The sequence below is a fragment of the Cygnus atratus genome, chromosome 15 (genome assembly GCF_013377495.2).
Source record: "Cygnus atratus isolate AKBS03 ecotype Queensland, Australia chromosome 15, CAtr_DNAZoo_HiC_assembly, whole genome shotgun sequence".
Classification (NCBI taxonomy): domain Eukaryota; kingdom Metazoa; phylum Chordata; class Aves; order Anseriformes; family Anatidae; genus Cygnus; species Cygnus atratus.
Genome location: NC_066376.1, coordinates 4,764,062 through 4,908,240, shown reverse-complemented (window position 1 = coordinate 4,908,240; position 144,179 = coordinate 4,764,062). Strand labels below are relative to the sequence as shown.

The 144,179-nt window shown below is 41.9% G+C and overlaps 3 protein-coding genes across 4 annotated transcripts; 1 reads left to right on the top strand and 2 right to left on the bottom strand.

Moving 5' to 3' along the window:
- Window positions 1-3,014: 3,014 nt before the first annotated feature.
- On the top strand, window positions 3,015-18,776 carry AMZ1 (archaelysin family metallopeptidase 1). Its single transcript, XM_035549039.2, is given in 8 exon segments — window positions 3,015-3,093; window positions 10,107-10,440; window positions 11,409-11,576; window positions 12,445-12,573; window positions 12,910-13,073; window positions 14,379-14,555; window positions 18,069-18,584; window positions 18,586-18,776. Coding segments are annotated over 7 exon segments (1,512 nt in total). The 5' UTR covers window positions 3,015-3,093; window positions 10,107-10,136; the 3' UTR covers window positions 18,640-18,776.
- Window positions 18,777-23,747: 4,971 nt separating this feature from the next.
- Window positions 23,748-66,996, bottom strand: GNA12 (G protein subunit alpha 12). 2 transcript variants are annotated; one of them, XM_035548762.2, is made up of 4 exons: window positions 66,335-66,934; window positions 54,247-54,462; window positions 31,820-31,870; window positions 23,748-30,874 (listed from the first exon to the last, which is right to left on the bottom strand). In XM_035548762.2, exons 1-4 carry the CDS (start codon window positions 66,653-66,655, stop codon window positions 30,305-30,307), a joined length of 1,158 nt encoding a protein of 385 aa, XP_035404655.1. In that variant the 5' UTR covers window positions 66,656-66,934; the 3' UTR covers window positions 23,748-30,304. The 2 variants fall into 2 exon arrangements, with proteins under 2 accessions (XP_035404655.1, XP_050569799.1); XM_050713842.1 differs by lacking the exon at window positions 54,247-54,462 and having other exon boundaries at window positions 66,335-66,996.
- Window positions 66,997-87,240: 20,244 nt separating this feature from the next.
- CARD11 (caspase recruitment domain family member 11) lies at window positions 87,241-132,670 on the bottom strand. The gene is made up of 26 exons (XM_050713897.1): window positions 132,561-132,670; window positions 130,443-130,568; window positions 109,968-110,026; window positions 108,420-108,632; window positions 107,645-107,782; window positions 106,684-107,009; window positions 105,493-105,672; window positions 103,568-103,720; window positions 103,347-103,472; window positions 102,666-102,863; window positions 102,006-102,185; window positions 100,929-100,983; window positions 99,599-99,714; window positions 98,318-98,421; window positions 97,032-97,084; window positions 96,226-96,358; window positions 95,494-95,695; window positions 94,502-94,628; window positions 93,179-93,419; window positions 92,669-92,765; window positions 91,571-91,666; window positions 90,934-91,066; window positions 90,222-90,401; window positions 88,953-89,077; window positions 88,003-88,118; window positions 87,241-87,445 (listed from the first exon to the last, which is right to left on the bottom strand). Exons 1-26 carry the CDS (start codon window positions 132,668-132,670, stop codon window positions 87,241-87,243), a joined length of 3,792 nt encoding a protein of 1,263 aa, XP_050569854.1.
- Between the last annotated feature and the right edge of the window lie 11,509 nt (window positions 132,671-144,179).

Genomic DNA, 144,179 nt, shown 5'->3' with positions numbered 1-144,179 from the left:
TAGACTGATACTAATACCCAAACTTTCTTAAAGCTTGCTCGTGTGCACTCATGCTTTGTTGTGGTAGTACAGACTGATAATGAAAGTAATCCTGGCCTCTTCAGAACCGCCTGCAGATCACAAGAATACAGAAGTAACACTGACTTTTGAACAGCCCAAACGCCAGTAACAGGACTGTATTTCACACCTGCAGCGAGCAATTTGCTATCTGAAAAATACCTGCCCAGATATTCAGAGCACAGCCCTACCAGGAGAGCCTCTCGAGAAGCCCTGATCAAACTGAAATGCAAGAAAAGCTGAAGAAGGAAGCGGGAACACAGGGGGAAAGACACCCCATGGCAGCATAGGGAACTGTCCCTGCAGGCTGCTGAATCGCCTGTGGTCCCAGGGGACACGTAGGAGCTGCCTGCAGGGACCCAGGGCAGCACCACCGCAGCTGCCCGGGAGCGATTTAGGAACACTCCCCAGGAACACAATCTGCAAGTCATTTCTAAAGGACCAGATCGAACCACAAGATCACCTTTCCAAGCAGAGCAGAGCAGAAAGCACCACGTTTCATCCCATCCCTGCTGTGCCAAACCCAGTAACATGTGCTTGGCAGAAGCCCATCTTGCAGAAAGACATCTTATCCTGATTGGAAAACGCTAACATATGGAGAGACTTTCACTTTCCTCAGTGATTTGTTCCAGCAGCTAATCAGCTTCATTCTGAAAAAAATTAATGCCTATTTTCTCGTTTCAATTTGTCTGGCTTCAGCTTGCAGCTGTGAGTCTGGGCCACATCTCTTCTCCCTCACTTAAACAGCTCTTGGATACCTGGCCTTTCTCCTTGGGGCGATATTTGTATTCTGCTATACAATTTTCTTCAGATGAACGGTGCGGTTTCTTAAGTTCCAGTCCTAGGCACCGTTCTGGGGGTGTTTTCATTGCATCCCCCCTGAGGACGTGCTGCTGCACGAACTCCCCTGTGCTCACCCACCAAAGGCAGGCAGCTGTGTTACATCCCCCTGCTCGGAGGCAACGCATCACGGCTTGGCCAGGAAATACAACTCGGCACAAACACTTGAGTTTGGTGCAGAATAACGATGGCTGCTGCTCGCTGCAGATAAAGGCTGCTTGTGGTGAGCATCACATCTCCGCTGCCACCAGCCTTCATCGCAGCTGAGCTAAGGCTGAGTGCAACCACCCCGGTGCTGCTCTGGCCCTAAAACTCTTTCCTAAAACCCTTTCCGGCCTTAAAACTCTTTCCCTCTGATCCACTCCACATCCACCCTCTATAACTCCTGGCTCACTTCTCATCCGATTCCTGGCCACCTCCTCCTCCCTTTTCCCCTTCCTGTCACACTGATCTTCTCTTAATAGAACCACTCACCTCCTAAAAAGCCTCCTAGTGGACATGTGGCTGTTTCCCCACCCATCACTCTGTTCCTGATCCCAAACTCCCTCTCTGAGGGACTCCACAGCTCCCCCCCAAATCTGCCCAGGATCACTGCACCATCACAGGATCGTTACTCACAGCATTTATCCCGTTTTGTCGTATTTACCTATGCTGACCAGTCAGTGGGCTGGCAGCTAAGCCAAGTATTAAATATTGAGGTTAGATGTGATAGGTTTCTGAGCAAAAACAAACACGGCAAAAAGAGGCATTCCTGGGCACAGTGTCTGGAGAGTGTTTTTGTCTGGTTTAGCTCTTGGCTTCCTCAGGGCAGGAGCCGCCTGCTTGGGGTTGTATTGTTCTGAGCAGGCTGGTGGTGTGCAACAAGCAACTCACAAATAGATCATTTAAGTTAATTAATACAAATAAACTCTAATTATAAGCACTAACCAATTAAAACAGCACAGAGGGCATCTGCGCTTTGGCGGGCAGATGACGGGGATGCTGTTGCAAGGCCTTAGGACTTGGTCCTGCCCTCCCCGCCCGCTGCATCCCGAGGAGGTTTCCCACAAGGAGGCTGAAGCCGCCGCTACTCCTCTCGTCCTGATTAGGACAGCAGCAAATTAAGGCAGTTTTTCACCAGCAATGCTCTCAGTGCCCTAAGAGCAATGCAGAGCCCAGGGATGGCAGTCTGCAGCACATGGTGGTTTTCTTATTCAGTTCTTGCTCACCCCACAGCACAGCATGGGGCAATTTGTCCTCTTCTGTGGCCACTTTGGCTTGTGGGAAATTTCTGCTGGCCCCCCCCCAAAAGCCCTCGGCTGGGCTTGTAGCATGGGGGCTGCAAGGACCACTGCAGCTCCTGAGCCTGTAAACAAGTTTTATTCTTTACACCAGCTTGAGTCACTTGGGGACAAGTTCTGGTCCCAGCCAGGATGTTCCTTTGTCCTTCCTTGTAGGGATGGCAGAAACGAAGGATCAAAGCACCGAAAGGATCAAAACATGAAAGCCAGAATATATGAAGCAATGGGGCTGGAGATCCACTCCTCTAGGATAATTAACTTTCCCAAGAACAGATAATATTCCCAAATTAAAGGACAACCTGGGACCAGTCCTGAGAGGCGCATCAAGGCGAACACGAACGCCGCTCCCATGACGGAGATCTCATCAGGCTCCGGCGTAACCACATAACTACTGCTCTGGTCTCCAGACACCCACTCCTTCCTTCAGCTCTCATTAAGAAGGCAGATGAAAAGCCTCTCGCTCCTGGTGGCACTGTCACGCTGCTCACCCCCAGGCCCTTCCAGGAGCACCTTTTCCCAGAGGAGGGCTGACTTTGCTGCTCTCCCAGGCTCCAGCAAGCCCGGCAGGGACCTGCCACCACCACCAGCACCCTGAGCACCCCGAGCACTCCTCGGGGCACCCTTGCCACGGGCCCTTTTTGGGAGGGGGGGGGAAAAGGGGTGAGCACAGCGGGGCCACCCCCGGGGCTCCCCCTTCCCTTAGAAGCGGGGGCTGCGGGGCGGCTCTCCAAGCCCCCCTCCCGCGGCTTTTGCTCCCCCTTTTTCTTCCTCCTCCTCCTCCTCCTCCTCCTGCTGCTGCTGCTGCTGCTGCTCCTCCTGCCGCCGCTGCCCGGCTCCGCTCCGCCTCGCCAGCCCCGAGCGGGTGCCCCGGCCCTGCCGCACCTCCCCGGCCTCCGCAGCCCCGGCCCGGCGGGCGGTGAGTGCTGAGCCCCCCCTGCAGGCCCGGGGGGCGGCGGGGGGATGCGCGGGGGCCTCCTCGTCGCCGGAGGGAATCGGGGGGACGGGTGGTAACGGGGGGCTGAAGGGGCGCGGGGACCCTCACGTCGCCCCCACTTCGTCCCCTCCTGTCCCCCCCCGGGGGGTGCGGACTCGGGGCTCGGGGCTTCGCCCCCCGGGGGTCGGAGTCCGGCTTGGGGAATGTCCTGGGCTGGGAGGTGTGTTTGGGGGTGGTCCTCGTGTGTGTCCCCCCCTTCCTCGGGTGATGGGGGTCCTGCGGAGGGTATCCCCCTCCCCGCCCCGAGGTGGTGGGGGACGCCCTAAAGGCACCACCCGGAGTGCGGGGCTGTCCTTGGAGCAGCCCCCTGGGGGGTTTGGGGCTAAGCTGGGTGCATCCCACCCGGCTGGGCTCGGGGAGTCCTCCCAGGGTGCTGGGGGAGCGGCTACAGACACCCCCCCAGCCGCTGTCCCCCGCCCCATTTCCAAAGCATCAGGGCTTGGGGGGCTCGGGCATCTCAAGAGCAGGACCTGGGGGCTGCAGCACTTCCCGAAGCTGCCCCTCAGCCACCGACCTCCTGGCTGGCAGAGCGGCCCCCCCCCCCCCCCCCGCCCCCTTAGGGCACACCGAGACCTCGGGGATGGGGTCTGCCCACCACAGCCCTGACACCTCTGGGGCTCCTTGGTGGAGGTACCACCTCGGTGCCCCTGTAAAAGGAGCTTCTCCTGCCCTCCCAAAGCACTCGGTTTCTTGGGGAAAAAGACACGGCATTACAGTGCATTTATAGTGCATGAAGAACCACTTTCATAACGCCTGTGCCGGAGGGAACATCTAACCAGAGCCATACCTGTCTGGGCATTCATCTGTATGGAAACTCTGCAGCCTCTTCCCTGGCTAACACCGGGGTTGTCTTGCAGAAACCATTTAGTCTGTCTAGACAAGTGTGATGAAGAGCAAAGCGCCCAGAGCGGTGAATGATTAGAGCCTGGCTATCTCTGCAATGTTAGGTTCATTGTATAGCGCTGATAGGTGGTGTGCTCTGCTCCTGGGTGCCTTTGGGTCTTTGGTTATCAAATGCACAAGAAGTAACCAGATGACCATGCAGGTTTGTTGCATGCAAGAGCAAGGGAAGAAGAATGTAGCCAGCCCTCCATCACACGTGTGCATGGGAGAAACATCACAGAAAGTTTAACCGGATTAAATGAACAGAGAAAATCACAGACCACCAAAAATGAATAAATGGTGACGGGGGGGTGGGGAAGGGTGCGTACTTTTGTCTTTCCTTCTGGAGGGTAGCACGGATAAGTTCATTAATATTTGTGTGGCACTTAGAGATCCTTAAATAGAAAGTACTAAAAAAAAATGTAGCATTATGCATGAGCATAGAATAAGTAAGATCCTTAGGATAGGAGACAAACTGTGGATAACGCATGTCCTTAATACATATTCATGTGAAGTATAGTGTACTGAAGAGAACAGGCTTGACCATAAAACAAAATCAAGGGGAAAGCAGATGTGTAAATGTTCGTAAATACTCTGCAAGCATCCGTCTCCATCTTAGGTACTCGATGACCCTTACAAATCTAGTCTTTAATACTGCAAACCTCTCTGCATATGGGCTGTCCATCTGCCTTGCCCAACAGTCCAAGTAAATTCACAAGGCAGATTCAGATGAGGATGAACTTCCAGGGCTGAGCCTTGTGGCAATAACACATCCATCACAGTTACATGTCAGGTAGGCTCTCCTCCCAGTAAATGCACGTGTGAATCCCTAAAGGTTTCCACAGCTCCAGGAATGACTCATTTTCAGAGAGACCACACAAAGCATCTGTTTCAGAGTCACAAGCATATTCTAGAGACATGACACATAAATACTACTGGGAGCTGGCAGCACACGAGGCCAGAAGGTTTTTATCTAACCTTTATTCACGGGTGGGAACACCCAGAGATCTGATTAAAAGTTTCGTGACCATTGAATGCAAAGGGAACAGAAGATGCTGCAGTTCCTTGTGGGTACAAGTATGGGGCTGAGTCAGGCCCAGGGTGTATTTTCTCTGTGAGCAGAGGAGATGGATCCTGAGAAGTGCTGAGCGTCCCGCAATTCCCCCCAAGTCCCTTTTCAGGTCTGAACCTGACAATACAGATTTGTTCTGATTTCAGGAGCTGAGCTTACTCAGTATGCAATGCCGTGCTCTGTGCAAGGGACTGTGTTTAGGTCCTTGAGGAAGGAGCTGGAATACCAAGAACTTTATTTGCACCGGGGTTACAAGCTCGCATACCTCCATGTCTTCTTCATGGCATCGGACTTTGTAACCCACGGAGTGTTCAAGAAAAATCTCTTTCTATTACATATCAGCAAACAAATTGATAAAATTGCTTTCAGGCTGTCATCTGTGTTATACAGGGGAAGGAGAGAATGCTCGCGGAGTAGCAGTAGCAGATACTAATTGCAAATCTCAAGAAAAGAGCTATTAAGCAACTAGGGCATGTGTTGATAATTAGCTAACGCTTGTTCTGCTTGCTCTGGGCTTTACACTGCTGCTGACTGGCTATGAATTTTCTGCACTACCACTGCTTGTTTACAGTACAGCACCTAACTTAAGCAATTAATCAGTTTTAACAGACTCTGCTAATGTCCCTCTGACATCCGAAGAGCCCAGTTAAATGAGTCTGTCTCTAAATACTACTCAAGAGCCGAGAGGGGAAGAAAACAGAATGAGCACAGCCTGCAGAGATAGAAATGACTTACACTTACATTTATTGGAAAATAAATGACATTAGAATGACCAATTTTTATCCATATATAACATTTATATTTCTTTTTATAAATGAATAAATATAAAATACAATCTTTACAATGTTAGGATGAAATTTCATAAAATACCCAAAAAATCCATTTGGTACTGGAGGCCCTTTTCTGGACTGTGCAACACAGATTCTCCACACACAAGTCCATTTCTACTTTGTTGGACTATCCCACATGAACTCGCACTGTATGGTACTGCCTTGGCTTTTGAGAATTACGCTGTTGTTGTCAGCCCCACGCTTATCTATCCAAGAAAGCAATGTCAATATAATAGAGAATAAGTGACATATATGTGAATTACACAAAGAATAATTCATAGGTAATTTTCAATTACAGAGAATAATTTATAGGTGCCTGATTTGTAAAGGGAATAATTTATGAGTAAGCTGAATTGCACATAAAAAGCATTTACAGGTTAGTGTAACAAAGGGAATATATTGGCTGCACAGCTGTGTTAAGACTGGATTTAGGGGGCATTTCTTGTGCTAACACCCACCATTAAAAAAAACCCTCCACATTCCACAGTGAAAGGATTTGTGGAATATGCCCATCTGACCTGAAACCTCCCCAAGCTACCAAAAGCCACATGTACTGGTGAGCTGATGGGACTAGGACTAGCCAGCCTCCAGAGGGAGATTTATCGCCCTTGCACCAAGGCTGGCATGGTGCAGCACAGCGCCTGTGCCTGCTGTCTGTGTGGTCCCACTGCGCCAGGTTTAGTTTAGGATTCCTGGCAGAGGTTGGCTCCTTCTTGCCCTGTTAGGGACCCTGCAGGGTGCCAACAGGGCGTAGTCTCATGTTTCCTGCTACGTAGATGTGCATCGCTCCTCCCTGTGACCCAATAATGGGGTGCTCCTAATTCTGGAAAAAATGTAATGATAGCAAATGGCTGCAAGTAGGAATAATAAAATTCAGATTGGAAGTAGGATGCTTTTTTTTTCTGATGGTAAAAGTAGAGAATGATACATGAGTGGACACAGTGTGTGCCTCCACTTGCAGCAGATCTTTAAATTGTTATAATTTTGCTTGAAGGATTTCTTCAAGTGCAACTACAAGTTAATGGTCTTTTAAATAATAAGAATTGCTTTCTCCTCTTCAGGACTTGCTAATCAAGTCCTATGGTTTGTCATTGGCTAAGAGGTCAAATTACTTGCTTTTTGCTTTAAAGATGTAATGCCTTCTTCCTCCATACCTGAAGTGCATATGGATGTGTTGGTGCTTCCACTCCTTCATCGTCACCTTAGCATCCTAAAAACTGAAGAGAAAAAAATGCCCACCTACGCTAAAATGCCATTGCCTCCTGAAGCACTGCATCAGGGTGTCATGCAAGGCATCCTTGACACAAGAGCTAAAAATTGCAAAGCCCTTTCACACTACTTCAGTTAATGAAACAGTATATCCATGTATTACATCAAGCACAAATACTATCTACTACAGTTAATGTTGTAAAACAGTTTCTTTTCTTTTAAGCTGCTAAAGATATCCATAATTTTTTTCTGAAGCGCTGATTTTTTCCAGGGAATTATTTTGGAAAACCTTGTTAAATAGAAGTAATGGTGTTGGATGTGGCCAATACACTGTGTTGCTGCTGTTCTGTTGGGAGCAAAACCAGAGTGCCCAGAGGGAGGAGGCACACGCTGCTCCAGACTGTACATTGCTAGCAAATTCCTGCCCTTCAGCTTTCAAACCATTAAAGTGTAATCATGGACATCCTTAGGCATGTTGGATGCTCACAAAATGCCCATGCTCATAGCTGGGAGTGTCTGATGCAGGCTGAATATCCCCTTTTAGGAAGCCTTGGGAAACAACGTATGTCCCATATCTTTGGGCACACACTATAGTTCATGAGAGAGCCCGAGGGAACACATGCTAAAAGACTGTGTGCTCATTGTATTCATTGTTGCATACATTCACTCTTTGCTACTTCCCATTTAGAAAAGAAAAGAAGAAAAAAATTCCCTTCATTCTCTAACCAATTCCTCCTCCCGCATACCCATTTGCTCACCAGGAAGAGCTGATGAAAGCAGCTCCTGCTTCTCAGTGATCTTTGACAAGACCACTTGCAACCTGGACCAAGCACAAAGCCTCTGCTTGATTTCCTTGGGAGCAACATGCTCCCAAGTGGCTCACACATCCTCAGTGATTTTAACATTGTGAATAGATTCCTACTGTAAGTTCTGCATATGACCGGAAAAATGATGCTGGTATTTAAAGCTTGCACAGAACAAGTGAAATCTCGGCACTACTAAAGCCCCAGGCAACTTCCGGTGATTTCAGTGGAGTTAGAATCTCCCTCCACACTCTCAAATTTGGAAGCAAATCAGAAGTGTAGAGATTTTGGTGACAAAGTACAAAACAACCTCACGTGTATTCTTGTTGCTACTCATAAAAATCCAGCAGAAGCAACACGGACATTTTGAGGGCAATAAGAGGAGGTTGCTGAGAAAGCATTGCAGACTTTATTTCTAAACTTCCCTTGGATTAGGGCCCTTGTACTACTTCAAATCCCACTGTGCTGTCTGCCGTTGGGCTTTAATGCTAGTGAAACACAAAGCTTGCAAAAATAAAAGCAAACTGCTTACCTGAGCCCTCGCCTATACCCTTAGCTCCAAATACTCGCCCTTAGCTCCTATACTTGCCTATACCCTTAGCTCCAAAAGAGATCTTACAAAAAGAGTCTTTTTTAAGGACTGCTTATACTTACAAATATCTTCCCAAGGGTTAGATTTAAAGAAATTCAATATTAATTTTAATGGTTTGCCACTTTTCTCTTACGGTGAAATGACCAGAGCCATCTCTGCATAACCGAGGAAAGAATTTGGCTCGTGTTGGTGCTCTTAGTTAAATATTGAATTCACTGTCGTGTTGCTGTCCTCAGGGGCCACTGACTGGCACCTACCTGACAGAGCTGGGCTGTAGAGCTACTTAAATTACAGACTTAACCAGTTCCTCATAAAAATATTTCACCTTCTTTTTTCTTCTCTCATATGATTGCATAATGCTGTTACAACAGTGATGGTCAGCAGCTGATACATGGGCTTATCCACCCAGAAAGCTCGCCTGGTTTCTTCTAAACTGGTATTAACTTGCCTAATAGAAGATAATACTTCTTCCTAGAAACTTTGTGCTTTTGTGCATTTATACCTGTGTATTTTCATTCTGCTCTACACAGGTGGAGCACTTACCTGTAGCAGTCAGCTTTGCCCAAAGCACTGCTGCAAAATACTTGAGTTCTACTGGGCACACAAACATTTTCATTAAAATCCAGACGTAGAACAGCCACAGTGGTAGTACATTGTTTCCTCTTTTTCTTCTCTTTGAGATGTCCACTGGAATTTCCATTGATGCCTAGATTGCAATGGGAAATAGGTGCCTGGCTCCTGCTGCTGGCCTTAGAAAAGACCCTGAAAAGGATATTTCCCAGATGCCATGACTTGATTTCCTTCTGCTGCAGGCTTTCATTTGCTCTTTATTTATCCACTTCAACATCGCTACCTCATTTAGCATTCTTGATGTCACACAGTGTGACATGAGCTGTTCGTGAGGCGACTCAATGGCAGGGGGCCCACACAGATCTCTCTAGAGAGGCAAAGCAGCTGCACAAGTCTCATGCAGCACATCCCACCTGCGGATCGGGCCGAGTGAAATTCCTTGGGCAGGTGCCCCGGGTCAGTGCCTAGGAGCCAGGACTGAAAGCTGTTAGGGGAAATTGTCAACAGGAACAGCTGCTGTTATTGGTGCCCAGTAAGTCAGGAGTTCAGGCTTCTGATAGATAAAAAAAAAAAACAAGACCTGCCTCTTCTCTTTTCCTACCGTCGTGGCCTTTGAGAGCCCTAAGCAAAGAGGAGCACCACCTCAACAACGAGGAGCACCAAAAAATAATAATAATAAAAAAAAAACAAAACACAAACCATCTGATTTAATCCAGATGTGGTAGTAATAACGGGGCTATGCATTCTTGAGCACCATCTACTGGTACACTGTCCATAAACCAGAGGCACACATGCAGATGTAGAGCGCCCTGTCACAGCTGCGCTCACGTAAACGCGTAGGGCTCCTGGCCAGCACCAAGCATTTACAAGCTCCCAGCCAAGCCTTACAGCTGGGATCCTGGGGCAAACAGCTCTGAGAGCAAAGCTGGAGGAGTCTCGCAGGTCCCTGGTGCTGATGGTTGCCTCTGCTCCTGCAGGCAGTGCCACAGCCTGCAGGCCTCTCCGCAATGCTACAGTGCAAACATGCTCAGGAATTCAGCTTCGGGCCGCGGGCTCTGAAGGATGCGCTGATCTCAACCAACCCAGCCCTGCAGGAGCTCTATGCCAAAGCTTTCTCCAGGGCGGAGAAGCTGTTCCTCTCCGAAGCCTACAACCCACAGAGAACGCTCTTCTGCACGCTGCTCATCCGGACGGCTTTCGACTGGCTCCTCAGCCACCCCGATGCCCCCGAGGACTTTGAAACCTTCTATCACGCCATGCTGCAGAGGAAGCAGAGCTTCTGTCGGAAGCACATTTACCTGCAGCCTATAGGTAATGCGGGTGTCTCCTGGAAAACATTGGGAGGGAGGTGGTGCCAAATGCTACTAACCCATCAGCCTCTTCCAAGGACTAACCTGTGGATGGGAAGTTCAGTCGGTAGTACCTAAGGTTGTGCCATGCCCCGAGTCCAGAGTCACAAGTCCTGATGACACCCATCAGTATGGCTCCCTGGTAAATACCACAGAATCATAAAATCATTAAGGTTGGAAAAGCCCTCCAAGATCATCTGGTCCAACCATCACCCTGCTACCAATGTCACCCACTAACCCGTGTCCCTAAGCACCACGTCCAACCTTTCCTTGAACACCCCCAGGGACGGTGACTCCACCACCTCCCTGGGCAACCCATCCCAATACCTGACTGCTCTTTCTGAGAAGAAATGTCTCCTCGTTTCCAACCTGAACCTCCCCTAGTTGTAGAGAGCAGTAAGGTCTCTCCTGAGCCTCCTGTTCTCCAGACTAAATAATCCCAGTTCCCTCAGCTGCTCCTCACAGGACTTGTGTTCCTGGCCCTTCACTAGCCCTTCTCTAGACACAGCACCGTGTGTGCCCTTGGGTGAGATTTGCTAGGAATATATGCGTGCATATATACACATATATGTAAAACAATACTGGATAAAAGAGCATTTCTGGAACTCCATCCCTGCCAGTTAATAAAAAACAAACAGCTCCCTGTCCCCAGGCTAATCCCTCTGGGCTGCTTATCTCAGAGATAACCTTCTGAGCACATCTGCTTTGCTATGATAGACAACACCAGTTCTCAGGGTGACCTCTGAAAGAGCCCCTCTCCTCCATACATGTCCAGCCACCTGGCAGTGGCTGCCACATCCCAGAGTAAGCAATTAACTTCACAACGAGCCTGCCTTGTGCCCAGTCACTGTGGCCAGCCCCACAAAACCCCACCAGACCTGGTGGTTCACCCTGATGTTGGAGCACTGACACCATGGCTTCTCTTCTCAGACCTGATTGAAGGGCCAGCCGGGCTGTCGCTGCTGGATTCCCTGCAGAGCTGCGTTGAGTCCTTCTTCCTGGGGCTCCGTGTCAAGTGCCTTCCCTCCATTCCCATCTCTTCCATCCACTGCTGCTACCGCCACAGCCAGGACTCGGACAGAGTGCAGCTTCACGCAGGTAAGGACCCGGCAGCGTCCTGGCACCAGCCTGGCATGCTGGCACCATAGAAAATAGGAAATGCCTGAAATATCCCTTCATTGCCAACGCAGGGAGGGGACGAGGAAGGGAGTGAAAAGGGAGAAATCCTGTTCCCATGGAAAAGCCAGAACTCTGAGGCTGGAAACAGGAATAAAAAACAAAGTGACTTTCATCACATTTTCCTCTGCTGTTTGTATTTTTCAGCACTGTTTTGTTTAGATCCAGCTTGGATCAGCTCTGGGGGAAGGCACTGTAGATCTCATGTGGACTGAATTCTCCCATCTCCCGTCCAGAGCCAAAGTAAATCCATGGCCTGGGTGGTGCAGGTGGGGAATTCAGCAGCCTTTCATGTTCGGAAATCGGGGTTCAAGTGTCACACAGCTCCCCAGGGAAACGAGTCTGCCAGCTGCCAAACTCGCGCTGCACAAACGCCCATCTGAAGCGAGCTGCTCGCAGGTAGCAGGGGCAGCGTGTGCTTGTCCTGGCTCCTGTGCCGTGGCCATAGGTCTTCTCCAGCACAGCTCTGAAACACCCCTGGGGGAGTTCTGGTAGTTCCAGGTGCTTGTTTCCATGGGGCAGTGCTGAATTCATCTACACCTCTGCCCTCAGGTCTGCTTAGCCTTAACGCTGTGCTCAGCACCACTTGAAAAGCCAGGTCTGCTTGTGCTCCGATTTGAGAGGACGGGCTGCACAGCTGCGATTCTCTGTCCGAGACACTGGGTCCAGCAGCTCTGCCTCGCTGCAGCTTGGATTACGTGCTCCTTCCCGTTAGCAGGAGGAATTCTGGCTCTTGCGTGCCTTCCACGGATGCTTCGTTTTAATGACCATCTCTCTTGTGTTTGTCCAGATGGGATCCTGAACTTCCTGAAGAACAACAAGCCCATGGATGCTCTGTGTGTCCTTGGACTCACTCTCTTGGACCTTTACCCATGTGAGACCTGGAGCTTCACGTTCAGCAAATTCCTGCCAGGACAAGGTGGGATTGGTGTCCAATGATCTCCTAGCACAGGGCGTGAATAAGGCAGCAGTGTACCAAAAAGCCTTCCCTGGGAAACTAAAATACCCAAATTTTATCCTTTTTTTTTTTTTTTTTCCACTCCCTGATGATAGGAACTGTTTTTTCCCAGTTTAAAAGTGGGATCTCAGGGCTCCTGATCCAGGGCTACTATTTCAGGCAAAGGTAACCAAGGTGCTGCAGACCTTGGAAGTGTGTCTTACTACACTGCTAAACTGGACTGCGCTATCACAGCTTTCTTTTCGTGCTGCCTAAGCTGAGAGACAGTCACAAGCTTACACGCGCCTCTCTTTACAGAAGTGGGAGTCTGCAGCTTTGCCAGATTTTCTGGGGATTTCCCCCACGGTGGCTGTAGCAGCTTGAATCCGCTCGTGCAGAAGGAACGATTAGGCCAAGTCAGCAAAGAAAGCAGAGACCGGACCTTGCCGTTCAGTGCCCAAGAGATGGTCCAGTGCTGTAAGGTAGGACTGGAAAATTCCTGCACCCCGTATTTCTTGCAGTGTGGGGTTTAATACTTCAGGCCTGGGCATAATCCACCTGTCAGCCCAGTGAAGCCTGAGACTCTGCTCCTGCACTGGTCCATGCATTTACACAGTTCTAAGCAGTTTGTATCTCAGTGCACTGCGCAGATCTCTCTTACTCCCCTTGCCACTGGAGCAAACTGCAGCATCAGCTGCATAGCGAGGCGACAGGACTTACAGCACAGCAGCACTGGCACAACTGCCCAGCTCCCAGCCTCCTGCTTGGGACATCTGAGTCTTCTGCTTGCCAGGAGATGTGCAGGCAGTAGGACCTGTTAGCTGATGAAGTATTTGGAGATTAATTTGGTTAGCTAATGGTGTTTTGTGTCAGCTAGTAGTTAGCTGGGCAGGTGCATCTTTCTCAGACACAGGCATCCATCAGGGAAGAGGACCAGGCACTAACACTTGTCCAACCCGCTTACATGGACAGATGAGAAAAATATATTAGACAAGTTTGCACATATAGTTATATGCCTTAAGTCCCATCCGTCTCCAGCACATCATCTTCGTGAGTGCTCACCCCTCACCCTGTGCCCAGAGCTGCTGCTAGCGTTTCTCGCAGTGCTGGCCCAATGTTGGCACCTGCACCAACGCCTTCGGTGCCATTTCTCTCTGCCTCGCCTTGTGTTTGCTCAGGACATTCTAGTCTGGGGTCTCTTCCTGAAGTAATTTCAAAGGGAATGAGGTGGCAATGGGAGGGGGAGAACCTTCCATCCTTGGCCGTCCCGCAGCTGCCAGTTCCCCAGGCAGTCATGCTTGGCCGGCTGACTCCAGCTTAGCTTTTGCTTTGGCACAGACATTGTGCTTTGGAAGGACCCGGATCTGTTATTGCCAATAATTTCTTACAGATTTCTCATATGGACTGTGCTGCTCTTTTCCAACCCCACTGGGACTGATTTTCTCCTTTAAAAACAAACAAACAAACAAAAAACAAACAAACCAAAAACACAAACCACCACTGTGCTCTTGGGGAAGAGAGCTCAAGCAGCACTGCTGCACAGCTCTGAAACACCACCTATGGGGTCTTCCCACAGCTGCTTCCAAAACACACATGCCCCCTTTCTCCTCCCCCCCAAATCAGGATGCTGGGTACCTGGGAAGCAGGGAGCTGCGTTCCCCTTGGAAAAGCCAAGGCTGGAGGACGGCCACGCCAAGCGGTTAGACTGCCGAAGCGGTGACGGGAGAGGAGGGGGCCGAGCAAGCAGGAATGACCGCGTGCTGCTGTGATTTTTGCCTTTCTGACAGGTGACTTGCCACGAGATCTGCCACCTGATGGGCCTGGGGACGTGCCGCTGGCTGCAGTGCATCATGCAGGGCGCGCTGAGCCTGGACGAGGCCCTGCTGCGGCCGCTGGAGCCCTGCCCCATCTGCCTCCGCAAGCTGCAGTACGTCGTGGGCTTCAAGCTGGTCGAGCGCTACAGGGTGAGTGACAGAGCCCCAGGCCCTCCCTGGAGTAAGGGGCACAGCTGCCAGGCTGCTGACCCCAAACCACGGTGCTAAATGCACTATAGCAGCATGTTAAATGCAGACGCTGCTCTCAGGGCAAGTTTCTAAGCCCATAGATCTGCTAACACCACATATGGACACCACCAAGAACAGTGCTAACACTTCTATAGCTCTAGAAAGGGTTTTCTGCCTCTGTTGTCTAAAAAGCTGGATTCGGTAGCCAAACAGCTAGCGGAATATAAATAATCTCGCCATTCTCATTCTGTACCCTATCTTTTCCTTGCTTATTATTCCTGTCTGACAAGCATCATGTTCAGAGACAGGATTTTCCACGGCTGCCTGTTTTAAAGTCTGTGGGTTATATTTGTAACGAGATGCGTGCAGAATGAGAACGGGGATGCCTCTAGTTTCATTCAGCTCGCAATCAGATGCACAGAAGCATGTCAAAGCATGCGGGGGAAAATACGCTTGCGTGGTTTTGCTGCTCGCCTATGTGTCTGTGCAGTGTTAGACCCGTCTGGTGCTTGCTTCTGCCTGAGAGGTGCCCAAATCGCCCAGAACACCAGGGGAACATACTCTGGTTTATTTAAATGCCTGACCTGTCACCATCCAGCTATTGCTTTCTAGAAGAGAACTGCTGTCTGCATTAAGCTCTCCTAGAAATGCTTTTTCCTTTACACCTGCAGTAAATACTGTAATTGGCTCAACTTTCCCTGGCAGCAGCAAACACAAAGCTGAAGAAAGGCCTCACTTGCCAACCATCACATCTGCTTCCCTGAGAGTGGAAGCTCAGCGAGGTATAGTACACGCCTGTAGGAGACACTTGTGATAATCTCTGCAAGAGGCTTTGCTGCTGCCTTGAGAGAGGAGATAGGAACGTCAGAGATGAAGTCAGTAGTTAAGCAACTCTCTGCGAAGAGAGCACAGAGCATTTGAAGACAATATCAGATCAGATGACAGTTACTTGCAAAGAATATTTTGGGAGGTTGTGGCCAGCCAAGTACAAGTCTGAAGTCACATCTCCTTCTGGAGCATGAGCAACAATCCCCACCTGCCGCAGAGCAGCCCCAGACGTTCACAATAAATACAGGAAATGCCAGACACAAAGCCGTTCCTCCCCAGGAGCAGGTAGTGCTGCTAATGTCTGCGACCGAGACAAGATTACAGGCAGAAGAGCATGTGGGACAGGAAACCAGTCCTTATGTAGGAGGATGAGCCCTTCAATTTATTTATCTGAGCTGCATTCAGAAACATACTCCATTTTGTCATCGCAGCTGCTCATTCCGCGATGAATTGTCTTGAAAATTGAAAGCAACCCAATTCTCACTGCACTTCCCCAGCACAACCAACATTTCCACCTGCTGCTTCTGCAGCATCCCGGGCTGTTCTGCACGTAGGGCCTGTACCAGAATGCAGTGATTGCAACGGCCACGCTGAAAAACAAACCAAAACACAGAGCTCGCCAGTGCTCGAGCTGCCCTTAGAGTCTGGCTTAGCAGCACAGGACAGCCGTATCCTCGCCCTGGTGTTAACCACAGTTTCTGCAGCATTTGCAAGTTCACTAGTTAAGGTACAACTACCGGTTTAGCAAAGCTAAATCATGAATATTTGAGGACTGAAGCTTGGCTAAGGGCAAGGATAATGTTTTAAGTCTAGCTAACACTGCAGAGACCCGTGCCCTAGAGTACTGTTGTTTGTTCTCCATGGGCTGCATCAGCATGGCTTAGATCTGCTCGCAGGTGCAGTGTGACCGCCCTGCTGATGGGGCGTGGTGGCACTGCCATGGCACGGGGGCTTGAAAAACTTCCAGTGCCACCACTGGAGTCCCCTGAAGTGTCAGATCACAGATTTCATTCCTAGTGACTTCACGTGCACCTGCCTGCAGGTAAGCTAAGACTGTAAAGAAGGTGTCCAGTTCCAGTTATATATGAGAACATTAAAAAAAAAAAAAAAAAAAAAGAGGCTGCAGTCTTACAAACCCCACAAAGATGTGAACATCTTTGAGGCAATAAGTCACCCAGGTCACCCAGGGATGAGAGACAGGAAAGATTTTTGGGTTTTGGTAGTGATCTCGAGTCAATTATTCCTTCCATTAATAATAATCCAGATGTTCTCTGTTAACATCCTCATCTCAGCGGTTTCTTTTCCTCTTCTAGGGAATTGTGCTAAGTAGCAGTTGTGATTCTTTCCCAGATTCTCAGTCTTGGGTCTTGGAAGTTGAAAAAGACACAAAATCACGGGCTGTTGGCAGCTTCCAAACAGCTCTGCTATCCCCTTCCCCAGTCTGGCTGCTGTTGCAGCTTTTGGTGCATTCTTTGTTTTTTAAGCCCAGAGGGAGGGAAGGGCTGCTGGAGGTGGGATGAGGCAGGAGAAAAGTTGTCCCTTTGCATTTTGACTTGCCCCAGAGGGAGGGGGCAGGGCAGACTAACTTAGCTGAAAGAGTCCATTTTATTCTTGTACGAAATTCTTCCCTGAGGCTCCATGCGCAGACTGAAACGAGAAGCAGGGCCGATTTCTCCCACCCACTCAATTTGAGCTCTTTATCTTTTCTGTCACTTGCCTGAAGAATGAGCAATAGAGGAGGAGAGGGGGAAGGGAGAAGGGGGATGCTCCTACAGATGACAGCTCTGTAGCACTGCAAATTTCATGCCTACTTCTCAAACACGACAGCACCGGGCTCACTGCTGTGTATACGGACCCAGCACAGCGACCGGTGCACTGGGGCCACAACCCAAGTTAATGCTCTGTACCTGTCACCCCTGCCTTTTCCAAAGCAAGTGCAGTGCTTTGCAAAAGTACCAGCTGGGAGCTGCAGAGAGGAAAGCTGAGAAAATAGGCCTCAAGGGTGTGAAATAGCTGAAAAACAAACAAAAAATGCCAACAAGGCAGACAGGGAGATCACCTTTTATCCAGTGATGACTGGAGTGGTGATTCATCCCCCCAGAGCACAAGAAATAAATGTGCCAGAAGCAACCCGCTATATGCCACATTGTAGCATTTAATATTTAAAAAGGAAATTGTCTCAGACATTTTCCTTTCATTAATTCTTTCCTGGAGCCCGGCCTACCAACTTGTGCACTTCAGCTCGAGAGACGAGGAGATATTCTTAGGAATATAACACACATTGCCACAGGAGTCAACCACACGATGAAACAAAATTCTTCCCCGCTATCTCAGGAGCTTTTGTAGTGACACAGCCTCCTCTAGGGAGGCACTGGTTTAGCTCCAGCGGAAATCATGTGCAGAAATGGGGGAGAGGATTTGTGCCATTTTTCTCGACTGTCTTCAATAACAGGGCAAATTCTGCCCACATCTGGTGGGGCTGGCTCTGCCACGGCCACTGACTCCAGGAAGACAAGATAAAGCCCCTGCTCCTGGCAGGGAGCACCACAGCATCCTAAGACAGCTAGGTTTACCCAAAAACGCTGAGAAAGGCATACCTGTTTTCCCTCGATCTCTAAAATGCCACCTTTTCCCTTCTCATCACAGAAGCTCTACGCCTGGACGCAGACCGTGCTGTCCACGTGGCCGAGGCAAGAGTCGGCGGACCTGTCAGCCTCGGAGGACGTCCCCGCTGTCAGCTCGGACTCCGGGATGTGCTGTGAGAACGACTCGGAGGCGGTGACCTCCTTGTCGGAGCCGCTCACGCCGGACACGTGTAGCCAGGCCCTCTCCATCGGCCAGGAGCTGGAGCAGGACGAGCAGTCGGGCTCGCTGGCTGAGGCACACAGCCAGCCCCAGCTCGCCGGGCCCGCCAAGGCCACAGATATCGTTAAGGATTACGAGCTGTGGCTGGAGACCTGCATCACTGCCCTGGAGAGGAACGTCTCCGAGGAGGAGCTCGCTCAGGTGGACGAAGCTGTGGACGCGCTGGCCAAGTGGGAGATGTTCACAGGGCAGCTGCCCGCGATGAAGAAGGACCTGCCCTTTGCTAGGGACAGCACTGGGCTGCGGAAAGTTCTCGGAGACAAATTTTCCTCCTTGCGGAGGAAACTGAGTTCCAGAAAAACTGTCCAAAGGGGAATCGTCCCCTCATCGCTGGCGGTGGGAGGAGAACTAGCGAGGGTCTGCCTTGGGATGGGCCAGCTCTGCTCCCAAGGCTTTGGTTGCATTACTATCCTGCTTCTGAGCTGTCTCACCACGGGTTGTTGCTGTCAGAGGGAAACAGGAACTCCCCCCAGGAATAAAAGGTGTTTCTTTTTTCTGAGATTGCTAACATCGTTTTGACGTGATCAGATCTTTGGTAAGGGTTTTTCCTGTGCTGGTCTAAGCTCCAGCACGACTCTAAATTCCTGTCAAGTCCTATGTAGGCACTTTATTTTCATGCTGTATTTCATTTGGTCTGAAGTCAGCTGGGAAGAGGTCTATGCTAAACACTAAACACATTCACACAGAAGCTTGGGCCATCTGAACAAACAGATGCAAATTAACCAGGGCAGCTCTCTTCCCATACACAGAGCTCTCCTACTTAGCATTTCTGTCTGATGCACGGCTATTATTCCTCCCTCTCTCCCCCCCGCCAGACGCTCATCTCTATTCCGTTCACTGCCCCATCGACTGGAGGCTGAGCCCAACACAGGAGCACAAACGCTGCCGACAGACCACGGCTGCGGGTGGGGGGGAGAGATGGAGGCGGACGGGCATGGAGGCGGTGAGCGAAGCAGAAAGCTGCCAGGCAGCTCGTCCGTCCTAAAGAACAGAGTTTGTGTGACGGCTGTCTTTTGGCGGACACTCCAGGGGATCTCCAGAGCTGCTTCACTTCAAAGCCCGGCTTGGAGCTGTGAGCTAGAACTACTCACATCCTCTGCAGATTGGCACTGGAGAGAAAACCTTTGGGAAAAAAACAAGAAGAAAGCATTCACACACACATTGATTATTAACTTAAAAGGGGGAAGTACATATGCATTCCTCTCCCTGCCTCAAGAAGGCAAAGCCCCATTCTTTTTGCTCTTCTCTGCTCCATAAGTAACCCACCGAAGGGGAACGGGTGCTGTGCTGGCCCCGGGAGCTGCCTTCCCCTGCTGGGGGCACGCTGTTCCCCTCCAGCTATTTATAGATGGACCTCAAGAGGCTGATGGCTTTCAAGCCCTGTAATAGCAGCATGGGGAAGGCTGGCCCTCTCCACCCGCAGCTCACTCAGGCCACAGCACTGATAACGCTCCCTACAGCTCACAGGGCCACGGCCATGCTTCAGATTTCCCCCACCTAAAAATATCTTTGAATTAACAACTGCAAAGGACAGGAAAGCAGGTAAGTCCAGTTCAGCTGGGGGGTGAGAGAGGATATTTCCCTCAGAGGAGATAATAGTTTGGGCTTTCCACAGGGCTTGCCCTGTGCACTTTGAAGGCAAGAGGACCCAAAACCCTGCAACGCATTTTTGGGGTAGGTAGAGAGAGAATCAGAGGAACACATCCAAGAAAAGCTCGAGATTTACTTGTGAAAGTACAAAAGATTTTGCATGAATTCAGCCGGATTCAGGACACAAGCAAATCCACTTGAGCATGATGTAGGCAGAGAGAAAAAGGGAGTTTGACTTCAGGAGTGGCGATGGCAGCTCCTGGCAGCCCCCCTTCCAGGCTGCGCTCCCTGGCCTAGCACAGCAGGGCCGCTGCTGCCGCCCTCTCCTGGTGCCTCCGAGGGGCTCTCGGCCACGGCATCCTGCCCTGCAGCAGAAATTCCCCGACCAAATCCTACCGGAATTACAAATCCGCGTACCGCCCCACGCTTGCTCATGCGTTGCTGTAACAGATTTGCTATTTTAAGCAAGAGATTACTTTTTTGTTTGCTCTTACTTGATTCCGTAGTGAATCATGAGGCTGAACTTTCAAAAGTTTCCCAAAAGATACCATAAACTCAGGATGACAATATGGCCTGAGGGAGAGAGACAGACGGCTTTCTGTCATAAAGTCCAAAGGCAACACAGAACGGGAGGCACAAAACCAACTTGCACTGCTGCAGAAGTCACAGATGGGAAACTCCCTACGTGACACTCAGTTTACAGACTTGTGTTAGCTCTGTTGTGAGAGCACAAATGCGGGCTGAAGAGCTGTCACTTATCACTAAAAGATATTTTGATACTGCCAGTGACAGAACCACCACTTATCAGTTCAGCTTGTCCAGAAGAAAGAAGTAAACGAGCAGGGCCATTCACCTACCTGTGTGGCAGCTCAGCAGGGCCTGCAGGCTGGTCGCAGCCTTGCAGTGCCAGGCAGAAAGAAAATGGCTGTTACACGTCCAAGTCCTTTGGCAGGCGGAGGTGAGGAAGGGGTCTGAGTGCTGCTGGTCCCTGGGAATATAAAGGTTGGGGTGCTCAGGAGCGTCTGGTCAGGATCACAACACTGGCACACAGAGCTGTAGCAACTGTCCAGAGCCAGCAGCACTCAAGCACAGGGAGCGAAACACAGGGGAGTAATACTTCACCCTTGCTTACAAAGCCTACACCAGTGTGAGCAAGGACCCTCTCCTTTCTCCCCAGTGGGCAGCCTGGTTTGCAGAGGGGAACATGACTGGCTAGGGCTACACAGAAAAATGAAGGTGGTAACCAGGACTAAGGCGCAAAAGGGCTGTTCCTGTTCTTTCCTGCAGGTACTGGGGGTGTAGCAGGGCAGAAAACAGCTGACAGAAGAAAAAAATATATCAAAGGTAAGCCCCTAAATAAGATACCCTGCATTTTAAGCAGCACTCATACTATCAAATAAAGCAGGTTTCTGAGGAGATACTTCTACGTAGAACGGTGTGGGAACAGCAACGTAACTTGCAGCTAACAGGCTGCTGACTTGTGGGCCAGGAGCAGTTTCACCACAGGGTAGGCAGTGGGCAGGAGAACCTAGGCGTTAGGTTAAGCAGCCCCTCAGTTCATTGAGCCTCCTGCAGGAAGACGGGAAGAAAAAGGAGCAGGGCACTGGGACAGGGATGGATGCAGGTTGCTGGGAGCAGAAGGATCAGCAGCAGCCTCCCTTGCAGTCCCGGCATGGCAGTGCCTTCGGCCTGTGCCTCCTGACCCGAGGGCATCTTGCTGCCCTGATGGGATGATCTAGAAATGAACTCTGCACATTACCTTGCTGCTGCCATCAGGAGATGCCCAATTTATTTTGAAGCAACTTCTGAGGTCCATAATCCCAGACGGAGTAGAAAGCACAGCCTTTTAATAACTTTATGAGCTCATAAAGACAAATATCTTTTCTGAAGAATAAATTGGCAAAACATTCTGTTCTTACTCTTAAGAAGTTGCTGTAACTGAAGGGAGCGGGGATACAATGCATCTGCCATGGGGTAAAAAAAAAAAAAGCCAGGCTTTTTCCTGGTTACAGGTAAAATTGCTTGTAACTGACTGCAAAGGCAGGAGAGGAGAAGCCAGGGCCTTCTGCAGATGTCTCATCAGCAATGCCCAGCCCTTTGTGATTTAGCAGCAGATGTGACCACCTTCCTCTCCTAGTAATGGTGCTTTTAACTGAAGTTCATTTCTGCTGTGCAAAATTAAGGCTTTAAAGCTACTTCTTGTAAAAATTCCTGAATAGTCTTCCTAATAACTTCTTGCCTTAACAACGTGCAGTTTCACAGGATGCCAGTCAGTCTTGAGGAAGACGGAAAGAAATTTGCTAATTTTTGTTAGTAATTATATAAAACTTCTTCCCAAGTCTACAAGATAGTCAGACACAAGATTGGAGCTGGAAAGCACAGGAATTTAGTTTCTTTCCTCAGTCTCCCCTTCAAGAAACTGTAATGAATGCTCAGACACCAAGTACGTAAGGGGGCCTACAAGAAAGGTGGAGAGGGGCATTTACTGGGGAGTCGAGTGATAGGACAAGGTAGTGGTTTTAAGCTAAAAGTGGGTAGATGTAGTTCAGCTATTCAGAAGATACTCTTTACTGTGAGGGTGGTGAGGCACTGGCACAGGCTGCCCAGAGAAATTGTAGATGCCCCACCCCTGGAAGTGCTCAAGGCCAGGCTGGATAGGGCTTTGGGCAACCAGGTCTGGTGGGTGGGAGGTGTCCCTGACCACATCAGGGTGGTGGAATTAGATGATCCTTCATGTAACCTTCCAGCCCAAACTTCATCTGTCTTGTAGGGCTGTAATTCACTGGAGTACTTCTTCCCAGAAAAGGGACAATTTGCTTTCACAGAGCCGACAAAAGAGGTCACATGGAGCTATGCTGCTGCTGAGGGTCTCTCAAACTAGGAAGTATGAGATCACACTATGAGATCACACCTGGGAACCTCTTACAAGCTCATAACGAATCTGCCATTCACTTGCCCTCATTTTCAGGGATGCTGACTGCTGGCAAAACACATTGTCACCTGAAAGTGCTCGGCTCCTCCAGGGGAAAAAAGGCAGCCATTCCCAGAAGCCTGATGTAGCTGAGGACCCAACATTTCCAGTGATTAGTGAAAGGACAAACATTGCTCCATAGACTCTTTTAAATTGTGCACCTGCCAATGAAATTGATTGGGCATTAACAGTTCACACAAGAAACAATTAAGATTTGCCACAAAATTTGTCAGCTGTGACTTTTCAGAGTACAAGCATGAAAGGTTAACAGCATTCCTAAGAACTGGAGCTCAAATTCTGGCAGACTTAGCTGATGCCGTGACAGCAATCCTGTACAACAGGGATGCTGAGAACTCCTCAAAGGTCAATGGTTCTGCACCGTAGCACAAAGATACCACAGCACACAAGTAAGGAAGTCCAAGAGGGGACTGGCACCAGAAAAAGAAGCAAGGATAGTTCCTATGGCTATTATCAGATAGTACACAGCAGAAAAGAAATGTCTAGCAGGTGTTGCCAGCTCAAGCTTAGTTGTCTTCTCTTGCTGAGCTTAAAATACATAAGCACAAACTCAAGCTGTGTCTTCCCTTCCCCTTCCCATCAGTCCTAATGTCTAAAACATTTACTGAAATGTCACAGATGAATGAGTTGGAAGTTTTTTTTTATAGGTTAATGTTTCACCAGCCTTCAATTCCTGGACACATTCAGGAAGAATTATTCAGACCAGAACCGGAGAGGTGGGAGATGCATAAAGATTAGAGAACAAGGTTTTATTGCATGACAGCTGTAGTTTCATGCAGCCCGTGCTGTAATTTATTCAAAAAGCAGCTTTTTGCAGAAAATTTTTCAAAGCAAGTCATTCTCTAGACTCTGTTGAAAGATAAAAGCCATGAAAAACAGTGTAACAAGTCAAGTTTTAATAGATTTATAAAATTCATATATACAAAACAGTAAACTAAGTCACCAAAGCTATAAAATACACTTTTTACACATCACAATATAATTTTATCTAGTACACAGTTTTCATAAATTGAAACTATTACAGCAAGTAGCTGCTTCTATTGTGGATGCTGTTTTGGTGCTAGAAAGACACTTACGTGAGCAGTCTGGAACTGTGCTTTTAATTTATGCATTTTTTTTTTTTTACCTTCTTTAATTTGTCACTGTTTCTAAAGAACTTTCCTGTGATTGTTAGAAAATTAAGGCTAAACTCAGGCCTTTCTTGCCCAATGCAGTGAACTGGTTTAAACAAAAAAAAGATATTGCATAGTATGCGTATTACAATGCATAGGCACCACAGAGCAAGTAAATTGCAGAATAAAAAGATAACGTTAATTGGCTTCCTAGCTACATGATTGTGTCATGAGATAAGTTGGTGTTTTGTCAGTTTGCTTTCATACATATTGATTCCATAAACAAGACAACTCATCACAAGAGCAATAAATACTAGCCATTTTGTTAAGTGAAGTCTCCAGAAATACTGCTTAACATGGATCATCAACTCAAGCTCATTACACATCCCAGATAACTTAACCTGTACATCAGAAAAACGCTCATTATCCTAAAGACTGTTAATGGCTTCGGTGTGAGCGGGAGTTTGAACACGTTTTCAAACCTATAATCACCGAGCATGCTTTCCAAGTCTTGTGAACTATCAAAAAGATCATTCCTCTTCCACGTCCCCCTTCTCCCTGCTGTCTTCTGCCAGCTTTTGCCCCCAACCACCCACACATAAGCTCAGCACAAAAGACTGACGGAGGTACAAGCAGAGCAGCAGTGCCATTCAAAAATCTGTTCCTTCCCTCAGAAGAATCTCTCCCTTAGGTCCTACTTATGCAAAAAGTTTACTCTCCATCAATTGTAGTTTTTATTCCAATAACGGAAACAGTATCTTATCTAGCCATTCCCCTGAAATGCTTCTCGTGCTCTGGTATCTTGAAGAAAGGTTAAGTAGCTGTTAGGAGTAAGACGCACCATCTGGCCAGAGATCTGTATCCCATATTTTAGCAGGAACTGAGTTTTAGCACCCAGTTATGAGCAGATGAAGAGAGATTTACAGCGGAAGGGTGTGCAGCTGCAGCAGGGCCAGCCTTGCCAGCCTGCTGCTGTTAATTCACAGCCAATAGCTCTCTGGAGTCACTCAAACCTTTTGGGGTCAATGCAGATGGCATTTCTGTTCAACACAGTCAGTCTTCAAGCACCATCAGCTTTTGGGATCTGTTTAGGAAATAGCTCCTCTCTCCTGCTCCCTTCCAACATGCTTTGGCTTTTTACCAGAATGTCTACCTTGGAAGTCAGTGCTGCTCTTTTTTCCCCCCTCTCTGACCATGATTAATTTCACGGCGGACAGAAGACATGACCTTTGGGCATATGCCAAGAGCTAGGCTGCGATACTGTTTGTCAAGCCAGGCACAGAACCGCTAGCACTGACAACCTAATACCTCCACACTCCCCACCCAGTAAGACGACAAGCATATCAACACACAGACAAACTTCAATACTGCTTTCCAAACGCTGTTAGGAAGACAAAAACTTTAAGAATCACGCTAAATTGCCCAGGCACCAAGATGACTGAAGAGAGAGCATCACCTGGTCAGCACAACAGCAGTTTCAGCTCCGAACATCCTGGCTTTGGTCAATTCCATCTATGTAAATAAATTAGTGTCAAAACAAAGAAGTGCCCACTTCACAGCACAGAGATCACCCCAGCTAATTACAAAACAGGTAATATTAAGAAGCACTACGTTTTGTATTGTCTTGCCAATTACTTCCTCAGTAGCCTAGACAGTCCTCATCTAGAAGTGCGTGGAGTCGGTATTAATCCAGCCCAAATGTGGCCCAGGCGATGCCGGTTTTCACGATTCCTGAACACTGTTATAGGCTCGTTTACAAAAGTAGGCATAGATGTTTTATGGCTGCTGCTGAAACACCCTACCCACCACTTCCTGTGTTACAGAAGTAATGAAGAGCGTACTGAGGTAAAGCGTTTGCAGTGCTATATTAAATCCCTGACTACCCCATGTGTTTTATACTAGAAAAATGTTATAGAAAAGAGGCTACTACTGAACCCATAGGAACCCAAGAGAGGTCTCATGATGAGAGGTCTGGTTTGCAGGACAAGCTGCACTGTAGGGAGGTATTATTGCGTATCTCATTTTTGCCTCAAGCTGGCATACATCAAATTGTCCATCAACCCGAAAAGTACTCCTGAAAATTTGATAAGAAAAATCATGTGTTCAAACACACTGCTTGAAAAATCAAAGGAAGCTTGTACGGAATTCCTTGAGTTCTATCCAGCACAATAGGTTCTTCTGAACTGAAAAGGTACATTCACAGAAAAGGCTGCAAAACATGAAGTTATTATCCAGAATACAGCCACCTAAAGAAGGCAAAGGGCACGTTTTCTCAAGTGATCTTCTGGGGAAGGCTGCCAGTTTCTTCAGTGGTTCCATGTCTATTCTTTTAATTTCTTTTTTTTTTTTTTTTTTTTACACTAACCAGGACTACTGAATACCTGGGTAGCATTTCAAACAGAAAGTTTTTCATATCAAAATCTATTTCAAGTGTCCCAGGGGAATGAAATATTTAGTCTGTAGTGCCACATACAGATGAGCTCTTCCTACACCATTACTTTTTTTTTTTTTTTAATTAGTATACATTTCTCCACTCTGCTTGGTTCAGGCTTTAGTTAGCTCAGAAAGTCAAAATGGACGCCTTTAGGAGCTCCTTCATGCTTGTAACATGACTAGTTCTAGGTTTGATGCAGCAACATATTCAGTTTTTAAAAACACTATTATCACGTCAAATAATCTATGCTGCCATACCAAACAGAATAAGTTCAATTCTTCATATGAAACTCAAAGCATCTTTGAGTTGTAGTGTGAAGCTGAGTGGCCAGTAATTTCTGTAATCAACACTAGGAACTATTTAATTGCTTTAAAGTGATAACTGCCTATTAAATATGTCATTTATAGAAATTATTCCTACTCTTCCTTGTTAAATTCCAATTCACTGTCATCTGGTATTGCCATCTCAGAACTGTTCAGAAAATGACAGCACTGCAATTCGTTAGCTTAAAAATAAATACAAAGTACTGCTTGATGAAATACTCCCATTTAGTTAGTTTTTCTACTTAAACTGCACAATTACGTAAGTTTCTCCTGCAGGCACAAGCTGCAAGCACTTCCTCTCTTTGTCCTTGCAAGAGACAACCCATTTGCAACACTCCGTCACTGGTCACTGACCTGTAGCATCAGAGAATGGACAGCATTTTTTTTTTTTTTTTTAAAGTAGCTGTTCAAGGTCTCCATCTGATTATCATCCTGCTTGTGACCTATTTCCTGACTAGCCAAATGAACAATAACCCTATAAAGTTAACACAAAAAGATGTTCTCTCCAGCTGTGTTTACCTGCAAAGTTCTCCAGGATGTCACATAAATAAAGTTTTTTTTTATTTGTTTCTTGTGAAAGGACTATGCAACTGATCAAGCCTGTCCTGAGATGCTTGTACAACTTAAGCTACCTACATTCTGCTTTAGTAATTAACTGATTTACCATAACATGATTTTCTGGCTTTATTATACTACAACTTAGCTTGAAAAACAAAAACAAAATACCTCAGTTGTGCAAGAACTAGAGTCTATATTTAGCAAAGAAGTTTACCTGCCACCTGAAAAACAATCCTTTTCACTCACAGTCCAAATCCTTTGCAAGTTTGAGAAGGGCTTCACTTTTGCACGAAGAGTCTCCTGATCTTGGGTTCCTGGTATGAACCAACACTATCAAACCCAAGTTACACAGAAAAGAGCCTACAGAGCCAAACCACTGATTTTCATCTGCAGTCTAGAGCATCATGCTTAGGCCCATTTTGTCAACAGAAAGAAGAAAGGCAATAATGGGCCACAGGTGAGCAAACTGGTTCCCTAGAACTCTGATTTATTGTGCAAAACTGCTGCATTGTACAGAAAATCACTAGCAAGATTGACAGCTCCATATGAGATAACTCATGCTGTTTCTTTTCCAGGTGCAGATCAAGCTACTTAAAGTATATGTTGCATTATTAGCTCTGTTTAGAGTTTTAAACCCATACAGTGACTATGGACACAAAACCATGGATGACCATGGAAAGAAAAACAGAACAGGAAATTCCACACTATGCCTCCCAGGTAAAACTACAGTAGATTCAGACAAACCTGAGGTAATTCTTGAGAAAAAAAAATTAGAGTTGAAAGGGAATGCTTAACTCATTTGAGAAGACAAGCATCATATTAGCCCATCTAGAAAATTTAGTGAAAGAATAAAGTTCACAGCAAACTAGGAAATAAAATCAAGTCAACCTAGAAGTCGGGTCAGCCCACGACTGCCTCCTCTTTTCCCAGTGTCTCGTGTGAAGTGGAAACCACTATCAGGAACTCCAAGAAAAATTAAAAGCATTGGAATAATCTTCATCTTCAGTCAAACAAATGGGCTAGCTTAGACAAATAAACCTTATAAGATTAGTAAACTTATTTGCACCAATCAAGGTTACAGCATTTACCTTTTCAAATGTAATAAACTGAAGAGCTCTCCCATCTGACTACCAGTCATGTGACATTTTTCCCCTTCAAGGCTAAAAATGAATAAACATTTAAAAGACAGACTTGGTCCTGGCAAAAATAAGACTTGTTACAAGGAAGCTAATTCCTGTTTAAGTTTGCTTAAATTTAAATTGGATTTTCCTGTCTGTAACTTTTCACTGCTTCTTACCTCACGACTGCGTTATATAACTCCGACATAGCCACGTCTTTTCCACTCTGAAACTTGCACAAAAAAAAGACTGCTGCATTAGGAAGCTACACAAAAATACTAATACAACATCTGCAAGCTTCAGAGGGGAAGAAAGATTCCAGATTTTATCCAAATTAAAATCCTGTTCCGTTGTCCTTTCATGTTTTTGAGACCACATTTCCCATGGGATCACCAGCTGAAGTAAAACGTTGCTTGTTTTGACATGCCATTGCAGTCTCAGTGGGGATTAAGAACTCCAGAGAATCTGCTGCCTTTGTATGGGTACAAACAGCCCTTCAGGTTTTATTCTTGGATAAAAACCATGAAAAAAATTAAACAGTAAGCTACGTTTGAGAATTATCTAAAGAATAGCACTACAATGCTGAGATAAAAGGCAGGTTGTAAGTTTGTCCATGCACCCCACTGTAATAGAAAAGACCTGATATGTCTGTACACGAAAAAGGCACCTGATAGTTAGTTACACAGATTGAGAGAGCTAGGAAATTAACAGTTCATATCAACACTATTCATAGCCTCTTGCAATTTTACGCACAAACCGTTGCCCAAAAGGGGCAACTCCAACCTTGACTGTATTCAGAACTACATGTGCATTACTATAGGCTAGAGATCCCATTAAGACACAGATTAGGGGCTAATTTTACAGCAAGGTTTTGCTGCCCAAATCCATCAGTGCAGCTGTAAAACTGGGATCTCTAGGGTGTTTGGACTTCCTATACAGTCAACTGTTGGAAACTAATCAAGCAGCTGCTGTACTACCAAAGCCTTTGCGTAAGAGTTTAATCAGTTCCAAACTTCCGAATATAGATAAAGCTCTGCCATGTGAGATACCGAACCTTCACAAGTACTGCCAAACTGCAGGTGTGAGCACAGTGCTGAATTTCCACCAAGTACATCTCACTCAAGCACCCACTGTTCAGAGACAGGGTCAGGTGCTCTAGCACAGGCTGCTTCACCAAGGAAATCAGTTTCCCCATGATGTAATACCCTTTACACATAGTGCAAAATAAACCCTTCTCCAGCGAGGCCTCAACTTCCCATCCAATTTACTCCAACATGGGTTTCCTTATCCAGTTTCAGACTTTTGCTTCAGGATACTCATGCAAAACCTTCAGACAAGAGCTGTGCATCCACCTTAATTAGTGGATTCCAGACCCTTGGCAAAACTGAATATGCATACAAGATCTGGTTATATTCCTAGGGTTAAGAACGCAACTTCCATTAACATTCTCCAAGACAGCTACCAATCTCATTATGTTTAGGTTAGTTTGATCAATTCAGCACCTCCAAACTACAAAAAAGGCAGTTTGTATGACTGGTGTCTCTGAAAAATAAGCATATTCACTTAAAACATAGTGTCTTCCATACATGGTTTGTCAGAGATTTTGTTTTCTAGGAAGGCAGAAGGTGGTTGTGTTATTCAGCATTCCAAACTAGGTACAGAACCTACAACGGCCATGTTTCAGTAGTGTTTCTAGTCCAAATGATTCAGTAGCTACCATCGACATTTGATTCCTTCGGCCTATAGCTCCTCTGTTTGGACTGGCTAGTTTACAGCATTCCTGAGCCAAGTAAGTAGCATGGGTCCTACACCACATGCAAGGGCCATAAAGAAAGGATAAAAACTTTGATCTAACCCTCCAGCAAATTTTAACAAGACATGGACTGCTCTCCTTCACTGCAACATAATATCCTTCAGATTCTCTTGAAGGATCGTGTCCTTCACAGCATGAAACACAAAGCGGATGTTTTCAGTGTCTATGGCAGTGGTGAAGTGATGGAAGAGCGGCTTACTACGGTTTCTCCTCTTTCTGTCAAAGCACTGCACCAGATAACGTTGAACATCTTCTAGCCTGTGAGGGTCCCCTTTGAAGTCCGAGAAATACTTCTTAATGCTGACAGTCTTTACCTTCTCTACAAGAAGATCCATCTTGTTGAGGAATAGGATAATAGAAACGTTAAAGAAAAGCTTGTTATTGACTATTGTCTCAAAGATATTCATGGACTCCACAAGTCTATTTGTGCGCCTGTCTTCCATGAGAACCTGATCATATTCACTGGAGGAGACCATAAACAAAATTGAAGTTATTCCATCAAAGCACTGGAACCACTTCTGACGCTGAGATCTCTGTCCACCTACATCCACCATCTTGAAAGGTATTTTTTTAATGATGAAATCATGCTCTACTATCCCCTTGGTGGCTTTTCTAGCCAGCAAAATATCTTGTTTGCTGGGGAAATAATTCTGTAAAAGAAAGGAGAAGAGTGTCAAAAAATCCTTCAAAAATGCCGGTTAATGTCAAAATATAGAATGGGAGAAAAAAAATCAAGAGCCCTTTATTTTTTAATTATCAAGTGAAGAATGAATATTCAACTTAAAATAATGGACTGCCGACCATTTACCTCAACACATGGTTAAACAACTAACAGAAGATCCTGAGATGTACGAGAACAACAATTTAGGACCAACACTCTTGTTCTTGTACTCGCAGCATCACATTTTCAAGCTGAAGACTATTTCACCATTATGAAATTCTTAGCCACAGTGTTATCATTAGTTAGGTACTGTTCTGTAAAGCTGATCTCCAAAACGCCACTGCAAGGATTTTGTTTTTTGAAACTGAATTTTTCAGTTCTTTGCTCTCACAAAGGGTATCTTGCAAGTTTTAATGGAAATAATTCTCCCACGTTCACAGTCCCTGACCAGTGAGTAAAGCAACACATTCTATTGCAGGATGTGGCACAGCCCACCACTGTAGAGCAATTTGTTCTTCACACACTTATCACAGTTACTATTTTGGAAAAATCACCTCTTTTCTTTGTTCTCCAAATCTGACATTTTCATTACTCATTTTGAATCGTACAGTAGTAAATTTTTATTTGGTAGGGTTTCATTCTGCTACCTTTAGTAGTACCAGCAATCAGATAATCATGAAAGACAATGAGATCCAGAGGCTACACAGGATTGACAAAAAAAATGTGCATAAATGCAGCTTCCATAAATAATATTAATCTGTCAAAAAATATCGATTAAATACTAAGCTTCAGTTTCATAAAGCTAGAAGTCACTATTCCTAAAGGACTTTGATAAAGTTATTTAATGCTTTATTATTATTATGGCATTAATTATAACATATCAACGCTTTCATCCTTGAGCACTTTTGGTACAGAAAGAGAAGTTATGTCTTACCAGCTGACCGATCCGATCCAGGTTATCCAGGAAGTATTTCACTGATTCTCCCTAGAGAAAAAGAAAGAGATGGAAACTTAGTGTACTTCTAGGATAGAAAATCCAATGGAACTATTGCACTTCCACTTTCCAACATCGAGGTCTAACATAGCTATATCACAAATGGAAGTTTGGACTACATCCTGATATGCTTAAGGAGTTGCAACAACAGAAGTACCCCATTGCTTAACTCACGTAAACTGCTGATAATGAAGCAGAGCTGCTATAATTTGCTACTGACGTGTAGGTGAGCTAGTATTTATTCTAAACGGTTCTGTTACTAGTAGAAAAAACAAAGTTGTGTAGAATTTTGAAAAAGTGTTCAAAGTTACCTAGTAAGTCTTTACAATGAAAAGAAAGTGTTATTAAAGGCAGTTCTTTGCTTTGGATTAAAGGAGGTTTTTTCTCTTGTACAATCAAGGCAGTTAAATGACACTGGGTGGAAGTAAAAATAAACCCCTTCATTAGAAACCAATGTATTTTGCTTGAAATTCGTAACAGTGAACAAAAGCATATCCTAGACTGGTTGGCATATCTTTAGTAAAAGTGAAAGATTCAAGCCACCTACAATTCGTGATAATTCACAATCATGAAGGACATTCTCTTCTACAGACAGCTTCCCTTCTAGGCTCAAGGGTTTTAATAAGAGATTTGCTGATCTTGTACAAGACCCCTTAGCAGTTATATTGAAAAGAATAAGCAATGTTTATAAAGAAAATGTATTTTTATGTGAACTTATCTTTTTAAAAAGCTTGCCTGTTTATTACACTCAAATCAAGTGCTACTTTGCACTGACAACTGACAGTAGGTGCCTTCACCATGTTACTAATTTAGAACGAGAACATTCTCAAAATATCATCTCACAGATTCCAACAGCAATATAAATCCTTAAACTGAACATTCTCCTCCATACCATAGGCCTGAGACAGAGGAACAAAATTATTCCCCTCCAGTACGACTTCAAACAGATGCCAACACAACAGTTTATTTTGAAGAATCAGACTGGAGATCAGAGGATTCAGTGTACTGCACAAGGACATACTTTCAGCATCAGGCAAAGACAAAAAGGAGCTGCAACTTATTTCCTAACATTTAAAACTGGAAGCGTCTTCTCATAAAGGAGGGAAAACATACATATTTGCAAAAAGCTATATGTATCACAAAAGATATACAGTATTAAGGCATTAAAAAAGGACTTCTTCCAGGGGCGGGGGCAAGTTTGTAAAGAACAATTGCTCTAAGAGCTTCCTTACAATCATGAATTTTCATAAGGTGAAAGTAATTTCCTGTATTTTTTGGCACTCTTTGGGATCAGAAGAGATATCACAGACTGCATGAATACGAAAAAGGTCTTCCTGTACAGCATTAGTCATATTTAAGAGATGGGAGAGCCCAAACGGAAAAGGTCACTGAAGCTAAAAAAAAAAAAATCCTTCTCTATCTATTGTGTTTTGTCCTGCACAATGCTTGTAGATGTGCAACACGATGGCAAGCAGGCTGTCTCTGATGCGACTAGTTCCTTTTTTCTATCCAGTCACTTTAAGAGTCCTTGCCTTGCTCATACACCCTCCCACGCTGAGAACAGGAAACAGCTGTATGCACGTAAACTGCTGCGACACACAAGCAAATTTACCTGATTTATGGCTTGTGCCTCCCCTACTTCCTGCCTCACACACAGATCAATTTAACGTTTTGCACATTTATAAGAGAGAAAATCTAGTTATTGAAAAATACACATTTTTTATTCAGTGATTTAAGGAAACTAGACTTCGCTATTTTTCTATGAAGCTCTTCGTAATGTTGTAATTATGCCAAATAATTAATTCTGAGAAATTTTAAGCAGTAATTGCAAAATACTTGGATAGCTGGGTAACCGAGTCAGATTGTTGAACAGGTGTGCTCAACATATGATGGGACTGACAGCTCTGAAGAAGTCTGAATATTGTCTTCCAGCACAGAATTCAAAGATTCTCAGTACTTAAGTCAAAATATCTGTTTCCAGTCAAAACAACAAAATCCCCAAAAGCTCCAGAGGGTTCAGAGTTAAGAATAGCTCAGAACATTAAAGCACACAAACCTGAAAAGAAGAAAAAAGCTGAACAAAACACAAACACTGAGAACCCCCTACTCTCAAGATGATTCCTCGATTAAAGCCCTAACACAGGAACACAGCAGCATGGGGTCAGTTCCAGCTCCAAAGACTTCTTGGGTAACTTTTTTTTTTTTTTTTAAACATTTTATCCGATTCACAGAAAAGCTGGTTGCTTCTGAGGAGCTGGGGTATGGGGGGACACTTCAGTTCATCAGCCTGGCAGAGCAGAACAACTGCAGACAGCACCAACTTATTTGAGCAATAATACAGATTACTCAAATGAGGGAAACAGAGATACTCCATGTTTTATGACTGTTTTGTATTAATATTTTTCATTGTAACAATTGTATTAACTGAACAATCATTTAGCTTTTCATTTTTTTCATCATCCAGAGGAAATAGAAAGCAACGTTAATTGGATCTAAAAGTTAAAGTTATTTAGCTTCCTATCGAGCTGTACTTAAATGCAACTCTGAGTACCATCAATATTATGCAGAGTATGCTGACATGCTTTGGGTATTATATACATACATTTGTTAAGTGTGTGTATATTTATCAAGTACACAAATAGTTTAAGAATAGGTCATGAGGGCAGGTTTTGTATTCAGTACAAATTAATACAGAAACCAAAAAATACCATCTGCCCCTCGCACGTTGAACTATTTTTCTCTTGTGGCCACTGAAGAACAGCAACCTGTTCTGGCTTTTTCAGCACAAGTTCTTAGAGATTCTCCAAAGTCACCCAACCAGTCAACTGCACTCAAGAGCTGGCTCAGCACCTCCTTTTCCACATCGCAGCCAGTTATTTCTGCTTCACCAGCACAACTTGCCTTAGAAGCAGCAACAAATATAGCAGCTAATATTTGCAATTAACTCTGACATTAAAGACATCTTTATATAGATTGACTATTTTAACCTATTTTAATGGTTCAACTGAAGAAGCTGAATAGTTTTCCAGGCACTGTAATCTATTTTGAACTATGCTTGCAGGCAGCAAAACAGAAATCAAGCAATATAACCTTTATACTATTTATACTGTATTTAAATACCTAAGGAAACACACCCCATGATCTATCTTTTACAAAAATCACACAAATTAAGTCCAGGACAGCTCTAACAGGCCTCTAACAGGCTGGCTTGTCAAGAAAAACTGTAGCAGCTCAAGAAACTTCCTGAAGATCAACCACCTTCATACAAGTTTAAAGTTTTTCTAGCCTCTGGCTTTTCAAGGAAGACTCAAATCTTGTATTCCACTGTTGGAGTACTACTACCTTTGAAAGAAATAATTTAAGAATATTCATACATAATATTTTTGAAATCTGAAAGGCACTATTTCATTTCAGCTGACGTGGCATTATGTGTGTCAGTGAAGCATGTCAGTGCTGGGATTTTGTTATTTTTTAACCTTATGATCTATCAGAGCATTTCACATTTCAAAAGTTCTATCAACAAATCCTGAGATGTGTACCAACAGCAAAATAAATGATGGTCATCTGCTAGCTTTTTTTTCCCCCCTTGATAATTAATCAAGATGTCAAAATGCCGTCTTCCGTCTTCGCTCAGTACTGTCTGGGACGAACATGCTCTGCGTTATGAAACGTACATAATTCAGATACTCCTTTTTAGTACACAAGAGCGTAGACCGTAAGCCTTTCTTAACTTCTTGGTCACCACACAAGAGTTACCACAAATGTTCGGATGATTCATTCTCCCACTGCTAATCTCTTCTCCCTCTGCAACACATATCCTCTGAGTAACTGTTCTGCCAACTGGGACCAAGTGAAGGAATAAGGCTCCGTTCCCATTGTTCAGCAGGATGAGTCACTGCACATCTGGGAACTGGGGGAATCGAGAAACACAAACACAAGGCCTATAACGAGCCCACAAGCTCCACAATGTAGCATCACCATCGGACTTCATTTTTTTTCTATTTTTTTTTAAACTGCTTTATCTGCAGTATCAAGTTTGGTAAAGTTACAAAAATAGTACAATTTGCTTAAAAAGTGACTGGTGGAAGAGAAAGGGAGGAAAGGTAAAAATGAAAACATTTTTGCTTCCTGAAATAGCACTCTAAAGCTCTTTTTATATTCTAGATTACTATGAACATGGCAAGTAAAAATCTCAAGGGACAAAAGTCGCAATATTAAGAAATATCTATTGCATTTACTTCTATGTATTTTGCATTATATGAATATCGTCTTAACTCCAAATAATTACCATAGAAAATAACTAATTGAATTCAACTCCTCTGTCCCTTCAGGCTAGATTCATAACACACAGGAAATCTCCCCAAAGAAATACTAGAACAAAACTGGCATCACTTCCTTTGCTGCTCATGAGCCCTGTTACATCAAACAAGTAGAAAACACTTGGGCAGAGTTCCCAAATAGTTTGCATTTCATGAAAATAAATGCACAACAGATTATACGCAGATCACTTTAAAATACACACAGAAGCTCAGAAATAAGAAAAAATGTTCTGCAAGGCCAGAATTTATCAACTTGTCGCTAACCCTCAGCCAGTTATTCAAAGTAACATTGGTTAGATCATTAATAATGAAACATCCCATTGTCCAGTTCCCTAAAATATAGGCTCGTCTCAAACTTCTCCTTCTGAAAAGCAGTTCCTTTAAATCCTAAAAGACTTGAAAGCAGACCTTCTGTTCCAAATTGGCTTTTTTCCTTTCCTTGTCCCAAGGCCTTTTTGACATAATATTAATTTAGCCCTTCCTGATCATTCTGTCTCTAGCTGCTAAATTTAGAGCAGACAATTTAAGGTAGACCTGTCAGTCTTTGCTTGTTTCAGATGATGAATTAAACCACACAGGAAGGAAATGTTATACTTCAAGGAACACGTAATACAGATCTAACAGGACTCCCACAAATACACAGACACAGAGAAACTGATCCTGTAAGTAACTACCGCAAGCTGCATCTGAACCTGTGCGGTGGAAGCAATGGAGATCTGCCTAAAAGCACGGTGCTGTTTGCATCACGCGCTCCATTTAGACAGTGTAAGATGTTCCAGCAGCACAGAGGAAATCCAGGAGAGCCCAGAAGCAAGTCTGGAAATCTCCCAGCCTTTAACCCTGGAGATCTCAAAGACATGCCTATATGGTTTAACTCTTAGGTTGCCTTGTGTGGAGTCAGGAGTTGGAGTCGATGATCTTTGTGGGTCTCGTCCAACTCTGGATATTCTGTGATGCTGTGAATAGGATGGTCTTGAAGCACTGGTACATTATTTCATCCAAATTTGGCCTTTATATAAAGTACTGGCAAAGACACATACTACCAGAAAACGCAATGCTAATTTGCGGGTAATATCTTTGTTTCGCAGACAGATGCTGTAACCTCATTTTTCCACACTTCTTGGGGTTTCAATCACCTGTTGATTGTAAGGGGCCTGTTCTGTAAAAGCAATATATCCAAAGCAGATGCCCAAGGGAACAGCAAGGTTGCTAGCACAGAAGTAGAATAAAAGAACCATGAGACTAGCATTTGAGAATGTCAGAGACTGTTAGATCAGCCACTTCTCCGGTACCGAGATTAAAACCCAAAACCCCACCAGCAAAAAGAGATGCTGGAAGTGCTTTCCTTAGAGACACCTGCTGGACATAACAAGCAGGTTAACATCCTGTCACCATAATCCATACAACCTTTGCAAGTGAACATGCAGACAAAACTCCAGTTTACACAGCCTGGTTTGGTCCAAGGGAAAGAGACAAACCCTTTATAAACCCTTTGAAAACTCTCAGGAGGGTCAACTACAAACAAATAACCCTGCTCATTAACAAATGCCCTGCATGCTCTTTCAGCAGGTTACTTCTGAACCTGTCCTTCTGTTCAGCCTCACTAGTAACAGGGCATGGATTGACCACAGCCTAAACTGTTCCCTTCTCTACAACAACAGTTGATGAACTCTAAAGCGTTATTTTCCAAGGAGACAAGCATGCCTGTGCTTGTTCAGAACTCACTCAGAAGGATGTTGGAGTAACCTAAAATTGCCCTGCAATGCTGAAATGTTTATGCCCGTTCTTACCGTAATTCCCTTTTATAGATACTATCTACATCCTTTATGGGCACTGACCCTCACTGACGCAAGGCAAACAGCAATATTTCAATCAATCCCCAATTCCAAGGCAGAGACTAACCACTTCTCGCTATTTAAGCCGTACATAACAGCAATATCAAGTTTCTCTAACATTGCTTAACTTCCTCCTTAACAACAGCCTGAGCTACTGGCTCCCATCCAGCGACTCCAGAGCTTATCCAAGTTGCTGCTATCTGTACCCTACAAACATACCAGCTACAAAAAAGCACCGTTTGGTTCCAAGCTTTTAGAAAAAGCTACCTCTTCTTTCTGCTGCAGTCATACAGTGCGAGTATCAGATATTAGAAGTCTAAAAATATTTTTTAAATTCTTTATTTGTCAGCTCAGTACAAACAGGCAATGCAAAAATCTGCTCGCCTGTCCAAGTCAGGATGGCTTTCTATAAACTCATCCTGCTCTGAGATATGACACGCCGGCCAAGCTGTATGCTTCACAGCCCATGAAAAAAAATCATGATCAAATACTTATTTCATTCCTCCCCAAAAATCCAGGTTAATCTAAGCTCCCACATCATCGATAAGAACTGTGGGCCCCTGTGAGGGAAGTTTTAGAAGCACCCTTCACCACAAGAACTCCTCAACTCCTACATTCGTTTGCTTTTAGCAGCAATTGAGTACAGCACCTGTTTCTGGAAATGCAAGGAAAAAAAAACCATTTTTTTTCCCCTGAAACTCTAGGTGTTTCTGCCGCAGCAGGATGTAGAGGAGATAAATTACTCTTGATAGTATGTTAACAATTCTGTCCATTTGTCTCAAATATGCGCACTAGTAAAAGTGCCTCAAGGACGAAAGGAATTTTCTCTCAGACTAAGACAGGCTCATCCCACACTCTAAGCTTCAGGAGACATTAGCACAAATCCCTGTCATTCTGATTTTATTTCTACTACCACCTCCTCTTCACCGCTATCCCTGCTTCACAGACTTGCATTGACAGGAAGAAAAGCAGGTGTGGACAGCAAAGAAATAGTACTGGCCACCCACAAAACTAAGACACAAACTAAGGCGCACAGGTGCAAAATAACAGAGTTAAGTTATTGCTTTTTTCTTTTATTATTTTTTTTTAAATTCTAGAGAAATCCTTATCCAGACTTGCACATTAGTGATTTAGCACTTTGTAGCCTTCACTGACTAGCAGCTAGCAAGATTCAGGGAACAGATATAAGGAGACATATACCTAATTCATGTGGAATAAACATAGTTATATTTAAACACCAATAAAAGCCTGACTGCTGTATCCAACATCAGCTGTGTGCCCAGCTCACACACTCACCCTGGCACAAGCAGATGACAGACCTAGTCCCCAGCATCCCATGAAAGGATTCCTTCCTGTTTCCCTGCCAACTGTCCAAGCGACTACATTGTCTAGAGTTGCTGCAAGAACCCTTTCATCTCCAACACCGGAGGTTCTCCGTGAAGTTGAACTAATGCATGCCAACTCAACTTTTCATTCCAAGCACAGTTGACTGAAATGCATAAGGGAAGGCAACTGAAAGCAGCTAAAAGAAAATCCTGAGCTGTAGCTGGACAGATAGATCCAAATTCCTGGTCAATCACTGGCAAATTATCCCATTTATTCTCAGTGGGCAGCTGCCATGCAAAAATGTGTATTTCCAACAAATGCATAATATAAAGGGAACTGGATGTTTCTACAAACCATCAGGAGCGACGCACAATCCCATTAAGTGACCTTAGTCCCATGCTTTGTTTTCAGCAGCTCAGTATGCAGACTTGAACCTGCTTTGTTTACGGAAGACATCTGCAGAACTAGAAAAAACGCTGACAGAAAAGCCTTAACTTACTAATTAATCTGGTCAGCAGTGCTGAGTATCTGATCAAGACTAAATCACAAGTTTACCAGTGAGTTTCCCTTTCAAACCTTATCAGATAAAGGGATGGGAAATAAATATCTCAGATCTTGTAGGCTGAAAAAAACAGCTAACACCAGCCATGAGAGAATGTTGAGCTTGGACTTTTCCATGGCAGGCAGCCAGCTGGAAAGCTAAGCAACTTGAATGCATTTACAATAGGCATAACCTTGAGTATCGCACAGACCGATGCTTCCTACAACATTTCTACACCAAAGCATTTGTTGCAAGGTGCCCTAATGCTCCACTTCCCGTAAAAACATCACCTCAGACATGTTTTACTGAATTTTTCTATAATTTGTTGTCAAGGTAATTACAAGGATTGGAAAGAGTCATTTACCCCACACATTTATTTAAAAAAAAGCTTTAAAAATGTTTTCTCATTTTTTATGTATGCAACTAGGACATTTTTAGATACAGTGCAGATTCAAACGATGATCTTGCAAGACTGAGAAAGCTGCTCATTATTTGAAAGTTACTTCAGTCTGATTTTCACCAAAAACGTAAAATGTAAGTTAAGTCTTAGTTACACTTCAGTGTGCTATTTAACAGTTTCCCTTAAAAGCAACTGTGCAGACAGTAAACTGCAGCAAAAACACACTCCACTGTGCTTACATGATTTTCAAGTTTTACACCACGTCCACTACCTCAGCTCTCAGCAGGCTCAACTACACAGAACACAGGACTTACAAGTCTTTGGGGGATTCCTCTCTAACCACTTTCTGTTTCTGTATTTTCAGAAAAATTTTCATTTACCCTGGAAACAAATAACCTCACTTTTTTCAGTAACAGCTTGATTTTTGTTAATTCTAAGAGACTGACTAACATTTAGCTACAAAATTCACCTTTTTTGCTTGCTTGCTTTGCTAGTGACTACACAAATCAGTGGAATTTCTCTCAGTACTGAGAAGCCACTCAGCATCTCAGTTCACCCACTTAATAGTGAGATGGGAATTCAGCAAGTGACTGCCTTCCCTATAACCCCATCTCTCCTGCTCCAGTGCCAGTCACAACAGTGCATGATCCCTGAAAATGAGGGATCGTGAACTTCTCTGCCTCTGATGATCTGAAACAGACTTCAGTTTCTATTCACAATCTCAAGTTTTCTCTGTGATCTGATTTACAGTCGTTACCTCACTACAGTATTTACTTACATCCAGTCATGATATATCCATTCTTACAAATATATTCCTCCTAAATGAAGGTTGTCACGGTGGGAGAAGGAGATGTTTTTCTAAATATGCAGTTAAACCTCAGCACCACTGATATTTTAGTAAGAGGATTTCAAGTAGCTTAAATTTATTACTTAATTTCAGAACTTGTTCTCTTTCAAAATATTAAGGATTGCTTTTCCTGCATTTTCGACTTCATCCAACTGCACAAACTCACACTATTAATTTCACTTATTAAGCCAAAATTGGAATGAACTTACCTGAGCTGAAATCTACAGGTACTCAGGTACTGACTCACTAAAGGATCAAACATCCTTGAGCGAACACTCACGAGATGATGTGGGATTGGTAACCGCATGAACAATAGCTGTATTGTTGACAAATCCATCCAATTTTCATGTGCACTTACATCTTAGCTCTTTGACGCAGCCCTTAATCATTAAAAGCTACTATCATGAAGTTCAGGCTTTTAGAAACCACTTGAGGGCTTTTTTCCTCCATGGAAAGTAATATTGAAGACCTGTATCAGATGGAAAGCTCTATTCTTATTCACCCTGAAGTGTATAAATTCATTTGCCTTATAAAAATCAAGTACTATAAGCATATTAAAACAAATCTAAAGTAAATTACTAATAATTGAAATAAGTGACTTGGAATAAGCAACTTACCTTCCACTCTTAAGGCCTGATTTACATGTGCAAATTAACGAAACCACAGCGGGAACTGAAAAAGGTTTGATAAACTTCTACAAGCTGCTGAGCAGACTAGACTATTGAAAAAAAAATCCGGACTAAAGCCCTGGTCACATCCTACTGAAGCGCAGACGGGGAATCTGCCCAGCCATGTGCATAGCCACCTGAACTCCTTGCAACCTAGAACGTATGTGCTGGACCAGGAGGATGATGACAGAAAAAGAGGACACAGTAAGTTATTCTCTCGCCTCCTGCCCAATAAATCCACACATAACATCATTATTAATTCAATACTGTACTCTGACCAAACTGAAAATAGATGGATCAAAGTCTTAAATTCACACAAATCAGAGACAGAATTAAATGTGAAAGAGTTTCATCAATAAACCACCATTTGTTTCAGCCAGATATTTTACTGAATTTTCCCAACTAGAATTAAGTGAGTATCATGGAAAGCAAGTCAAATTAAGAGGCTTTGGGGGTGGGGTGAAGAGCAGACCTTCTAAGGACAAACACCAACAGTTTGTTCAGGAGTAAAGCCAAGTGAAGCACAAGTCTGCCACAGTCTGAACTGCAGGAATCTGTGTTGTATACAGAGGAGACATTTGAAAGGTGTCAATAAATTACTTCTCAGAGCAACATGTTTTCCACTTTCTCAAGCAGAAAATCTTGCATGATGTTTCCAAGAAGTTTTCTTCCCCTCCCTCAAATACTAAGTCAATAATAGAGCAAATTATGTTTACTCCACAGAGCTGCTTTAAGTAGGGCTGCAAACTAGTGAGAAGAAATGAGGCTGCCTTCTGCCTTTGTAATAGAAAGCTTTCCCAGATAGTGCAGGTTCAGAAAAGGGGAAGAGTATTGAACTAAAACTTACTCTTCCTCCTTTGAGGAGGCTACAGCTCTGCTCCTTCCATAGGTGTTCAATTGGCAGCCGGTCAGTTTGTGGCACTATGGAACCCCAAGAGATTTTCTGGAGCATTATCACATTCAGATGCATCCTTAAGTCACTTAAGGTATGAAAACCCTCCACTGCTGCACAACTATAATTTCACAGACAAAAAAAAATTACAACTCAGATACTATGTCTCCTCCTTCCCTCTGCTTACCTCCTTCTCTATGTTCAATACATGTGAAACTGAGCCTTGTCTTTGAACGTTACACAAACACTTGTGATACACTGATAACCTGGAGCACAAACATTTGAAAAAAATAAACAGCATCCTTGTGGAACTAACATCCTATTTTGGCATCAGGAAGGTTTTACGAAGGAAAGGAGCAATTGCCTGGAGGAAGTGCCAGCAGAGAAAGACCTTGCCCTCGTTCCCTGGCAGGCCTGACATTAAGGTGACTTGTGCTCACATGCGACACCAGCTACTTGGTCCATCCTCAATGCCCCAGCATGTCACTGCCTCAGCTGCTCTAACAATCAGCCCTACAGCTGCACCCTACCTCAGATCAACCTCCCAGATTACAGCACAGCTTCCAAAAGCAACTTATGCCAACAGAAACAAGAACACAGTGCAGGGCAGAACTCCCTAAACCACGATTTCCTATCACTCACCATGACTGCTCTGTCACAGAACTACAGCCTAAGTTGAGCTCAAGCCTTGCAGACACGCTGAGTGCAACACTCCATGTTATAACGCACAGCAGGCCTGGGAGGGAGGGAGTAGGAAGAGGGGAAGATAACAGAAGAACAGTAGATTGAAGAAAGTTGCTCTTTACAAGAAGTTGTTGCAAAAAGATCAAGGTTTGGATAGCTGGATGAACACAAAACAGCAAGTTATCGCTACGTGATTATCCTACCTGCATTTTCCTTTTCAGCATTCTAGCAGGTCCCATCTTTTAAAATAAATAGGCTTATTAAATGTAACATGTCACACTGACAGTGAATTAAGAACAACTTCAAATATGTTCTCTTTTTACAAACATATAAAAACCCAGGAAATATGACAGTGAGACTTCCTAGTTTTCAATGTTTCACTTATTTGTTCATCTGTGCTTGGTACTTGTTACCATAAGCTATGTGGAATCAAGAAACCAGGAAAGCTTTAAAGCACTCAATAACCCTTATTCTACCAAATTCAGTGGCCCCTTCAAAAAATCCAAGCCTTAACAACCTCTTTTTTTTTTTTTTTCCTCCTCTCAAGGGAATATCTCAGAGCATTTGAAAAGCACTAAAGTCACCCTTGCTCTCAGCCCTGAATTTAGGCAGAGAACGAGGTCCAGAACTAGTATGAAAAAGCAGACCACCCCTCTTCTGAGTGCACACTGAGCCAAACCAGGGAGAAGGGTGTACAGAAAACTATTCACCACTCCTTTTGCAGCGCCCCCCAACTCCCCAAACCAGCTGTGGGGGCAGAACAGCACTAATAGAGCACACAAGAAGCAGCAGGAGCCCTCTTTCCCTTTTTTCTTTTACAGAGCTATGCTGGTTCTTGCTGGATCTTGAAGAACTGTATGTACCTTTAATACACCAAAACCTCTGAAAACCTGTGTCATAGGAACATGAATTCAGTCTCCACTTCAGCTAGATTTTCAAGATTAAAGGACTGAATCCCATCTGACAAGTGGAACCCTTCCATCAGAAACAGTATTCTGTAATTGTTTTTAGACTCCAGTGTAAACGATTAAATATTAACATACGCTGCTGTATTATGCCTGTATTTTGTTGTGACTAGAAGAAAAGTCACTGTCCCCATGCACTGCCGTGGTTTTACCCTGCTGTATTTGATGGGAGTCCTCTCTAGCTTCCACCAAATTTCAGTGGGAACTGTTTATTAGTCTCTTTTAGTCACATAAAGAGCACACCTTTAAACACTCCTAACTTGTTCAGACTTCTGGAATACATTCTCATTACTGGGAACCTCCACGGAGCCACTCGTTGCCAATTTTGAAGTCTCCTGAATTACTGAGCTCCATTAGAAACCTTCTGAAGGTGGAAACTAAAGGGTACCATTGAAAGCTCAAGTCTGCTCCCTGAGCTGAATTTCTCTGCTCAGATCTTTCCTGGGCACTAGAAAGGGATAAAAAGATTGCTCCCGTGGTTTTTAGCTGCAGTTGGGTACTGGCTCAGACAGCCTGAACCGAAAATTTCCTTCCTTGTTTCTCACAGCATGTGCCAGCATTTCTTGATGGGAATGCAAAGATTAATTACAGCTGTACTTGCTCTGAACAAATCCTTATATTCAATACAGTCCCACAAGATTTAGAGTAGCACTAATTAGGACTTAGAACAACAATTCTGCAAAGACAGACAGAAGTATTTTTTAGAATTATTTTATGCATAGTAAAATGAAAGCTTCTTTCCCAAAGCAGGGTGGCATTTACTCTCAAGAATTGGGAGCCAAAAGGACTTTTCCACTCTCAGAATATCAGATTTTGTGTTTCAGTGCTATTGCTGAAGGTAAGACATCAAATTATAACCACTACCACACACAGGCAAGGATGAGTACAGTACTTATTCTGTAAATCTTTTGGGACACCCAGGCAGTTCCCAACTTGGCTCAAGCAGTAAGAGGTAAAAACAAAAGTTTGTCCTTAATCAAATACACATGAGTAAAGAGAAACTTTTTGACCACAAAAATAGCAAATGATAATGCAAGATACAAACTATAGTAAAGCATTTTCAACAAGGGAGCTGTATCTATGAAGTTGTTTCTCTCATTCAGCTTAACCACACCAAAAATACAGTCAAGTTTAACTAGCATCCATGGGCCAAAAGCAAAAGCTCCTACAGACAGGCTTACACAGTGCCATAAAAACACAAGGCTTTTTAATCCACCTCCAAGAACCTAAAAAAGTAAAAAGCAGGACCACACGAAGTGTAAAATTTCAACCGTTTGGTATCCAGACAGCAGTGCAGTAATGAAGTGTACGAACACACTGCACATTTTACAGACTTCAGAGGTGATTTTGCTCTAAGTTTTCAGCCTTTGAAAGGGGAAAAAAAAAGATGGAAGAATCGTAGTGGCAGGAATTCGCTGAGTACCCGAACAGTCAGTAGCACAGGTCTTTCTCTATTAAATTTTATTCAGTATCTGTCTCTGTTCCCATATGGTAGGCGTATCAATTTCTTGTTATCCATTCTTATTTATTATGTATCATCTGCTTGTTACTTTGCAAATTATCCTCCCAGTTCCCTGCAAACTACATTTCATCCAGCTGTTGCATGCTGTCATAACCTAAGGCTGGGGACAATTAGTGGCAGGAATCTTTTTATTTTTCCGCAGAGCATTCAGTACAGAGGGCTTTAATCCTTGCTTGAGACTTCTGGTAGGTAATGTAATAAACTGCTATTTTCTAACGCTTTTCCATTTGCACTGCTTTGAAAAGGTCACAATTCATGACCTTTCTGGTTCTTGTTATTTCTCTCCAATAGCAGAAACTATTAAAAAACAGCTAATAACTGCTTTACCCATCATACAGCTTCCTGTGGGTGGTTCTACTTGTGACAAAGGCTTCTCTCATTAAGAACAGATACCGTACAAGCGGACTTTCCTAGAATTCAAAGTATAAAATTATTTATGACCTTTCCTTCCAGCCTACTTTAAATGTAAGTTCTTCTCACCTCTTGCTCAGTGCCACTTATGCCAAAATTGACATTATCAAGTGAAGCTTTCCTTGGTTTAGGTGACAGACAATACGTTATGAAGGCATCCTCAACTCTGGCTCTTACTCCAGCTTAGTCCTTAATTTGAGTCTCCAGGACTGTCCAGACTCGCTAGCGCTGGTACAGCCAAACAGCACGCTGCTCAAGGAGCTCTGCTGGTGGCAGCAGGCCTGCTAGCATCTCATTTTAACATTTATTTTTAGATTAGTGCAAATATAATAGCAGAGTGAGCATTTAACCCCTGTAGATGCAAACTGACAAACTATACAGTATTAGCCAATATCCACACAATCTTGTGCAAAGGCTTCCAGCTGCATTTTGCTTTATGTTCTCTCAAATTTTAATACAGCCCAAGCTATAACAACTCACTCTCACCTCCTTTAACAAAATGCCACTTCTATTTTACAGTTCTTATTTAAGACTTTGATCTGATTTTTTTTTTCCTATTTGGTTTTAGAGACAGGATTAGAAGCCAGGGACTCCAACAGCTAATCCCTCCTACTACAGGCCAGCCACAATGCTTTGCAGTATTGTGCTTAAACAAGCAATTAACTTCTTTTGCTGTACAAAGATGAGTCAAACTACATAACATGACCATGAACAATTGAGGTCTTGCGATTAGAGGACAGAACTAGAACTAAGAATTTAAATCTGGACCTCTGGCATTTAATTGCCACATTACAGGCATGAAGTCTTGCTTCGATATTTAACTGAAGGGAAACATCTCCATAATTGACCCAGCTATGAATTCAAAACAGGATATTATGCAAGTTGCAGAGATAAAGTCAGCGAGTTAATGATCCTTTAAGTCATCGAGACATCTTATGTCAGATTAAACCTGTTTCAGAATTCTAACATAACAGAAACTTACTGTTGTTTTTATAACAACAAAAATGTGGCTAATTTAAGTGAAAACTTAGAGCACTATCACTCCTTAAGAGCAATAGCTATATTGAAACTGGCCTCTATACCAACCTCAGCTTCACAATCAGCTTTGTCAAAAAAATAGTTTAACCTAACATTGTTAAATACAGATGTAATTGACTTCGAGCACTAACACTGGAATTAAAAAAATATCAAGGCTCAATAACGGCAAAAGAGTTTCTAGTTTGTTGTGCTCCTGCCAGTCCATTGGTATTTTACGATTTTCTGGTTCTGAGTGACTATGTTCCATCCAGATGTAGAAAAAAAATCTGTAGACCTTCCTCAGCAATAATTTAGTTTCACAGGAATTCCGCAAACTAGAAGTACCCACAAGTTCACAAGTAACTTGCAAAGAGTTATTGCTTAGTCCTAATTACATGCATTAAAGGGTAACAAGATTTCCCACGCTGACACTTTGAACAGCACGACTATTTCCTTCGTACATCTCACCAACATTGGTCAAGCCCCAGTAAGTCTCACTGATGAAATATGCAAGTTTCATGGCTCTGAAAAAAAAAAAACAACAAAAAATCCTTACACAATAAGGAACATTCATAACCTCCTGCGTAAGCTTATACTCAAGGAATCACAGAATAGCTGAGGTCAGAAGGGACCTCTGGAGGCCAGCTGGTCCATCCCCCTGCTCAAGCTGGGCCACCTAGAGCAGGGTCCCCAGGACCATGCCCCCAGATGCCTTTCGAGTCTCTCTAAGAAGGGAGACTCACAACCTCCCCAGGAAACCTGTGCTCAGTCACCCTCACTGCAAAGAAACGCTTCCAGATGTTCAGATGGAACCGCCTGTGCTTCAGTTTGTGCCCACTGGATTTTGTCCTGTTGCTGAGGACCACTGTTGCCTGGCTGTCATCTTTGCATCCTCCCTTCGGGTGTTTAAGTACATGGGTAAGACTCCTCCTGAGCCTTCACTCCTCTCCTTCTTTTCTCATGGGAGAGGTGCTCCAAACTCTTCATCATCTTCACAGCTCTTCATCAGACTCTCTGCAGTAGCCCCGAGCATCTTTCATACTAGGGAGCACTGAACTGGACCCAGCACTCCAGGTGTGGCCTCACCAGTGCTGGATACAGGGGAAAAAATCACTTCCTTGACCTGTTGGCAGTGCTTTGCCCAATGCCACCCAGGATACCGTTAGCCTTCAATGCTGCAAGGGCACACTTTTGGCTCACATTCAACTTGGACCACAGGGTACCTCCTCACAGAGTTGCTTTCCAGCTGGGTGGCCCTCAGCATATATTTTTGCATGGGGTTGTTCCTCCCCAGGCGCAGAACTGCGCTTAATCTTCATGAGGTTCCTGCCAGCGTAACAGTGATTTGCAAAACAAATAGCTTACGTTTGTATTATGGTCAATTGTACAAGCTGAAGCTGATTTAACGCTCGGTATTTATTTCCCAATGAGTTCTTAGTAAGTGCATTAAGTCAATACCAGATGCAAGTTCTGCATTTCAGTGCTGCAGCATGCATGTTGAATGAACAACAAAATGTTTAGAAACACTTTTAAAGCCCATTGAACTCTTCCCTTGCATCTTAAAGATAGATGATCAGTAGGAAATGTTTAAATTAAGGATTCAAGGAATCTCCACTGAAGTATTTGAACAAACCAGAGACCTCTCTCACAGATTTCATTTAGCACGTCACCTTAGAAGTCACTGAATTCCCATGTCAAGCAAGTACTGTTTCACTGCCCAACCTTTCAGTTCGCTTGGCTTATGGAAGCAGCCAAAGGCTCCCACAACCCCCGTATGCTGGTATACAGCCCAACTCCTGATCACCTTGCATTACTGCAATGCCCAGAATGTCTGTGCCAAAAGTAGGCCATTTAGGGAGCAGTTTGTCTGCTTTGCATCAAGAACTAATGTGAGAGACCAGTTCCTCACCTCCATACTGCCCAAAACACACAGCTGGCTGCCTACAAGGCTTCGAAGCCATCAGATCCTTACAAAATTTGAACACAGCTATACTAATGCAAGGGGCAGGCTGATCACTGTGTAACATTTCCAACATGATATCTGTTCTGCCAGGCATAATTTAGCTACCTCCATTTATTTCAAGGATCTGCTTGAAGAAAAAAACAGTTAACTCATAGGGGAGTGACTCACACCCCATTATAAATATTCCCCCCCCCAAAAACCCACACCCCAAAACACCCAAAAAACAGAGAATCAATAAAGAAAGGGTCTTTAAAGCATTTTCCAGAGTCTTCCCACATCCAAGGCTTCAGAGGCTCCTAGCATTTGAAGTATTACTGGAAGTGTTCCATACAATTCCCTGAGCAGAGATCTAAAAATAACTACGGACACAGTAGTAAGTTTTCATCTATATTTGCAAGCCCCTTACATCCCTCTCAGGAACCACTACTTCCCATTTATGCTGACTTTTAAAAGGACCTACTAAACGTTAGAAATTGTTTCACAAGTGTAGAGAACATCAATAATTATTAAATTTAAATTGATACTATAGCGATGGATCATCTATATATCCTGCATTTTAAGGATAACTGCATTAAACCAGATGTCTTTCACAGCAAGGCCATGCGCTCTGTTCTGCATGAAGGATGGGTATCTCTAAACTCCAGTCAGAAACGAGTCTGGCAACATGTGAATAAATGGGCACAGTCACCTTGACAGGCAAATGGTCTTTGAAGTTCAGAGTAAGTAGTCCTATCAACCCTGGAGAGATACGTTGTAAAACAGGAGAAGTTCAAGAACTCCTCAAATATATAGTAACAGGCTAGAAAGACTTGGTATTTTGAAAGGAGAGAGCAAGAATAATTGAAATAAAGATCCTGCTTTGACTTCCAGTGTTTGGGATGTACATAAACAGCTGGTGTTTTTTTAAACACGCATATCTGCTAAAAGAATGTCAATTTTACTTTAACAAATCAACGAAGGGCAGATGATTGTCTTTTCAAATCTGCTCATAGTTGTCATGAGCTCTGTAATAGTGCTCGCACACAACATGCTGCTATTTTTGACCATGACGAAAGTATCACTTTCTTGCACGACAAGTCCTATTTAGCCCATCTTTATCCATACTGACAGAAAGTACGCAGTGTCACAAGCAGTCCTAAAAGTAGCTGACCTCCCGTCAGTTTTTATGCTTGTTCTGGACACGTTAAAACAAAAGTGAATGGCTTCTCACGTTCTCCCACTGAAGTCCTGGGAAGGGAAAAACAAAACAAAACAAAACCCGACTGACCAAAGAGATTCCTATGTTGGCCTTTGTCTTCACATTTTACTGCTAGAAGGAACTTGCATTGTTTAGGGGTGTAAGAAAGCTTTCAGTTTATTTTAATACATGCACCTGGACACCTATGTATACCCAAATACTGGTTATTAGGCTCAAAGTGAAGAAACTCCCTCCCTTTCAGCTAAAACATAATCGTAATCTCAAGCCCCTTCCTATTAGGGAACCACTCAAAATAGAATTTGTCTCCACCTGCTGGCAAGGAAGAACTGACACCCAGTTGCCCAAACCACCACCGGCAACCTCAAAAGAGCAAATGTTACAGGACATTTTCAGACACATGATAAATGTATTCCTTTCTAACATACAGACAGAAAATGGGGTAGGATAATGAAGGCGAGGGAGAAGAGAGAAGAATCACACACTGATTACAAAGGAATTCCTATTCTAGTAGTTAAAAACAGAGGACAGAGACGTGACAATGTAACCAACCATACAATGAAGCTTTTGTCCCCGAACTACTTGGCTTGCATACAAGGAACAGAGGAACTTGGGGCGGTGGGGACAGGCTGGGGCAGGGGGGAAGCATGAGAGGCTGATGTTTGTGAAAAGAAAGTGAAATTGGTTAGTCTGCTTTAAGAAAGACAGTGAAGGGAAAAAAAAAGCAGAAAAGCACCCTGCTATTGTAGAATCCACCCACTCATTTCTGAAAGGCTCAAAGACCCAGACAGGGATTTACAGCCAGCACTTCTAGGCACTGGATATGAAGCAGAAAACACTCAAATGCCCAGAGGCAGCTTCTGCAATCCCAGAGAAGAAGCTTTCAGATTGTACGACGTTCTGGTCAGAGCCATTTTCTTTCAACAGGTTTTCTCCTGCTGAGTCAGTCATTACGCTCAGCGTTACAGACCATAGGAGGACACCTGTACGCCCCAGTTCTCAGCTGTAGTTAACCAACCATGTTTTATTTTTAAGCAAAGTTACGCAACTTCCTGGAAAAAGAGTTCAAAAGCAGACCAACGTAATCCTCTGGCTTAGAAGTCAGGGCAGCATTGACTGGAGGAGGAACTACTGAAGGCAAAGTATTAACAAAAATAAAACAGGCTGGTGCTCAGTTGACTGTAAGACATGGGAGAAGAAAACACGAGTGCTGAGCAAGGTCGTGACTGCAAACATCATCCAGAAACATCCAGAAAAATTACAGCAATTTAAAGCTTTAAACTTGAGTTTATTTTAAAACTAGGATAAGGATAATAAACTCAGTTCAAACCAAGCATATTCCATTCGGTAGCTTACTCTAAATAAGAAAGGGAGTGCTGATACAGAGATTCTCTTTAGCCTTAGTTAAAATCAGTTCAGAATAGAATGATTTTCTCTGAGTCGACTAAATCTGGCTTCTATTTATTTACACGAGTCGGTATCCAGGGAGGGCTTAAACTAAATTAAGGTATGGGTTTATACATACTATATGCAATTATAAATATGGCAGCTCCTTAAACTATCTGCTTTCTGTAAAAAGTTTGGTAGTTTTCAGCTTTTTATTTATTTATTTTTTTTTTTTTAAGAAACTGTACCGCTTCTAATCCTCGTGTACTTGGGCAATTGGACTTCTGCTGAAACTAGAAGGAATAGAAACAGGTTCAAGTTATTAAGGTCTCAAGAATTTGTTTAGGGAGCAATCTAAAACTGGCACTTGTATCCTTGATAACAATTACATTTACCAAACTTTACTGCAATAAGCATCTTTTTTTTTTTTTTAACCCAACAGGACTGGGTTATGAACAGCATTTTTGGTAGCACACTATCTCTGCATTATTGACAAGTTAGCAGTGCGGGTGCTGCAGCAGTTTCAGTCGCACTAGTAGCATTAAGCAGGTTACCTGAATGCTGTCCAAAGAGAGACACGTTAGAATTATACCGTGATGCTGAAGATGACAGCACGTTAAATGATCACTTCCATGCCTGTATGCTTTGTTTTTGTGGGGCATTTTTATTTTTAGATATTTCCTGTTCAATTCTGCTCTCAACGCAAGAGAATGCAAAGGTAGGCCTACTAGACAGGGAATGCTATTTATTCAGCAAACTGGACCCCCCTCCGCCCCCACAGTTTGATGTAATTTTATTTTGAACTGGCATAGGGACGAACCTCCCACATGATCCTAATCTGCATTTCCCCTTAAAAACGGAACCCTTGCTTGATCACAGCGTTTCCAAGAAAAAGTAAGATTTTTAATAGGCTGCTGATGCAACTACTGCTCATTATACTGGATTCTCTTAGTAGTTGTCTCATGTTAAATGCAAGTCCCCCGTGGCACGAACCATCTTTTTATTCCACATTTGAACAGTGCAGAATAGCAAAGGCTTAGTCTGTTTCTACAGATGCTAGGAATTATGAAACAATCTATCCTTCCCCCATTCCCAGTGCTGTAACATGCAATTTGTTAACATTTTTAGCCTAAGGAAATGAAATTTTTACTACCATACTGTGACAATTTTACCTAGTCATTTTATTTATTCTTTAGCTATTCTCAAGATACTTCAGACAGATATCAAAGATACGCAACAGCAAGACTCAAACAGGCATCTTAGTAGCAGAGACAGATGACTATCTAAGCTCTGTAGCATGAGTTTAACTACCCTATTAAACACTACAAAATCCGTGTAAAGTAGTAGCATGAAAAAACAGACTTTCACTGGGAGTTTCTCACGGAAATATCCACGGTTACATCCAGTTCCTTTGTAAGAGTCTAAGTCTAAGTCTATAACAATTCAGGTTTCTAACCCAACTCTTCTAATTAAACATTCATAACATATTCAGGTATGAAGAATTTCACCTTCAGCTGTTTTTAAGCATAGCTAAATTCAGTCTGTGGTCAGAATACCTGAAACAAAGAATTCTACCTGCAGATTAAACCATAATCAATATTCTAGAATCACAAATCATTTATTTGAAAAATTAGGAAATCATCCCGTCATCTTCTAAGAACTAGTTACAGGGATAGTAAGTTGCACGGATCCGTACCTTGCTTCACTGAACAAGGAAGTGGAAAACAAGAAAAAACATTTCCAACTCGCACAGAGAAAGAAAAAAGAGTGCATTATGAACAGCTGCTAGAAACATATTCCACACCAGAAGTGCAGTTAGTCTGGTACTGGAGCACGAAAATCTAGTAACAAGAAAGCAAGGAAGATAGCACATTTTTAAAGCTCACTGTCATCTTCCAGTTGCTTATCCAAATTTCACTTGCAGACGTCAGGATGAAAAGAAACAGCCAAATAGCAGCAGCCGGAATGGGTGTTGCATTCACTTCAAAAGATCTGCATGCAGGAATAGTTTGCCAGTATCAATATAGTGCAAGCTGGCAGGACTGGAAAGTTACAAATTAAGTGTGCCTTCATCAGTGACCTACTATGAACAGAACTACTGAGCTGCTAAAATATTTTTAGTTCAACCAATTCCTGCCTTTTTTGGTTCCTCTTGCTCGTCCAGTTTATCCAGTCGTGCACTTTTCCACTCCCTCTTACTGCCATGTAGTTTTTCAAGTTTGGCTCCAATTACCACTTGTTCCTGCTGCTGAAGTGTTCACATTTACAGCATAACTACAAACGGCTCATATGATGGCTAAATCTTGCACGTAGCGAGTGATCTTTCAACTGAAGAGATATTTATACAGCAGGGAACATTTTTTCCCCCCTCCCACCACAAAAACGGTGGTACTCACCAGCTGATACTCGCTCCGACGGCTGAAGGCTTCCTTGATTCCCGAATCCCTCCACAGGGCGCCCAGTGCAGGTACGTACAGCTGGAACGTGGCAGGCTCTATGGGCATTCCAGCTTTGTTTTCAAAAGCCATCAAAAACATCCCATGCTTCTCATTCTCCGTGTACTGCCAAGGGATCCCCAGTTTGTCCCGTGCATCAACCAGAACCCTGCAGCCCTAAAGAAAGGGTCAGATAAAGTCGGTGAAAAAGAGATTGAAGTGTATAAAAGAACAAGGACTCAGAGGTGCTTGAAATTGTTTTTTTTTTTTTTTTTTTTTTTTTTAAAAAGACGTTACTCTGGTGAGCCTGAACTCAGGATGGAATCAAACATCGTTTATTGGAACATCTCCACCAGAAATAAGACAGAAAGAGCTTGCTGGTATAAGCAGCCTAGCCACAACGTACTTCTTCAGGTGGGAAAAAATATTAGCAGCAGAACAAAGGCTATTACCAACAGATTAAAAATAAAAGCAAGCACCAAATGCACAAAAAAAGTGCCTGGGAACTAACTTATGATCCTCACTAACATGGTTTTGAACACTTACAGAAACAGAGCACCATACCAAGCTAGCAAGATCCTAGAAGCACGTTGCTGTAAAGCATGGTTTTGACACAATCTACTTGAATGCTATAAAACACAAGAAAATACGTCTATCCAACTTGACAGACTTATTGAAAATTTACTGTAAATAAGCATCTTCTGTTGAGAAACCTTCATCCAAGCAGCTCCTTCCAGTAGGAAAGCCTAGCGGCAAGGAAGCTGGAGACTCTGGAGGGGTTTCAAGCTGCTAGGCTGAGTAAAGCAGCAGCAGTTTTCCATCAGCACCAGCTAACTTTTCCAGCTTGCCACACGTTTGATAAGTCATGACAGATACATTTTGATATCCCAATTCTGAGGGGGGGAAAATAAAAAAATTGAAGGAAGGTGACCCAGTTCTCAAATTTAACTCAGGATTAGGGAGACCACTCAATTGCACGTTTTGCCATTTTTACAGAAACTTAACTTCTTATTCATGGCAATGGGCCCAACACACGAGGTTAAATAACTTTGAAACTTCAGCCTCGAATCTAACCACACCTGCGCTTATTGGCTTCAGATGGGCGATGCTTATTTCTCAACAGTAAGAATCGCTTTAAAACTGGATAAATCTGTTAATGCCTTCGCATCTCAAGCACTATCTAATTCACAAGTAAGATCTGCGTGTTGTACTAAACAACTGCTTACTGTGCTGATCTTTTGGTTTAACAGTTTATGAAAACAAAAATAAAAACTAAAACTGAAGCTTTGTTTCCACAGCTATGCACACAAACCTCTGCATCATGGGACCGCTTCTTTTTTGTATACTTTAAGCTACCAAGATGGCAAGTATGTTTTGTCAACACTTGAACCTTTCATGTCTCCAGTCCTTTAACAGCCCCACACAACACGAACAGTAACTTCTCCAATGGAAATTAAGATTGGAAAGGGAAGTGAGAAGCAACTTAAGTTTGAGTGTCACAGAACAAGAACACAAAATGAAGCATCTTGCTTGTCACTGTGCAAGTGTTCGTGAAGTGCAGTCTCCCAAAAATGTAAATATTTGGTTCTCTAGTGATTGTTACTTTCTTTTTATAAAGTAGAGAACAGATCTTGACAATACCATGAAAAGACTAAAATTGAACGTATTTACAAGCTGCCGGTTTAAGTTCCAGACATAAGTAACTATTTAGTAACTCTGCTGGACAGACCAAAAGCCCACTCTCATTCCTAGTTAGAGTTTATCACTTTATTAGCACAAGTCCTGAGATTTGCTTTATTTGAACAGTGTCAACAACCGCAAGCCAGAAGGAAAATGCACCACTTGCAAGGTTCCCTTTGAACTGCAGATGCCCGCACTCCATCTCACGACTTGAGATGCTTTTGCAAACCGATCACTTGCACTGAGCTCCGTCCGGGTGCAGTCCCCCTCTGCCCTCAGATGAGAATTTCACAAGGAATTTTTTCCAAAACTTTGTGGTTAGCAGGGCTGATGGCACACTGCTATTTCTAGATGCTTAATGCCACGTTTGTTTCTGTGCCAGAAGTCATGTTCATGGACAGAAACAGTTAACTGAGGCTCCGTCCACATGCAGGGCTCAGCCGGCTCCGACCTTTCACCTGCCCCGGCTCCAGCTCCCGCAGCCACCGCCCGGCTCAGCAGCAGCTTTTCCATCTTCCAGCATCCAGATGGATTTAACTCTTCACCATCTCACGGCTACTGCAGTCCCCTAAAAGCATCTCAAGCGAGAGACGGCAGGATCACTGAGTTCCCACTACGATGAAGCAGCATTTGGACTTGAGACTCGACGCCTTTCCCCATACTGTCGCTTTGCATTTTACTGCTCCCACCGGGGATGTGCAGGATCGCGAGAGGCTGTTGTTAAGGAAAGTTTCATCATTTGTTTAGAGAAAACCACAGAGCAGAATTTCAATCAAGGATGTAGAGACTGCGCTGGTCCCAGAATAGTCACTTATCTGCTGGCTGCAGCTCCTTGGCAATGCAGGTTTGAATCTCCCTGGGGCAGGAGAAGGAACTAAACCTGGATCCCACAGACCCTATGCTGTGCATAAACCACACGGTTACCCACGAGGGCATTCAGCATCTTCCTCCGACTGTTTTAGAGGGGGGAACGATTGCCACTGAGTCATGTACAGGGACAGAGCTGGGACCAACTGGCAGCCAGAGGCAGAGCCATCAGCACTGACAAACAGACGCCTACAGAAACACACAGAAGGACGATCTTAAACACTGAGTGAAGAGCATCAAAAATAGGAAATGGGGTAGGAGGAATGCTGTGGATATCCACAGGAAAGCACCTCTCAAAATCAGAATTTACAGAACACATCAGCTTTGACATTTATACCTAAAATGCATCACAAGCAGAAGCTTGACGTAAGAAGAACGGCCAGGGTTTCTTCCCCCCAACTCTTAGCAGTTGAAAACGTGACTCAAAGTGCCCCAGTACAGCAAGTCTAAACCAAGTGGTTCCGCATCCTCACAAAATGAGGAATGCTACAAGCAGATGTCACAAAAACGAGGACAAACAAGTCTCCAAAATTAGATCTCATACAGCTATTCTCTCATTTCAGAGTAACACTGCTCTTTTGCTGCCACACCAAGCACTGGATAATCCTTGCCCCGGTAATCCACAGCACAAGTTGCCATAGGACATGCTCCCTGCTTCTGGAAAGATTTCTATACCTCTTTCCTCAAAAAAAAAAACCACGCTCATGGGAGCCAGCCAGCCACTCTTCTCTAGATAAAACTGCTGAACGGCTTATACATGCTGGTGATGCCTACAAGTAAACATTTCGTTTAGAAAACGGAATTTACTTAAAATACCTAGATTTTGTATCTATCTTAAAATAGCATAATACATTATTAAAGTATGTTTGTCAAAACTCAATTTGGACTCATCAGTAAAAATTAAAAATAGCAAGTCTCATTGCATGTGCAACCCTTCCTCCCGAGTTCTGGCCATAAAGGTAACACCCTTTAACTGCAGTAACCATTTCACAGTAAGGCTTCCCAACACCGAACATTTTCCTCATTTTCTACTCTTTAAGAAATTAACAATTCACTTTTTCATTCAGAAGACTGAATATTGCCTGTTTCTGTAATATTTTTCTAAACTGGCATACAGAAAAAAAGCAGCAAACTCTTGATATGAAAAAAACTTCTGAAGAGCTCAGCTGATCTAGAGCTTTTGTGCTGCAAAGCAGGACACAGACGAAGCACAGGTGCAAAGAATACAAATTCACAGGTGAGGATACTGTCAAGCATTAAAAAAGGCAAAACAGCTGCACACCGGAAACACCAGGTAAGAAATAGCAAAGTTCTCTGTCCTACGCCTCTCCTAGTGATTTTTAACATGTACAAGTCACTGTACAAACCCCAGCACACACATAACCTGAACGGAGAGAGGGTGGAACCAAAAAAGTGCAACAGAAGTGTGCTGTGATCTGTGTCATGAATTATCTTACATTGAAGGAGACACTAAACAGATATAGAAACCTACAGCTTTGAAAGAAAAGATAACTAAGGTATGACACATCAGAAATCTACAGAAATTGCAAACTACTTAGAGAAAGGGAATATAGAAGATTATCCCACCACCCCCCAGTACACAAGTACTCCTGGCACAGCAGCACTGCTAGGTTCGGCTACAAGAAGGGTTTTCTCCTACCTAGCCCAGAGTGAGACTAACACAGTTACAGAGGGTGCTGGCCAAAAGAACACATGGACTCAGAAAGCAACCAAGACAAATTGACAGAAGAGAGCTCCAAGAAGGACTACTCAGTTACATTCCAGATGCGACTCCTGGCTCAAGAAGTTTCCGAAACCCAAGGCTGCCAGTAACTGGAAGAGCACACCAAAATATCACATTGCCCTGTTCTTGTACCCATTCTTTTCCCCTTTCACAGAGACAAAGCGCTGGATCCTTGGCCTGACGGAGCACAGCTGTCAGGCGCTCAGCAGAACATTTGCTCCTCACCAGCACGAAGGTTTTATGAGCATTTCCACAAATGCTCGTTATTAGGACTGGTTAAAATATATTTTGCCTCCTTCACTTCTGAAAGTGCTTTGAAAAAAAAATCAGGGTTGTTTTGCATTTTTCAACAATAATTCAACTACTTTGGGGGAGTTATTAGAGAAGTTATCACTGGCTAACTTCACTTGAAGCCAGTGATGCTTGCCAATGCTTGAAAAGAAGCACTGCAGTATTTGAGAAGCAGCTGGATTTAAGAATATCTTATCTCACTAGTTATTACTTCTTAAAACACAAATGCTGTGTTTTAGGTTATTCACCTGTTCCAGCACTTGAAAGCTCCCTAGGAATCCCCCACCTGCTGCCAGAGGGGCCAACCCACAGGCTAAGTGAGCACAAGCTGTGGGCTTGGGGGCACTCGTAAGCAAGGGCAGGTTGGTCCGTGCCCAAAGCGACAGTGAAGTGACTCAAGAGAACTGGGTATTGTAGTCAAGGGTCTAGACATAACATACAAAAATAGCCAGAAGAGCCTTCTACACGGAGTTGTCCCCAAATCCCCGTATCGAACTACAGCTGTGTATGAGCTGACACACAGCACAGAACTGTTACACACAAAATCCTGCAGCAGATGCTTGTTTTCAAGCTTTTCTTTTCTTTTTTTTTTTTTTTACACTGTCCAACCTCACACCAAAGCCCCAGATGCCCAGCAACTATATCACTTACAGAAATGGTTGTCACAGGAGAAACGCTGATCATCGCCTAGTGCTTTATCAGGAGACTCCAAATCACAGCTAGCAGGCAGCGCTGTCTTCCTACGGCTTTAGCACTGCAGGCAACAGGGAGATTGAAACGTGTTTCCTGCTGCGTGTTTTTCCTCGTTGTTGACAAGAAACTGGCAATGTTTGGGGATCACAACTCACAGAGACCAATATAGAGCTGAGCTAACGCCGAAGGGAGCGCTCCCACCTTGGTAAGATATTTCTGCTGTGCCCTGGTGCCAGGGGAACGGCACGACACGATGCAGCTGGGTGAGCCGGGGCCAGCTGGACTGGAAGGCAGGACCAAAAAACTGCAACGGCTTCGGGACCGCTGGTGCCAGCACGAGAGAAGAAGGCTCAGCCTCGCAGCCCTAGATGGGGCTGGCTTTTTCAGCAGCAGCAGCTCTTACTGGCAAACAGAGACGATAAAATGTAGCCTGTGTGCGTTTTTAGAAAATAATTCTTTACGTTCTAAAAGAAGACATTTTCAAATACAAGTTTGAACAACACAAGTGTCAGTGTTCCCAAATATACTCACACGCACTTTTTTTTAATGCCGCCTGGAACACAGGGAGGAAGGAGATCTACTGCTAACAAAGTTAACTGCAAGACAATCAGATTCATACAGCATGCTATCATGAAGGCATTAATGGTGTGTTTATTTGATCTACGCCCTTGGAGCTTGATATCCAAGCAGCAGCAAAGAACCCAGTGCCCTTCAGGATGAGGCGCTGTATCACTGAGCAGCCCCCCCCAACAACTAGGTACCACCAGGAGGGGCATCCCTCCTGGCAGCATGGCTCCACCCTCTCCTGTTTGATGGCTTTGTCATTTTTTGGAGCCCACAAACCAAACACCAACTAAAGCCTCATCACAGACACAAGGCAGGGGAGGAAGCAGCACCAGTTGGCCAGCAGAAGGCTCAGCAGTTGCGTGTGCTTTTTCAGCGTTCCCATATCCCAACCCCACCCTGGTGAGAGCAGGGTAGGCAGCGAAGGTGACCCACCTTCCAGCCCAACACACAAATAAAAACCTGGACAAAGGGAAGGAGTCATTTACTCGGTCCACGGGAACGCAAACATTAAGAAGCATTTGGATTAGCCACTGAATCTCTGACCTGGGAGCAGCAGCGATGTCTGCTCGTCTGGTAGCTCTGAAAAGAGTCCTTGTCTTCCAGTAAATCCAGCAAAATGACGATAAATGCAGAAGAAAAAAAAAAAAGTCCTCTTGATGCAAGCTTTACTTGCAGCTAGGCACCAAGTAGTGAGACAATTTACCTCGGAGGTGATGACTAATGCAGGACCTTGAAAAAAGTTCCAAGTTAGTGCTCCCAGAGTTACATTACCGGGTTGCTCCTTTTCCTGAGACTATCAGCCTTGTACCTAGCTCATGCCTTCAGTGGGGCTGAAGCAGCACCTGCAGCTCCAGGGGTCTCCACCTAGGACAGGATCCGTTGTCCCCAGCCCCACGATGAGGCAAAGACACACACAAGTGAAGGAAACTCATTTGGCAACCCTGCAGCCCATGGCTTATGCTCATGGCTTTTCCTCTTTCTGTGATTTGCATTGAACTTCTTAAAATAATGTCTGCTAGTTTGCTTTTGCTCTGAAATTTTCTTGTACACACTCCTAGTAGCAGAATCTGGTGATTTCTTTGCCAATACTGTTTCCAAGCGGATTATAAAAATATATCTGTACCGAAACAACTGAATGTAATGCACGCTCCCAGATTTAGTCACTCAAGTGACTAAAGTTTTGTCTGGAAAACATCAAAGTACGTGTCTCCAGTCTCCAGGGACTAACTCATGTTCTGCGAGACTAATGACTACATCACAAGAGCACTGCAGGCTCTGTTTTGGAGCAACAATTAATATTTATCACTTACTACTGACCATTATCCCTCTTCCACTGTCCACCATGGGGAAGAGATTGCTCTCTCCTAGCCCAACCAAGAGACACCCTTAAAACACGAAGAGACCACCAGATGTGAGGGAATCTAGATTTAAGACAACATCCACATCAAGTGGAAATTACCAAGTGTTTCATTGATCAAATGAAACTGGAACAAAAAGACCAAGACGACTCAGAAGTTTGGCGTGTTTATTTTCCCTCATGTTTTTGTGAGTATTGTTTTTCGTATTAAAATAACCACCAAAGAGTCAAAGCACAGAGCATAGATAATCAGATTTAAATACCAGTTCTAACACGGAGCTTTAGCACTTGTACGTTAGATTTAACAGAAAAGCTCCTGATTAGCCACAGCTCCTCCCGAGCGTTCTCCTTCACATTCCTCTCAAAGGAAGCCGTCCCAGTGGAAATTTGACAGACGCCGACCTGTGACAAACGGCTAAAGTGTAGGCAGGCTCCAACCAACAGACTGCGTGTCATTAGCACCTAACAGGTTACCAAATCCATTTCAACAGAAACCCAGAGAAATTTGGAGTCAATTCAGCGGGTAGCAAGAACTCACGTAACAGAAAGACCTCGGTCCCCTGCGTCTGCAGGCTGTTAGAAGAACCAGGTTTGCATTGTAAGTGACTAGGTAATTTGGTCACCCACAGTGCAGCTCATCTAAATTTGGGAATACTCCTCCCACTTCCCAGAACGTGTACTCGACTGAAACCAGCAAGTTGCCAACCAGCTATTATATGTGGTAACTCATTAAAAGTTTACTTCTGCTTAGACCCGACGAACACAACAGAAGCCCATTCAAGGCAGAGGGTACCTGAAACAACGGAGCAGCAGCAGTCTGGGTTTCAGTACCCGCTCAGACGTCCAAAGTTCTTGAAATGGACTTCAGCACAGGCTATGCGTTTTGCCAGCTTTATTGTTACTCAGAGACACTCAAACCATTGGGGAGAAATGCTCTCAGGTATGCCCACGTGTATTGTAACTACATCCAAAAGTCCCGAAGATATATCCTCAGGGAGTGTGCATGTTTGAGACCTTTGGTTGTTCCTCCCCCCCGTCAGAGCCCACAAGCAGTTACACATCACTTCCTGAGCAGTCCTTCCCTCTGCAAGGCCAGGCTCCCAGCTCTGCAGTCAGCCGGCCCAACTCAGGCCACAGACACCAAGAAAACGCTCATAGATGTACTGAAACTTTGAGCTGGCCGTTGCAATCTCAACATAGAAAATACTGCTACCAAAAATATCAACAGATCATACTTGAGGCTTTTAAAAACCAATTTTTTTTCCTCCCTTCAGATTGAGATCTCCCAAACATGCTGCTGCAAGCACCACTCTGGTGCTTGTAGATTAATTATTTTCTTACGCAGCTAAGCTGGGTTTCTTCAAGCAGCATGCTATTCTCATACTTGAAACAAAAAAAACATTTAGACAAGGAACATCAGAGCCATGATTCATCAAGTCCCTAAGCTCTTTAATTGTTATCAGAGGAAGCAAATAGAGCAGAGCAAGGCCACCCTTCTATTTTGAAAGGTATCAAGAGATCACCCCTCCAGTTACAGCTAGAAGGTGTCAAAACGCTCACGTAACGCCACCAGACGTTGCTTAGACTTGGAGTTAAGGTACACAAAGGTTTTCCAGGTTTCTCCGTTCCCCCAAGAGCTGTCCTGAAGCTCACGCTGCAGCACAGCCCTGTCCTACCCGCCTGCCTCTTCCAGGTGGGTGTGCTGAAGCCACGAAGCCTGTGTACTCATACCAGGACATTAACACTGCTGCTTTTCACTTCAATCACCAAGAAGTTCCAAAAAGTTACTTTGAAACTTAGCCTCGATTAACAAGCAAAACCCTAGTTAACCAATGACTATTTACCTTAAACCAAAGCAAAACTAATGTGTTTGAAGACTGCCCCACAAACGCCAGAAAAAGCTAGCGAGGCCCTGAACTATCACCTGTACTGAAGGGAAAAGTAAATTCTGTACCAGGGATTGACTCTGTTTTAGCAGTTTGTTTCTAACTAGGGTTTCCCAAGGTGGGGGGGAAGAGAAACGGAGAGAACAGGGCAAGGAAAGCCGAAAACTCAAAGTCGAAGCTGACACTAACGTCAATTCACACTTAGCACCATTATTTCCAGAGAGGTTTCGGGTTCTGTTCGCTCAATCAGTTCCTTCAATTTCCAAGAGCTGTGTAGACTGCTGAAATACTACTGCAATAAGCACTTTAGAAATACCAAGTACTGCTGAGAGACTAGTAATCCTCTCTCCTTCAGACGGAGGTTTAGTCATGGTTGGAAAACGAAAATTGACCGTTTAATCCCAGAGATTTACACTGCATTTCTATCTCAGATCTCAGCGTTGTAGGAGCTTAACAGAACCATTACTTGACGACGCTGAGAACTGAATGGAACAAGGGGTAAGGTTGCTGCAGCTGTACTCCACAACGTCCAACAGATTTATATGCTATTCTACACGATCATTTACATTTTGTGTTGTCCACGCATCGTGTTATAAAAATTGATCTTAAACCCTTTCTTGTAAGTTAGCTACACAGTGATCTCTGCTCCACTTAGTGTTAAGTGATGATCATTCGAGTCTGAACTTCCTGAAACACGGGAAATAACTTGTAGTCTAAACACTGCTATAGAAAGAACAGCAATCAGATTCACTTGACAATTTACATTGTCCGAGAAGCAAAATTAGTTTACTTGAAACATTTTATGGTTTTCCACAGAACTGTAATGCAAGAAAGTGTTACACTAAACTAAATTTCCCCGACAACATCACTGTTTTAAGAGTCCCCTAAGTCTGTCTTGGTACTTGACTTCTTCCTGATGATTACAGCAGAATTTCAAGGTGTTATCAGGTTTCTTTCCAATGGGCAAGAAGCAAACAGAACATCTACTGCCTTCTCCCAGCTCCAGTCTCAGACCTTCCCATCAGAAAACATTTCGTTTCCTCTATTTGCTCTTTCCTTCTGCGTGCTCCTTCCGTAGCAGCTATTCCCGAGCCATTCCCCAAAACTGTGGGTGAAATATAAACTGTATTCTTACACAAGAGCCATCCGTCATCCAGAGAAACAAAAAAGGAGAAGTTCAACGGACACTGTACCTGTACCTACAAGGGTACCATACCCTAACACTCCCAAATTACAATCTGCAAGGCCAAAAGGGCGTTCATTAAACCCTATTATCTCCCTTCAATAATACTTCCATGTTTTACTTTGATGATTGGGAGGCTTAAAAAAGGTGTTCAGCTGACAACGCTCCATTAAGTGCTGTAACTACTGGTCTTGAAATCAGAACACCAGCCAGCTACCTCGAGGACCTGGATTCCATAGATTTGCCCAAAGCCATCCAGCAGACAAGTGCTTCAAGTGTGTAACTCAGCTTCCCCAAGATGGAGACGCTTTCCTGTCTTAAGCATAGTAAGTTCTACTGCTGAAAGCTCTATACCTTCTTTATACATAAAATATTACAATATTTTAACCATAACTAGTATTGCTTCTGTAACCTAAAGAATAAAGTCTCATCAAGTTGTTGTTTCTACAAATCTCTTCCTTAAAAGCTTCTGTTACTACTTTAAAATAGCAGTACCACTAAATATACCACTGACAGTGCCAAAATAAGCATCGTCCCCTAAGATAAGAATCCTTGCTTCTAGGTATACAAATAAAAAATTTGTAACGACCCTTTTTTTTGGCCTAAATTAAATGAAAGAAAAGCTTCTCAACTTCAACTTCCTTGCAGTTAATGGGCCTGTAACACATGTAACGTGCTCATGTAATAAACAGCATGCTCTAAAAATGGACTAAAAAAGTAAAGGAAAAGAAAATTAGCCAACAATGTCATGGTTCACTAACAGAAGTTAAAGGTTCTTGACAGAATACTGGAATTCTTAAAAACCAAGAATCACTGCGTGTGCATGCACTTATTAAGGGTATATAAGCTTCGATTCAAAACAAATCTGAAAATTCAGAAGTAACTCTTGTTATCCTTAACTTACACAGCTCCCTTCACTCAAGTTTTCTATGAGGTATCACAGAGCCTCACAAATCCTTGTCCTTATAAGAATGGAGCCAGTTCTACAGAAAAACATCAGCAGGAAAGTAGCTGTCTCTAATCTTTTAGAGAGATTACGACGATTAAGAGAGCCATATTCATAAGCAATGTATTCGCGCATCTTCAATGATATTCTGAAACACAACCACTTCTTCCTGAACCGGGCATCAAAGTTTGTTCCCCAGAAGGAAACAGTAGTTGTCAGGGATAATTTTCCTTCATTGTCTGAAGACCAAGGGCTCAACTTGCAAGCTCTACCAGTAGCCTTTACGTTCCCCAGTCACTAAAGAAACGTACTGCCAGCACCAGGAGCCTGCACAAGTGCCGAACAACAACCTTTTTGCAAAGGCACCAGAACTAAGTTATTTCAATGTCTGAGCTATGCTCGATAGCATCCCGCAGCACCCAGCTTTAATGACCTACGTTCCCCAACGCCTAAAGACGGACCACAGCCACTTTTAGCCGCAGCACACGCACGGGGACCATTTCTCGTCTCACCCCGGGGTGCACAGCCTCAGGGTGCACAGCACAGAAACCCCTCCTCGCTCCTCCAAATCCTGAAGCTCCTCCAGCTCCTGGAGGATGCTCTCCTAATGCGCTTTCCAGAAGGCAGGCCACACCTATCTCCTCTTTCCCCCGCGTTCCCACAAAGCTTCTCCCGCTCCCCGTTCGCAGCCAAACTTTTCCCCCGACTCCTTTTCGGCGAGACCCGGGGAGGGCGAGCCCGGAGCCGCTCCCCGCGGGCACACAAAGGGCACCGCCTCGCCAGGCACCTGCCCCCGGGCACGCGGCGGGCCCCGGCTCCCCGCCAAGCCCCTCACCTTGAGGATGTTCTCGTAGATGGTGGCCCGGAACTCGAGCAGCGCCTTCTGGTCGAACTCGCGGCCGTGGATGATCCGCATCTGCTTGAGGAAGGTGGACTTGCCGCTCTCGCCGGCCCCCAGCAGCAGGATCTTGACGAGGCGCCTCACCGCCCGCCTCTCGCGGGCCAGCATCGCGTCGATCTCCCGGCTCCGCCGCCTCGCCTCCCGCTCCGCATCGCGGCTCCGCTCCTTGCCCTCCCTCCGCGCCTGCTCCGGGCCTCGGCCCGGGGCCTCGGCGGGCAGCAGGCAGCGGCTGAGGGTGCGCACCACGCCGGACATGGCGGCGGTGGCGGCGGGGGACGAAGGAGGGGAGGGAGCCGCCTCACGGCGCCGCGCCGAGCCCCGGCTGCGCGGCCAGCATCGGGCGGAGGCCGCCGAGACGACGACGACGAGGAGGAGGAGGAGGAGGAGGAGGAGGAGGAGGAAGGGGGGCGGTGGCGGCGGGGCGCGGCCCGCAGGCCCGAGGAGGGGGCTCCGCCGGCCCGCTCCGAGCCGTGGGGGCACCCAGGGGCCCGGGCAGCCGCCCCCCGAGCGCCGCGGCCCGGCCTCAGCCCCGCGGCCGCTGAGGGGTCAGGGGGTGCCTGGAGGGGGGGGCGGTGTCGGGGAGCCCCCGGTGCCTTCAGGCGGCCGCCGGAGGGAGGGGCTCCGCCCCGCCAACGCCGCGCCTCGTTGGGCGGGGGAAGTGTCGCTCAAGGGGTTCTCGGTTCTGATTGGATAAAAGCGCCGTGAGGGGACGGGGGTGCGAGGGGGAGAGGGCGGGGGAGGGAGGGGCAGGGCGGGGGAGGGGGAGGAGCCTCGAGGCGGGAGGCGGGCCAATGCGAGGGAGGGCCAATCACGGGCGGGGGGCCGAGCGCGGTGATGGAGGAGGGGGCGTGGCCTGCGCCTGGCTGGGGGGGAGAAGGCCGGTCGGCCGAAGGGGGCGTGACGTCAGATCGTGATGCCAGAATGTGACGTCAAATCGTGACGTCACGTTGCAGCACTGGCGGCCATGCCGTGAGGGGCCCCTCAGCCTCTTTCAGGCGGGGCTCCTGCTGCTGCCAGGCCCTGGGGCCGCGGCTCCTCCCGCTGTGCTGAGGCAGGGGTTGAAGTACCCAAGCACATGCCTGACACTTTAAAGACTCCTCTGTCCCCCGGTTAGGTACCCGAGGAAATAAACTACTTTATAAAGCGGGCAGTGTGCAGTCACCTAGCAGCGGCTGGCAGCCCATACCTGCTGCCCACACAACAAAATCATAAGTGGCCGGCACTTTCCCCAGCTCCACGAGACGACGTGGCCTTTCCTGTGTTTATTCCTTTGTTTCTGCTTCTGATAGTTTATGTCATAAATACCTAATCAGTCCAGCTTCAGCTGTTTTTTCCTGCCCCAGGCCTGTACCAAGCACTGGGGCAAGCCTATGCAAGCACGCACTGGGGCACGCGACACAAATACAGCTGAGGGAAAATCCTGAAGTGGCAGGGATTTCATAGAAAGCCAAGGCTGTCAGGAAGCCTTAACACGACCAAAAAGATCAGGGACTCACAGATTTAGAACAAAACAAGACAAAAATAAACAAAACCCTTCCTGGAAGTGACCGCTCAGTTGACTGTTAATCACACTGAGGTGCTGTTGTCAACTTCCCCAAAGAGCAAATCTCCTTACCGAGAGAGGGAACTGAAAAACACCTTTAGGCATTACAGTAATCAGGAGAACAACACAAAGTCACGAGCCATTCAGTACAGCACAGAACATGTCTTGAAAAAGCTGTTTTCTCTTGCAGGATTTTACTCTCTAACTGCAGTTCGAGACAGCACAGCTCATTCCACGTATAAAATACTGCTGTAATTCACGAGATTGCCCGCTGGAGGTCGTCATTGCCCCAGAAGAAGCCAGTCAGAGCAGGACGACGCAAACAAACCAACCCTCAAATCCCCCATGCTCTTAGGCCTGATTTTGAGAGCAGCTGAGTACTCAGGACTCCCGCTGGAATCCACAGAGTCTAAGCTGCCTGAAAATCAGACCCTATGTAACTATGAAGTGCCCAGATTGGTATTTTCTGATTAGCTCCGTTACTTCTGCCCCACTAGCTTTGTCTGCACCCTGCTTGAGGTCCTCTTCAGACTTCTGAGCTTCTGAAGGTATTTGGCAGAGAATTCAAACAACTGTGAAGTGCAACTCCCGTGATAGGCCTGCCTCGTCTGTAAGTGAGAGCGAAATTATGGTATACAATAACCTCATCAGGCAAATCAGTTACCATATGTCCTTAGTTCTCTATGCATTCATCCATGAAAGCAGCTTTCAATAGCTCACATCTAATTGTCAAAAGGAAAAGGTCCACCCCTCCCTCTTTCCCCCACAGTACTATTGTTGCTCATCTAATCATTCAGAAGCTGCTCTAAAAACAAGACAAAACAATTTTGTTTACTACCACGGAGCTGCAGCAGTACGCTTTCTGTTACCCTGCTGAGGGACTGGGCAGAACCTCACAAATGCATGTGGTGATCCCTGCTGATGTTTCTGCAGATGTTTTGTTATGAGCGTGAGCAGTAGGTGTAAGCATCCATGTAAAAGCTTATAAGAGAGAGGTTTGTACTCAGTCTCCACAGCTTCCCTTTCTCCATTTCCTTATTATTTACCAGTTTCATGTTTCAGAATTCCTAGTTCATCTCCCTCTTTTGGGCTTGTACTGAATGATTTATTTATTTATTTATGGTACAAAACAGAATAAATTTATACTAACGTTTCAGCTTTCTATTTCTTCATTTACTTTCTCAGTTTTCCAGGTACATATTTTTCCTATTTCAACTCTATTTTCCTTTTTGCAATCTCTGTTACTTCCTATAATTCCTCTTCTCTTTCTGCTGAGATGAAGAAAGACTTGTACACCTGCTTATATTTCTTCCTCCTTCAACTCCCATGGATGTAAAGAGAGAAAAAAGGAGACTGAAAGATGGAATAGAGGAGAGGAGGCTAGAAAGAGGCAGCGAGGGCAACATGATTTCCATTTCCCTTGTTGGCTACAGACTTATAATGAGCAGGAAAATGAATATGAATTACGGTCAGGAAAATTGGGAGCTCTTGGGGAAGGATTGGAGCATGAAATTCTGTGCCCCCGGGGCCTGCAAACAGACGGCAGAAGATCAAGGCTGAGAAGTTGTATGGGACTTGGAGAAGCTGTTGGATTGCTTGTACATACAGACCTTATTGCAGCTGGGCATGACATCTGGTCAGCTCAGGCAGATGAGCAAGAAGTTATGGAAGTAGCCCTGCTATTGAACACCAGTCTGTAAATCCTGTGATTTCTGTGATTTTTGCAGAAAGTCCATACGAGGCTATGGCCTCACTGATGAATGTCAGCACGAAGTACAGGGAATGAGGAGGGCTGAGGTGCCTGAACTTGTTTCTTTCTATGTTTCAAGTGTCACTTGTTTCTACTTGGGTTGAGCACAGAGGGGATATATGGATTAAGCCCCTGAAAGCACACAAAGCTATCTTTCCAGTGTCTTGAAGCTCATAATTGACCAACACCAAATTCTTCCTGAGTCCCCTGGATGATGGCCCATTCTTTACCCAGACCACTGTGACCCATACCTTAAAGACTACATTCTGTGCTCTGAAAGTGTATCATCAACATCAGTGGAGGAGACGCAGTATGAAGGAGGTGCTGCTACAAAACTGAGTGTTAGCCCATACCTGAGACATGGCTCTTGTCTTCCTGAGCACTACCAGACACTGTCACTGCCAGGAAAAATATTTTGCTTGGTGAAACCAGAAAGCAAAGAAAACAACAATGAGGCTATGCCTACCAGCTTGCAGTACAGCACCATGCAGCAATGTTAGAGCTAGCTCTAATGCAATTTAAACTTCAGAGTTTAGGCACGAAACTGGCAATCTTTAGACAACAGCAAGATAAAGTATGCACTAATGGAATCACCTGAGCTGATAAATCACCCACCTTGTCCTTTCTGACCACTGTGCTAGATGAGCGAACTGAGTCAAAATATTGAACTGTTGTTACCACAGGGCAGAAGTACTCCCAGCTTAGCCTGACTTGTTAAAAGATGTTGGGGCCCTTGAATTGCTCGTTGTGCATTCAGACAGCAAAGCTTGTAGATCTGAAAAAGATTTATGATCTAAGCTCCTTTTGCTTCTACTCCATTGTTGAGATCGTGACTCTGCCTATCTGAGGAGGTGCAGGAGTTTATATGCACTTCAAGCCCTTACCTAAGCTGGTAGGTTTGTAATGTTAAAAGAGCTATATTCTGCTTACTGCATTCTCAGAGGTTTTATGCGGCTTTTTCAATGGCCACCTCTCTGCACATTCCCCATAGCAGCATGAAAAAAAAAGAAAAACTGAATAATGTTCTCCTGTGGAGGAATAAAACAAAAATAGTTCAAATAAATCAACTATTTTCTAGTAACCTCATTAAGTATATGGGAACCTTCCAGGATTAATACAGTAGTGTTTTGCTATGGGTACTGACACCTTGGCTGGATGTTTTCTGCAAGTCTTTATGATCTCTATTGTAATTTGCTCTTTTTCAGCAGTCCCAGTTCTTTGAAGTGATTGCAGTCTCAACTCCCATCAAGTCAAAGAAAACTGAAGTCATTTGGCATCTCTCAAAAAATCCATTTAAAAGGGAATTTGTTTCTCAGTATTTGCTTGTCCCTTTTAACATTGCTTTAATATACAGTTGTTTTGTACATGCATTTGTTTTTTTGACCCAGATTTGCCTAAACTTCTTGAGCTTCTAAGCATCAACATCAAGACATCACAAACAGGCCTAGACAAAGAACTAGAAAACCACGAACAGCCTTGTAATGGTATGACTGGAAGAAGAATGGAGAACCAAACAGTGTTTTCAAATTGTAATCGTTTGATATCAATGTATTCTGATTTTTAATTATATTTTCTTTCCCCTTTGCTAGCTCTGCAGGCAGGCAGGCTGCAGAACGCTTCATTCTTGCTTCTTGTGGGTTTGCAAACATGGATTCTCCCGCAATTGCCCAGCCCAGATACCAACAGGCAGTAAAAATGCCAAAATACGCTGTGAGGCAAAGTATGCTTGTTTCTTTTATTAAATTTGTAGCCACAGTGTTTTTCTTTTCTGTGTGATATTTTCATCTTCTGTCCCACAGAGAATACATTACTCATATACATAAAATATGTGAGTCGTGGCACTTCTTGTAGTTAATTTTCACTGTTTTCAGCCTGCTTGACAGTAGCCTGTTCTCCTTCATTACACACCAGCCAACGAGTGAATTAGTTTACTTTCAAAACACAAAACCTCATATTAATCCCTGAACAATTAATTATTAAGAGAAGACAAGCATATTTTTAACCCATGCCATGACTTTTCTACTTATTTCATATAAGAAGGCATGATCTGTGTAATTCCAGGCATGTCGTGCTAAGCATCCTGCAGACTCTAAGTTCTTAGTGTGAAGTTCCCTTGGTTATGCACAGGGACGATGTACCTTGGTTCTGAGAGTTTAGAAAGATCAGAAAGTGAGGTTCTGTTCGAAGGTGACCTCAGAGGGCACAGAAACTGGGCCTGTGGGATGTGAGTGGGTTTATATCCACATGAGGTTATGTCTCAACAGTCCTTGCTTCTGAGTTCTAAATCTGGAGATATTCCTAGAGCCCCAAGTGACAGAACAAGCACATGCTGGCTAGAGCATACATCCCTAGCATGCACAAGAAGTCTGGCATCTAAGAAACAACATAAAACCAGCCTTAGGTCCTAAATATGTTTGGAGCTCTGATTTTGAGTACAAAAGACTCACGTTAAGCAGTATATCCAATTCAGATGCCTGTTTCATTTAGATGTCTATGTTATAGAAAGTCATTGGAAAACACGGAGAATAACATTAAGAGGAAGGAAAAGGTAAACATTTCAAAAAGTATAAAAACAAAGCCAAAGAAAATGGAGCTCCCTGAGAACAGAACCTAACATGTTTGCTGCCAAATTATATACACTTTTTTTTTCTGCATTGTTTTTAAAATTATATTTCATCTGGAGATGCAGAGCCAAATATCTCCATGGGTAACATGTAGCTCCCCAAACTCATAGGAAATTAGCAAGCCTTAATAAAATTTATGCATGGCTTGCTATTGCAGTTCCACATCTAAAGGGAAAACAGATGTTCTCTTTAGTTATTCTCTTCATGTCCAAAGGAAAGCTGTTGGTTACAGTTGTTTTTAAAAAGGCTGGTGTGGAAAAGGTTACAAATGATGCAATTTTTACAATCCTACTCCAAGGCTGTCTGCTAACCAGAAATGCCGAGGTGATGCTTGCAGATGCCGTGTCACCCGCTTACCAGTCTCATATTTCTTAACACCTACACTTTAGGAAAAATAAATAGAACGGAGTCCACAGTATTTGCCTGAGACCATTAATGGTAACTGCCAGGCCAGGATTCCAAGCCCTCTTGCTGAATTCACTGTTACGTTTCGCAGCCCAGGTTAGCTTCAAAGGAAAGGCAGAATGGATGCACATCTGAAAAGTGTGCTATGAGACGTCACTAAATGAGTCTCTCAGGGCTTCAGCGTGAAGAAGAAAAATCTTGACTCTTCACCTCATTCACCTGGCTCCCGTCACTTAACACATGTTGTGCATTCTGCCCACATCATTTTCCACTACACGGTGCAGCTGGCAACTTTTCTCTTTCCATTTTTACACAAATATTTTCAAGATGTGCAAAAACATTGGCACTTAGAGTTAAGTGTCTGCCATCTGAAAGAGATTGCCACTGCAAACATGTATGCATGCATACACATATATCTGATATTCATTCTTTACTTTGCAGATGGGCATCAAACACAGAAGCTTTCAAAATGTTTATTCATTGGGCTGTTATTCTTTGTCTCTACACCATGTTTATTCATTGCTCCCCAAATGAGGGGATCCCAAAGCTTCTTTATTCCTCTGCAGCTACCAAGTGGACATTAGCACAAAAAGCAGGTCCCTGTCAACAACCAAAAAAAAGTCCCAAATGAACAGCAAGTGCAATAAATTACAGCCATTGGCTTGATATTATTCAAAGTTTTTATCCAAACAATCCTTTTTAGCCTGTGAATATTCATGTTCTTCAGACAATATGAAAGGACAAACACTCGCACGCACACCCAAATGTGGCTGTTGGCTAACCGAGGAATTATTAGTCTTCAGAAGTGGAGAAGGAAGGGACTCGGTCATTTTAAAGAAGTGATAGCAAATGATGCAAAACCTGGGCGGCAGGAATGCGGAGAAGAGCTGGCAGGAGCTAACCAGATGAGTGATCAGCATTTTATTCAGACAGTGTTTCAGCATCCACCCAGAGGAGATTAAGTATCCTGTCCTCTCAGTGCAGAGAAGGAGAAATAAATCAGGCTTTACCACAAGTGGGGTGGCAGGGAGTTAATTAGGAAAGGAAAAATATATTTCAGTTTGCAAAGGGATAAAAAATGAGCAAACGAAGGATCGAAAATACGCTGAAAACATATTGGAACACACTTGGGAAACCGTGCCTGAGGATAGTGCTGGGGGAGCCTGCAGCCACAAGGGACTGCACACAACAGGTGATTCAGCTGCAAGCTGCAAACCAGGAGCCAAATGCTGTTGCTCTGAATTGTCATGTGAAAGCAGACGTTTCCCTTATCCTGTCTCATGTCACAGTCTCTCTGACAACAAAGCATAAAAAATGGCAAGATTGCATGAAGAAATAAAAGGACCTTCAGTTTCCACGGGAAATAGCTTTTTAAAAAAACGTAACCCTCATTGAAGTCAACAAGAATTGCTTGACACGTCTTGTAATTTGCCTCTTAGGGTTTGTGCAAAACTAGAATATGACAGATTTTGTTATTAAAACAAACAAGAAAATTAGTAGAAGCCACAAGAAGCAGAACAGTGGCAAAGCTATCATATTGCCTTACACTCAGTGATTTCCATTACTGATTTAACAGCAAAGCTCATTTAAATGAGTATGACATACTGGCACATGGCAGCTTCGGAACTGCTCTTTGTTGTAGGACCACTTGCATATGGATACATTAAAAGAGGAAAACCTCTCAAAGGCAATACACCATTTTTATTTTATTTTTTTTGTTCCAAACTGATGTTAAATGTGTTGAGGCTATGTGTCTCTGCAGTCCTGGAGAAGATCAATTCCAAACTGAGAGTCACGAGCCAGGTGAGCTGCATGACAGCACCACCTCTCTACAAGAGGCAGGGGCTTCTGCTTTCTACCAGGTTTAAAACCCTGGGTACAGGCAGCTTTGGGGCTATATCGCCTTGCAGCAGGCAAGTTGTCAGCTGATGGGTGACGTCTTACCTCCGGGGTAAACGGCACACACAGGTCCTGCTGCGTGCCGTTCCAGATCTGCTGACGGACCCTTTTTGCCAAGAATGCCGTAGGCTGCAGAACACTGCTCGAGAGGAAGGGCTCATGTGTGAACGGGTGCATGAACATGGCCTCTGGCTGAAAGATTTAATTAATGTTAATGGTGACTTTGTGCCACCAGTGAATATCAACATTGAGTGAATATCAACATTCCTCGTTTTGAGTAAAAGCTGGGAGTGATATTTCAACATTATGCTCAGCTAGCATCGCATATTCAGATAGCATCAGATGATGAAAGAGCACAGTCTGTGGTCAATCACCATTCCAGTAATTTAGGAGAGTGCAGAAGAAGGAACGCTGGCTTTCGACTGTCTCCATGTTTGTTATTTATATACCATGTCATTCTGATCTTGTTGCTTGCTTGTAGCTTTGGGCTGACAGTTCCCTGATTCCAAAGGCAATTCAGGCCCTGACATAAAGCAGAAGAACAATGCACCATTCCTGTAAAACAACAGTGCTCCCCCCTGCTGCTGTCAGAATGCAGGGATTAGATGCAGAATAATGCAGTCCCTGATCAAACCTGCAGCTGTAATTCAACCTCTGGACAGTGCTGATGCCATAAATTTGTGAAGAAAGTGCAGCTCAAGCGATTTGTGAACAAGAGCTGGTGAGTCCAATTGAATTACAGTTGTGGGAGCAGCCGGGATCCCCCTGCACCGAATCATTACTAATGAGAGGCAGAGAATGATTACTTACGATTTTAATGAAATTGAATTTTAATTTATAACCTTGGCTAGAAGAGAAGGAGGAGGGAACATACAATTGAATATTTGTGGGTGACAGGGAAAAGCACAACCTGAAACCCAAAGTAAACAGGAGGAGAATGCATTCTCCTGAAGAGACGAGATAACATTTTATCTTCAAAAATATATTCATATTTTAGCAAATGGTTGTGATACAGTGAGCATTGAAGAAAACTATTCTATGTCACAGTTCAGATGATGAAAGAACTCAGAAAGAAAATGCACAAATATGTTTTCTCCGATCCATTTACGATGCTCAGAAGATGGTGAAGTGTTTAGCTGATTCTGAAGCCATCACAGCCCATTGTTTTGGCATGAAATCAGCAGAACGGTAACTACAAGCACTGCTAACATATTATAATCAAATAATCACACAGAACCCTTTCTGAGCAGGTCTTCCAATTTCAGCACTGAGTGCTTATTCACTACTAGAAGGAAAAGCGTAATTAACAATAAATACTGGTTTAAATATAATGCTTCTTGCTGTTTCCCTTACTGAGGTATCACTATTTTAATATCTATTTTGATGTTGCACAGTTTCAACGGGGAACACAGTAAGGCATAGGGAGGTTAAGAAAAGTGCTTTATGAAGTTCATCTCAGATTTGGAAATGTGAAGAACGAGGTCAAAAAGGAAGAACTTGAGTAAGGAACACAAACTAGATGAGTAAGGGAGCATGTGTGGCTCACGACACAGGCCGAACAAGTTTTGCAGCTCATAATATGAATCTGCAATTCAGGGATGGTTCAAAAGATGTGGGATGTATGGTGGAAGGTATGAGACTTGGGGCTTGCACACAAATCAGGCAGAGTACTGGAGAGGTGCTGAAAAATGCTCAGGCTTTGACTTTACATTTATTTTACAGAAGGTAAATCGATATCTCCTCACCCCAATGCACTTGTATCGTATGGCTTTCTGTTATGGGGTGACCAGGGCTTGAATATGTCTCTTCTGAACTGAAAACAGCTTGATCCAAAGAGATTTTTCTACACGACGTCTAAAACATTGTTTTACCTCATGCTACAGGGTGATGGGGCTCAACCCAGTATTTTATTGTACAACTGTGGAATCAGCAGACAGAAACTACTAATATTCAAGCAGCAAAACATGCAAATTGAGTGAGAATTTGCAATATTAAACTATTTTGTTAAAACAAAGAGTATTAAAATGAGATGTGGTGTACCACAGGGGTTGTTCAAAGAAACTGTGTGTTCTACCGGAAGAACCGTTATAAAATAGGTGGCTACTGATGAGTGTTCATGTTCTGCTCATGTGCGTCACAGGATTATTTCATGTAAAAGTGTATTGTCATGCACACTCACATACAGTCACATGGCCTAACTGATTTTGGAAACCCAAGCTGTATCACTTCACCACTGGAGGGAGACACGATTCTTTTGAAAAGCTGTAAAACTTCTTCCATAAATGCACTTCAGTAAGAAAGGGTGAAAAAATAATCTTGAGAAATACAGCTGCTGAATTTGATCCAGGCTGGACACAGTAAATCACAGATTCTAATAACAATAAAAATACAGCATGAAGGAAATAGTGCCAGATTAACAAACATACTTAGTGTTTCCTCTCTGATCAATACTGCTCAAGTGAATATTATTGAGGTGCCTGAACTTAGTCCAGGTTAAATCCACCACCAGTATCTGTATATTCTCCTCCCTTCTTCCTCTCCCCTCCCATCACTCACAAGCTGTGCTTGCAGAAACCCATTTGCAATGCTAAAGTCTCAGGCTGATACTTCCTAACCCTTTATCTGACTGTGACCTTAAATGTGATCAAAAATGTTCCAGTAGATGACATTATTTTAGTTTTCATTTAACCTCTGGTTGCCTAGTGGCCCATTTTACAATCATTCAATTACCCCCCCACTACTGCTCAAAAAAAAAAAAAAAGAAAAAAAAGAAAGAAAATAATTATTTGATGCAGCTCAAGGTCACCAACTGTAGGAGGATAGTAAACCATCATACAAGCTCAAAGTCACACAGCTCAGATGCTGTTGGACAAATGACAAGTGTATGTATGCACTTCAGGGAGGGGGCCAGGGCACTCTAGCTCAGCATCTTCTGCTCTAAGAACCAAAAGCTTCTGCTGGTAGAACAAAAGAAGCCATTCTGCTAGTTGAGCTAGGAGGAAAAAAACATCTACTTGATGGTGTGTGGCATGCTCCCAAAGAGCATAATGTTGCACATCGGTATAGACATGTGCTGTTCTGTGGTACGCGTGTACACAGACGAGCTTGCACGCACACACACACAAACACTCACACATTCTGCTTAAGTTATAAAACAGCACCTCAGCAAGATAAAGCACATGATAAGAAAGAAATTCCTGTCTGAGGGACTCTCACATTTCCAGTAAGACTGAAGAGCCCACGGAAACTTTCAGCTCAGCTGACTATTTGTGGTTTCTGTTTTAAACTTTATTAATGACACATGCTACCACCTGCTAGCTTCCTCCTCCCTCCTAAACTAGGCTAATTGTAAAACAATTTGTACAAAACAAAGCTTTTTTTTTTCTTACATATTCTCATCACCTCCCCACACAACTGTATCTCACACCTACAGATGCAGCCAACCATGGATTTCCTGTTGTACTCATTGAATAGGGCAATTTCAGAATAAATATAGTTCAAACGCTTATAAATCTCTAGTGTGAAATCCTAACTGTGCTGAAAATAGGAGCTTTACCACAGAATTTGATAGTTCTTTTCTGGCAAAGTTTTAAGTTGGTTTTGGTTCTCTGTGAGCCTCGTTTATGGAAAGGAAACAACTAATGAATCTTACTGCACCTGCCATCCTTTGTCTTCTTGTTGACTCAAGTATCATCTTCCATAAACCACCAAATACCTTCTGACAGTAATCCTTTGGTCTTCTCTGATGTTTTAGATATGCTGGCTGAAGTTTGCCAGACCCAGCTTGTGAAGTGATCTAAGACATTAGAAAATAGCTAGGAAGAAGCAGGAAAAAAAAAAGCATCAGCATCACCATCATCTCCATTATTTTTACTGCAAGACAAAACCTCATCCTGAAACCACCAGAACATCCTATCCCAAGTGTAGAATGCATACACATATTCTGCATACTCTCAAATTATACCTTGTGGCTGTTTTAGCTATAGCTGTGGTTCTGGTCAGCGCTGAGAATTTGTAAAATACCATCTTGGCAATCTAATTTTCAGACGTGCTCGGTATCCATGATTCACATGGATTTCCCTAGGACTCCACATGCAGGACTTCACACGCTGGTGGAGTCTAATTATCACAAAACCTCTATATGCTGTTTTATAGCAGAGAAGGTCATGGCTTAGTTGCTGGAAGAACCCACTGTTCTGACTATCATAATAGAAATAGCAAGAGCTAAAAGGAGGAGAAATTCAAATATGTACCCCTACTGCACAGTGCAGTTCAATCTTTCTGAGGCGCACAAAGTAAATAGTAGTAATAAAATGTGATAGGAAAATCAATTGGAACAAATGAAGCACTGTCTATGCTGTATTCCAGCTTCTCTGTCCCATTGTTACTGCTGTGATTAATAAAAAGCAATCTGATAATGAGCAAATCAGCTCAGCACCAGGATATGGAGAAGTAAATGCTGCAAGCTACAATGACAGAGCTAAATCTCACCCGCATAAGGCTGCCTTTGGAAGACTGCTCAAGTGTTTCAGGAGGTTGGTAAGAGAAAGACCATTACTACAGCGGGGTAGGCAGTGCTTGGAGGGCAGAGCTCTTTGGGAGACACGCTGTTGTAAGCCACTGAATTTGATGTTATATTTATAAATGTGCACTTAGACCCAGGCATCAATTTTTCACATTCATTTAATAGAAGTTTACCCCACCGGCTTTCTCTAGGGTGAAAAAAATGAAGGCAACAACCAAAAACTGGCTCTTAAAACAGTATTTTAACAATATCGTAATGTTGCTATAAAGAACTCCAACTAGGTCAGAGCCAATATTCAGCTTAGCTCCTTCTGGTGCACAGAGCTAAAAGTTAATGGAGTTGTGTCCATTTATTCCAGGAAGTTTAGGCACAAGTTATTCCTTATTTCTTGTCCTGTTCTATTGTGAGCATTCTGGATGTCCCCATGACCAGGGCTGGATATTGCTTTGTGAAGCCCTTCCTGGGCACTGTCCTGATGTACCCCAGCCCCTTCTGAAGCACTACGTTATGAGTTACTCTCTGAATACTTGTTTGTGAGCAGGAGATTGTACTTCAGTGAGTTTCAGTGCCTGTTTCTGTTTCCTTGCTGTTTTGCTAATGCCTTGGTACTTGCAATCACTGCAGGCTGTGCCAAAGATCAGATCCCTGTTAGTTTCCCACTTCTGTGAGCAAAAATTACCAGATTCACTGGCGTTTCAGAGTGACAGGCAAGGGAGAAGTGTACATAATTGATGTGAGACCAATAGTTGTGGTGAATTTAAATCAGAAAAAAAGAAAGCTGTTCTCCAGAGGACTGGATATACCAAACACTTGTGATAAAAGAAGTGGTTCCGAGGTCTGACTGCTGGCCATGAGAAGACTTTTCTACCAACATGGGAAAATGAAGTTAATGGGACAGAGAACAAAGGAAAAAAAACAGTTGCATCTTAGTTCTCTGGTAGAATTCTTCCAGATTGCCAGGGTGGAAAAATGGCTACTTTGCCAGTGCCCTGAAAAGTCAGGATGGCTGCTGGGGCTGCAGGCAGCCCAGGTGGAGAGGTAGCTATTACTGTTCGACTGCTTTGTAGTGATTAATTCGTGTATTTTCGTGTATATTAATTTCGTGCATATATTCGTGTATATTAATTCGTGAAAACAGCAAGGGAAGCAAGCTGTACCTCACCGCTTCATGCTCCATCCACAAGATCCCACTTGCCGTGGTGGGAACAGCCCGGCTGCATCCTCACTTCTTCATCCCTGGGAAGGTATCACTGCTTGCTGCACACCCTCGGGGCCAGGAGCTGGACCATTCTCTGCATCCTTGAGTCACCTCTAACCTGCAGGCTGCTGGTACCACGCTGACCTGGGTGTTGCAGGTACTTCACTGCCTGGCAGTCCTGCCTTGTTATTTGCCCAGGCGTGATGGGGATACTATGAAAGAGCCATCTCTCTGTCTTTGTCTTTCTGTGCTTTCTGTGTCTGCAGTTTGGAAGAAAATCAATATTGCTGTTTGTTGCTAAATTGTCAGACAGCTTTTGATGCTAATATCTGATGAAGCAGACATGCTGTTGTAGATATTTACTCTCAAACAGGTTCCCTATCACCCACCATCTGCTTTTAAAGGGTCTTCTTTTTTTTCCTTTTTTTTTTCTTTTTTTTTTTCCAGTGACTAATGGTGCATTTAACCCCGGAAAGCCTGTGATCTGAACATCAGAAAGTTTCTGCAGCAGAGGAACAGAAAAAAAGGAGGTGGGGGAGGGAGGGTGGATGAGTTTCCTGTTGTTCTGAACTTGGCTTACTGGTAGGGTTCTCAAATCAAACTAGAAATCTCACCACTTAAGGCAGCCACCACTCAAATCCTTGAGAGAACTGCCAGACTTGCATTATGCTCTTGTTCAGAGTCTTCAGGCCAGAGCAGCGCAGACCCAGAGCCAGCTCTGTGCAGGGTTTAAGGAGCCAGCCTCTGTTGCTGCCCTGGGCAGACCGGCCACACCAACCCTCTGTCCAGTTCCTCTGTTTGCATAGGAATGTTAACAACACCTACTTCATAAAGAAACACGAACACTACAGATGAAAACTGGGATGGGAGGCCTTCCATTTGCTTCTGCAGGATCAGAGAGAAAGACCAAAATTTTTCACTAGAAAGATGCAGGGGAAAGCCCATGAGGTTGGCACAGATTCTTTTCTGTGGGGGTAAGGGCTGCAGAGGGCTTTGCAGAAATATCGAGTGTGATTTCTGGGAGCAAGGCAGAATTCTGCGGTCCCTGAAAGATTCAGGAGGAAATTTCCTGTCACGGTCTCTCAGCACTGCGTTGGCTGAATTAGGTTTTCCGTTCAGGAAGGTGTCAGACAGAATAAGTTACCCCAGTTCCCCCAGGTCCTGCGTGGGCAGGACTCGCACTGCGCTGTCAGCGTAACTCCTGCTGTGCCAGGAGTTACATCCAACAGCTGTGCTGCTAGCCAAGCTGCCAGAGCCAAAGGACCGTATTCACTGTGCTTGAACCAAGAATCACACTGGGATTAGGTCTCCAAAGTCAAAAGGCACATTGCATTGATCCACATGAGAGCCTCCTTTTTCTTTTCTTCTGCAGACGAGTCCAGTAAAGCACAAGGTTTTTCTTGAATTACAGTTTCAATTTACACATTAATCATTCGGTGCGCTGGACACGACTGCATGGAGCAGTGTTCTGATGAAGGACCTCAGGCAAGCCAAGTGTGCTGCAAACCCTGAATCAGCCTGGGCGTTACATGGAGTGGGGAGCAAATGAGAAGTCCGGAAACTGAGCAAGGCAGGAGATGTGGGGAAAGCAGAGGAACTTATAAGAAAGGAATCACGTATCTCAGTTGAAATCCTGTATACCTTTTAATGGCAAACAGCACAAAATAGTACAATACCATTCAGTCCTCAGAACTGAACAAAAGCAAGGGAGATAGCAACTACACCAAGAGGGAACACATTTGATATGCTTCACAGTATAAGCTGATAAATGCTGAATGATTCAGAGTACTCAATTCAAATAATTGCAAAATCCTAGAATGCTGTTCTCCTAGAAGTCCCAAGTCCCCAACCTGTGACTTGCTTTTTTCAGTCTGCAGCAGCCAGCACAGCAACTGCTGCTTGAACATCTCCCCTTAGGTGACCATGCAGAGCATTGTACCCTCACAGCAGCTCCGGGGTTCACACAGTTCTGGACCCCCCAGAGCTGAAGTCGGCCCACCTGAATACTGTCTCTCTGCCTTCATCCTTGCTACAGAGTTTTCCAACCCTAACCCATGAAAATAGCTTGGCATAAAAGAATACAAATAGCTCTAACAGGTTCACAGGCATTTTTCCAGCTTTGGCAACTATCTCCACTTAAGGTTCATAAGCAAAAGTCTGCTTTGTGTGTGTTCCTACCCCCCTGCAAATTGTGCTGCCAGAGCTGTCTGTGCTGCAGACAGACCAATTGACAGCTTAGCCTCCAGCCAGAATTCTGATTCAAAGGAATATCAAATTCTGTGTAATAAAGTTTGCATGAAATTTTTACCTGCAACAATTCCCAAATGTGCTGAACTGCATGATACTGACTTATATAACACATCATTTTAGCAGCAGAGTTAATATAATGTAAAGCCAGATTTTGTGCTTTTTTTTTTTCTTGTGATCACGGAAATTATTCCGCATCTGATAGTTACAAGGCCTTACTTCTATTACTTTGTAGAATATAAAAAACAAACACAAGATTTTCTTCAAAAAGTGTTTGAATCAAATTAAATGCTTAAATGTAGACTCTTAAAGATACTTCAACCATAAAAAATTTAAAAAATTAAAGCCAGAAATATTTCTAGGTAAGAGACTGAAAGTATGTGAAATACTGAAAAGAACTACTTCAGTATTACTTAAAAACTTTTTCTTTTTTTTTTTTTTTAATGAAATGTCAGAATGAAAACATTTTTACAGACAATTGATTTGAATGAAAACACATTTTCTAACAGCACAATATTCCATTGCATTCCATTCAAATTGCATTTTCTAGTGGCCATTTTTTCAATGACATTTTCCAAAGAACAATCCACATCTAAAAATTTTTCAGCAAGCTCTTGTGAGCTTTTAAATGAAAGAAGTAGTTTTCCAATAATATATTTTGAAAGGCTGTTAATAATTTGATGCTTTAGAACTTTTTCTGTAAAAAAAAAAAAAGTAGCATACTTTATACAGGACAATTACCCTGATTTTCTGATAATTCCCTGTTGAGCTTAAAATACAGATTGTGGAGAAATGTTCACAGACTACAGTTAGAAACCTTGAGTGGTACGTTTTAAAATGGATTAATGTAAAAGTTGCTTACCTCAGACAGACAAATGCAACTGGTATCCAGACATGTCTCTGTCAGATGGCTTGATCTGAACTCTGATGTCCAGCCATGGCAGCCAGCTTGAACGTGGGTCTGCAGCTTGATTTTATTAGACTCGGATAATTTGTCTGAATTACAGTGGTACCTGCAAGTCCGGTTGTTTGCAAATCGTATACCAAGTGCTGTCTAACAATACAAAAACACCCAAAGAAAATCCAACTGAAAACTTGTCAAATCCTTACACTTCCATGAGATCCAGCTGAGAGCCTGTTTTGGACTCAGTTTTTACACTGCTTACAACACACATTTACAATATTTCCAGTTTCGATTGCCTTTTATTAATCATTGCTCCCAGTTTTTCAACAAAATGATCACTATCGGTCCTTGACAAATAAGCTGACTATGCATGGGTGGGCATTTGTTTATGTGATCAGAAGCTCAAGATTGTCTATATTACATTTGCATGTGAGGAGGGAAGTAGATTAAAGTAATACCTCATAAGTAAGACTTAGCAGAATCAAGAATACTGAGAAAATCTACAGCCCAAGTTCAAAGTTTGCACTTCAGATCTGCCAGTTCAGGACTTGGAATTCACACTGACTCCAATACTCTGCCATTTAGGGAAATTCATGGCCTCTTTTCAAGCCTGTAGTTTTGAATATATTTCAAAAGACACAGAGGTTAATTTCTTCCAGTTTAGATGGACAGCATTTGGAACTACATCAGAAGCACTTCTTCAGCTAGTGTAAATGATAATGGCCCTTACTGCTCTGCTGCACTTCTGGGAATGTGCTCCAGTTACAGATTTGCTTTTTGAGTTCACATCCAGAAGTCAAGGGGGAATATAGTTTCCAGTCCTTCTCCACTCAGTCAAAGAGAGATGAGGGTTATGAATGCCACAGCACATAGCTCTGCCAGTGAACTTCACTTAAGAGTCTGGTTGCCTTGCGTCAAATGAGTAGACAACCTCAATGCCTTACAGCATCTGCAGGGCTGGGAATTTACAGGAGATTCACTCAGATATCAAGAAGAATGTGTTCCACGTATTTACTCGTCTTGTTTCAAAGAAATAATTAGATCTGTTATTGTTCCCTGCCTCCATCTCTAGTCCCACTTTTTCCACAAGGTGGGCTTAGCTTTACAGATCAAAAAGCTAAATGCTTTTTTTTGCTGGCCTTTAGGCCAGACAAATTTTCTAGTTTTCTTCTATAGTCCATGGAAAGAAACAGACAGTTCAGAGGGCTATTTGTCTCATCCTAAGATAGCCATCTACAGTAAATTAGACAAATAGCTCTTGGGAGGTGTATCTCCATTCACTGTGAAAGGAACCTCCTTCAGACTTTGGCATCCACCTTTTCCATGTCTGAAGTTAAGTGAGATAAATCACATCCACAGCTGTTGTTTGTGTAAAGAGGGCTCAGAACTAAAGCAGTGGGGAGAGAAGACCACTGCAGGAGCAGCCATGAGAGACGGAGATCCTTCAACCCCTCCTTCCAGCTCCCCGTTTGTCCCAGCCGCCCTGCCAGCTGTTCCTGATCCCTGCAACAGGGACACGGGGTGAGCTCTGTCCTGTAGGCAGGCAGCTGGCTCCTCCTGCAGGCTCTGAAGCTGACCTGGCTGAACTTTTTGCTGAAGCAGCCCAGGAATGTTCTTGCAGTCCCACCCCTTGCTCAGCTGCGGACTCAAAACTGTCACGGTAACAAAGCACAGGCAGCTGTCCCACAAGGTTGCATGATCAGGACATTAGGAATGTCTGCAAAAATGCTCCTGGAAGGCTCAGCTTTCCCAACCGACACTTTGTTTTCTTGTTGAGCTACAGAGGCTCTATGAAGAATCAACCAATTTGTTCTATATATACCCCAATCAGCTGTTATTCTTTGCCCTGGAGGGAGTTGCAAATTGTGGATGCAGCCTGTACTTTGTGAAGAGATTGCAAAATAGGAGTATCCCCCTGCTTGCGCAGTCCAAACAGATGGCATTGGGAAGGTAAAAAGCTATTATCTGAGAAACGCTAGCTATGAGCAGTCTTTCAAACATTAATAATGTGAAAAACACAGCAGCAGAAAGTTAGATGTAAGCTGACATAAATGACTTCTAGAAAACAGCATTAGTTAAAAAAAATGATATGCATAAAAGTAAGAAGAGAGCAGAAAAGCACAGTCATGTAAGCTAACATGAACTGACCCAGTCCACCTGGGAGACACCCCCAACATCAGAAGCTCATCACCAGGACAGTGCAGCAGTTAATGTAGCAGGGGCAACCAGGCCAGATGTTTTGCTTGGATTCTTTGTCTTTTTATTGCAAGCTGCTGCATGCTGGCCTGAGCTACCAAGACAGGGGACACAGGATGAACACAGAAGCAGAGATAAGTTTGTTATTAAATGCATCTTAAAAGGGAGGGATATGGCAGCCAATGAAAGATCTAAGGATAATGAGATGTACACCTCTTCATCTGTAGGTCAGATTTTATTGCATTTCAGATCAGCAACTGCGCAAGTCATAATTATCTGATCAGTTTTATTGAATCCATTTGGCAGTCTCAATGCAGTGTCTGATGTATAGAGGAAAAATTTTAAAAGCCCTAAGAGATTTAGGAGTCCTAGTCCCACTCATTTTTGGTGGAACTTAAAGTCTCTGAGGAGTCGAGTGCTTTTGAAAATGGGATGTGGTCTTCTAAGTCATGTACATACTTTTGAAAATGTTATACTAGCTGGCCACAGCACAGTGTGACACTCACTGGTCTCCTTGCTGTCAGTCATGGCAGAGAGGTCAAGGACTGAGTGGCTTACAGCGATTACTGGCTTATGAAATTCTCCTTTTCCTCTTCTCAGAACAGTCCCTCCTGTTGAGAGCAGGCATGTTGGCAGGCAATGATGTTGTACAAAAATACAGATTTCAGTGGAGAAACAGAGAACCTTGCTGCCTAGAGAAGGCACAATAGAATTTTCCACAAGTAAAAAATGGTAAAAATTGAGAGACATACAAATTCATACAATACAGAGGCAGGGAAAAAATAAATGAAACATTGGCAGATCTGGAAAGATCTGATGTGCCACTGGGACTGTGGAGTCTTTTCATTTTTTTTTTTCTGTAACTGCCAAGACTAAAAGAAAACCCACAAAACTGTTAAACAGGACTGGGTTTAAAGAGGAAGTGAAAATTGTCCTTTTAATTAATGCCAGGAATTACAGCTATTCTCTTCCCTTCTGACTGAAATGGTCATGGAAAAACAGGGCTACAGAGCTGCCTCAGCCACCAGCGGTAGTGTTTCTGTTGCTATCAAACAGCTTCCTTATTGCAGTATTTTTGGAACCTCACCTCAGGATGGGTGCAGGACACGTCTCAATTCTATATCCTTTAGTCCAATCCTCACGCTTTATTTCTCTTCGATTTCACTTATCTGGTCTCATCAGAAGTGTTTGATTGGCCAACTGTGAACTGTATTTTTACGTAATAAATTACCCTAAGCTCCCTCGCAAGATCTTTGTCCTTCTGACTTGTTAAACAGCTGCTGTCCATTAAGAGATGCTGGCGGGTCAGAAGTGGTGGTGGTGGCTGTGGTCCGATCCACACCCCAGATCCCCAGCATCTGAGATGTTGGCTGTTCAGCAAAGCTCCAGTTCCATTCCATACATGCATTCTGCCAGTAGCAAGTCCCCAGCCAGCAAGGATGAAACAGAAGAGAGCACTGGGCACTGAATCAGAGAATTCTGCGAGCCCCCGCTCCACCTGAGTATGTCCTTTTGTCACCAAAGAGCTTCATTTTACATACTATTTTTTTTATAGCTGATCTTCATCTACCCAGATGGTTTTACGCTGCTCTTCTCCGATCTTGTCTTTTATTACTCGGATAAGATCCTCAATACTGCTCCATGCGTCTGCCTCTACAGAGGCATAAAGGCATGGCAGTGCCTCCAGTTCTTTCTCTTTCAGACGGCACATACGTAAAAACTCATCTTCGGTCTCCGGCTTTGGCAACAGTTTCCTGTACCAAATGAGCAGACCAAAAATAAATGTCTTGCACTGTAAGTGAATCCCGTAGTCCCAGCTGCCCTATTAAGAATTTATTTTCTACTGATTATATACAAGCAATAAAAGCAGTGGAGAATACAGCTACTCCAGGTCTATCCCCCCCCTACTTCCATCCTTCCCCCAAGGAAAAATACTTGCTATGGGGAAATAATTTAAGAGGGCTGAATGTAGGGAGAGTGCAAGTGTTTGTGAACTTTCCTCTTACAGCTATTATTACCTTAAGAAATGCTGTGGGAGTGCTAAGCATGGAGAAAAAGACATATTCTTCAGTCTTATCCTCCCACAATGATCATTGCTATCAGAGACAGTGAAAGAATGTAAAATTTGGGGAATTCCTTCTTTTTCCTGGTCAATATTTCAGGAAGAAGACATGGTAGGAAACAATGCACACACAGACACCAGATGAAGAAAGAAAAGGACCTGCATTTCTCTCAGTGATAACATTATTGGACTCGAGAATTACTCACTGAATAAGAGAATATCAAATATGCAAAAGGTTTGATATTTTACCTGAACCTCTTGATGTTTTTCTCCGAGACTCTGATAAAGAGAACAATAGGATATATCTTGGCTTTGATTAAATCCTTTGTGCAGCTTATTCCAGCTTCCAGTAGACAATGCTTATTCTAAAAACAAAGTCATAACAGCGTTACAAAGGAACATTCACTGCTGTAGAACCTTGAGATAAAGGTATCCATACCTTATGGGGTCAGCTGAAAAGCTCTCCATTTACCATTGTACTGATTTAAAACCTTTTAATCAAATATACATTTAAAGTCCCAACTCCTCCTACTGGTTTACAACTAGCCAGTCAAATAAAAGTGAAGCTTAATAGCTCTCTGAAAAGGCTTAAAATAGAAATTGATTGATCTAAAATTGAAGAGTGTGATAAAAGTTTTACATATATACACAAACACACACATGGTCTTTGTTCAGAGAGAACATCTACTGCAACTACTTGTATGAGAAAAAACATCACTTTAATTCTCCTTTTTTCCATGCTGTGCATCAAATCTACTCTACTTGATATGACATCTCTGTCTTTGACATCGTTATCTTTGTACTGTACACCCCTGTGTCTGTGTTTCAGGCTATCCTTTCTTTTGTCTCGGTCCTTGTATCTCTTACTCTCTCACGCATTCATATATACTTACAATACGAAAAGGAACTGAATAAGGGATGAAGCACAGAAAATGAAAGGATATTTTGCTGCATCAATGTGGGTCATCACAGGGAATGAATGAGAATATAAAAGGATATAGCTGAGGATGAAAAGGAAAAGGAAAAGCAAGAGCACAAATAAAAGCCATGTGAGAGAATAAATACAAATCTAAGATTTAAGGTGGGCAAGAAAAAGAACATGGAACTATAAATTGGTCAATCTCTCATTCAAGAAGAAACACACACTGCAGACAGATTCACAGACAGCCTATGCAATGGATACAGAGTACTCTCAGCACCTTTGCAGTGACAGCCTCAATATTGGCAGGTACAATGCATTCGTATGTGTTCAGATTTTTTTCTCTGCTGAAGATGATAGTCTCCATCTTTTGCTTCCTTAAGAACTCTTCCTTTGTTACAATATCTGGTAGAAGAAGTAGATGAGGACAAAAATCATGATTACAACAGCAGTACACCTAACAACTGTCCAATAGCACTTCACCCAAGATGTCAGGATGGTTCAGGGAAAGAAGATGAACAATGAATTGTCTTCTTAACAGCTGCCTCATTTCTTCCATTAAATTCAATTAAAGCTTAATCTGATCACAGCTGAGCACCTCAGCTATATCCTGCACCAATGAGTCCTCGGGCAATTACCACAACACTGTGAAGGCATTAAATTAAAACAGTAAATACAATTCCAGCACCTCATGTTACAGAGTAACATTACAGGGCTGAAGGATGCTGAGAAATGCTAAAAAAAAGAAGGTCGCTTCAGTACAGGATCCTAAAACATGGATTTAGTGTTCCAACATTTGTGTTTAAAGTTTCAAAAATTTTTGGCTTAGGTTGCAATGTGTGATACTGGTCCCCTTGTGAATTGCGGCTCTGCATCAAAGCTTCTGTTTTATACTGCAAGATGGGATATTTATTATGATACTTAACTTTTCAGTTTCTCTGTCTGGATAACTATAAGACTGTACTATGCAGTGGGTATTCAATATTAGTGTAAAAATGAAACGTCAGCTGTGTTTAATGCTGTGTTGTATACAATCCTGCCCTACAGCAATCACAGTACTGCATATTGCTTTAATAGTAAATACTTAGAATGGAAGAAAATCAGTCTTTCAAGCAGATCAAATGCACAATCTTCACAGCCTTGGACGAGATAGAAACATAAAATCGCTCTAGGGAAGATATTCCTCATAATAGCAAATACTAGAAACAAATTAATCAAAATTTCACATTGCCTAGATATGCAGTATGCAAACAGTATGCAAACAGAAAGAGCACTCACAGCATTTCAGTCTCTGAGGGGCATCCTAGCAACCACACAGCATACACATGGATAATATTCACAGACACAGAATCTCATAACTATGTGCATTGGCTGTCTCAAAAACATTCAAATATCTCAGTCTCAAAAAACCAAGACTTGTAGTTATACACCACTCTGATGTGACTTAAAAACCTCAAGCAACTTTCAATAGTGCACGCCCTTGTGTATGTGCACATATGTGTATGCTCTTATTTCCAACGCTGAGGGTTGGCAGTCTTTATCCCATTACCTGGCTTGCAGATGTTGAATTCCAGGGCACCTCCAGAGTTCAGAAGCTTCTGTACCAAGGTCTTGGCAAGCATGGTGGGGGTGAAAAGAACGGGGCGCCTGCGCTCACAGTGGATGGGTCTCACCAAGCTATAAGGGATCAGGCTGAGCCTCTTATTGATTTCACTTTCAGAATCCAAATCTGAGTAGAAAACAAGACATTTATACTGGTGTTTCCTCTCCATCAGTATTTGGAGAAAAAAAAGGAGAAACTTGTGAACCAGAAATGACATGGTTATTCATACTGGTTCTCCTTTCTCTTATGCCAGGGTTATCCTTACTATATATCCAGTAGTAAAATGTCCAGTCTAACACTAAATAATTCAAGTGCCTTTTGCTTTCACGAGATTATTTAATGGTTTAACAGGAGACTTGCTAGGAGAATCTTTCTGCTAATAAGTTAATTGCTTTAGACAAAGAGCAAGAGAGAACCTGGGAAGAACTGCCAGCAAAACAGGAAGTTTCAGTGTTGTAAGCTTGCTCATGAAGGCTTGGTTCCCCAAACACTTTTAGTAAAATCAGTCTTTTGGTAACAAACACTGCCTAATTTTTGCACAGAGTAGAACAGAGAAGCTAGTAATAGGGAAGTCCTATAACATTTTTAACAACCATGCAGTTACGCAGTATGCCTTCATATCAGCACCACGTGTGCTATCATTATTTTATATCCATACCTTCCAGTTTATCAGGTGAGGGTTTCTTTGCTTCAGATGAGGTCCATGCCAGACCAGAGGGCCAGCCAGTGACGATACGGACTCGCTCATTGCTATTCATGCGCTTATATTTGTTTTCAGACCTGCTGACAAACTGAAAAGGTGAACAGAGATTTGACCCTCATTTCTTACGTTCTTCATTCTCCTATGCATTCATCAGTCCACACTTGTTATCTATGAGATCTGAATTACCTATGTCTATCAAAGACAAAACTCCATGGATCTGCAGACTAAATTCTAAGTCTCTTTAAATATCATAGATCTGATTCACAGCCTTTGTTAATGCCCTTTGGGATTTCTTATTTTCTCCTCTGCTCTTAAGTGGCATGCTTTTCTTTTCCTTGGCAGAGCTCGCTGCTATCATGAGTCAAAGCACTGATGTGTCCACAGCAGATTAACACGCATGCACTGAGTATCTGCACAACAGCATTGCAGATCATACCCACAGCTTTGCCCCTTCTTTGTCGTACCACAGAGAAGTCCTTATGCAACCTCTATACCTGAGGTAGAGTTTCTGGGGAGATTAGGATAGCCTGAGAATATCTGTTATTCAGATCTACTATTTCAGACATGCCACTGAGAGTTTAAACTTTATTACCTGTAATATTTGGCCCAAAAGAAAGCTTGCTCTGGACAGGCGAGGGCTGGCTTTTGGGTCATTTGGTGGTGCAGGCTCCTCTGGCTGCAATGTATTCTAGTGAAAAAATAATAATATTTTTTAATCATAGCATCAGAGAAACAAGCAGAAGCAGATATTTTGTATTTCCAGTAAAAGGGACAGTGACTGATTTATATCTACCACAAATACAATGTTCTAAGCAAGCTATAGCACTTCGGTTACTGCTCTTCCACATTCCTTTCTTCACAGGAGATTGCACTCCACAGTTTATGATGGAGGTAATTTCTGTATCAAGAAATAGCATGCAAAGCTTTTACTCTCACTGGCATCACTGCTGGTGCTCTCCATCCCTTTGATGAGTGAGGACTGGAGTACAGGATGAATGCATAGCACAACCTTGACTGAAATCAAATAACGTGGCTCCAGTGTCTCTGCAAATGTTAGAAGTGTGTATGTCTCCTAAGCTCTATTAAAAGTTCTAGAAAAAAACTCTGGTAAGTAATACATTGGGAAGTTAGTTTTTAATCGTGTAAAGATGGAATTCTTTGGGCTAAAGAAAGAAAAATAAAAGTTCTTTCACTGACAGAAAAGAAGAAATTGGCAGGGCTGTTGTGTGTGAAGACCTGACAATCCCCCTTCTCTCCACGGCATGTAGGTTGGGAGACAAATGTTTTTCTAATGTGGGACAATGACAGCTCTTTGGATTAGACAATTGTTCACAGTAGGAAAGAAATAATTCCGATTATTAACTCCAAGGACACAGCTTCTTCCTCATGTGGATGTGATGTTGTGTTAGAGGCTTATGGGAAGAGAAGAATGAAAGGGATTAACTATGACACAGAACAGATATTATACATTTAAAGTGTACTACCTCATAGCAGGAAGGGTTAACAGTACCCTGGAGCTAGGTACATTGCCAGAGACAATATTATTTCAAACAAACATAGGTCAACCATTAACTGGGACAATCAAAACCTACACAGAGTGTAAATAGGAATTCCCATAAAATTAACATGATGAACAACAACTAGCAGTGGAGTAATGGATTTTAAAACGACCCTGTTTGTAGGTCCTTACCCGGAGTGCCCGAAGGGTATTATATGAGCTTTCTGTCTCATCTCTGCTTCCTCTGTGCATCAACCGCTGCAGCTTCACCAGAAGAAGTTGCTGGGCTCTGAAAGAAAGGATGAAATCTCATAGATCAAGAAACCTTTGAAACCCCTCAGAAAAAAGGCTGAACTGCAATGGGTCTGTGCTGACAGAAAAGATTAAATAGAAATAGCAGTGAGGACTGAATAAATGACATAGTAAATACAGGAATAAAATAATGAGCAGGACTGCAGTGCAGTTAAGGATTAAAGAATCTCCATGATATATTTTCTTATGCTTCTTTTTGAGAAATCCACATTATTCTTTTGGGTGAGATGTGCAGCCTCCTTTCTAAAGTCTTACAGCTCATATTACAGTTTAACACCACCAGGTCTTTTCCCAAAAATGAAGACATACACATCTTTCCTACAGCAGCTATTAATTTTCCTATTTATGGAACCACTGCTCTCAGTCATGGTCACTCTGCATTACACTCACCTGCTGTAGCTGGGGATGGTCCCTGTTTCCAGATCCCTGTCTGTGAAAGGATCAACTCTGGCGCACAGCCACTCATACTTTCCTTGGTACATGGTGTCAAGAATATGAACAATCTCATCACATTTCACTGACAGGGAACAGCAGTCCAGCTGGCTGGAGATGTTCAGATTCAAGCGGATATGAAATGAGTCCCCGGATGTGATAAGCCCTTCTTCCAGTTCTGACAGCAGCTTTCGGTAACCTGCAGCAATGAGGAAAGGGGCAAAGCACGATCAGCCACTGGTCAAAACCTCAGCACTGCTGCATTCCGGGGCATCCTCTGAGAGAAGCACACAGCACAAACTTCGGAGGCTCCTCTGAGAGAGGGTTTGTACTTCTAGAGTGCTAGTTGCACCAGTTACAGCAAGGTTACGGGTCTGCACCTTAAAGACACCAACAGGGCATTGGTTCAGAAACAGGTCGTGCTGCTGGTATCAGAATCTGTGAGAATGTTCCCATCGTCATGATACCTATAATACATAACCCTATTTTCAGTGCTCCAAACATGACCTGTAAAACAGAACTTCTCAGCAGAGATGCAGACATAACTGTAACTCTATCCTGTAAGTACAGCTTGAGTTCTGCCACCAATTTTAATGACAAGCTATTCCCTTTATTATTAGCTCTAATTGGCACTCCCACAAACTATAACATGCTTTATCTACCATTAAGCGGTGCTCAAAAATTTGCAATATTCTTTCCTACCTTTGAAAACATCAAAGAAAAGCAAAGACATCACTTCCTGTGTGATTTATTCAGCTGAAATTCTCTAACCAGAATAAATAAATAAAACCTGAAAATTCATATACACCGGTAAAAAATGGATTTGGGAATGTAATTTTTGATCCACAACCCCAAAGTATCATCACAAGCCTTGAACACTAAAATCAAATTCTATCCATCAAACACAAACTCCAGATGTTAAGGAAAAGATAAAGCCACAAAGGTAATAAACAGGGCAACTCCATCAGGTAAAATGCTAAATGGACTTCAGCTGGATAAAAGATGATTCAGGTCACCACACTGTATGACAGAAAACAGTACATAAAAATAAGTTTCTGTTTTGTGAGTCATGTAGTTATTGGCCCACCATGTAAATTCTTCAGAGTCCTGTAGTGACAAGCATATGGGCTTTTTTTTTCTTTTCAGTTCATAGCTAACACTGGTGGACATGCTTCAGATTTATACCAATATAAAAGATATTCTGGTTCTGTTATTCTCATCTGCACTAGTTAGTACAATAGACCTGGAGCTACTAGAGATGAGAAATACTTTTGGTCTTACCTTCATGATTTGATTTATACTGGAGTGTTACTGGACCACTGCATCTCTGAATTGTCCAGTGAACTTCTTCCTTTGTGCAAGTATCCAAGGGAACACTCTGATTTTCCCCTTTGATGCAGCCTTCCAACTAGATACGAAAGAAATATTACTATCTAGTGCAGGTTCAATCTCTGAGTCCATTATACCAGTTTTTTAAGCAGCATAATCTTCTCATTAATCAATCCAGATACTTTGCTATCAAGATGCAGATTATGTTCCAATTACTTAGTTTCTTTTCTCTCAAATTAGGAATGTTAGCAGTCATGGACTCATGCTGCAGCTCTTTGATAAACCCAGTAGTAAGTAGTGCAAGAATATCATTTTTTTTGGTTTGTTTTGTTTGCTTGTTTGTTTGTTTGTTTCCATTGGAGGTATTTTAATGGGAAGAAAAGGTTTGGGATTATTGGCAACGGATGGAAAACTCTAAGCAACGAGCAACTTAGCAGAAACATCACTGAAGTGCTTACATGATGCTGGGTACAGCTACACAGCTGTGCAGCCCTTCTTCCTGTTCATATTGCAGCTGTATACATTTCTGTCTCATTGCACATCCAGTGCCAGGATAGACCACTCTAAATAATGGTTTAGGAGTCATCATGCTGAGCTAAGTAGCATGAACTTCCTTTCAGGCAACTACTGGGAAGCTGAGAGCAACTCCCACTCTACTCTTTTCAGAAGGGCAGAGCATTTAGGAAAGTGTCAGTTACTCTCATCTCTTCCATACAGAAGTAGTGCAAAGTGCAAAGGGGTATGTGTCTCTGTGTTGGATGACCATAAATACTATTCTCCTATAATTTCATAGTCAATATCAGATTATTTTTTTCTCCAAAAGAATTGTATGGTTTGCCATTAACACAAGGTGAAAGAAGACACGAAGGAAAGTATTGTGATGAGCGTGAATGCATGCAGGTGCACAGACATTTAATGTGGTGTGTTGATTATTTTATGCTTACCAGTAGGAGTTGGTGTCCCTCCCGAAGACCTGCTTTCTCTGCAAGTGATTCTGTCTTGACAGAGCTAATAAAGCTCCCTTTATCGTTACCTCCAACGAGAGTGATTTCTGAATTGAGACTGTCTCCATTCAGTGTTATGCGCTGGATGGTATGACAGGAGTTTCTGATGCGACCAACAGAGGTGACAGAGGGACGAAAAGGTCTGTGTTTGTGAAAGGAAGCAGCAGTTATGCCATTATCTCATCTTTTAACTAACAATACAGAGTTAAATGCATGCACGATAAATGAGAGACATATAAATAAACTTTTAATGTTATCAAGTACTAGAATCTAAGGACTCTAAAACAAATTCTTCTGATTACTGCCTAAGTTCTAGAGAAGATCAACTGGATAGCTTCAAGTACTCAGATGTATAAAGGCAACCTCACCTAGCAACCTGTGGCAGAAAGATAACAAGAACACAGGGGTAAATTTAAATCTCCAGAACATTTTCTCTGCCTTGAAGTTTTTGAAAATTTAAGATGACCTTCACTGGATTACAGGATATGAAAGTGGTTCAAAATAATGTTATACTGCTGTCAACATAAAGAAGTAAAGACTTAGCACAATGCCACGAGGTCTTTGTGTCAAGTGACAACTTGTGACATGATATTCCTGTCAATATATATCTTCAGTAACTAATAGATAAATGGGGGTCTCTGTCTATGATAGGTAAACTGGCATCTCAAATACCTTTCCAGAGAGAATTTTCTAAATATGGAGTTGACATGCTCAAGCTCATAGGCATCCAGGCCTTCTGACTGATGAGAAGAGGAGGAAGAGTGAACTGAAGGAGCTCCATGTGAGTGTCTGTCATGACTGTCATCTGAAAAGGGTAACAAAAATGAAAATGAGTCCGAGATAGAGTGACAAAGATGGAAAAGGTGAAAATGGAAGTTTGATCCTAGCCAAAACTGAATGAGGAAATTCCTGATAAGAGGCTTTATTAATTACAGACTGTGGCAAGGAATGCCAGTCTTTCTTACTAGACCTACCCACTTGCTCTTACAGATCCGTTCAGATTGGAAGGAATCTCTGGAGACCACGTAATCAACCCCCCTGGTCAGAGCAGGGTTAACTAGAGGAGATTGCTCAGGACTCGGTCCAGCTGAGTTTTGCATATCTCCAGACATGGAGACTTCTCAGCCTCTCCAGACAACCACGTTCCAATGCATGATTGCTCTTGCAGCAAAAAAGTGTTTTGTTTTGTTTTATTAAATATGTATTTATGCTCCAGTTTGTACCCATTGCTTCTTGTCCTCTCACTGGGTACAGTTATACTCTTCTCAGTGCTGTCTTCTTTATATTTTCCCCTCTCAATCTGATGCTTTCCTTATTTTAAGGTTTGCTTTCTTTTTATGATGATCTGACTTGTTTTTTTTTTTTTTTCTAAACTATGTGTCCCTTCTAATCTAGTATGAGTTGATAATTTGACAGTACCTGTACCTGGTGAACTCATCACATCTCACAGTTAAACTATATGATATCCTCTTTCTTACCATCTAGCTCCAAAGCATCAAATCCAAAGCTGTCATTGTCCTCTTCAACCAGGCTGGAATTAAAAACAAAGGTAAGATAACAGAAGAGAGAGAGAAAAAGATGTTCACTTTCCCACTTTCAGCAGATTTCATTAAGTTCTGAAGGAGGAACCTTTTCAGTGACAAAGAAAAATGTTGGAGGTGTTAGATAAGGCAACAGCACAGCTGAAAAAAAAAAAAAGGAATAATGACATGTTTAGGAGCAATTTACCTGCTTGTTTTAAAGTACTTGAAGGATTTTATAACAGCTTAATGGTACCTCACATGGTTACTCAGATGCCTACAGTAACAGAATGGCAAGGTGTACCAAGCATTTGCACAGAAACTCATGCCACAGCTCTGGCCTCAGCCTAGCTCCCACTAACACTACTTAGATAAAACCTTTGCTTTTAAGGGTGACTGGAATGGTTGGCCTTATAACTAAGCAGGAAAAATGCACCAAAATTTTGCTTTTAAGGGGATATTGGTGATGTCCAGCCAAGTGATCTGTCTGCTTCACCAGAAGGACTTCATTAAAGTGTGTCCTTCGGTTGCAAAACTGTCTAAATAACAGCTTGTTGTTTTTCCCATTCAGAATGATTTGTAAGTCTCCTGTGGAGCTGATATTCCTCATAGATGGCTTCAGGTAAAGGGTGAATTTCTTCACTCAGTCTGGGGAGAATCAGCTATTTTTACACCATGCATAAGCAAGGAAATAAAATACCATTTCTTACATATTGAACTATGATCTCACCTTTTTCACACAAATCAAGATCAGATGAACTGTGAAACCCACAACCTGGCATGCGAATAGCAATTATTTTGGATTATGTTCACAAACAAATTAAAAAAAAAACCTTTGCAGGCTGATTATAAAGTTATAAACTACAGTGAAATTTTGGGCATACTCTCAAGATACTTGACTTTAGTGCTTACTAGCTCAACGAAATAATGCCACACTCAGACCTTGCTAAGCCAGAGTACTGATATTTCTGATACAAACACCAATGCTGCTGACACCAACACCAAAACACTATTTCTAAGTACCACTTTGCTATAAAGCTTTCAGAGAAGGGGTCAGTGCCATTCAGATGTCTGTGAGACAGACAAGATTAGGGATGAATGGCTGCCCCCCAAAAACATTTAGGAAGTTACCCCAACTTCCTAACAGAAGCTCTCCAGCTAGAGACACACAATAGGACATTTAAGGCCCTTTTTACTTCCTTCTTGTGCCACCAGGTTTTGGACATACTTTATCAACTACCTACCTGCAATGAGGGGCATCTTCTTTGCAGCGTCGGACGATCGAGTCATTTCCTGGAGGTTCAGGAGTGGTAGACATGATGCTGTCATTGCGATTTCTCAGGGTTTGCTTTTAAAAAACATCAGCAAAAGAAAGGATGTCTGTATTAAACATGGTATCATTTTTAATTTACAAAAGCATTAGCCTGTTAGTTTGCCAGTAGCATTCTGCACTGAGAAACATATCCAACAGTAAGAAAAAATGATTATAGACTCACATTCATATGTTCCAGCATTATACCTGTATGTTCAGATTGTCTGATGGCAAAATACCTTTTTCTGTGAGTGGATTTACTGAAGAATTTTAACTTTATCCTTGATATGTAGAATAAATGTTGCACAGCTGACATACAGGATGAAGAGGATGAGAAGTAGAATGTAGATACATATATACATGTATTTCTAGACTTACACATAGTAGGAATGAGGAAGAAAAATACAGATCTTTATAGATTCAATTATTAATCTAGTACACTGGTTTGGAGTCTAAACTTTAAATTGTACTGCAGGGATGACAGTGTAAGTCATCGAAGTATCCAACAGCTATTCCAAAGAATATTCCTAAAACAGCTAAGCTTATTACGAGTGGCAGGGAGTTCTTTCCTGGCTATTCTTGGGTATAATTTTAATTTCCTGGGGGCAGCATTTTTCATGGTGTTCTAAAAAGATGTTTTGTTCTTTGTTATTAACACTCTGCAAGAGCACTCTCTCTGTCTGCTTGTCCTGCTGTGTCAGTGCTCACATATGTATAATGGAATATCTACCTTGAGAGATTATGGGCATACAGCAAGCAGGGAAGAAATGGTTTGGCTATGGCACGCAGAAACTTCCAGCTGTGATCTGCACCCCTTTTCTCACTCACTGTTACTTACAGACAGAAGAAGCATTAGAGAAATTAAAAAAAAAAAAAAGGAAATGTATAACCTGAAAATTTTCTTACATTACAAAGCAGCTTTCAAAGAGAATCTCATCTTTCTAACAGCAAATGTGAAATGGTATAAGGAGACAGTGAGATGTCATAAATACCTCTAAAATAATTGTCAATAAACATAGAGCAGCTCTGTAATTTTGGAAAAGGCTAATAACATGGTTCTAACAAAATGCTGGTAAAACGAGCTTCTAACAAAGGTCTTGAATTTGATCACAGCTGGGATGCTAGCGAAGTGATAACACTGCGTTGCAGAAGCTCTCAGTCACGTTAGGAGAGAAGGTTGCAGACAGGCAAGGGGCATCTGAAGGCTCCTTACAATTTTGCTGACTTCACAGCTGCTGATGGAGTTACTGATGGAAACAGAATTAGAGGAACTAGTGTCTGTGCGGCCATTGCTGGCATCAGCCCCATCTTCATCCTGTGCTCTGACTGCTGCGCTTACAGATGACAGAGAAAAATACAGACAGCAAAGAAAATGATGTTAGATCACTTTCAATACAGAATCTTTCACAGATTTGCAACAACACTTAAGATTATCTTTCCATTTCAGTTTATCATGTTTGCCCTTCCTGTACTGGACAGAGGCTGCAGGAGGCACTCAGCAGCACTGGCACTCTTTCCTGCCCCAGGACAGAAATGCACACCACGCCGAAGACCCTCTTGCCAACCATTTCTCTCAATTCTTTCCTGTACTTTTTTGTTAGCTCTACGAATACTAAATACAAGATTAGAGAAGGACTGTTTTATTCCTTTGTGTTTTAACTCAGTATCTGGATCTGACAATCTGCAATAAGGTTGACTCACTGAATTATTTATTTATTTTTTTTTTTACAACCGAAAATTTACAACCGGGACCAAGAAGTCTGAGATCCCTCAGCAGCCCCAGGTAGCACAGCATGAATGTCTCTGTGGACTCCCTCCCTTCTCCAGCACCTCTAATTCAAACTAACTTTGCCATTACCTAATACTAAACATACATATGATGTCTTACAGCAGGGAACCATGTTTACCTTCTTATTTTGTACAAAAGCAACCATGCTGCAACAGATAAAAAATAAAGGAAGTGCTGCTTAAGATCTTTGCTTTGAGAACAGTGTTTGCTAAATAAGAGGAATTAGGAGTATACAGCAACTAATTTGGTAACTTGGCAGCTGGCTGATGGGTGGGTCAACCCTCCCCTACTCCAACCTTTGCAATGCTTTAGATTTAAAAAATAATTAAAAAAAAGTCCCTCCTTTTTGCTGAAGGACAAGGGAACTCATTAGATGATCACTAGATTTGGGTCTATACAGCTCAAAGGATTTTTCCAACAGCAAAAAGAGAATAGTATATTCACTTTTAGTACAGGTATCACAAAACAGCCTTTACTATTTTTATAAGCTAAAAGGAAAATTAAGTAAACTGAAAATTTAGTTATTGAATGCAATATTGTGTGTTTTTAGAGGTACCTCTGGATGGAGAGGTTGATTGGGTAAAACACTTGACTACTTCAAATTATGACATTATTCACTGTGAGATAAATTCTCATTTTTACTGACTTGGACTTAGCTGAGAATGTCCGGAGTTGGAATGTTTGTTAAAATAACTTAAAGAGACGGAATGAATGAGACAAAGCAACAGAAAAGGAATAAGGTGCTCTTTCTGACCTTGAAACTCTGATGTTGTTTTCATGCTGACAGGGGATTTAGCTCTTGGATTGATCTATAAGAGACAAGACAAAAATCAAAACAAATGCAGGATATTTGCCACATACTGTAAAAAAGAGATTTTCACCCCCCTTTTCACTATTGTGCTGCAACATATTTGCCCTCATTTAAACAACAGGACCCCAAACTTTGAAGATATTTAGGTATCTAAATGCCACTGCCATGAATGGGATTTATCTACCTTACTACTTTTAAAAGCCGGCCTAAATGTATTGCAATTTCCAGATTCTGCTGAGGGAACAAACTAAGAAAAAAAAAGCTAAGTGGGTGCCTTGGGACTGGTTTCAGGCAGCTGTTAATACAACAGGCATCCTTTTGGAGCATGAAATGTAAAAAATGCAGCTCTATTGCCGTAAGTAATAATGACAGTAAAAGCTCAGAAAGGTTATGAAGGGCAGGGAGAATTCAAATGCAGATGAAAGGGAAGAGAAACTCAAAACCCCAAATGTTAGATTGTATATTTTTTTACAATTCATGAACAAAGCATCAGATAATAGCAGTGTGAATGCAGCTAGTTGGTGAAATCATGGACCTAACTCATGCTACCCCTCACTTTTAAGTGAGAGGAAATTGCCATAATTTAATTCTAAATTAGACAGTTAATTTGACTCTAGATTGTGTCCATTTCTTTGTATTATTTCTACCTATTGACGTGAGCTTTTCCACCAATGCTTCAATTTCCACCTTCAGTTCCTTGTGTGCTAGACTTCAGGCATTATGTCATTTTTTTCACTACTGTTAAGGAGGCAACGAATCAATTTATTGACAACGCTCCAAGAATGTGAATGAACAGCAGAAGCAAGGAGAATATGGAGAAAAGACAGAAAATGGTCAGTGAAGCCTGATTAAATCTGCTCCTCAAGACACAAATCACCACAGGGTAGAAACTGACAGTATTATACAAATCTGTTCCTATCTTTATAGAACAGCGCTCCAGAGGCATAACCACAACATGTATCATCTCTTTGTTCTAACAGTCCCTGCACTGTACCATTCCAGCGTGATATTAAAACATACCTGGATTCCCTTTAGGTTTACTCTTCTCTTGAGTCGAGCTTGATCAGGCAAGAAGAATTTGTTATCTTCTGGAGACTCTTCAGAAGTGGAGGAGTCATCTGCTTCCTGACCATTGGCTTTTGGGCTAGAAGTCCCAAAGGTCTGGGAGATAATGGTAATGGGTAGATTCCTTGGCAAACTCTAAAGATCAGAAGGAAACACTTCTGAGAAGAGTTTGGTACAATTCCTCATGACTTCCCTTTAGAGTAATCTGATAGAACTTTCTGTGACTTGAGTGCTTCAGAGGCTCATGTAGAATGTGGTCCAGTCCCCAAAAAGTGACTCAGATTGACATCTGTGGGGATTTTTGTCCACTGGAGCAAATTCCTCAAAAGAATTAATGATTTCTACCCCACTGCAGAAATTCATTCTTTCTACAATTTTTCCCATCCATTTTAAATCAAGGTGTGAAATTCCAGCCTTTGAGAAGCTATGTGTGTGACATGGACAACTTGAACCCCATTGTACTGAAAAATTTCTCAGAGCATTGGCATTTAGTAGAAGTGGATTTTTTAGTTAATTAATGGAGGGAATAAATGGAGTCCTCTCTTCCTTCCATATTAAATTGTTTTACAAGTGAAGTCTTAAAAAATAACTCACATTCACCTTTCTCAATCCTACCTGGTCATGAAAATTATTGTCCTTAGAGAGCCGTCGGAGTTTGCACTCTAGGTTAACAATGCAAGCTTCTTTCCGAACCACTTCAATTCGGAGTTCATCATTTCTCTCCTCCAGCTCTCGAATCTGCTTCCTGTATTTATCTTTTTCAATCAGACAATGTGAATACTGTGTCTGAGCCTCATCACGTGAGCGGAATGCCTGCAGCGGAGAGAAGAAACCTGTTTTGTATCTGGGCACCAGATACCTTCTCCCAGTGGTTTTGTTTGTAACGCATTTGGAATAGGGACTTCAGAAATTGTAACCATCCACCAATTAACAGAGCAGTGACGACCAGCACGTGCCACAGTAGTACCATTAAAAAAGATGATGATGAGGGTGTTCATCTCCAGTTCCCTCTGGGTCGGTGGCAAAATACTCCGCAGTGCAAATTGGATGGACACTAATATGAAGCCTGCAGTAGTCATTAAGATCTTGGTCCTGCCTAGAGGATGCTACTCTGTGGTAACAACCCAATATCATCCTGTGTATAATTATTATAATGCAAATTCCAACAAGTAGGGTTTCTTGTAAATGTTGATGTTTTAATGGTATTTTGGGTGCAATTACCCACAATCCCCCAAAGTGACACAGAAGAGATACAGGCTTTGGCTACTAATTTTCCCCACTTTAACTGTTAGATACCTGGTCTCGCTCCTTTTCCACCTCTTCTAGCTGTATCATCACAGTGTTCATACGGTGCTTGTACATCTCACAGTCTTTTCCTAGTGTTGAACACTTTAACTCCAAATCTTCTTTCTCTTCAAGATACTGGAAATGACAGACCATTAACTACTACTGCTCTAAAAGATCTTTTGGGTACTAGCCTGAAATATCCTGTTTCTTTCCATCCTTTCATTTCTCACCTTATCTCTCAAGTCCTCCACATGACGAATCTCCTCTTGGAGATTGAAGATCTTGTTGACCAATTCATGACGATCTTCTAGTGCCTCCTTACGGTCATGTTCAAGAATATCCAAAATGGCTTTGTCCGAATCCGGTAAACTCCGCTTGTCAGCCTGAGGAAAGACATTTTTAAGAGACAGGCCAGGGAAAGAGAAAATAATATTGTAGCGGAAAAAAGAAACAAAGATGGTAACAAACAAGGAATATAAAATGAACATGGTATTGCAATGGGAAAGCAGCAGAAGAGATGGACATTTGTTCATATTTTAAAATACTGTCAGAGAAGATGAATAAAGTCTGTCTTGCTGTCAGAATAGTCTGATAAAGGAACAGTTTTACTGTTTTATTGTACTGGCTATAATTTGATCCATTTTGGATGCAGTCACAATTCTTCACTCCAAGCCCTGCATTTAAAATTCTTCTCTATTAATCAGCTCTCACTGAACACAAAATTCACCCTTTGCCAAAGAGCAGGGCCTAAGAAAACATTCAGAGGAATTTTTAAAGCATGCATAGGCTTTAGAGGGCTATGCTTAGAGAATACTAAACATGCCTGAAGTAGCTTGTACCACAGCTTCATTTTCTATGGTGTCCAGCAGTATTTTTTCTTTCAGATTTAAAATTAACAAGATTACCAGAGCAGGTTCCAACAAATAAACTGTCATCCAAAATTAACCATGAATGCAAGATGAAAAAGGCACAAAATGCAAGCAAGTAATATGCATATTTATTTTTAAAATACCTAGACTAATTTGGAGATTTCAGTGACATTTGGTTACCTAATAAAGTAAATATTTCTAAAACAAACTGCCTTTTGTTTATTTATACTTTCACTTAGGAGAATTACAACCCTATTTTTAGACATTTCATGATATTTCCTCTATTTCTTTAGGTGTTATAAGACCATTTCAATCAATATGAGAGGGTCTACATGGACTAGAACTCCCAGAACCTTCTACACTACACGCTTTTTCAACCTTTCAATTGGATTTGTATTAAAAATAAGAACTGTTAGGTACTGCTAAAGGCTACAGCCGTGTTCTGAAACACTTTCTACTGATAATTTTTAAAGTGTCATTTTAAAAGGCCACTAGCCTGGCCCAGCAAAGTACTGATCACTTTCACATATATCCTAATACTTGGCTATGCTCTTCACAGTGTAATGCAGTGCTAAATTAGCTGCATATCATCCTTGTTCCCAATTTTGTTCCCCAAAAAAGGGTTAATTAAGATCCTTGTGCAAGTTACAGCAGTGCTGTATGGGGTGTTCTGGAAATCAGTGACCACCCAAGTTCAGAAACCTTTATTATGCTTTGCTTCATCAGGACTTTTTGGCACAGATGGGGCAATAGCATAGAACAGGGTACACAGAGCCAGTGTCAGAAATTTCTAGGCTGGCTATTTGACACAGCTTTGTACTGACATATTGGTAAAAAGAACCACAGCAGGATTAAAACATGGAGTTGAATGCTCATTAATTAAACAGCTGCACTCTGCACCTTGAAAGAGCCAATTTCTCAACAGCTTGACTTATCAGACAACAATATTTTTTGTAGCAGAGACCATGCCAGCTTCTCCTGTTCGTAGTTTCTAGTTTCCCCATTATGGACTCAACCCCCTGTGCCTTACTAAAACATATGGGAGATGTCACCACCAGCTGCTTCTCTGTCCACACTCACAGCCTCTTTCAGATATTAAGATACTGAAGGGTAGCCACTGTGAAGCAGGCTGTGAGATGTGGGGTATGTGACATGGTGTGGGAGGTGAGTGTGGGGATGCCTGGAGGCAAGGAGCAGTCAAAGGCTGCTGATTCCATCATCTGGGTAAGCAGGGAGGATAAGTTGAAGGGTACAGCTTTTTTCAGTGTAGTACTCTGCATTTATACCTGAATGATGGACTGTAACTCCTGGATTTTAGTCTTCATCATCTCATTTTCCCGCTCCAGCTCCAGCACCTGTTCCTTTTTAGGTCGGTTTTCAATATCGTTTTTCAGTTTCAGTGACTGGTTCCTCTCCAGTTTGCATTCCTCTTCCACCTTGTTCAAGCGATGTTTCAGCTGGTCAATCTAGAACAGCCAGGGAGCAGTGAAAAGGAGAAATAGGAAAGGAAAGAAATCATTTCTAGCTCTGTCAGTGACTGTTTTGAAAACACTCTCACTTTCAGGTGAAAACATACTGTCGTAGGTGGAAAAAATAACTTAAACTGCGAATGCTAACAAGCAGCAGATAATTGTGTATATATGTGTGTGTGGTGAATGTCCAGTATTGAACTTTTGAACTCTCAAACAGAATGATGATCTTGGCTGGAGGAAAAACCTGGAAGTGGTGGAGTATCCTGGAGATCAGAGATGCATGGATATGAATGCCCGGGAAAACCTGAAAACCCGGCACCCTTGGCCAGTAACAACTGTGACTGGTGACTGCAAGCAGCAGAAACTGACACAAATTTCTGCCCGAGCTTCCTGCACCAGCAGCAATCTCCATGCAGAGTAGGAGCACTGAGCCTGATAAAAGGTAGCACCAAGGGAGGGGAACAAATGACTGTGTGAAAAAGCAAAGTGGCATAAAATGTCTAATCTCTTTGGTTCTAAAATAAACCTCAGTATCCATATCCACTGTGGGTAGTTGTTTACTCTGTCTCACCTGTGACACACACACAAGAATAAATTTTAATACACTTGAAATAATTCTGTTTTCTAAATGGCCCCAAGATATTTCAATACTCTATGTGAGACTTTTTCAGTAAAACACTGTAATGCAAACCTGGATAACTGCCTTAATACATTATTGAGCTTGAAAAGCTAAAATTATTATTCTAGCAAACAATTATGTTTTTAAAATTTTGCTTCTATGTATGTTATTTTCTGCTAATCCATTATAAGTATGTAAATTACCTGCCATTAATACACATCACCGCAGTAGGCATTTCCGTACAGTGATGCCCCTAATCATCTGGATAAGCAAAGCAAATGAGAGCTCTACATCTCTCTACTGTAGGGAAGGTCTCTTTTTGCCACGTGCCACTGGCATCCTCCATTGCTACTCCTGATTAAAGGTACCCAGAGCATTTCTCTCACCTCTAGCTGGAGGTCTCGGCTCCTTATCACAGCCATGCTCTTCTCGTCACTCAGCTGGGCATATCGCATGGCCAGATTGTAGTTCTCATCCTTCACCTTGACCAGCTCATCATTGTAGTTGTTCCTTTCCTCCTTCATCTTGTTGTATCTCTCCTGGAAGGTCAGCAGCTCTATCTTGTTCAGCTTTAGTTGCTTTCGCTCATCCTCCAGCTGGCGAGACTTAGCCAAGAGTTCGTAGCGCTGCACATCTTTTGCCTTTACTTGCTGCTGAAGCTTAATGATCTCATTCATTAGGAAATGGGTAAGGCCTTCATGTCCCTCTTCCACTGAAATGTTTGAACAGTTTATCAGCTTCTCTTAAAGGAACTTAATATTAAATACGATCAGCAAAAGTGAATAAGAAATAAGTGTCCCAAATCATGTACAGAGATGTAGCTTATGCACAAATACATACACATTTATATATCTAACTGGCAACAGTACAAGTATTACACAGCATACTATTACCAGAATCACAATATACATGCATACAGCTTTGTTTAGACAGAATATGAAGCCTTAACATTTGTCTTGTTTCAGCTGAGCTGACAGGCCTATGGAAATAGCACAAACATTGTAAAATGGATCTGTACAAATACAATTAATCTGAATCCTTCAGATTTTCTGCACGTGTCACTCATCCATGTAAATTAACTCTGCTGTTCCAGTTTCTTCTCTTGATACCTCTTGTAATGGTTGTCACTTCATTTGAAGCTCTACAGCCCCATTCTGACAACTGGGATCTTCGTTTTCTTTATACCTCACCTCACCTGTTGCTCTTTCCTTGTGCACTGAAAGGGACTGAAAAACTGCACAATGCTACTAAAACACTAGCTTTTATTCACACTTCTTGCCTAAAAGATCAAACCCAGTCTTCAAGATAGTCCTCATTTCAACAGGCTTTGGAACTGATTTTACTCACCAACAATAGTGGAAAATCTCCGTGTGGGTTCCTTCCCTGTCACCAGTTTGTAGAGCTCAGGGTAGTAAAACTCCAGACTCTCCAAGAAAACCACATAGCCCCTTTGGCCCTTGGTGTGAAGAATGTCCAGTAGCCGCCCTAAGTACAACCCACAGGGAACAGAGTGAGAGGTGACATAACAGCACTATGAGTAGCATAAGCAAGTGGCATATCCCTGAAGTCAAATGTCTTTAAGGCTTGTCTCTGACACAGCAATGCACTGTGGAAAATCTGGCTGATTAATTGAGTTCAGCTGAACTCATGAAGTAATGCCACACATTCTTTATGTTTGCACTGATTGTTATTCCGAAGGTGTGCAAGCAAATTGGTCTCTGAAACAGGAATTTCAAAAGATGCCTTATTCAGTGCAGCTTTTACCAGGCAGTACTGAAATGCTAGGATGGCAGATCCTTTGGTGACAAATCACGAAGCACCACAAGACAGCTGAAAATCTACCCTTGGAATGGCAAGGGCCGCTGCTTGTGTTAAATGAAATATTTGCCAAGGCTGTGATGGGAACATGTACCCCACAAGCTCTGGTCTGCACAACACTGGCAAGAATCATTGTTATCAAAATAACAGCAGCAGATTCCCCCCCCTTCACATTAAACCTCCCATAAATGGGATATATGGTTTCCATTTGATCATCTGTAACTTGCTACGGGCTCCCTCTAGACTTAGCAAAGTAATACCGTTCAAACAGGGATACAGATGTAGCCATTCATAAAATAATTACCTGCTCGGTTAATTTTGGAGGGCAGCATAAGCGAGTTAAGCACCTCATCTTCATCTTGCTCATCGATTACTTTACACTGCCGCAGGTAGGGGGTCAGTTTGGCGGGATTGATGTACCGGCTCAGCATGTGCCGGTTGCATTCCACGTTCTCCCACAAAGCTTCCTCCTCATCTTTCAGTGTCTCCAGGCAGTCATCCATCTCCGGCTCTCCTCCTTAACAAGGGAAACAATTGGCAAATGAACATCAAACGGGACAGTTTCTATCCTGTTTTTGTTTTGTTTTGTTTTGTTTTTGTGCTTCCATGTCATACAGAATGAGCTTAAAATCACTTCTGACTAATGCTGCGTCTGCCCTATATTGAAACCGCTTGAACTGAAGTGTAGCCTGTCCACAGCTCATCTGGAAAGTGACAGTTCAGACAAGAGCTATCTTGAGTCTATGAACTATTGCATATTGCTCTCTGGTGATGAATCTGTAGCTCAGCTAACTCCATGAAGGTCTCCTGAAGTCAGAGAATCCCTCTTCATAATAGAAGCAATAGTAAAGGACGTGGTGCGATTCAAGAAAGAGTATGAACATACGAAGCTCAGAACAAAGACAAATACTCACTGCAGGAAGCTAAGGCTTTCATTCTCATCTCCCCTGTTCCTCTCAGCTGTACTGATTTGAACACACAACTTCCCTGCATATCTGTGACAAGCCAAATGATGAAAATAACTATACCTAAAGAAGAGTTAACTCATAGGCAAGTAGTTATGCATGCCTGCCTCCTGGAGCTGTGTGTGTATTGATGGACATGTGGGCACGAATGCCAGTACCTGTGAGTTCAGACCTTGCCTTTCTCTGCATGAGTGGATAGGTATGAGCATTGTATCACTGAAGTCTGAAAATGTTCTTGGCTCATGCAAAAATTATCACATGATCTTTTGAGTGCTTGCTAAGCAGTTTCCTGCCAACTCCTAATTTGTAACCATCTCATTAGAGAAGGTTACAAGGCAGGCAACAAGGTGAAAAAACTTGTAGTAAAGCTAAGCCAATAGTAAGGAAACTGTAAAAATCTTTCCCTCTTAAATTTGTGATAAATGTCAAGATCTCAAAAAAGTCTTATTTTTACATTCTTGCTTTTTCAAGATCTTGCAATCCAGGTGGCACATGGAAGTTAAGCTTCTCTTTCAAGAGTTATTTTAGCCTATCGGAGACCATCGTCTAAGAAGAATGTGCAGTTCTTAGGTCATAAGATTTGAGAGCAGTGCTTTATGAGGCTTTGGTGGTAATCAGTAACTAAAGCAAGGTGTTTTTCTTGGACCAGAAGAGCTCTCTGCACTGTGTTATAATTTCCTCAGCTTCCAACTTCAGGAACCGCAAAGCATGATGCATTACACTGAATGTCACTGGGCAGAACCAGCTATTATTCTGCATAGCCAGAGGCGATTAACTCCTCATTTTGGAAACTAAAAATGCAAGTGCTAATCTTCTAGATAATGTGTTTGTCAGTGTTCTATCATAATAAAATGCAAAATAGTCCTACAAAAACGCATGTTCCTTGCCTTGTGCTTTCAAAGGTCTTCCCAAATTGTCCAGAATTCTAGGCTGGGGTTCAGTATCTCTATGAGAAAAATTTGAATGGGTTCCTCATATCATGGACAGGTTATGGGAGAAGTGCCAGAAGCTTTGCTGTTCTTTCTTGTACTACAGTAGCTCTCGCAGAATTCTTTTCTTTGTAGCTTCATATCCCAGGAACCATTATTTAGCATTACCTTTGTTGATTGCATGTAAATTTTACTACTCCACTGGCTGCTATTAAATGGGCCAGAAGAGACAACCATCCTCAGAGGGTGAGGAAGACCAGATCTGCCCAGTGGGATCTAGGATCGTGGGGCCATGGCTGTCATTATGAGAAAGTCTCTCTGAGACTACGAACCCCTTAGAAGTTGGAATAAATTTTTACTGCATACCAGCATTTGCATGTGGTAAAATGACACTGGAGCAATTAACAGTATAAAGGTAAAACAACAGATAAAGCTATATAAAGCTATATAAATTAGGTAGCAGTGGGAGGAATTCTGATGGTGAAATATAGCTTCATTTGAAATACCCATACATTCTCATGAACCTTACTGTCCACCACTTGTTCTGGAAAAAAAAATGTATATTTCATTTCAAAGGTGAATTTAACAAACATTGTATAAAAAGAGAAAAAAAAAAGCTGAATTTTGGGGAAAAGGCAGTAAAGCAGAAGGTCACAGTATTTTAGTCATCTAGCAACAGCTATTGCACCTTAAAAAAAAAAAAGGCATGTTGCAGGCCCTTTGCTTTTTCAAAGTATTCCGGTAAGCTCACAGATGGACCTCAGAAGCACTTGCCTGAATTTTATAAAATGCAAAATATCTTGCAGTCTGCTGCACTGAACCAGAACTTATTACACTCTCTGTCAGCACTTCCCTTAGGACATTAGTAAGGGATTTCTTCATTAAATGATTCAAAGAAAAGTTCGCTCATCAGCATAATTCTCAACATGAATACGTTTTTTACATTACATTAAAAATACCTTTAACAAATAGTCCTTCATGTACGGGCATAACATATCTATACTGTTATTTTGAGGATATAACATTTAATGGGAAAGTAATAAATATATTGTACGAGTGGTTAAGAATTTTAAAAGCACATTTCTGGTAGCAGACTTATTAAGCACAGCCTATTGTCAGGATCAAGCTCTTAGAAACAACGTTCAGTGGAGTAGTCCGTCATTGCCACATAGAAATGTGAGAATCATCCTTTTGCTTTCTTCTTCACATTTTCAAGATGGAAATGCCCTACCAGAAGCACAGCTAAGCTCTCTCCTGGTTCACCATGCTGTTACTCACCCCCTTTGAGGGATTACTGCTGCATAATGGTTATCACTCCTCTCCTTCCCAGAGCTTGGGTATTGCCTCTGTTGTGTTTCCTTGGCCAGACTGGTCTATGAGTATATAACCTTCATGTAACTACACTGTGTTTTGCAGCTTTTCCAGAGACAATGGAAACCAATAGCTGATACTAATAGAGCAGCCTTCATAGTAACCACCTAGTATTTTGATTTAGTATATAACATAATATTGAATAAGAAATAAAAAGCTTATGATTAGATGAAATTTTTTTATGCTGGTACAAAACCAGATGTGACAACTGAAACTCAGAGGGAAGCTAATAAAGGCATTGCATTAGTGGCTTTAATTGTAAAAGGAGATTTTCAGCAGCACATGTATTTTGCAGTCTTTTAAAGGATCTTATTCCCTGCTTCCTTCCTGTAATGACATTGCACAGAACTTGTTTTTACTTATCAAATTAAGAATGACAGACTTAAAAAGTTTTCAACTGTGTAGTCATCTAATCTGACCTCTATTATCACTATCTAGTTAGTTCCCAACTCCAGCACCTCTCGAGTTGTAACCTAACACATTCAGAAGTTGCGATATGTCAGAAATACTACAATGTCCATTACAAATCACAGGTGTGAAATCACAGACTTGGACTGACTTCAACAAACAGTAGCCAAAAAGAAATAAGAATTGCCACAGCAGTTAAAAAATTGCTCTCCTGCTGCTCCTTTCAGTAGTTAGTATACAATGTAGCTTTTAACTGCAGGAGATCTTAATCCAGTAATAATCTCAGCTAGTCCCATCTATTTCAAAGGTCTCTATAGATGCAGACAAATAAAAGAGAGAATCCCTTTTTTACACTGAAAGAAATGCTCTACTCCCCTCATCTCCTTTGCTCTCTCGGGGAATATTCTTCTCTTGGCTGTTACACATAAATGAATCTTTCTATGTGTTTGCTATTTTTTTGTTATATTTTTCAACTGAACAAATCACCTTGCAGTTAAAGCTGTTCTCTGTTCTCACCCAGACTCCATGCTTTCATACGTCAGTGACACTCTCCACTGATCAAGGGAATAAAGCCTCCAGGCTTCAGAACCAGGGGTTCTATAAAGTGTTCTTCATCAAGGCAGATCCTAAGGCTTCGTTTTTGGGATTTAATTTCATGATGGTTCAGAAATTAACCCTTCAGCTGCTTAATTATTTGCATGCCCTTGCTGTGAATTCTTGACAGGCTGTCGATACTGAGAAACCACCATGTAGCAGACTGCAAATGAGGGCTTCAGCTAGCATTGCTGATTTCTTGATATGCCCTTCATAAAATACACACACACACACAAAAAGGGTATTGTACTCATGGTTAGGAGCAGGAGGAAGTTTGGTTTGGAAGGGTGAACTGTTCTAATGTTTGGGACTTCTGCATTTGTCACAGATGTTCACAGACTAACAGTATTTAAAAAGAAACCACCATGCAAAATGTGCAAATTAAAAGTTAATATGAACATGAGTTTGTTCATGTTAAATACTAAATATGTGCATATAAAAAATAAAAGGATTACATATGAATTAGCACACTCTAAAGCAAAATATAAAGATGAAAGAAGTGTTTTAAAACTATGTATATTATCCCCAACATTTTGAGGCTATTTGTATTTCATCCTATTTCTATGCATATCTCTAGACTTCATGGGGCGATGCCCTTTCTCCCTCAAGTTTGTGTAGCAACTCATATGATATAAAGCATAACAACAAGGTAATTTTCTCAAAAGCTGCTTGTATGGATAGATGTCGATTTGTATATCAGAGAACCACAAAACCACAAAGGGATTTAGTGCTATTTTTAATTTTAGAGGAAAGCCACAGTTTAAAGTGTGATAGGGAAATTATATTGCTTTGCTTAAGGAGACAGGAGAGCTCTATTTACACGCTGGATTTCTCAAATGCTCACTACCAGCAGTTTCCAATTATGCTAGCTGCAGTGCTGAATGTTCTACAGTACTGCAAACCATTTCTGAAAAGCTTAAACATTGATTAAGACAACAATTTGCTTGCCTACACTTTCAAGTTGCTTTCCATACAGGTGTCTAAATCTCGACTGCAAATGAGAGGAGACAAAGCCTTAACCTGTCTTTGAGAATCAACACTTTATATTCTTTCTACGTCTGTGTCCCCACCTGAAACCGAGGCTGGTAGGAAGTGTTTCTGTGACAAGGTAGGACTCATTCAGTAGTGACTGCAAAGCACTTGGAACCACTAAGATGGGAAGGCTGTAGAAAAACATTGATTATTAGCACAGTTTTATTACTTCAGGTTTTGTAAGCCTTAGAATACTTTCCGAAGCAAACAGCACTTGAAAAATAGGGCTGTATTTCTGTTTCAGGTCACTGTGGCTGGACATGGAAAGAACCACTTTGTATATAGCAGAACTTCCTCTTCATGTGAAAGATTCAGCCAGCCCACAGACCGCCACAGTCCCAATAAAACATAGAAGAGAAATATAGACTAAGTATACCAAAGTAGAAGAATTCCAAAGTAGAAGAAGAGCAGGTAGCTTTAAACACGAAGTAGGATTATTTTAGCACAAATATTTTCTGTCCACTTCCATTGAGTCAATCTTCCTGTTACATACAATGTATAAAAAACAAAACCAAACCATTACTAGACATGCAAAGCTTCAGTGAGATAAACCTGGATCTTCAGTGAAGCCAGATGATAGCCACAGTCATAAATATTATTTCCATTTTCTAAATAGGAGAGAGACAGAGATAACCAAAACAACTTGCCTAACTTGTTCAAAGGGCTCCGGAGGCATATTCATCTCGCATTTACAAACATAAGAGGGAAAGAAAATTCCCCTCATTTTCATAAATATTATCTCAAAAACAACCAAATGAGAGAAAAAGAAATGAAGAATTCTATCATGTTACTCTTTCAGTATCTCCGCTCTATGAAAAAATGAAAGCAATAGAATAAATCAGAGGAGATTTGTCTCTAATCACTATTCCTCCCCTAACACAAGAGGGCCAGAAGAATTAATACTATATGAATTCTCTTTAATTACCTCTTTCTTTGCCTTTAGTTACTCTACTAAGAACAGACCCACACAAAACTATCTCAGCAAAATAGAAATGTGCACAGATGAAGCAAGGATCAATTATTAGTATTGTTAATACATTACACCCAATGCTTTGCTTATTAGCACCTAAACCAGAAAACATTGTATACAACAGACATACTAGTTTTTCAGAATTGCAGGATAATATTGCTTAATACTCTAATAATCCTTGCACTGAATTCCACACTTACTGCATGCAGCTTTAGCCTGCATTCGAAATTGCACACAAAACACTATAAAGTACCTATCAGTTCCTGAAGGAAAAAACTGATTGCATACTAAGAATGCTGTTTTGCCCAATGAAATATTGTTGTGAGTCCTTAATCACTCCAGTAGTATTTATGAGGATCCTGTAATCATCGGGGCTTCATAAAAGGCAGAGATCTATGCTTTATCACTTTGCTCTCCAGCTGGTGAGAATATCTAAAGCCTATGTCCTCCTCAGGTCTGCCAGCTTAGAACTTCACAGCTCTTATCATGTTATCACACAGGAAGGAAATGACTAATTTTGTCTCAATAGCAAACCGACAGCAGGTTGTGCTACCCTGATCATGCATGATCCAATCAGATTTGGTTGTAGAACATATATTACCAATAATAAACATAGAAAATGGAAAAATCCTCCTCTACAAATAGCTTAAAGAAATGTAGCAATGATGTTTTGACGACACTGTCATTTTTCTGTGTCACTATTTTCTACATACCGTGAAGATGCTCTGTGCTAATTCTAGCTCCCTCAGCAGCATACCTGCTAAGCACCACAGATAGAGGAATGAATTTATAAAAAGAGACAGAGGGTGGAGTCATCTCACCAACCTGAATAAGGCATCCAGTTTAACTTAGAAATCTAGTTTCTCTCTAATGAATGGAAAAGAAATCTGTCTGTTCAGAACTTCATCTCATAGACTTCTACCTTAGAACTTTGGTCCTATCTGCAACTAATTGTTGATTAGATTTCCTGTAGGGTCAACAGAGAGATTTGCCTCTTTAAATGTCGTTGTCTACACTGGTCTTGGTATTGGTCTACTCTGTTCTTCTATATTATTAAAGAATCAGATGTTTGGATTTCAGAAACTATTAACACTAGCGTTATTAAGTGGTAATATTTGTGAAAGTAAATGAGAGAAGTGAGCAATGAGACATGGTGAAAAAAATCTGAGAAGAAAGAAAGACAAGATTTAGGGCTGAAAAATGGTGAGGACGTGGGAAAATGAGACATAAAAAGGGAACAGGAAAAAAGAAAAAGAAAGATAAAAAGGAAATCAACAGAATGAAAGTGCGGAGCAGAAGTGAGATAGAGATGAGAACAGGAAAAGCCTTTTTAAAGGCCAAAGGAAAGAATATGGGGTGTAAAGCAAATGAGGGGATAAATAGGGAAGATCCTACCACAAACCCTGATACATCAGAAATTAGTGCTAGTTCTGAGCATGCAAATCAAGATAATGGCACAATAATTTAAATAAATAATTTACCACAGGGATTTAGTGCATCTATTTAAAAGGATTTGGAAAGTAACAGTGGAGAGCTGAAAGCCTGACATTTAATAAATGCTTTAATCTACACATTCTCCATGCTGTTATGCATGATGATGAGGACAACAGAAATCACTGTGCTAACGTAGTACAAATATGTTTATATGTCTGGCCTTTCTTTCTTGAGTGCAGCATTAACTACTGACATGAGCATTTCCTTTCAACTAATGTGTGCTAAAAGCAAAGATCTCAAGAAGAAGCTGTCATCCTTAGGCTGCCAAGGGCTCATGAGAATGCTGGTCCAATAAATGCTTCAGAATTAGTTATTAGGTTCCAGGTTAATTTTTTCTTTGAGATTAACTCACTCTGTTTTTACAATTGGTAATGAGATTTTCACTAGCTTAGGAGGAGGAGACACAACATGGGGCAAGCAGGTAGTAGAGTGTAATTAGGAGAGCTCCTGCCATCAGATCTGGAGTCTTGAATTCAAAACTCAAGTTAGCCCAACATGCAAATGGGGTTGATGATTGGAGGTAAGGTCCCAGCAAATGTGTGCTCGCTGTACAACAAACAGCACATTCCTTGGTTCAGAGAGTGGGTGTTCCTAGGTAATTTGCATGCACTGAGCTACATGAGAATCTGGTAAGGACAATGATTCATATCATTGATACATATATCTGAAACTCACACAACCCTATCACAGATAGCCTGGTTCTCATCAGTGTTATTAACACTTCACTTCTATTAATATAATGAGTCACACAAAACAGGAAAATAGAAGTGTTGCTGTGCCACCCAAAACTGCTACTCATTCTGCTTATTAAAAGATTGCACTTTCTACAAACAGCTACATTACACAAGTTAAAACAATAACAAAAAACATTCAGAGAAGGACATTTTCCATGCAGTCAGATGATGATTCCATGTAGGTGGTACTCATCCCCAAGCAGTCAAAGGCTAATGCACAGCACATCAGATGGGAGGACTGCACTCTAGTTTATTTATCTCCAAATTCAGCAACAGCTGCCAGTAAATGTGTAGGCCATTCTTACAACAGAAAAGGTTACACTCCAGTCTTGAATACTGTCAGATAATCTCACCATAATTCACCATGGCCCAAGAAAGTTTGCAAAAAATACTTCATTCAGTAGGTTTTAGAACACTGTTCTGAATGAACAGAAAAATACAACAGAACCCTATAGTGGGAGTCCCACTGTTAAGTTGGGCTAGGCAAAATAAACAAAATTCAAAGAATGGACAAATAAAAAACTGTCACAAGCCTTTATAAGGATCGACCTTAACAAACACTACTACTCCAAACACATGAAAAATAACCCCCATGCCAGCTGCATACTGCATTATGACAGCAGCATACATTTTGACTTACACACAGGGTGAGAGTATGAATCACTTAACTATCTCAATGCACGATGCAAAGGTATAATAGGTCTGTACCTAGCACTGTGAAGACATCCAATCTTGTTTAGCTCTTGATTGCTTAATATCTATGCTTTTTGATCAAACACTGTCTGGTCTCCTTGACGTGATGACGGCAATCATTCACATGCATTTTGTTCATTTTATGTAAACGAAGAACTTGATGTAGATAGAACACAGGCATTTATAATTTAGGCCACTTTGTAACCTCTTTAACTATTACTTTAAAACATTTGCAATTTTTAAAGAACAGAGAACTCTCTTGCACATGCTAGTTTGCTGCTTGAGGAATGCTGTGCCCTACATAACAAGTACCTGTACTTTTTGCACCTCAAAGCCCCGGGAAGAAGTAAGCTTCCATCCTAGTCACAGACTGCCACTGAAATACTCCTTGATGCTCTGTCACCTGCCATTGACCAAATCCTCTGTCCTCTTAAGCGTGCCTAAAGAACTTCTCAGCCAGCCCAGAACAAAACACACAGAAGAAAACTGGATGCCATTTGACAAGAAAGTATACAATAGATCACAAACAGCCCGGCCTAAGAACAAAACCTCACCAAGAATCAGAAGGAGATCACTATTTTACAGCTGGAAATCAAAATTCCCCTTTCACGTGGAAATGGTTGCACTTCCTTTATGATCATATTTTTCCCAGTTCTGCTTCCTGGTCACCTCCTCTCCTTGCTCTGTGTCCTCTCCTTTCTTGTACTGGTGTAGCAGGACTGTGTCACGTAGCTCCGGAAACATACGCCCACCATCCTCTTTCTCAAACTCACTGTCTATATATAGCAGATAGAAAGGTGCTGGGGGCTGCCTGACTTCCCTTTTCTTTTGAACAGAGGTTGTGGGTAACTTTCAAATTTGACAACATTGTAGAGGAAAGTCTTAGAGGAAGTGTTCTCAAAGCCACAGAGAGCTGTGAGCTCAGGATGGAGCGGCAGAGGCACTACCTCATGCAGACCTTTGCTTCCCAAAGATACTACAGCTGGGGACAGCTAACAGCTCAGCATCATCAACAAAGCCTCACTGCAAGGCGTGCAGTTAAGAGCAGGAAAGCAATCTCTGGAAAACAGAGACAGTCCACTTTGCATCCTGCAGGAGGGCTCCTTTAAGTCACTTCTATAGCAATTTTAAGCAAAAATAGTCTGATTCCATGCTTAATGGGATTGTACTTTATTTCTGTAAGTGGTAACCTCTCTGCGACCTTGTCTTGCTGTCTTGGGGAAGAGAATACCAAATACTTAGCAATTTTGTAGTATTTTCTACTTCCAAAGCATTGCAAGGAGGAATTAAGTATCTTCTGTTGCTTTATCCATAACTGAGACCATTGCTCTAACGATATAGAATAAAATGCTATAAAGCTTTGGTGTGGAAAGCTTATCCCAGAAGAATTAACTAAGCATATGAAGACGCTAAACTCTGTTCTCATCAGGAAACTCTGGGCAGTTCCGTTCATGGTCAACTTGTATTTTTGGAAAAGACTGAAGAAGCAAAGTACTAAAATAGCAAGAAATCCGTCTCTCTCTTCACCTGAGTGTGGTTCTTCAGAATGAGTCAACATAAGAAGTATGAAGAAAAATCAGCATGAGGGACCATATTTTATTGAATTCTCTGCTGACTGTGGAAATAAATATTTGCGAAAATAGAAACTGTAAAGTGATGCAAGAATTACACTCCATCTGTGAGCATCCCAGTCTTTAAGCATGGGCAGCTGCTGTAAAGCAGCATTTACGAGCAATATTACAAAAGCAAGATTTGCAGGATTATATTCACCCGAATCCTGATCTTTATGAGATGCTTCACAATACAAAGGGTGGTAAGGCATCACAATCAACTAAAAGTCAGTGGGAGCATTTTTTTCCCCCCATTCTCCTAATTTATGACTTGAAGCATAACAATTCTTCACGTGCTATTTGCATTAACTGTAACTTGTAGCTTGAAGTATTGCAAGCTAACAACACTGCAGAAAAGCATTTGTTTTAAATGCAGTGTTGTGTGTGCATATGAAGTAAGGTTACATGCAACATGAGCACTAGTTAATAGCTCTGAATCCTGGGGGTTGATTTCCCCTATTTCTCATTCCCACTCAAGGGCACAACTTGTAATTAGGGTCAGATTTTCAAAGAGTGTAGATAGACTATAGGCATTAAAATAAATGGCCAGATCTTTGCAAGACTTGCCTCAGAGTGTGGGATAAGATAGTGTTATGAATCACAGAGCTGCTGAGTGCTAAGCACTTTTAAAAATCAGGGCTTTCTTATATGCTCAGATTGAAGCTGAGCTCTTTCAAAAATCTTTTGTCAACTACAGCATTCTTTGACTGCTAAGTATTTGAAAAATGGGCCTTTAAATCTTTGTGAAATGACAATTTTTACATTAATAAGAAACCTCGCTATATAGCACCTATAAATCTGGCCAACAGCAGTATTTAGGTAGCTCTGATTCCCCAGTATTGTACAAACCACCCAGGAGTACGTGCTCCATGGGGAAGAGGGCTGACACTGTGTTGTCAGTGCTTACTTGTGCTAATTCTGATCCTTCTGAACCCATGAAACACATATTTTGCTAGTTAACAGATGATAGTAAATACTACTGATAGATCAATCTCTTTTCACCATATCTCCACCTACAATTGAGATTTTAAGAATTAGATTAAATTTGAAGCTTTGAACCCATTGAGACAAGATAAAAGAAAAAAGGTTCATTTCCACATGACTATGTATTTCTATGAATACATGACTACATGACTACGGATTTCTATGAATATTTCTTCTAGGAGGAAAAAAATAAAGTTATTTTTCTTATGCTCAAAAATTAACACAGTGTAGAAATAGTATGAGGTTTTAAATTAGATTCTCCTTCTATCATTATTTGCTCTATTTATCCTATTTTTTTTCCAAAGCCGGTAAGTTCAGCCTTGCAGACTCTATACTGCTGACTCAGCTGACTGAGCCAAAACTCATAAAAATCTATTTTAAAAAGGTCCAATGATTTTATTTTCTAATCATAAATATGAAATTTAATTAGCATCTCATTGCTAACGAAGTCACCGTGGAAGCTAAGACTGAGGAATCAGGCACAGAGATGGAACCTCAAGCGTAAACCAAAACAATTGTTATGCAGGAGCCAGTTTAACTCCTGCTTTCCTTCACACGGGTTTCAGCTCTTTTAAGAACTGTGTGCTCTGTTCACAGGTTTCCTTCTTTGATGGCAAGGCCTTTCTATCTTCTATGGCAGAAATTATTCTAGCATGATATAGCATAAAACAAAATAAAATAAGAACATACAAGGTTCAATTGGGATTAGAAACAGAAGCAAGGTAGAGCAACTTGGATCTGAATTCAAAATCCTGTTTTGTCATAAGATAAACAGGTCAATAAGTGTTTCAAATCCTATAAAAGCAATACACTTATCACCTGAGAAAAGAATTTATATTGTTCTCCAGGGTACTGCAAACATCAGAAAGACTAAAGGATTTTTTTTTTTTTAAGAGCACATGGAGAATTTAAAAAGCCTCTTTAAAAAGGGAACTTGTCCAGCCTTTTATTATTAACATTCCTAGAAGGAATGTCCTAGACACCAACCAGCACTGCTGCTGGCATTACTGGGTAAAATCCTGTCTACTGAGAGCTACTTCTGAAATCTTCTCTCTGCATTTTATGAGAGGACAAGAGTTCTTGATCTGTCTTTGTCCATCCTTGCCTGTATGACAGGGTTACCTTTGTGACATTTCCCTACCCAGCAACACAGATGGTTACTTGAGGGGAAGGCAAAAAGAGCCAGGGGTTCTTTTATTCCTGCTCCATGAGGTGCCTCGGTGAAGGAGACCAAAATGCAGAACATCACGGAAGAGAGAACTCGGTAAGAAGTGGGCAAGTACCGTGGGAGAGCTCTGAAAGGGCTGATGAACTACAGTAACCACAGAACTGTACTTTCTCCTTATACTCACACTGAAATTGTTCATAGCAAATGAGTGTGGGTGGTAATGTTTGCAGGACCTGTCCTGAGAGAAAGTAATCATTAATGATTCCTGGTTGCTAGTAAAGCTTTTGAAGTAGCTCTGGGAGTTCGAATGCCCTTTGGTTGCTCTCAAGTGACAACCTTCCCTAGGGTAAAAAGGGCTTTATTAGTGCTGGCCATGACTGCTTCTGGGTGGACAACTCTTTTATTCTTCTGTGTTCCCTGATGTGACTTGAAAGCTGGAAACATCCAAGAATGTGGTTGCAGCATCCTGAAAACTTACTGCCTTGCAGTTTGACAAAACCTGCAGCTCTTCCTTGTTCTCAGTGTTTATACATCAGGCAGCATTCAATAGAGGAAGGCGAGAGCAGTTCAGGGGCAATGAAGGTTTCTCAGATACTCTGACTAATTTTCTCTTGAGAATCACATAACCCTTTAAAAGTACTGTTCAGCCTTTAGGGCAGCCCCCAATGAGTACAGCAGTATTTTCATAATGGTTGTGAAGATTGGTGGACGGACTGGTTAGATGATACTCATGTGTCCGCATTGCCAAAACCAAGTGCACTCCAGTTCTGATGATCAGCTGCCCTGATATACCTCGAGTATCTCCCTCCATCTCTCGTCAACGTGTCTCCTTGCAGAAGCGACAGTCTATTTATATTCTGATGAAAAGCAGCAAGATGCCGCTTTAAGAACTGTTCATTTTCTAGATCCTGTCTTCACCTTTTTCCTTGCATATAACAGGAAAAATTATGGCTCTCAGAAAGTAAAAACACAGAGGAGAAGTATATACCTTATTATGACATCCTGACCACTTCTCTCTCCTAGCATTAACTCTTTCTGTCCTAATAACCCTGCCTGCTTGGAACTGAGGAAGCTGTGAGAAGGAAGACTGGTGTAACAGGAATAGTGAAAGCAGAGCTACCAAGGACAGAAGCGACTTTCCAGAAAAGAATAAAATTCAGCAAAACTTTTAAATAAACAAATGGAAAGCTCTGATTGTAGTGAGTTGAAATCTGACTTCAAAAAGTAAAAAGCTACAAAGAATATCTGTTAAAAATAGATTTCTTCCTCTTGGTCTCACGTAATTATTCACTTAGAATGGCCAACAACTACAATCCAAAAATGCTATCATTGGGTTTGACTTGGGAAACAGGCAACACTGGACATTTCTTAGCAATGGTAGTAATAAGGTGAATGGTGGAGGTGAGGTAAACTGAGTGAGGACTCATTCAGAAAGTTGGTAACCTTTCTTGAAGGGATCAGAAGCTGACATTTGCAGCTCCTGGTGTCTCCACTGGAGTGCTGACATCAGTAAGGCACATTTATCTCAATTCAAATTTCTGGAATAACTCGTTACGTTTCTTTCTAATATTTATGATATCATTCACCCTAGCAAGGTAAAAAGGAATTAGACTTTCTCACTTCACAGTTTGAGGACCTGAGATGGATAATTCTAGTAAAACATGTTTTAAAGCATAAAGGAAGTTTAAAATAATAACCATATTCTCCCCTCAGATTTTTATATGCAAACTTTTAGCTCTCAGCCAAAAATGTTACCATACATTTTCCGGACAGAAATGGTCCAGCTGGTTGCTCATAACCCATATCCAGCCAGAAGACTCACTCAGTTCACTATGATTTTCTCTAGATTGCTAGTGTGGGCTGCAGGCAGCTGTATGTGTCCTCTTGGGCTTGTGTCAGGCCAAACCCACGGCAGAACAAATTTCTGGTTTGAGACTACTGAGTTCACTGCCTCCATGTGAGGGCAAGAGGAAGGTGGGAAGAAACCGCTTCTAGACATGCAGAACGTAACACAGAATGCCAGGATGTGGCATTGCGCAGCCCACAGAGTCTGATGATCTTGTGTGGCTTTTTATAGATGTTAAATGCAGGACCACAGAGAACCAATATTGGACCATGTTTGAAAAACAGCACAACCACCGCCCCCTACTACAGTTGTATGCATTAAGCATTCTCCATGAGAGCGAAAGAAAATAATGTGAAAGAATCCCCCAGATGAAAATACGACTTCCACAGTGAGGTACAGAAGACTTATTAAAGCACCACAGCCCGTCTATGCCTTCCCTCTGATTTTTGATTTTTTTTCATTTGCTATGCTTTATGTATTGCTTCATTTCCTTCAGGATCAGTCACAAACCAGAGGTGACAGATATCCTCAGCTCTGAAGTGTGCTGTGCAGGGAGAAGTTTGTTAGCTGTTTTCACTCACCTGAGGAAACTACCGTATATGGGATGGTAACGAGAATCAGAGAGGAAGAGGAAAGGAGATATAGAAAACATAAGCGAGGCAAGTCAGACAAAAGCATCAGACTGAAGGTAGAGAGGACTTGGGATGTCCTACAAGGACCAAGATAACAGTAACTAACCACCCTCCACCTTTTTGCATGTTCTTCCCTCACAGTTTTGAATGTTCAGATGATCTTTACTGTTCTTATCCCTTTGTACAGAGACTGCACTTAGATATGGGCTGATCACATTAGCTGTTTAATAGGTTTGCATCCAATATTTCTAATACTATCCTGCTAAAATGGCTTTGTATTTATGCACAAATATGTTATAATGATGCAATTGCAACGAGTTTGCATTTTTCCACAATGTAGAAGTTCTAAAAGGTATCAGAGCTTGTCATTAAACTCACAACCTTCAAAAAGTGGCATTCAAATCCTGACCATATCTGCCTTAAACCTAGCATTTTCCAATTGTTCTTTGCAGGTGAAAAAGTTCATTCCTTCCTGATACTGTATTCTCATACAGCTTCTAAAGTAACTATTGAGCCAGACACTACTCTCCCAGGTGTGCAACCCCAGTTGTTCAGTGATTCAGTGAAGGTGTTACTGTCAATAGCACTTACTCCAGCAAAACTGACTGATATTGCTCTCACTATGGATACGGACAAGTCACAAAAACATCATTCTGTTTTGTAACACTCCATAAGGAAATGCCCAAGTATCATTTTTCCTTCAAACCATTGAATTTCAGATTAAAAAGAAACTGACTCAGTGTTTCCAGCCTTACAGGAAATGTAATACTCCTTCACTTTTTTTTTTTTTTCTAAAAAATAAAGCAGAAGAAAAACACACTCCTTTCTGACCTAAGACAAAAGTTTAAATACATATTTTTTTTCATACTGCATTGATAGCTTTCATGGCTTAAATTGCAAAAATGAGAGAATAAAAGACAGAAGGAAATTAAACCTTCTACAATAAAACATGTTAGTCTTGGATCTTCCTGAAAAATATGTAACTGAAAATACAGGTACTGGAAGGATGCAACATGTCAAAAATATTCAGCCTGTTCAGCCTAGAGAAGAGGAGGCTGAGGGGGGACCTCATCGCAGTCTACAACTTCCTTGCGAGGGGGAGTGGAGAGGCAGGTGACCTGTTCTTCGTTATCACCAGTGATAGGACCCGCGGGAATGGTGTTAAGCTGAGGCAGGGGAAGTTTAGGCTGGACATCAGGAAGAGGTTCTTCACCGAGAGGGTGGTTGCACACTGGAACAGGCTCCCCAGTGAAGTAGTCACTGCACCAAGACTGTCTGAATTTAAGAAGCGATTGGACTGTGCACTTAGTCACATGGTCTAAACTTTTGGGCAAGACCTGTGCAGTGCCGGGAGTTGGACTTGATGATCCTTATGGGTCCCTTCCAACTCGGGATATTCTATATCCTTAAACTAATCAATATTGAGACTTATTCTGTCCTGTTTTGGCAGGAACTGTGAAGGGAAACTACCAGAGCAGTAGCAGAGATTATCTTCCCTCCTCCTCCCCCACCCCCTGTCCCTGAGAAAATCAGCTCTGCAATAGTAAAGAAGACAAGAAAGTTTATGAAATTTTGTATTTTCCTTCAGTGCAAGGCATTAGTGAAATTAGTTTGATGATCACACCAACTACTTCATTATAAACTTTATAATAAATTTATAATAAATAATTATATTATATTATATATATATATTATATTATATTATAATATATTAAATAAATAATTTATAAACTTCATTATAAATGTACAGAATGGCAACTATCTTCACAAAAAGCCAAGAAATAGAGATGCACGCAGTAGCTGCTGGATAGACACTGCACCTTGTTCTTGTAAAAGACTGGATGCAGCAGTCTTTGCATGGAGATGATCCATGCAAAACTGCCATGGCTTCATTCAACAGACCAGTATGGTTAGTGAATTGTAAACATCCCTGGTAGTTTAACTGAGATGTTAAAAGCCAAAAGCCTCCAACTGATCTTATGTCATATTCTCAGTTGATGATTAAGAAGAAAAGACTCAATCACCAGTTGCACTGCAGTTTGGAAATTAGGTGTATTTGGTGTTAGCTTTAGAAAAAGAATTGAAACAACCTTCAGGTGTTTTCCCAGTTTGCTCAGGATTCAGAATTCATAGAGGAAAAGGGAAGGGAAAAGGGAAGGGAAAATCTTTTGCCTTTTAATAGTGTTTAAAACTTTGGAGGAACTTGATTTTGTGCTCAAATATATTAAATGTGTGTAACAACCTATTAAGCATGCTCACTGATTTCAAGTAGGTAGCTTAGAAATGTTTATACACATACAGAGCCATAAGAAATGAAGTGGAAACAACCTATTAACTGCTACTGACAACCATATATGTCCTGCTTGCATACAGTTTTGTCTGCATTCATATGGAAAAAAAAAAAAGGATCTCATTTTAGACAGAGAGCCTACATTAAAGTTTCAGTGCCTCAGTTACAACCTGCTGAAAATTTGCCAGCAGACATCCAGCACTGAGGGGGCTGGTGGGAATCCTTTCACTGGTTGCAATGAAGATGTATTCCTTCCCTGAACTACAATGAACAGGGCAGACTTATCAGGCTTGAGCAAACAACAAGTATCTTTGTGTAAGGCCAAACTGGCCTCAGGGACCAGAACAAAAATATCTGTTAATACCACACAGTGCTACTTTATACAGACGGATTCACCGAGGCAACAATTACTAGCAATAATATCACATACACAGCTGTATATACATTTACCCTTTTGACGAAACCAGAATGTTATAGCATTTACTTTGACATTTCTGATAGATTTCCAGTGAGATTTGACAAATTCTTCTTTCCTGTTGAGTTGCTAAACAGATTCACTGAAGTAAACAGCATTAGAAAGTAAAGCTCCATCCAGCACTGAAGATAAAATAGGTTTTGTGGGACTAATGTAACAAGAATATTCTCTTCACTACACATTCACTAGTGATAGCAGACAATGCACAACTCATGGTCAGCTTCTGGTGCTATTGGTAATACATTACCCTGAGCTGTGAAAAAAAACTTGTGTTTGCCTTCTGTATAAAAGAGCACAAAGGCCCTACCTGATGGTAAATTTTTAAACACAACCCCCCCTCCCCCAGTACATCAATGAGCATGTGAGAATTCATGATACTCACAAACTAGAGCCCAACTACTTGGTGGAAGAGTATGAAGGAAGAAAGATGCTCAAAATAAAGTTCAGGAAGACATTTATGTTTAACTAAAGTCAGTGTGCAAATCTTCAGGCAGGGAGCAATCCACTGCTGCCTGCGGCTGGGACAGAGCATGTCTGGGTATATGGCAGATTGTCCATTCTGTCAAATCGCACTTTAAACAGATTAGCACTGTATTCTCCTTTTGCCTGAGAGGAGCAAAAGTGAGAGGGTAATATAGGGAGAGAATACTGACTGAAGAAGTAGAGAGAAAGAGCCTTTTATTACTTGTTGGATGTGTGCCACAGAGACCAATTATATACTTTTGACATCAACCATTATAATTCCAGAGTCCTTGAACAAATCACAAGCAGAAAGGTTACCTTCCTGAAAATGTTCATTGCCATTAAATAACTGACCCTGACTAGAGGGTGAAGGCAGCACTTAAGAGAGAGTTTGGGGAAGAGAGGAGATGGAGAATCTTATTACACATACACCTGAGAAAACCCCATCATTTGTTCTGAAAAGGGAATTGCAGATTCACTGCAGATACTCTATTCTCAGCAAAGCGGACAGCATTCTGAGAATGCAAATCCTACAGACAGCAGTGATAAACAGCCAAAGCAAAAATCATATCTCAATGATACCAGTGGCAAAACTCCACTAAACTTGGTGAGGACTAGGGTTTTACCCTCCAGTTTGAAAGCCACAAGACCTGAACCCATATTCCTTAATCTTTTATGGTTTAGATAACTGTGGGGGTTACTTACAAAGAAAGCTGTCACAGGTCAAATTCCACCATCAGTTACACAACCTTAATGACCACATCTAAGTGAAACTTTTGTATTTCATGAAACATGCGCTTCAGTATCAAAGAGAGTTGAGACACCTGATAAGTGGATAGCTTGTTCTCTATCAATAATATAGACATAATATTGGCAGAAATAAAGATCTTTATATGCTTCATCCTCTGTGAGTAAACATGCCACATAACTCATTAAAAATTTGACTAAGTGACAGTATAAAACTAAATCATTTGGTATACTACATTCAGATTTCTTCAGCATATCCCAGTTATTTGGGATGCATCCTTTTAGAGAAGGTTCAAGTTGCTTTTAATTTTAAGAGGTAAAACTGCAGTCAAATGGTTCTCTTCTCAATCATGCTAAAATTTTATTTTTCTCTTAGTTCAGAGTTAGATATAAATGGAAGTAACTATTTGCGTAAGAACAGGGAGTCCAACATGTGATTCTGAATGTCTGTTCCAGGGGTGCCCCTCCCAATAAAGCAATTTGCTGGGTGGGTGGAAAGATTCCAGGCTCTTTCCAGCTGAAATTTCACTTCTGCCAGGTATATGACTAAAGAAACTAGAAAAAAAATATTTAATTCTAGCTCCACATCCCCTTGAATCTGTCAACCCAATTTTGACAATGCCCATTTAAATTCAACCCACAGCAAACCATGATGATGAGGGACGATGGTAAGAGGGAAGGGAAAAGTGGCAAAATGTTGTCTCAGCCAATTTATTTCTGGGAGATATCAAGGCCTCACAAGAAGAACTAGCACTGGAGACACAGGATAACAAAAACACAAAGCACAAAATCATCATGCAAGTTTTGCAGAATGACTAAAAGGAACACCAGAACGTTTCATGTCACAAGACAAGCTGTAACAGAGTAAGGACTCATATTAAAATTTTACGAATAAAACGAACATCTTTTATTTTATTGTTCTAGGCTTTTGGACTTTTCAACAGATCCAAAAGACAAAGATATTTTAATGTACCTGCTTCAGTATTCAGAAGAGAATGCTCACAGCTCAAAGGCCACAGTTTGCTAGCTCTGAATCAAAAAGGATATATTATAATTGCAAACATAGTTTAAGCTTCTTTCACTCATAAGGAGATAGACAATTTGAGAGAGCAGGGTAGATTGCTAAGAGAATTCTCTCACATAATAATTCTCTTATTAATTCAGCTGAGTTTAATATGTGATCCTTATTCAGTCCCCAAAAGCCCAAACCAGAACATCCCTAGAAATAAATCTTCAGTCTCAATAGCCCTGCTTAAGAAGGTGAGGCTAAAAAGCTTCATCAGAAAATTTACTACTTTGTCATATCTGGTTCAAAGCTTACAAACATAAATATACAATAATAGCAGATACTACCCTTGGATGCAGTTTTAACCATATCTGATCCTGGCAACTTCTGGTATTTAAAAAATGAGCTGTTTCCAAATCCTTGCAGCAAAGTTACTCCCACTACAGCATTACAGCAGGGAACCTCTCTCTACCCCTGAGATTTGAAATCCCATGGGATTCAATGGGACATAAACTACCTTAGTGTCAGATCAGAAGTTCTGTATTTAAGAGCTTTACAAAGCTCTTGCTCTGCTCTAGCCTGCATATGCTGTAAAGGAAAGAGGAGCTGAGAAACTGCAAAACTTCCTCCAGTTCCCCTACACGTATGCGGGGAGATGCCAAGGCAGCACAGAGTAAGACCATCTGCTTCAGTGGTTCCTCCCAACATAAATGTAACATCGAGATTAAAACAGATAGAAAAATCTGATGGAGGGTTGGGGTAAAAACTTTGGAAAGAGTGGGATGATATAAAGAGCAGGGATAGAAAAAACAACGTCAGGGAAGGCTGTATTTGTGAGCAGAAAGGAAGCTATGGTGTGTTATAGGTGTTAGAAAATTCTGTTGTGAGAGAGAAGGAAACAGAGACAGGATGACAGTGGTTATTTGTTGTGAATCTCTAAGTACGAGTCTGAGAATTGGAGGGAAGCTGCTTAAGTATAAAAGTCTGCTACTTTGGGATGCATCTCCAAAACTGCAAATATGCAAATCCTGAATATGTACATGAGCAAAGGGGCAGATATAAAAGCAGCATATGTGTACAAGGACAGTCCAGTGGAGAGGCAACACCATTGTGTGTGCAAAATCAACTTTGCAGGGTTGCAATGTATGCTGTGTGCATGAGAAAGAGGATGGAGCAGGAAAGAGGAGTGCATCTGAGAAGCAACAGGAAAGGGGAACACAAGACAGAGAAGGAAATCACAGAGGGGAAGGAGAGAAAGACTGAGAACATGGGGGAGGATGTACAGTCTGTTGCACAGACAAGAAAAAGAAGGTGGAGGGAAGAGAAAGAAAGGAACAAGGGGAACATTTGTCACACAAAAAAAATATGCTTGATGAAAAACAGGCATAAGAAGATGGTGAAAAAGATAGTAAGAGATCCACTAGGGTTGAGAAAAGAATAAAGAAAGTGAGAAGAACTAATTAAAAAAAAAAAAGATTTTATTAGTTAATAGAAAGCATAAATCCCCAATGAAAGGATTTTAAAAAAGGGTTAGGGCACAACACACCATGAGTAGAAGCAGAAATTCCCTGGAGACCAGTGCTGACAATCAGTCCTTTCATCTCCCCCTGCTAGGCCTCCATTTCAATCCTCCTTGCCAGTGCACACTTCTTGAAGAAGATGTTTTCACCTCCAGCTACCACCTGTTTACCTCGCTGAAACCTCAGCTCCGTGTACCCGTGCGTGCAGAATACAGTTAGACCTGCTGAGGGCAAGGAAGGCATGAACGCAATCATTCTCAAAGAAACAGGCTCTTGAAAATGAACACAAAAAAAAAAAAAAGAGGTGAAAGGTGAAAGTGGAACTTGTAGTGATTAGAGTCAAACGCCGTCCTAGCCAGCAGTGAGGTAGAGCTGATCTGACAGCTGCTTTCCTTACCTTGGGTGCTCATGAGTGACCAGGCTGTCTCGCTGCAGCTGCTGCAGGCTGAGAGTCCCTATGTTGCCTCCATGCAATTGCCACCGTCTCTCCAGGGGTCCTGGAGAGGGTATTTGTGTTCTGCAGCTGTTAAAAAGTAAAGGAAACACAAGGAGCAAAACACCCCCTGACCCCAAAAGTGCCGAAAGTTTAGGGAGAATCAGGAATAAAGGAAGCAAGTGCACTGGTGTCAGAATGAGCAAAGAGCGACACAGAAAGTGAGAAAAAGTGTGTCAGAGGCTGGGAGGGGCGGAGAAGGAAAATGCAAAGATCTGACAGGAAACTAGACTATAAATCTGCTTAGGGTTTAAAAAAAACACATTTCTGCTCCCCAGTGATACAGCCTGTTTGCAAATGAGTCTGCACGCAGGTGACAGCAGAGCCCTGCAGTACCACTGTAAGCAAATACAGAGACACTTCTGCCCCTTCCCCAGGAAGAGCAGTGGGCAGAGCAGGCAGCAGCGCAATCACAAACAACTGGCTCAGATTGAAAAAGCAGATTGTCTTCACTGCCTCACTTCTAGTTTCCTGGACTTTTAGGGCATGTTTCCCCAGGCAAAAACGGGCATGCTGAATGCCAGCCTTACTGGTGCTGTGCCTCTCAGACCACAAAGCACCAGCCTTTGCTTCTCAGTACACACGCTGGCTAGAAAGCAGGCAGGAAAGAAAAAGAGAAAGGAAGGACTGAACAGAAGAGAGTTTCAGGAAAAACAGTTCCACGCAGAAGTTCTGTGTTTTCCCAAGTTTTCAAAGGGTTTTCAAGAAAACATCTATTTAATCAACAGCTACTATTGCTAAAAGGGTAGTCAAAAAAACTTCCTGCAAGTATTAGAATATTTTACAGTTGAATGACACTTAAAAACAGTATATTTTCCAAAGGAAGTCTCTGCTGACATAAATAAACTGCAGGATCTTGAATGGCTTTAATGCTGGACTCTGGGCTCAAGGCCACACACAGGCAAATTTAACAACTGGTGGGTCTCACTGAGGACATGCACTGGCTGGGAGGCTTCTCCCACAATCAAGCCAACAGGAACAAAGCAAGCCAGTCCTGTTTTAGTCCTGGGGGCCAGGACACACCACTGCTGCTAGTAACCTTCCTTCAGTGCTGCTATGTTCTTCAGGGATCCTTAGCCTGCATCACTCCCATGATGCGCCTGCCACTCTTGCTGACTCCTGTTCTGCGATTGCCTATTCAACCTCCAGGGGTAAAACAGGGCACAAATAATGGTCTACTCCCAGTCGCTACCTAGGCTTTGCCCTTTGCACTGGATGGATGCACTCAAGTGAAGACTCACTGGAGTCAGCAACAGAAAAGTAATGGAGTGAGAGACAGAGAAAGGAAAAGTAGTTGTTAGACTAAAGGAAAACAATGAATGGAAAGAAAGTACAGTGGAAAAAAGCTATCAAATGATATAGCAGCGTCAAAGGATACAGCAGCGACAAAGAAAACAGAATGAAGGAAGTGAGATGATAAACTGAAAAGAAGAAATGTAAGGGAGGCAATATATGGCTCAAAGTGTCATTACAATAACACTCAAAAGTGTTCTTATCAAACTGAAAACCTCAACCCTGTGAAAGCTGGGAGGGAGCAAAATGTATTCTAGACAGCAAAATGCGTGGGTCAGCTCTGCTCTAATTCTGCCTTATCATCCTTCTGATTTCATGTGTTTGTAGCCAGACCAATAGGGGCCTAAGTTTAGCCATAAGGATGAAAGGGATTCTGGAAGAGATTCCAGTTCTCCATATCAAGAACTCAAAGACTGAGGAAGGCAGGAATTTCTCTCTCCCACTGGGCAACAGTAGAACATGCTATCCCCTTAACAATTTTTTTTTTTTTTCCATTGAGGACTATACTGTGATGTGCTACTTATATTCTTGTGCAACTTTATCAAAATCCACCTTTAAATAAACATCAAGCTGCATGTGACAAGGTGCAGGAAAGCTTCGTGCTTTGAGCAACCAAAATCTATCCATGTGACAATTGCATGGATGAGGTTCTGCGGTTTTTGACATGACCAGCACAACTAGGGGAAAGCCATGGATACTTTGGAGAAATACTATGAAATATTGCTATACCAATTGTGGCCGACCATTATTCCATCAAAAGACAAGTAAGTTACTTCTGATCCAAGGTTTCGACTGCTTTCATAGAGGAAGCCGATTTGTGCATGCAACAGAGGAACCATTTTCAGCACAACCAGAGAAATTAACTCTGCTGACAAGCAGGCTTTGTGGCTTCACTTCAATTTAAAAAACACAGGTCTTCCACACATAGTTCCTAACCTGAAAATAAAAACTTGACAGAATTCTTGTTAAAACTTACCAAGTCTTGTTACAGGTTTCTCCTCCTGTCCTTGATTTCTTCAGCAAATTGGGTATCAGACAGTAGACTACAAAAGTGCCCTCCTGAGTAAAGCAGTGTTAGATACCATTTGTTCCTGTTCCTGCTTCTGTTCTGCTTAATGTTGTTGACTACAAACAGCTTTCAAAATGTACAGTAATTGTTTTAAAGATCCCACATTTCCCTGGGCCTAAAGTGAAGCCCTAGAGATGAAGCAATTACCCAGTAAAGCCTGAGCAGCTTAAAGGAATCTATTACTGAAACTTGAAGAATGTAAAATTCTCTTAATCATAAAGACTTTACTGGTAAACTGAGATTAGTCAAGTAGGATCCAGTTATCAATCATAAAACTACCCATAACTGAGTATGAACTGTCTCTCATAAGAATTTCAAATCTTAATTCCAGTTTTCAGTTTTTTAAAAAATATTCTCTAACTATAAATATATTATGGCTGAGGTTACAGTTCTTTGAAGCTGGTAGACCGAGGTGATATATTTCACACAATGCAAGTGCAGAAAATAATTATGTCTTGTTAGGCAACTAGAAAATTCAAGAAAATGCTGATGTTCCACCTAAAATACAGGTATATCTAATTCTGCATGATCTGAGCCTTAATGGTAGAACCTGAATAACGAGCATCTTAAGCTTTTTGATGCTGTACCTTCCCTTCCTCCAGGCTTTTACTTTAGTGCCCTTGCATAAAAACAGCAACATTTCAAGGTTATCCTATGCCTTCTATTAGTGCCATCAAACAGTGAAGAAGATTTGGCATCTGAGAGGTTCCTCTACATTGTTGCCGGCCTCCAAAGTATTTTGCTCATAGCAACTTTCACATGATAACGTTGTTGTCAGAGCCTGTAGGGAAAGCTTCTCCTTCTGTCTGTGCCACAGGAATTGTGCAAAATGTGTTTATCCAGGGGAAGATTCTCTGCATGCAGCTTGACTTCCTACAGAATGCCTTTTTACTGAGTTGATTCATCAGCACTCAGGAGGGCAGGCCATAACTCAGAAAGAAAGCTGCTGGATATCTTTAAGTAGTTGCAGAATGGAAAGCTAAAAATAAATAAATTTTCAAAAAATCAGCATTTGGAAGCGGAGAAATACTAAACTGTCCAGCTCTTAATCTGCTGTTCTTTTTCTTCTATTCCCTTCATCTCCCAAGAGAGCCATCCCAGCCCATGAGGAGACTGCCCTTGACTCCTTATCAGTGTAATAGTCCTGAAAATCCCTGGGTACCAGAAAAGCATTTTACAAACTAGTGATCTGAGAATTAATATATTGCATTTCTCCTGCATGTCTTAGCTCAGTAGCACCGTATATATTGTTAACACAACCCCTCCAACTCTTTAGAGCAAAGAAACAGAAGTATTAAATATTTTCCACATTTTACATATTTTATTATTATCAGCTTTGCTCAACTGTCCTTAGAGACTACCACTCTTACTTAGAGATGCTCATAATTTATCACTTCTCTCTGGAGATCTGACTTCCAGAACAGAAGTATTTCCCTATTCAATTCACCAGCTTGTGGATAAGCAGCTGTTAGTGTTCATCTGCCTTTTCTAGACATTAACATCAAAAATGCCCCTTGATCTTAAAAAGCGACACACAGCAGGGTTCCTTTAGCACCTTTGGGGTAATGGTTTAAATCCAGTAGGGAAATGCTCCCATCGATAGGTTTATGATACACATTTAAACAGTGTTTCAATTGCCTGAACTATGAAATAAGATGACAGCCAAACATATATCAGTGGGAAACAGACAGTATAAAATTCTCTCTTCATTTGACAGTGTTGGGACTTACATATTTTTGCACAAAATGTTCTGTCTCTGTCGACTTTGACAATTTATCTGTCTGTGTAAGCTGTGAGCATATTTGCTCTCATTTTTATGACAAAGTTAGGTTCAAATCTATTGCATGAGTTGGGTTGACATCCCACAGCACAGCAGACAGTGCCTTGCCGAAAGATCTGCCCTCTGCTGAAGCAAAGAAGTCAGACCTATTCTGCCACTTCTTGGGGCCAAATGGAAAAAAGCTCCAGGCTCTGTGACACTTCTTCCAGAAAAGGCAGAGTTAATTTCGTGATTCCTCCAACCGTTTCCTTTTCATTACACATAAATTATTCATCACAACTGGGTATGAGCTCAGGTCCTTATGCTGTTCCTTATGCTTTTAATTATATATCCATAGTGCTTAAAATCCAAGAAACTTTAAACTTTCCAGACAAATACTTAAGTTTCACAGCAACCAATGAGTTAGACATTGATATCCATACTCAATAGATGATGAAACTAAATTTTGGGGAGATAAAAGAAAAGAATATTTCCTACCTCTTAGAAGTCATAAAAGTGTTTTTTTTTTTTTTTGCATAGTTTATTAAAAAAAAAAAGGACTATTTTATAAAATCTGGCAAAAGTTAGAAACTCAAGGCAAGCACTTATAAATTAACATTTCCTATGAAGAGGAAAAGGAGGGCATCTACTCAATATTATTGAAAAAAAATGAACAGAGTTCAGATCATTTTCCCTGGAAAATAGGCTGGAAAAATAATTTTAGTTCATCAAATTTTATTTAAAATATATTTTTAAATGATCACTTTCATATCTCATCTTTTGCTTAAAACACAAGGTCATCTTTCCCCACTTATAAAATAACAGCATTATCAATATCTATTATGAGGATTAGACTGTGAAGGACTTAACATACCTGGAACCTGAAGGATAATCTATCAAACCTGAAAGTTAGGAGAAATAAGGAGAGGCAAGTTACTTATTCTTGCTTGTTTGTTTTAAATTAGAAGGTTTCTTGTCTTATTTATAGGTCAACATTTATTCTAATTAAAGAAGTATGCATATTTTTTAATAGAGACAAATTGAAAACAACTACAGTTTTAATGTTTTTGCATTTTCTCCCTCTTTATTCTGTACAGCTTCCATAAAAGGTCAGAAGGAGGAAAACTGACTGCTGTGCTCAAAGTGACAATTTGCCTCACAGAAAAAAAAATAGGATTAATTAAAAATGTAAGTGATGCGATGTCTAAAACAATAATTGCATATTAATCCATATAGCTTGAGTGGTAAGGGGACATTTTCCATAGTTTGAATGTCCAGTGATTGCAGCACAGACCTGAAAGTTAAAGACTTCTTAGTTTTCATTACAGGTCTTATATAGACATCTTCTGTGGCTCCCATAATCTAAGTGTGCTTCAATTTCCTCATCTGTTAAGAGAACCATGAAAAGACTTGAACTTGAAACTGTTATATGAATGAGATGTGCCAAAACCAGAACTTGGAACGCCATGTGAGCATATGATAAGTAACTGTTATAAAAACAAGAATGACTATATTGAGTCTACCAAAGATTCACCTCTGCCAGAAAACAAAAACTGTATCTTCCCCAAAGTGGAAGTTGAACCCATCCTTAAGGAAACACACCTACTCTCCTGCAAAGAAACCACTGCAGGAACATGAGCTGGATAATTATGGAGGAGACACAGAGAAGATTACGAAACAGAAATTTGCCAAAAGCAGCTTGGGTTGGGTCAGTAGTTTGATAGAAAAGTTATCAGATACCAGAGGTCAGAATGAGATATTCACATGTTATTTCTCCTTATTGTTTGTTTTAAAACAGATCAAGATTTAGCCAGCCATATACGCATGGATATTCTGCCTAAACAGCAATAACCACTTGCAAAAGCAGATGTTTCAGAGGCAGGTTGTAAAGACATAATATGCTCCAAGCAGGAGATGCCTACTGAAAGAGGAGAAGGGTAGCATTGGAAAAAATAGTAGAAACAGTAGGGAGTGGAGAATTCTTGTGCTTTTTAACACCTTGTTAGACTAAACTGCCCTTCACTGCTTGCAGCACTGCCCTGAGCTTTTAAAAATCTTGGTGTTATACTTGATCAGTATGTCTGATCCCTCTATGACTTGTTACTTATAAAATGATTTTTTCATCATTGACTGTATTTGTTCTTCCAAACACTCAAGTTCATCTCCCTTTTAACTGTGTAGCTTCCAAGGGAAGGAGGCTAAGCATGCTTGTAGAAGAGCTCTTAAACTGTGTATAAATAGTACTCATATATCACTGAAGATTTTACATATGTGAGATTAAACATAGCCATAAAACTATATGACTGCTATTTATTGAACCATAAATGAATACCTGGTTTTGAATTTTTTACACTTCTCTTCGAAACAATGGTACAGACTTCTGAAAGCTATGCCTTCTCACTGCACGACAACTCGGTGTTAGAATATTAAATACTTTTACATCTATATATAGGACTTCCATTTCACTCCATTCCAATACTCATAACCCACACAAATTACAGGCCATAAACTTTGTAATAAACAGTAATTCACTTGTCATTCATAGAGTTATTTCTGATTCATCTGATGTAATAGAATGCAGATATCACATATCAAAATAAGTAATGGAAATGAAACAGCTTTAAGCATATGTAGACTGAGTCCAGCTTTTTGTCTATACATCCAAATTGTAGATCTTGTTAGAGACGATTGTAATAATTTCTTAAATTTATTAGATTATTAGCTAATGATCTTTAACAAAATTCAACTCTGATTTTGAGACATTATACTAATTACCTGATTCAATAATGAAAAACACAAAGACTGCTGTGCTTACTGACCCACATTCACTCAGAGAAGTATGCCTACACTGCATTTTCCATGTAGGAGGGAAATAGCACAGAGATGGACACATTCCCTTCATTTAAGAGTTTAACTTGAAAAAATACATTTGTCTTAAATTTACAGCACCGCTCTTCAAGAGTCTAAAAAGTTTTGGATAAAACAAAGAAACTGTAGTGTCTATTTCTGAAAAGACATCAAATTATGCATTTATCCTCTTATAGCTCACTAAAATATAAAGAAGTGCTCAGAAACTTTTAGGCTTAAACTTCCAGTGAGTAAAAACAATGCATTTTAAAAAACTGCAGTGACTCCAAAATTGGACGTTTGGTGAGAACCAGCAGCAATGATCTTAAGAGTATTGACAGAAAGAAGGAGCTCCCATTTTACATTAAGCTTCAGGGAATTATATATTCCCCTTGCAACTGCTGCATCAAATTCTTATCCTTACATGACGAAACAAACTATACTGTATGTTATAACCATTGATCTATTGAGCTCTTTCTTTACTCCAGTATAATTGAGGAATTTAACTGTTACTCACACTAATCCTGAGATTTATCCACTGTGAAATAGTTCTTTCTCAGAACATATCACCATCGTCTTTTACTAATTACATACCCATTGTTAGAGAGTTGCTTTTTTTCCCTTCTGAATAGAAGCCATGCACATGTTATACTGCAGGTTATTGTATCATGAAAAACGAATGTGTGTGGTGAGAGTATATTTTCTATGCACTCTATTTAACAGATCACTAACAGGTGATTCATGTTTTACTTAGCCTCATCCACTCAAATAAGGCAGAAAACCACCTTCAAGAAGAATGGTTAGTAATCCACTTCTAGGTGTGTTATCTTCCCAAGGAAATAGCCAAGTGTTTGAACCATATTATGGTTTGGGTCTTGAGAGACCAAAAAAATCATGCTAGGTGGTCATGGAGGATGAGACTTAAGGTACTCTGAAAACTATTAGTCTTATACTAATATATTAGGGAATTGGATTCCTAGCAAGAGTTCTGAAATCTGTGTCCTATTTTGTTCTTACAGAGCCCAGCTCTGGTAACTGTTAGATGCAAGACACTCGTAAGATGTACAAAGAAAGACTGGAAAGAGAATCTAATTTTTCTCTGGTTTTTAGTTTTAGAAATTGTCTTTTTATATCAAAATTGATTTCAGCAACAGTACACTCTTCATCACATATTATTTCTAATATGGGAAAGAATTCAAAAGTATATTTAAAGGAAAAACAGGTGGTTGCCTGAGACAATTTAACTGAACTGGTTTTATGCACATGATTAGGGGTTTGAGTCCAGCAGAATACAAATGTCTGAGGGTGCATCTTAAGGAAGCACAATGTGACAGAAAAACAAGAAGTCCTCTCCTGGCTTTTTGACCATGTGCAGGCAAGATGAGTAGGAAGAGTGAAATGTGAAGGAAACAAAAAGGCTTGCATTTCTAGCAGGCTGGAAACCATTACATTAATGCTATCTTTAGTTTTGCCTGCCAGAGATGCGAATGAGACAGATGGCAGAACTGTGACCAGCTTTTGAAACTGAAACAAACTACTACACAAACCCCGTACAGGCATCAGCAGATGCCCTCTCACGGGACCCCTTAAACTAACAGTGTCTTAGTATATGGCTGCATCTGAGTTTAGCTTTGTCCAGCAAGACATTTCTGATCATCTCCTTCAATGTGTGACTGGACTTCTTGAACATTTGTAATTTAAAATTGCTACTCACTGGAAGACTACTGCATAGTTTTAAAAGTCGCATTTTTACTGTCAAGTGTGCTATGGTACAAGTAAAATTAACTTTTACGGAATTATAGAATCAGAGAATCACAGAGTAACCTGAGTTGGAAGAGACCCACAAGGATCATTGAGTACAACTTTGATAAATAAGATCCTTCTAAAACAGTAAGCATACATAAAATATTCCTTGCACAGAGAATTAACCAAAATGTGACAGTAACAAAGAGGAAAACTGCAATTTTCTAGAATTTAATGTAGGATCTGAAAGAGGGTTCAGCTTTTCCACCGGGGTATAATCTCATTTATTTTTTAAAATAGAAGGTCAAGAAAATACTTCACATTTGAACAAAGTCTATGTATGCAAATACAAGCAAACTAGGTAATAACATACAAAACAGGATTTGGAGCAAAAAGAGGCATAGTGAAGATAGGTACATAAATTAAGTTTCAGGAAATTTAACTCTTTGTGTAGACCAATGAAAAAGATATTAATGGCCAGCAAATGAAGATCTGCTGGCCAGAAGCTATAGCTCTCTATACTTCTATATAGACGAGGAAGCAAAAAAATAAAGTAATGCAAAAGGAAAGGTATTAAAGCTGTCTTGAAACTATTTCATACATAAAGAATATTGTTCTGATCCAGAAACTACAGCAGTCATTGGCCTAAGACCTGCATAAGAAATACTCCGGTATTTGAAGGCTTCAGAGAGGAGAAAAGAGAGAAAATATGACCGCAAGGAAGAAGAGAGAGCTCTGAATACAGAATCTGCAGGAAGTCAAAAAATAATTCATGAATATTGCATTTGAGATGATGAAAGGGCAGAATGCAAAACCAAATCTTGGACACAAAGCACTGGTGTAAAGGGCTGCTGAGCAGGCGTAAAAGGACCAGTAATGATGAAACTGAAAATATGTATACAGTCAGGTAGATTTTGTACTGATTTCTTGAAACAGGCAAGGCATTAGCTTACATTTCTAAAGAAAATGGTAGTGTTTGCTTTCAGTAAAACTAAGAAATAGACATTTGCTATAAATAGTGCTGTGCATTTTTATGAGTCCTTCGTCTAAGGATCTCTATACCTAAGTGTCATACAACATAGGAAGTTGGAAGACAGACAACGCCTAATTTCATAAGTGGATGAAGTGAGACACAGAAATTAAGGGAACCAAATTCAGAAGGCTGGAAGAAAATAAAGTGTTTGAGCACTCTAGAACAAATTTTATTTTATTTATTTTATTTATTTATTTATTTTGTGAATTCTGAGCAATTTGCCCAACATGAACAGGAAACCATGAAAGCAATACAGGAATCATGAATTCTGATGCACAGCTTCTTTTCAACGCATGAAATATACCAATCCTCATTTGCACTATTTATCTTTAAGACAGATATCTTACAGATATATTTAATACCCTAATTTATGTAACTAAAATAAACATTTACAGATTTCTATCTAAAAAAGCTATATGGTAATAGCAGTTAGTGCTGACGTAGACCAGATTAAGGTAGAATTAGCGATCAGAGTAGGTAGTAATGAATGGATGCCGCAAGTAAGTTGAACTATCAGAGTCAACAAATGTACCTTTATGAGACCTCTTGCCCTAGGGAAAAATGATGAAATGGAGGAGATCTTTATGGAATCATTAAGATTCATCAGGATCTTTTCATTAAGTAAACTAAAAAATAAAAATATATTGCGTCTTAGATTCCCAGGGATATCCATTGGAGTGATGTAAGCTACATGGCACCATTGTCAAATTCAACAATATCTAAAGTATGGGCTATCTTTAGTGGACAACCTTTTATCAATATGGGAAACCATTGTGGGTGCCCAACGTATTAGAAAGAAAACAAATATGATAGTAAGTACACAAAGGACTAGTAAAGTAAATAAAGTCAATAAAGATGAATTAGCAAGAAAGAAAAAGTGAAAAGAAAGATTACAATGATGATATAATGCTTCCAGCAGAGGCTTTCACTTTGCTGAGCCTAGTCAAAAGTGAAAGCCTTGGCTGGAAGCTAAAACTCAAGTGTTCCAAGGAATGGAGAAGGGGAGCTCACTTTTATTTTTTGCTGGGTTGAAAAGTGTCACTTTTCATTTTGCTTTTATAGTTGCTGGAGACCATTACTGCTCACCCCATATTGGCTTTCTCTGCCCTGGAGAAAGTAAATGACATCTGAGAATGCAATAACTGTGTGGTTTATCGGCCCATTACACGGTATCCTACAAAACTACTGCAGGCTTATCTGTAACATTTTAGCTTTACATCAGCTGGATGAATCCGTGTACCAGGGACAGCTACTTTTGTTTGTATGAATTTCAACAATTTTACAATAGAGAAGCAGGGACACAATGTCTACTATTGCAAGTCTAGAGGAAACTGTGATCATCACAGGAAACCTCACAGGAACTCTGCATCCTTGAAGAGAGGAGGGATGACAGGGAGAAGCATCAGGATGTATTGTGGAGTGTGTACATGGTATAGACACTAGACAAATCTTTTTCTGGGATGAGGCATACACGTACTGCTTAACAGTTCAGAATGTCTCTGTGTGCTGTGGGGGGTGAAGATAATGCAGTAAGGAAGGATTCTTTCTGGCATGACTCCGAGAGGAGAGAAAGGGGCACTACAAAGGCAAACTCCATCTTTTTGATTACAGAACTTAGATTAACCCACTGAGATTTTTGATGGAGAAGATGCCTTTGGGTATGTCAGCCATTCTCTTTTTCTTTTTTTTTTCTAATGAATACCCAGCACTCCTTTGGAAGGGAGGAGGAAGCACCCAGCTATGCTGCTGGAACAGTCAGAAGCAAAGGGTAATTAATTCTGTCATAGTGCAAAAGGGAGCAAGGGAAAATAAGGATACGTATTGTCTGTAGTTCACTGACTGGATGATACCAGGGTTGTAAAGTCAAAGATTATAGGATCGATGCATGAACGCAGCCTGCTGCTCTGTAGCTGTCTGTAACTGAGGTAGCTGGCAATTGTCCCTAATAGCACACTACTATAATTGAGGAAAAACAGCCTTAAAACAAGATACAGTATTCTATATCTTGATTCTGCAGACTCACGTTGGTTCTTAACCTTCCATACTGTAAACAGTCCTATTGAAGTATGAGCGCATAAAATTAAGGTTGTCAGTAAGCCTCTGCAAGATCAGCATCAAGATTTGTATTTTAAATCCCATGTTACTCCATGAAGGTGGCTTCATGAAGCAGACATTAGAATAAAATAGCTTGCAAAGTATATTCCCAGAATTCTATGATCTTAGAGCATATACAAGCTGGTCTATTCATTAATATTGCTGCTATTCCCCAGTCATCAGAGATTAACATGATTGCAGCAGCAAAGGGCTGCAAATACTATTGAGAAGTAAAACGTTTACATACATATAAATCCAGACCAAATTTGATTGTCTTTGTGTTGCATCTCCATACTTACATCGATATATCTGACATCATAAGGTGGTAAAAAGAAGACGCAAATTCTCTGGGTTATTTCCAATGTTGAATATACCAATAGTGTGAAACAGTAAGATAAAAGCAGGAGAGAAAGAAGGAACAAGAACATGCATTATAAATAGCTGTGCAGATCCAGCATTTCATCCAGTCCAGGGGAAGACATTTATTATCGATGCAAAAACAGATGCATAGAAAAGGTGAGGGTTTAGGTTTTTTGTTTTATTTATTTATTTATTTTTCCACAAGAAAGGAAAAAATAGGTCCTTTACATGGTGCACTTATATGAGTGTTTTCACTGCCTGAAATGAACTATCAATCCCCTCCCCCCAATATCTCCCCTTACCTCCACATGGATGCAGAGCAGGTCATTTCATACATTAGCTTTTTATTCAGATAGCTACGTCAGACAGAACGTTTTTAGAGTTGACAAACTCATAAGTTAGCACAGTCAAAACTAAAAGTGAACTTTCAGGCTCTGGATGAATTGAAAGATGGATTATACTCTGTTCATTTCTTTTTCTTTTTTTTTCCTCCCTTCTCTCCAACTACCCCACTCTTTCTCGTTGTTCTTCATGAAAAGAGGTGATTCCATACTTTAGTTCTTGCGCAAAATCATATGAAAGAGATTTGGGATTATTTAAGCTAACTTTGCCTCCAAAACTAGGTCCTTGTTTCCCAATGCTGACCTAAAAGAGCAGGCAATGATCTGAAAAGAGGAAATCAGAGGGTGTATACAGTTTGCAGTTTCAAAGTTCTTCCTGTATATGCCCAGTCTCTTGTACTGTGTGCTCTCTCTGTGTAGTCTTCCCCAGAACCAGCAGTAGAATTGCTTCATGTGTCTTGGTATTACTTGCTTCTTTCTGCCGTCTGCACGTGTCACTGATTACTGAATGTCACAGTGTTGGCTAGAAGGGCTAGCAGCAGCTCTCCTTTCCTAAGCAAAATACTTGCATAAATCCCCAGCACAAGGCCCTCAGCTCTTACACTGATGTGCCAGTTCTACCAACCAGCATGAATGGAAACAAAAAGCCCAGATTGCAAAGTCTGTGACTGCAGCTGTTTCCATACCACAAGCAAAATAAAGCAAATAGCACCTCTCTCGCCCTCTTCCCCCCAGCGTGGTCACTTCCCACTGTACCAAATGGGTGTGACAGATGTACTGTGGTCTGCTGTTTCAAAAACTTCATTACTTTTACAAAATATCTTGCAGCACATTTACCAATGCACTGTGAAGTGCTATAAATAATTAAAACTAAACCATTCGTGTCAGAAATAAATGAACAAAGCCCATTTTGCAATGCAGCATCCCTGATTTATTTTTATAGCATTCATTTAGAGCATTTGTTAATTCACAAAACCCAGCAGCCCACACAGAGTGGGTCTCCACAACGTTAGTGAGGTTGTGTCTTCTCTTTAGGCTCATAAAAAAACAGATCTCTTTGGGTCAATAAAAGACCATACAGAATACACAAAATTAACAACCA

Bases quoted from the DNA above. Each gene is read 5' to 3' on its own strand.
- CARD11 (XM_050713897.1), bottom strand. From the start codon at position 132,670: ATGGTTCCTCTGTTGCATGCACAAATCGGCTTCCTCTATGAAAGCAGT. The intron at 108,633-109,967 runs GCAAGGAACATG...TCCCTTGTTAAG, and splicing joins AAGACCTTTGAAAGCACAAG to GAGGAGAGCCGGAGATGGAT. The intron at 97,085-98,317 runs GTAGGTAGTTGA...TTTTAATTCCAG, and splicing joins GAAGATGCCCCTCATTGCAG to CCTGGTTGAAGAGGACAATG.
- GNA12 (XM_035548762.2), bottom strand. From the start codon at position 66,655: ATGTCCGGCGTGGTGCGCACCCTCAGCCGCTGCCTGCTGCCCGCCGAG. The intron at 54,463-66,334 runs GTGAGGGGCTTG...CCCTTTCTTTAG, and splicing joins TCTACGAGAACATCCTCAAG to GGCTGCAGGGTTCTGGTTGA. The intron at 30,875-31,819 runs GTAAGACATAAC...TTTCTTTTACAG, and splicing joins TGGATCGGATCGGTCAGCTG to AATTATTTCCCCAGCAAACA.